The sequence below is a fragment of the Meles meles genome, chromosome 15 (assembly GCF_922984935.1).
Source record: "Meles meles chromosome 15, mMelMel3.1 paternal haplotype, whole genome shotgun sequence".
In the NCBI taxonomy this organism is placed as follows: Eukaryota; Metazoa; Chordata; class Mammalia; order Carnivora; family Mustelidae; genus Meles; species Meles meles.
Window position 1 is genome coordinate 37,191,284 of NC_060080.1, and position 142,748 is coordinate 37,334,031.

At 44.8% G+C, this 142,748-nt stretch overlaps 3 protein-coding genes and 2 pseudogenes across 5 annotated transcripts; 4 read left to right on the forward strand and 1 right to left on the reverse strand.

The window, feature by feature from the left end:
• The first annotated feature begins 11,826 nt into the window (after window positions 1–11,826).
• Window positions 11,827–47,887, forward strand: TTL (tubulin tyrosine ligase). Its single transcript, XM_045979609.1, has 7 exons — window positions 11,827–12,183; window positions 14,776–14,854; window positions 23,153–23,385; window positions 32,579–32,714; window positions 33,661–33,930; window positions 41,535–41,678; window positions 44,348–47,887. The coding sequence occupies exons 1-7, from the start codon at window positions 12,027–12,029 to the stop codon at window positions 44,460–44,462; spliced, it is 1,134 nt and encodes a 377-aa protein (XP_045835565.1). The 5' UTR covers window positions 11,827–12,026; the 3' UTR covers window positions 44,463–47,887.
• LOC123926300 lies at window positions 39,813–39,968 on the reverse strand (annotated as a pseudogene).
• A 4,920-nt stretch (window positions 47,888–52,807) lies between the features above and the next one.
• POLR1B (RNA polymerase I subunit B) lies at window positions 52,808–81,983 on the forward strand. Its single transcript, XM_045979837.1, has 15 exons — window positions 52,808–53,024; window positions 57,500–57,667; window positions 57,914–58,060; window positions 59,403–59,535; window positions 60,834–60,970; window positions 61,890–62,113; window positions 63,087–63,258; window positions 66,096–66,267; window positions 67,459–67,740; window positions 68,631–68,764; window positions 73,402–73,572; window positions 74,889–75,045; window positions 78,547–78,743; window positions 79,555–79,808; window positions 80,680–81,983. Exons 1-15 carry the CDS (start codon window positions 52,830–52,832, stop codon window positions 81,560–81,562), a joined length of 3,426 nt encoding a protein of 1,141 aa, XP_045835793.1. The 5' UTR covers window positions 52,808–52,829; the 3' UTR covers window positions 81,563–81,983.
• Window positions 54,615–55,201, forward strand: LOC123926133 (annotated as a pseudogene).
• Window positions 81,984–89,895: 7,912 nt separating the features above from the next.
• CHCHD5 (coiled-coil-helix-coiled-coil-helix domain containing 5) lies at window positions 89,896–94,517 on the forward strand. 3 transcript variants are annotated; one of them, XM_045979869.1, is made up of 4 exons: window positions 89,896–90,048; window positions 91,104–91,244; window positions 91,327–91,459; window positions 91,540–92,092. In XM_045979869.1, coding segments are annotated over exons 1-4 (324 nt in total). In that variant the 5' UTR covers window positions 89,896–90,046; the 3' UTR covers window positions 91,588–92,092. The 3 variants fall into 3 exon arrangements, with proteins under 3 accessions (XP_045835825.1, XP_045835826.1, XP_045835824.1); XM_045979870.1 differs by lacking the exon at window positions 91,540–92,092 and adding an exon at window positions 94,341–94,517 and having other exon boundaries at window positions 89,898–90,048; XM_045979868.1 differs by lacking the exon at window positions 91,540–92,092 and adding an exon at window positions 94,341–94,517 and having other exon boundaries at window positions 89,901–90,048; window positions 91,327–91,492.
• Window positions 94,518–142,748: the final 48,231 nt, after the last annotated feature.

Here is a 142,748-nt window from a genome sequence, read left to right on the forward strand (position 1 = left end):
GGCAGGATTGCTAACAAGCAAACATCATAATTTATGCATGCAGCTATAGAGGGTTTGCTGTTTCCGCAGTATTAAAAGTCCTGCTTATCCACAAGAATAAGAACGAGGTTCAAGTATGAGAAAAAAGCTAACTTGTTTTAGTCAATCCAGTCATAAAAATAAAACTCAACTATGAGTCTTTGGACAGTTTTGTCGTGGGCAACAAAAAGGAAATTTGCCACTAGCGCTAATAAAAGGCAGATGATGAATCACTGAGCAGTTGAATTAACTTGGCTTCTTTCTAGTTCCTTCGTGTGGATTTTCACAAGAATTCGCTGAGGGAATATTCTGGCTATTTCTTGGACCAAAAAAAGGAATTGGGGCTTAAACTAGAGGAAAAATAGACTTTAATTTATATTAATTTGTATTGTGTCCCAGGTGTTTTCCACATATCAGTTCACTTATTCCATAGAACAATTTAATTAGGTAAGTGTTATTAAGTTCACTTTATGAGTGAAGAAACTGAGGACTGGGGCGTATGAATAGTACCAAGTTTCTGAGAATGATTTCCTATTCAAATTACTGGACTTTTAGTAAGTTCCTAGAAATTACTATGTTTGAGTTGTGTCTGGTCAGGAAAACAGACACCACTTTAAGTATTTAAAATAGAGGGAATTATGGGGCGCCTGGGTGGCTCAGTGGTTTAAAGCCTCTGCCTTCGGCTTGGGACATGGTCCCGGGGTCCTGGGATGGAGCCCCACATCGGGCTCTCTGCTCTGCGGGGAGCCTGCTTCCCCCCCACCCACCCCATGCCTGCCTCTCTGCCTACTTGTGATCTCTATCTGTCAAATAAATAAATAAAATCTTTAGAAAAAAAATAAATAACATAGAGGGAATTTGGTTCAAGGAATTAATGACAACAGTGCTGGGAAGGATGGTGGCTGAGGCATGACTTCTGGTAATGGCCGAGTGAGGAGACTGTCAAATCCTCTTCCCCAGAAGCAACTCCAAAGATGGACGAAATGGCCCTAAAACAATCATTTCAGCACTCTGGAAATTGACCAAAGGCACACAACAGTCGGAGGAGTGGTTATGCATGAGCACTTGCTGGACATTGTGGAGCTCTATGGCATTCTAGTCTGGGGCTGATTCCATCTAAGCCATCAACATGGGGTTCAGCCAGAAAGGGAGGTCCAGAAGAACCAGTAGCTTCTCTCTTGCCATTGAAAGGGGCTCACTCAGGTTGGAGCAGTGGATGATGACACCCAGGATCACTGTCATTGAAAGTGATTTCCCCGAGGCAGGAGAGTCTATGTTTACCACAAGTCAAACTTTCCTGCAATCTGTAGGGCAATGGCACTGGGTGGTAATTCAAACCAACGGAAAGCAATGAAGAATTCCTATAAAGTTAGTTACATAAGTTATTATCAAAACCATATACACATTTTTCTCTTTTCTCTTAACAGATTTAAAAATATAAGATTATGTAAAATAACAATTATAACACTGTATTGTTGGATTTACAAGAATAAGATCATGAAGGAGGGGAGAGAGAGAATAGAACTACATTAAAGCAAATTTTCATTATTTTACTAGAATTAAAATAGTATTAAGTTGCAGCAAATTTTTTTTCTAAGTTAAGGTGCACATTATAATCCCAATTGCAAACACCAATAAAATAACTGAAAAAATAATAAAAGGGGCACCTGGCTGGCTCAGGTGGTGAAGCATGTAATTCTTGATCTTGGGGTTATAGATTCAAGCCCCACCTTGAGTGTAGAGATTAAGAGCCTGACATGGGCTTGATCTCACAACCCTGAGATCATGACCTGAGCCAGAACCAAAAGTTGGACACTTAACTGGCCCCCCCCAATAAAATATTTTTCAAAACACTAAAGTTAACCAAAAATTAATTAAAATTGCACACTAGGGGCACCTGAGTAGCTCAGGCAGAGGAGCATGTCTACTCAGTGTCATGAGTTCAAGCCCCATGTTGTGTGGAGAGCTTAATTTAAAAAGTAAAATAAAATAGCATACTAAAAACATTTATTTTACATAAAAGAAGGCAATCAAGAAGGAGAAGATAGAAAACAAATAGAAAAATGACAAATGTATAGCTAATATCAATAATTATATTAAATCTGAATTCTCTACACACCCTAATCTAAACATAGAGATTGACAGCATAAAAAAGCAACATCCAGGGGCACCTGGGTGGCTCCGTCAATTAAGCAACTGACTCTTGATTTCAGCTCAGGTCATGATCTCAGGGTTGTGAGATCCAGCCCCCCCTTGGACTCCACACTCAGCAGGGAATCAGATTGAGATTCTCTCTCCCTCTCTCTCTGCTACTCACATTTGTGCTCGCTCTCTCTCTGAAATAAATAAATAAATCTTAATAAAAAAAAAAAGCAAGACCCAATTCTATCTACAAGAGACATAGACTTGATTCAAAAACACCAATGGGTGGGAAGTAAAGTGATGGATGTAAGCTATCCCTTGCAGACAGGACCCAAAAGAGAGTGAGTGCTCTACTGGTTTGAACAGTGTCCTTCCAAATTTCATCTCTACCCAGAACCTACAAAAGCAACTTTATTTAAAAACAAGGTCTTTGAAAAATGTAATCAAGTTAAGATAAGGTCATCCTAGATTAGAGTAGGCCCTAATTCAATGACTGATGTCCTTAGAAGAGGAGAGAAATTAGGACAGAGAGGCAGACAGAATGCCATGGGATGGTGGAGGCAGAAATCGGAGAGATATAAACTAAGAGCAAGCTAACGATTCCCAGATACTGGGATGAGACAGGGAAGGATTCCTTCCTAGAGCCTTGAGAGAAACCATGGCCTGATGATGCCTTAATTTCATACTTCTAGCTTCAGAACTGTGAGAGAATCAGTTTCTGTTGTTTTAAGCCACCCATTTTGTTAGCAGTCCTAAAAAAAATTGAATATATACACCTCTGTTACTGTCTTAAAGTAGTCTTTAAGACAAAAATATTGCTAGACAAAAGAGACATTTCAAATGATAAAAAGGGTCTCTATGTCATAAAATATAACAACTGTAAGTGTAAGTGGACCTTATAATAGAGCTCCAAAATACATTAAACTAAAACCAAAAGAATTAGAAGGAGAAATATACATGTATAGTTGTAGATTTCAAACCCGTTTTAGGGGTGCCTGGATGGCTCAGTCAGTAGAGCATGCAACTCTTAAACTTGGGGTATGAGTTCAAGCCTCACCTTAGGGGTAGAGTTTACTTAAAAAAATACAAAATCCAATTTTATTTTTTATTTTTTTTTAAATCCAATTTTAAATAATTAATAGAACAACTAGTTAAAATTGGCAAAACTTTAACAGTACTCCCAACCAAGACACCCTAATTAGCATATACAGAACACTCCATGCAATGACTGGAGAAGACACATTCTTTTCAAGCACTATGGAATATTTCCAAGATAGAACACATTCTATGCCATAAAAGTCTCAATGAATAAAAAGGATTCGAATTATGTAAAGTATATTCTCTGACCACTGTAGACTTAAATTAGAAATCAGCAAAAGAGGGGCACCTGGGTGGCTCAGTTGGTTAAGCATATGCCTTCATCTTGGGTCATGATCCCAGGGTCCTGGGATGAAGCCCCACACTTGGCTCCCTGCTGGGCAGGAAGACTGTTTCTCTCTCCCTGCTTGTGATCTCTCTCTCTCTCTCTCTGTCAAATAAATAAATAAAGTCTTTAAAAAAAATCAACAACAGAAAGAAATTTGGGAAATCCTTGAATACTTAAAAATTGAACAACACGAAACTAGGAGCTGGTTCTTTGAAAGAATCAATAAGATTGATAAACCCCTGGCCAGACTCATCAAAAAGAAAAGAGAAAGGACCCAAATCAATAAAATCATGAATGAAAGAGGAGAGATCACAACTAACACCAAAGAAATACAGACAATTATAAGAACATACTATGAGCAACTCTACGCCAACAAATTGGACAATCTGGAAGAAATGGATGCATTCCTAGAGACATATAAACTACCACAACTGAACCAGGAAGAAATAGAAAACCTGAACAGGCCCATAACCAGTAAGGAGATTGAAACAGTCATCAAAAATCTCCAAACAAACAAAAGCCCAGGGCCAGACGGCTTCCCAGGGGAATTCTACCAAACATTTAAAGAAGAACTCATTCCTATTCTCCTGAAACTGTTCCAAAAAATAGAAATGGAAGGAAAACTTCCAAACTCATTTTATGAGGCCAGCATCACCTTGATCCCAAAACCAGACAAGGATCCCACCAAAAAAGAGAACTACAGACCAATATCCTTGATGAACACAGACGCAAAAATTCTCGCCAAAATACTAGCCAATAGGATTCAACAGTACATTAAAAGGATTATTCACCACGATCAAGTGGGATTTATTCCAGGGCTGCAGGGTTGGTTCAACATCCGCAAATCAATCAATGTGATAGAACACATTAATAAAAGAAAGAACAAGAACCATATGATACTCTCAATAGATGCTGAAAAAGCATTTGACAAAGTACAGCATCCCTTCCTGATCAAAACTCTTCAAAGTGTAGGGATAGAGGCCACATACCTCAATATTATCAAAGCCATCTATGAAAAACCCACCGCAAATATCATTCTCAATGGAGAAAAACTGAAAGCTTTTCCGTTAAGGTCAGGAACACGGCAGGGATGTCCATTATCACCACTGCTATTCAACATAGTACTAGAAGTCCTAGCCTCAGCAATCAGACAACAAAAAGAAATTAAAGGCATCCAAATTGGTAAAGAAGAAGTCAAACTATCACTCTTCGCAGATGATATGATACTATATGTGGAAAACCCAAAAGACTCCACTCCAAAACTGCTAGAACTTGTTCAGGAATTCAGTAAAGTGTCAGGATATAAAATCAATGCACAGAAATCAGTTGCATTTCTGTACACCAACAACAAGACTGAAGAAAGAGAAATTAAGGAGTCAATCCCATTTACAATTGTACCCAAAACTATAAGATACCTAGGAATAAACCTAACCAAAGAGACTAAGAATCTATACACAGAAAATTATAAAGTACTCATGAAAGAAATTGAGGAAGACACCAAAAAATGGAAAAATGTTCCATGCTCCTGGATTGGAAGAATAAATATTGTGAAAATGTCTATGCTACCTAAAGCAATCTACACATTTAATGCAATCCCTATCAAAATACCATCCATTTTTTTCAAAGAAATGGAACAAATAATCCTAAAATTTATATGGAACCAGAAAAGACCTCGAATAGCCAAAGGAATATTGAAGAACAAAGCCAAAGTTGGTGGCATTACAATTCCGGACTTTAAGCTCTATTACAAAGCTGTCATCATCAAGACAGCATGGTACTGGCACAAAAACAGACACATAGATCAGTGGAACAGAATAGAGAGCCCAGAAATCGACCCTCAACTCTATGGTCAACTAATCTTCGACAAAGCAGGAAAGAATGTCCAATGGAAAAAAGACAGCCTCTTCAATAAATGGTGCTGGGAAAATTGGACAGCCACATGCAGAAAAATGAAATTGGACCACTTCCTTACACCACACACAAAAATAGACTCCAAATGGATGAAGGACCTCAATGTGAGAAAGGAATCCATCAAAATCCTTGAGGAGAATGCAGGCAGCAACCTCTTCGACCTCAGCCGTAGCAACATCTTCCTAGGAACAACAGCAAAGGCAAGGGAAGCAAGGGCAAAAATGAACTGTTGGGATTTCATCAAGATCAAAAGCTTTTGCACAGCAAAGGAAACAGTTAACAAAACCAAAAGACAACTGACAGAATGGGAGAAGATATTTGCAAACGACATATCAGATAAAGGGCTAGTATCCAAAATCTATAAGGAACTTAGCAAACTCAACACCCAAAGAACAAACAATCCAATCAAGAAATGGGCAGAGGACATGAACAGACATTTCTGCAAAGAAGACATCCAGATGGCCAACAGACACATGAAAAAGTGCTCCACGTCACTCGGCATCAGGGAAATACAAATCAAAACCACAATGAGATATCACCTCACACCAGTCAGAATGGCTAAAATGAACAAGTCAGGAAATGACAGATGCTGGCGAGGATGTGGAGAAAGGGGAACCCTCCTCCACTGTTGGTGGGAATGCAAGCTGGTGCAACCACTCTGGAAAACAGCATGGAGGTTCCTCAAAATGTTGAAAATAGAACTACCCTATGACCCAGCAATTGCACTACTGGGTATTTACCCTAAAGATACAAACATAGTGATCCGAAGGGGCACGTGTACCCGAATGTTTATAGCAGCAATGTCTACAATAGCCAGACTATGGAAAGAACCTAGATGTCCATCAACAGATGAATGGATAAAGAAGATGTGGTATATATACACAATGGAATACTATGCAGCCATCAAAAGAAATGAAATCTTGCCATTTGCGACAACGTGGATGGAACTAGAGCGTATCATGCTTAGTGAAATAAGTCAATCGGAGAAAGACAACTATCATATGATCTCCCTGATATGAGGACATGGAGAAGCAACATGGGGGGGTAGGAGATAGGAGAAGAATAAATGAAACAAGATGGGATTGGGAGGGAGACAAACCATAAATGACTCTTAATCTCACAAAACAAACTGGGGGTTGCTGCGAGGAGGTGGGATTGGGGGAGGGGGAGCGGGCTATGGACATTGGGGAGGGGAGGCGAACCATAAGAGACTATGGACTCTGAAAAACAACCTGAGGGTTTTGAAGGGTCAGGGGTGGGAGGTTGGGGCAACCTGAGGGTTTTGAAGGGTCAGGGGTGGGAGGTTGGGGGAACAGGTGGTGGGTAATGGAGAAGGCACGTTTTGCATGGAGCACTGGGTGTTGTGCAAAAAGAATGAATACTGTTATGCTGAAAAAATAATAAAATGAGAAAAAAAAAAATTGAACAACACATTAATAGCCTATAGATCAAAGAAGAAATCACAAGGGAACTTAGAAAATTTTTTGAATCGAATGAACATGAAAGCACAACAGATCAAAATATATCGGGTATAGCTAAGGCTATAGTGGGAAATTTATAACTTTATATCCATAAAAGGAAAAAAAATCAGCAAATTAGAATTCATTGAAATTTTAAAATTTGCACTACAAAAGACATTAAAAATGAAAAGATAAACCACAAACTGGGAAAAATATGTACCAATCATATATATTATAAGAGGCTTGTATCCAAAGTATATAAAGAATTCTTGGGGCACCTGGGTGGCTCAGTCAATTCAGTGACCCACTCATGGTTTCAACTCAGGTCATGACCTCAGGATCATGTCATTGAGCCTGGAGCCAGGCTTCCTGCTCAGCAGGGAGTCTGCTTGAGATTCTCTCCCTCCTTCTCTGCCCCTCCCCCTGCTCATGTGCTCTCTAGGTAAGTAAGTAACTAAATAAATAAAATATTTTTCACAATAAATAAAAATTTAAAAGACAATACCAAGTATTATCCAGGATGCAGATAAATTAAGACCCTTGTGCATTGCTAGTGGGAATGTAAAATGCTAGACCCACTTTGGCCAAAGGTTTGGTAGCATCTTAAAAAATTAGACACAAATATATCATAGGACGCAGCAATTCACTTCTTAGGAATCCACCCAAGATGGAGCAGGCTAGGCTGCAACCAGTATTCCAGACAGGCTGAGAGGCGATCTGCCTCGAGGAGCAGGGGGCTGATTTTTGGAGTGGAGGCTTGGAGCTGAAATGAAAATTTCAGTAGGATCACTGAGAAGACAGTAGAAGAGTCACTCTTTCGCTCTACTCTAGGATTGGGAGCTCTATGAAGAGGCAGTCTTTCCCTTTCAGTAGAGACATCGGGGACACCCATACAGCCCTTCCAGTTTTGGGAGAACACCAGGCAGCATGGCGCATAGAAGGGTAGAATTCACCCTGAGGAGCCCTGCAGGCTGGTGAGCCCCAGGCTTGCTGAGGCGTGGCCCGAGAAGCAGCCTCCCAGAAATATCTGAGGGGAAGAGACACTCTTGAGTTATGTAAAACCTTGATGTTAAATTGTTAATGTATCCTTAGGGATACCCAAAGTCGGACGAGCCTTAGGGATAAAGGGGGTAGGGGAAGATGTGGCCTTCAGCCTTTCCTTTGGCCAATACAGATGGGACTCAGTTTCCTTCCATTCTAGACTGGCTTCAAACCTGGTTTCTTCTAAGAAAATTTCTGTGATGATTCTCCCCTCTCAAATGCCTCTTCTACTCCTGTCTCCTTAGCACCCTAGTTATTTATGGGATAGGGAAAATTACCTTATATTTTTTAATAATTTTATTCACTTGAAAAGATGTCACCCGGGCACCCAGGTGGCTCGGTCAGTTACGCATCTGCCTTCAGGTCATGTCCTGATCTCAGCGCTCCCTGCTCAGGGGGAGTCTACTTCCCCCTTCTCCCTCTGTCCCTCCCCCGCCAACCCATGTGCCCACCCATGTTCTCTCTCTCTCAAGTAATTAACATCTTAAAAAAAAAAAAAAAGATGCCACCAATATCTCATTAAGTTGGTCATTCCCAGGCCTGGTATCCTGTGTGCAAACTCTCAGCATGCACCACGCTGTAGCAACATGGCCCAGGGAGAAAGAATATGGGCTCCATTGCTGGTCTCTGGATAGGAGGCGTGGGCATCACCTCACAGTCACTGACACCTTGTAACTCTAGGTTTCACAATGTCCTTTGAGTGCCACTCACTGAGTTATTTTTCTATTTTTTCTACTTTCCTTCATCTCTGTGTGGGAGTTTTTGCATCTTGGAAGAACAGGAAACAGGGGAGAAAATGACTCAGGGGCCATATGGACTTAAGCAGCTTCATCCTACGTGTTCAGATGTGAGTGTCTCGGGAAGGTATTCCTGTCCTCACAACTGTCACTCCACCCCAGAATTCCAGCAGCAGAAACTTAGGGATATTTTTTCCTCCCATTAAATTCCTCTGGGTAGCATCCAGAAAAATGTAAGCTTCCTCAGGAACAGAGCTCTGGGAGGACCGGGACCTTGTCTTGTGTCCTCTATGCCTTGAACATGGTCTGCAACGAGGACTTGTTAAATGCTGGTTTTCTGGGGATAGAAGCGTGTGAGTGGCATCTTCTTCAGAGAGGGGTGTCAAAAGACTCTGTGGAAGGGGAACGCAGTCCTACCGCCCAAGTGTTATGAGCAACCAAGACCTTGGTCCAAAGAAATGGTCAGTCTTATTTTATTCAGCACAATTGTGAGACAGAAAATGCTAGCTTATTGAAGGTTTTGATTAATAGGGACTTTATGATCCATCTGGTACATGGTTCGTCGGTTTTGGAAGGGTTAATACACACTCAACATTAAAACTCCATCTAACACACTTTCATTTGACCTTGATGATAATCAGGGCACTTCAAAGACTCTGGCTGAAGTAGTGTGGTAAATGCGGCAAGAAAGTTACAATGGAAAGACTTAATAAAAGGCTATGACTTTGAAACTGAGGATGCTGGCTTCAATGAGCCATTGCAATCTTTGATACATGGGTAGATGTGAGGACTGCTGTGTTTTAGGAAGATTAATTTGGTAATGATGTTCAGGGAAGACCGGAGAGGTAAAGGGACTAAAGCAAGAAGAGCAGCTAGAAGACAGGTGCAAAACCCAAAGCATGAAATGCTTGTGGTAACATTAGAGATGATGGGAGAAAAAGAATTTTGAGTTGTTTTCGTGTCCAAGTATAGGACACAAAGAGCAGAGAGGGGGGGAAAGGGTAGTGGAGGGTTCTGAAGCTTGTTTCTGAGGAGTATGACCCTTAGCCCCATGAAAGAAAGATTCTGGCTTTAGAGGCTCCCAGTCTGACCCACTCTAGCCATGTCCTTCCCTATGGATAAGACGTTAGGGAGGGCAAAGGATATACCCCCCCCCCTTCCTAGACTATGCTAGGTACCTGAGAACCAGAATTCACCATCCAAATAGCCCAGGTCTTTTTCCTGAGCCTGCTCTAGCTTCTTCCCAGTGTCTATTCTCTCAACAATGACATTGCTGGTGTGCACACCCCTAGGTCTGGGCAGTGACCCAACTGCAGCTGTTTGTGGGAAGTGCCGGGTGAGCAGATGGAGCTTGAATTTCCTGGCTGTAGTGTCCCCATGCATATATGCATGGCCCCTCATGGTGCAGGATGGAGTCAAGGAAGGGAAGAAACAGGGGCCAGCCATGGGTAGAGGCCAGGGCCGTCTCCTCCAGTTTCTGGCATTGAACATCTTTGAATATGAGAATTCTAAAAATTCTGGCCTTTGAGGTCATCCTTATCATTATATATTTGCAAGGCGGGAGATAGACATTTTATCTAGCAGCTTATGGGCATGGTTTATAACTTTAAAATATTTAGGCATATGGTAGACATTTAGACATATGGTTTCCGTTTGTACTCCTATCCTGCAACTATTAGATGTGGCCTTGCTTTTTGGCTCAACATATTCCTTATTTAGTGTCTTCCTATGACTCTTCTCCCAATCTTCTCTTGTGCTGAGAGTTTACCTATTGGATTGTCCCTTAAAATATCCAGCTCACTTCTTTTGTTAATTGGCTTGTCAATTTTTTGAATTATTAATTTATAATTCTTCATGTGTCCTAAATATGGGTTCTCTGTCAGATATGTATGTACACACACACACACACACACACACACACACACACACACCAGACATCATATCCCATTCTGTGGCTTTCCTTTTCCTTCTCTGGATGGTGTCTTTTGATAAATATGAGTTCTTTTTTTTTTTTTTTAATAAGTTATCCCTTAACTCTTTTTATTTATTTATTTGACAGAGAGCGAGATCACAAGTAGGCAGAAAGGCAGGCAGAGAGAGAGGGGGAGCAGACTCCCCACCAAGCAGAGAGCCCGATGCGGGGCCTGATCCCAGGACCCTGAGATCATGACCTGAGCCGAATGCAGAGGCTTAACCCACTGAGCCACCCAGGTGCCCCATGAGTTCTTATTTTTAAGGTTACTAATTCACCAGTTTTTTTCCTTTATTCCTGAAGACTTTTGTGTCCTCTTTAAGATCGTCACCTAGTGTAAGATCATAAAGATTTTCTGTTTTCTGTTAAAAGCCTTATTGCTTTACTTTCGTATTTGGATGCATCAGCTCACAATGAATCTGCAACTGATTTTATGTGTGATAGAGGTCAGAATAACTTTTGTTTTCCAAATGTACATCCACTGAGCCAACTTCATTTACTGAAAAGTCTGTCCTTTTCCCCACTGATCTGCAATGTCACCTTTATTATGAACCAAGTCACCATATCAATCGATTGATAGATATCTTTCCTTTGGTCTACTTGTCTCTCCTGTGCCCAAACCATACTTTCTTAATTACTGTAGCTTTGTATTTGAATACTACAAATTTTATAGGTCTCCCAACTTTCTTCTTCAAGATTGCTTTTGTTATTCTTCGACCTTCGCATTTCTGCATAAATTTTAGAATTGCCTTGTCCATTTCCATCCTGCAGACGTGGGACTGTGCGTTGGAACGTTTCATTTTTATCCACAAATCGTCCCTTTGGAACAGTGGGGGTGGAAGAGCCGCAGCGCGCCGCGCAGAAGCGGGGGGTGGGGGATCCTCCGCTGGCACCGCCCCGTGACCGGGACCCGGGACTCAGGGGGACGCGCCCAGTCTCCCTCGGTCGCACATTGCCAACGGTGCGCCAAGGCCGCGCTCGCCCCGGCCGTCCTCCAGCCTCCGGGGAACCCCCGCCAGGGCCCAGGACGCGCTGCGGAGCCACAGCGAGGAGTCCCTCCACCCCAGCCGGGCCGGGCGGAGGCGGCCGCGCAGCATCACGGGGCGGAGGCGGGGCGGCGCCGGGAGTTGAAGGAGGGGGAGGGGGCGCGGCCTCCGGGCTGACGCGCGGGCGCCGGGGCGCGGCGCCACCGGGACCCTAGTGGCTCGGGGAGCCGGCGCGGCGACGGGCGCCCGGGCGGGTTCCGCGCTGAGCCGCCACCTCGGCCGGCTGGTCCTTGCGGCGGCGGCCCGGGCGGCCCGGGGGCACGGCCCTTCGCCATGTACACCTTCGTGGTGCGCGACGAGAACAGCAGCGTCTACGCCGAGGTCTCGCGGCTGCTGCTCGCCACCGGCCACTGGAAGAGGCTGAGGCGCGACAACCCCAGGTTCAACCTGATGCTGGGCGAGAGGAACCGGCTGCCCTTCGGGAGACTGGGTGAGCCCTTCCCCGTCCCCGCCCTCCCGCTCCTCCCACGACCCGTTAGCACCCGCGCTTTTGTCTTAAGGTCATCAATCTTCCTCTCCGTCGTTCCTCGGGCGGAGAGAAAATGGATCCGTAAAGGTCTAAACCCACCGCTTTGCATGCCTTCTCGTCCCGTAAAGCGGATTCGGGGTCGCCGCCGCCGCCGGACAATGGCAGGTCCCCGCAACCCGGCGGGCGTCGTCCGCGCGCTCCGCACTGCCCGGGCTGGACGCCTCCAAATTGCACGGGGCTGAGCTGGGGCGGGGGCGGGGCCGGGCCCCGCCGCGCCGCCGCACGACCTCCGGCTCAAGTCCTCTTGCGAATTTTCTGCACTAGGATTCCACCCTGCCTGATGCTGGCGCGGGAGGGATCCTTGTGTGTGTTGGAAACCCTGAGGACTCAGCTCCCCGAAGGCTCAGGTGAACCGGGGTTTTGGGAAAGACCTCTGGATTCCAAAAGCAAGAGCTGCAGAAGTGAGCCAAGCCAGGGAAGGGCCGGAGAGTGTCTGACTTCGGCCTTTCCTGAGTGTTTCCACAGCTGTGTGTTGAATGCAGATTTTACAGGACACGGGCTTCCCCCTGCGTCCTACTTCTCTAACCTGCTCATCCCGAGGGAGTAACCTTCACTCACATGGTTGATGCTGGCTTGGCATCATATCTACATCCATATCCGCATCCTCGCGTGTAGGGAGGGGCCGGGGAAAGGAGAGGAGGAGAGGACCAACAGCTCCTTTCTAGATGACGTAATCCAGAAGTTGTGCAGATCACTTCAACTTACATCCCATTGACCTGAACGGTCTCGTGGCTTCTCCTCACTGCGCAGTCTATCCCGGAGATGCAGCCTCTCTCACAGTAGCCATCCATGTTCCTTGCCAAAATTCTCCTGGGGTGGGGACCGATCAGTAATGAGGAAAAGTCATCTCTGCCTTGGAGGGCAGCCCAGAGAGAGCCGTGTTCAATGTCCAGCAGAGGACACAGTTTTTAGAAGTAGGTGTGGTCAGAGGGTGGAGAGGTTGAATGGGCAGATTGAAAACTGGCCACTGGTGAGCTTTCATAGAGCCTTGGGGGGGGGGGGGGGCTTGTACAGTTGTAGTGATTTCAGGAATGAAGGGTGTTTAGCATAGCCTTATGGACATTTTTTCTTTGGAATGGTACCACGGACAACTTTTTATTGTTCTAGAAATGTAAGATGTATGTATGATGGGGACTCCATGGAGGGGCTAATTCCAACCCCCAGAAATTTGGGACCACAGGGAATGTGCCTGCAGATTCCCTTTGGTTAACCTGTCTCTCCAGGAAGCCCTTAACAACGAGAATACCTTCCCTGAAAGAAGAACTACTTACACTTGAGAACATGTATTTCCTTCTTGCTCTTGCATTTCCCTGCCTGACTGACTGACTTTCCTCTGTGGAAAGTCTCTGCCAGGGCCGAAGCAGGGGCATGGTTGGCATTGCTATGGTGCTCAGGACTGGGGAGGAAGGAGCAGAAACTCACAGGGCCCAAATCCTAAACAAGTACCACAGAGTCGACAGATGATAAATATTTGTTTTTTATGGAAAAGAAAACAGCATCCCTCAGCCGTATGGTTATATGTCTTCATTGTTAGGGATATTTAGTTTTTGCGTAAAGTGTGAAACCCAAGGATATGGCTTATAGAGCCAAGTAAAGTCTCAGGAAGGTTGGTAACATGGAGATGAGAAGGTAGACAGTTGAGGTATAAGCCAGGTTCATCTGCCCCAGGGAGACAGTGAGAGCTAGTTAGTGCCTAAATCTTTTAATTTAAATTGTATGCTGTTCTCAGATATATTCTTCTTACCTCTGGCCTCTTCTATTCTCCCTTCGTTTGGTTTTACTTTTATTTTTGTTGCTGGAAATTCAATGCATTTTGTTAGAATTTTAAACAAAAATGGAGGCCTTTGTGTTTGTTTGTATCCTTTCTGCTCTATTTTCTAGAGGAGGGGACAATCCAATAAGATTTACTAAAGATGAGTTTCTCTGTGGTAGAAGAAGGTCCTCAGGGCTTCTGATTTTATAGATATGGCTTCTCCACTACCTTCGTTCGCCTCTTGTGGCTCTCCTAGAAGCTCGCAGAGGTAGACGTGCTTGAGAAAAGCAACAGCATAGTTCTACTGCCCGCCCTGATGGCTGTAGAAAAGCAAGGTTGGAGTGTCAGAGCATGACTGTTACAGTTGTATTGTACAAAAATTATTAAATCCTTCTGTGTTAAGCCAAGAGTGGGGTGTGGTGGAGATCAAAGAGAGGTGAAATAGAAAATGCCCTTTTGCCCTAAGGAGAGAAAACAAAAGCAGCAGCTGTCTTTGGCAGAGCTAGGATGTTGTTACCGTAATGCCCACTGTGGGGCCGGGGAGGGTTTCCAGGGCCATGCTATGGAAGGGGAGTACAGGCGCAGGGCAATGGAACAGTTCCATTTCCACCAACCAGACCTGAAATGGAAGAAAGAAAAGCTGGGCATGACACAGCTGTTCTCTCTCCTACATGCTGGTGCTGACATGGTCATTTCCCACCTGTCCTCTTTCCCTTCTGAACCTCCTCTTTCCTTTATAGGTCACGAGCCTGGGCTGATGCAGTTGGTGAATTACTACAGAGGGGCTGACAAACTGTGTCGCAAAGCTTCTTTAGTGAAGTAAGTGTTTAAGATCCTTTCGATGTATTACATAAATGTTTTTCATTTTCATCCTGAAGCACTTAAACAAAAATGTGAGGGGTTTTTTTTTTTTTTAAGGATAAAAATAACTTTAATCTAAAAAGCTAGCAATATTAGTTCTGGAGCATCCTCTGTGCTACTTTGATTGCAGTTTTAAACTTTGCTCTTTGTGCTTGATAAAGCCTGTCTATCTCCTAGGAGGCTCCCTAGAAGCAGAGGGGAAACCAGGTTTCTTGTGTGGGTGATTGATGGGGCGGAGGAAGAGGTGGAGGCTCCTGGGAGAAACTCACTTGGAAGCAAGCGGGGGCCAGACAGCAGGAGGAGAAGCCAAGCTAAGATGTGCTTTAAACAGAAGTCTCTTCTCAGCCTGACACCATGACGCGTCAGGAGTTAATGGTACCTCAGCATTGAGACAAGAGGACCTGGCTTCTTTGCTCCAGTATCAGGCAGCAACTGGCTGTGGGGGAAGTGGAGAATGTAGCTCTTCTCACATTTCTGAGCAGCGCCTAGACCCTGGAGAAGAGGCTTGCATGAGCTCTTGGGAGCCACCTCCCAGCAACCAGGGGTCCCCTCAGAAAGGACAGTGGGGCAGGATATAACACTATCTGCTACACTGCCCATCTCTGAGCAGTGCGGTTATGGCAAGGTGTCACAAGAATGGTACGGTAAGGTGGAGGGGAGTAGTATTATACAGCAATTAAGATCTAGAATCAGAAGCTTGGGTTTATTTATTTATTTATTTTTATCTCAGAGTTCCAGAGAAGCTTGGGTTCTAATCCCAGCTCTTCCTCTTCTTCGCTGGGGCAAATTTCCTCATCCCTCCGAGCCTCAGAATCTACCTCATAAGGTGGTTGCAAGGATTAAATAGGGTGACGATGTAAAGTATATAGCACAATGGTAAATAGTAGGTATTTGACTCTGTGCCTTAGTTTCCTTTTATGTAAATAAAATGAGGATAGTAGTAGCAACTGCCTTAGGGTTGTTGTAAGAATTAATTGATTTGTGTACTGGCTTTGAGTCATGTCTGTCTCATAGTTCACTCTACATAAGTATAGGCTCTCTTATTCCTCTTATTATGGCTGTCACTGCTATGACTGTTTTCATTTGAGTAGGGAAAAACTGGGTAGTGCCCTTAAAATTGCTGCTGTAACAGGTTTCCAGTGTTCTTTCCATGATGACCAGTGAACATGTGTGTGTAGCCAAACAAATCACTTAGGGAAGAAGACACTGGAAGGTATGACTCCATGTACATGCTCTTTTCCCCACTTGCATTTCTCTCTGGGCTCCATCTAGGTTGGGTGTTCATGGCATTATTTTCCCCTTTTTGTTTACACTCACTGGCCCTGATAATGTATGTATCCACTTCTCTCTGTGATGGATTTTCATGATTCACTATCTACCCCTAAAGGTGAGCAAAGCTTTGTGAAGTCTTGTTATTACATTATTTTAAAAGATTTTGTTTATTGGTCAGGGAGAGAGGGAGAGTGCATGTGCAAGCAGGGGAGGGGCAGAGGGGGAGGGAGAAGCAGACTCCCCACGGAGCAGAGAGCCCAGTTCAGGGCTCAATCCCAGGACCCTGAGATCATGACCTGAGCTGAAGGCAGATGCTTAACTGACTGAGCCACCCAGGTACCCCTTATTAGTACATATTCACATGTTTAGAATGCGAAAGATGTGAAAGATTGTTCAGAACTAAGAGTAAAAGTGGGACATGATTGTTTATCCAGATTATTCGTTTAGAAAATTTTTAAAAAGGTGTATTGAATCTTTTTTCTACTATGATTTTTTAATCTGAAGATAAAGGTAGAATTTAGCTCTTATAAGTATAAGCTTTTATGAGTATAAGTACAGAGGAAGCTGTAAAAAATACATATCTATAACATTCTACATAGTTGCATAGTTAGCAGCTATAATGAAGTGGAGTCAGTACATGGCTGGAGTCTTGATTGGGTCTGAGTAGGTCTGCATCTTGGACGCTCAGTTGGTTAAGCGTCTGCCTTCAGCTCAGGTCATGATCTTAGGGTACTAGGATCAGGTCCCACATGGGGCTCCCTGCTCCATGGGGAGTCTGCTTCTCACTCTGCCTGCTGCTTCTCCTGCTTGTATTCTCTCTCTGTGTCAAAAAAATAAATAAAATCTTAAAAAAAAATAATGATTCACATTTCCCTAATGATGAGTGATGTTGAGCATTTAAAAACAAAAAAGTGACCCATCTGTAAATGTGGATGGTGGTGATCATACCTGGCTCTGTGTCCTTCTGTGGTATGTGACATGGTCTGTGATGGCACCTTGTAAATGGTGGCTGGGGGTTGTCATCATCTGTGTCAGCTTTCTTCATTGGCTCAGGTGTCCCGCAAGAGATTGTAGTAGTTCCAGAAATTGATGGTCCCTTTGTTGTTTTGTCTCTCTCTCATAATTTTATATGGTGTGAAAGGGCTCCAGAGAGTTAAAAACATAATATTCTCATTTTAACGTGGGACAAAATGGCAGCTCCGGGAGGACAACTCGGTTGCCCATGGCCATGGCAGTTAGTGTTGAGCTAAGACAGTTCTAATCTGTACAAATGGGACCCATGGGCTGTAGGACTGGGCATCCCTCACAGGGCTTCCCAGAACTGCAATAGGGTTTTCCACTGGACCCTTTACAGCAAGTCCCTTCCTCCTGTTACTTCAGGGCATTTCAGAAATTCATCGAGGCCCTGAGGCTATACTCTCAGAGCCCCAAATGGCTTTTCTTTTGACCCAAGGTAGAAGCTTTCTTTTCCTATGGTGAATTTTCCCCCCTTGTGTATGTAAGTAAGTCTTCTATTGTGATTTCTTCCCAAATGACCTTATGAGGAAATGCAGCAATTGCAAAGGTTGCTGTCTAGCAGAAATAGAATGCTAGCCACGTGTGTAATTTTAAATTTCCTAATAACCGCGTTAAACTAAGTGCCAAGGAAAAAGTGCAATTTACTTTAATAATATATTTTATTTGACCAGAGAAACTAAAATAATCAGTTTGATGTATTATTAATAGAAAAAACAATTCATGAGATATTTTATGTATTTTATTTTCATTCTGAGTCTTCAAAATCTGGTGTGCATTTTACATTTTTGGAACATCTTAATTCAGACACTAAATTTTCACCTGAAATCCTTTCCCTCTATTTAAATTTCATAAAAATTTATGGTTGGAAAAGTAGATTTACATACTTAGATTATTCCCACATAAACTTTTTCAGTAACTGAATGAAAAATCATTTTCCTGTAATAGTCATATGCACATTGACAAAACTGGTTCATATTTTTAGAAGAATTGACTTGAATTTTCAAAACCATGCCCAAGTTGTGCTCGCTTCGGCAGCACATATACAAAACCATGCCCAAGTTAAGTAAATTTGCTAACTCTTGTGTCAAAACCACATTATTAACATTAAATTCAAAAGAAGTATTGAATAAATTGAAAAGAAAATTTAAATGAAACAATATCAACAGTATTCTTCAAACTTTTTAACTTTTGCAGTCAATTTACATAATGCTATTTCAACTTAAATCTACATGTTGAGTCATGTTCTAAAAATATGTAAAATTCATTATTATTGACTTGTATTATGAAGTTGAAACAAAAATTTTCACACTTGTCTGGCTAGGTCATAAATATGATCTTTTTCCCTTCCTTGGAGCTTTAAATTTAGCTTGATCATACGTGGTGTGGGTATTGATGAGAAAATGTCAATCCCACTGCCATTTTTTATGTTTGATTATTGAGTGAAATAATTATTTCTTGACTTGGGGAGCATTTTCTTTTATTGCAAGGAAATCTGATTTCAAGTTGACAATACAGTGAATTGTAGGACTCCTTTATCTCTCAATCAGTGAACACTGGCAGAAAACACAGAATCATTAAATCCATTGTCTTCTGTTTCTTTCAACAGTTCCATACTGGGGAATCATTGTAGCATTTACAAGTATATACTAAAGCATTTCAACAACTGTATCCATGATAGTTTTTACAGAGCCGGCTTCAGAAAATTGAGTGCAAGTGTTTCTGATATGTAACATATGGTACAATGAAGCAATAAAAGAAGCATCAGTCTTAAAATCCCAGTAAGTCAGATGTCAACCCAACCTAGCTGAAGTACTGTCACCATAGAAATGTTCACATATAGGTGAAATTCTTCTTTGACAGATGTAAAAGATTAAAAAAATACCTACATCACAAGGTTCATAGTTTTGGGTTTTTTTTTTTTGTTTTTTATTTTTAAGATTTTAGGGGCACCTGGGTGGCTCAGTGGGTTAAGCCTCTGCCTTCGGCTCAGGTCATGATCCCAGGGTCCTGGGATTGAGCCCCACATCGGGCTCTCTGCTCGGCGGGGAGCCTGTTTCTCCCTCTCTCTCTGCCTGCTGCTCTGCCTACTTGTGATCTCTGTCTGCCAAATAAATGAATAAAATCTTTGAAAAAAAAAAAAAGATTTTATTTATTTGACAGAGAGGGAGAGAGATCACAAGTAGGCAGAGAGGCAGGCAGAGAGAGAGAGGGGGAAGCAGGCTCCCTGCTGATCAGAGAGCCCGATTTGGGGCTCGATCCCAAGACCCCAAGATCATGACCTGAGCCGAAGGCAGAGGCTTAACCCACGGAGCCACCCAGGCACCCCAAGGTTCATAGTTTTAAGGCTACAAATACTTTTTCATGTATTTGAAAATTCTTTGAGACAGAACATACCCAAAGTATTAAATTGGGCAATATCTCGTATCACAGAACTCAACTAAAACTAAAGAAAAATATTTAAGATTTTTTTACTTTTGAATCAGATTTTGATATTATTAGAAAGATTTAGTGCTCTTTGGGCAATGTTCATGATTTAGCTAAAGATTGTTCACTTTTGTAAAATACCTTTTTTGCTCTTTTCCTCAGAATATTTCCTTTAACTGTATTTCTATCTAAAATGGTTTCCTTTTTTTTTTTTTTTTTTTTAAGATTTTACTTACTTATTTGAGAGAGAGAGAGAGCATGAGCAGGGGTGGGGGGCAGAGGGAGAGGGAGAAGCAGACTCCCCACTGAGCAGGAAGCCTTATGCAGGGCTCAACCCCAGGATCCCGAGATCAGAAGGCAGACCTTTAACCAACTGAGCCACCCAGGAGCCACTAAAGTGGTTTTCTTTTGGAGCACCTGAGTGGCTCAGGCAGTTGAGCGTCTGAACCTTGGTTTCAGCTCAGGTTAATTCTGGTTTCAGCCACAAATTTCACTGATTGTTTTTTTAAGTTTTTATTTAAATTCCAGTTGATTAACATAGGATGTAATATTAGTTTCAAGGTGTAAAGTTAGTGATTCAGCACTTACATCCAACCCATGGTGCTTATCACAGCAGTGCACTCCTTCGTTCCCATCACCTTTGTCATCTGTTCCCGCCACCCTGCTCCCCTCTGGTAACCATCAGTTTGTTGTCTTTAGTTAAGAGTCTGTTTCTTGGTTTGCCTCTCTCATTTTTTTGTTTTTTGTTTTTGTTTGGCTTAGTTTGGTTTGGTTTGGTGGTTGAGAGGAAACAGCTTATGAAATTCACTGTGTATTTGTTGAAAATGCCTCCTTTGTACAGCAGACAAAGTTTTTTCATTTTACTCTGCTATAGCAAGTTGCAGTTGCTATTCATTATGAAGTTTCTGACATACCTTCCACCAGTTCTTTTTTGTTGTTGTTGTTTTTTCTCCTTTACTGTTCTGGTCATAGCTCTACCTTTGGCATCTTCACTCAATTCTGGATCAGTCTTTGATTTCAAAAATAAGAAGGGGCGCCTGGGTGGCTCAGTCGTTAAGTGTCTCCCTTCAGCTCAGGTCATGATCCCAGGGTCCTGAGATCAAGCCCCGTTTTGGGCTCCCTGCTTGGCGGGCATCCTACTTCTCCCTCTCCCACTCCTCCTGCTTGTGATCCCTCTCTCACTATCTCTCTCTGTCAAATAAATAAATAAAATCTTTAAAAAAAAAAAAGAAGAAGAAGAGGTGGCTCCGTTAAGCGACTGCCTTCAGCTCAGGTCATGATCCTGGAATCCCAAGATCCAGTCCTGAATCAGGCTCCCTGCCCAGGGCGGGAGTCTGCTGTTCCCTCTGACTCTCTCCCCTTTCATGCTCTCTTTCTTTCTCATTGTCTCTGTCAAATAAATAAAATCGTAAAAAAAAAAAAAAAAAAAAAGAAGAATCAAAAACAGAGAGAAGAAGGAATATCCGACACTAATAAAGCCATGCTAAATGCATGTCTGCTCTATACTAGAAATGTGTTCATGAACTTTTTGTTAGCTTCAGAGCTGGTAAGGGAATTCTAGCAATGAAGATGAGGATAATATACAAACTCAAAGGGAATAAAGCTATCACATTAACTTGACCAAAAAAAATCTGGCAACAATAGTATTCCATTGCTTTAAATTTAAAAATTTGTCCATGCTTATTTTTTAACTAGATATGTAGTGACATTTCACGTTGGTGACCAGTTATGATATGCATAGCTATCATTGTAACTCCTGCTGTCTGCATAATAAACATGATACAGTGTTTCATCAGCAGTGCATGGAAGATAAAGTCACTTGAACTGAATGAACCTATTGTCCCTGAGTAGAAAAGTGATGTGTTTATGCATGCTACTAGAAACACATGCGCCTGACGTGCTCGCTGCAGTACCACAAAAATATCTTAGGTCATGCAGTGATTAATGTCATCCTACCAAAAGAGTACAACTGTGACTAATGGAAAGATGTTTTACAATACTTCAGTTTTTACATTAAAACTAAACAAAGTTTAAAATTCAGTTTCTGTTTCACATTGGCCATATTTGAAATACTCAGAAGCCATGTGTGGCTAGTGTGTGTACCTAGTGGCCACCTTATTGGCCAATGTAGATAGAGTTGAATATTTGGTGAGTTAGAAATTTATTGGTTTTGTTCCTGTGAATTCAAGTAATTGTCGCATTCTATTGCCTTTGGCTTAAAAATAACTTTATTTTAAATCTTAGTTAAAAATTTCTTTTCGGGACCCCTGGTGGCTTAGTCGGTTAAGCATCTGCCTTTGGCTCAGGTCCATCTGTGTTCATCTCGGGGTCCTGGGATTGAGTTCTGCTTCAGGCTCCTTGCTCAGAGGGGAGCCTGCTTCTCCCTCTGCCTGCCAGTCCCCCTGCTTGTGCTCTTTCTCTCCTTTCTCTCTGTCAAATAAATAAAATCTTTAAACCATTTTCTTTTTATTATTTCTGCCATTTGCTCATAGAGTGGTTTTTGCAAGTAGATCTTAACACAGGCTTAACATTAATAGTTCTGTTCTAGATAGAGGAGGGAGCACAGCTTAGGGAAGGCCTGCAGATGTCTTTGGGTGAGTTCCCTCCTGCCTCCAATTCCTGGGGAGTAAGAGTAAGTTTCGAGTGAGGACCAGGAGTTTGGGGCTTGTGTAATGACTGTTTCTTACTACCTTTATGATCTTGGGAAATTTACTTCTCTGTGACCCAGTGGCTAATCTGTGAGATGGGATGCTAGTGTGCCCCTACTGGGGGTCTGATTTGAGAATAAATGCACTGGGAAGCCCTTCATAAGCCCTTATGTTTATTAAGTTCCTTGCCCATGGCCTGACTTTATCTTCTGTTGCGTTATGTTATTTTGGGGGCCGGAGTTATGTTTAGTTATGACCACTATAGTCGTGTGCCCTATTAGAAACATTCCTCCTTTATGTGTCATTGAAGCTAGGCTGAGCTAAAAGCAAGAAATAAAGAAACGAAGAACTAAAACAAGTCTTCAGATAATTCTTCAAAGACCATCAAGCAGTGGTCTCTGCTTTGCTCTCCAGAGAGTTGGGCCAAGATAGTATTTTTTCTAGTAAGCCAAATAGTTTCCTAAGTTCGCTACTTTGTTTTTTTAGCATGGGTCTAGCTCAACCACAACATGTATGTTGGAAAAGTATTCTCTCAGAATTACTTGAAGTTAATTTTCCTTAGACGTGCATTTTAGAAGGAGCTAAAGCCCTGGATATTAAGCTCCTTCTTAACTACTTGGAGCATGCCTTTAGGGTTGTCTGTCATAGCTGGGTGCTGCCCAGTAGTGTGTTATAGGTCAGCTCAAGGAGGCCAAGACTGGAGAGTGAGATAAAAAACACCAGCTCCTAAATAAATAAAATCTTTAAAACAAAGCAAAACAAAACAAAACAAAGGCAGCTCCCAGCCCTGGTATTGCCTCACCTCCTTGACAAGCTCTGGGGGAAAGCACTGGCTTTTCCGAATGGAATGGCAGGGTGTACTAAGAAGGGAAACTGACCTTCTGTTGTCTGTCAGGCTAATCAAGACAAGCCCAGACCTGGCTGAATCCTGCACATGGTTTCCAGAGTCCTATGTGATTTATCCAACTAATCTCAAGACCCCAGTTGCTCCAGCACAGAATGGAATTCACCCACCGATCCATAACTCAAGGACTGATGAAAGGGAATTCTTCCTGGCTTCTTATAACAGAAAGAAAGAAGATGGAGAGGGCAATGTTTGGATTGCAAAGTCATCAGCTGGTGCCAAAGGTGAGTTGGCATTGCTGTCCCCTTCTGCCTCTGCTGTAGGTTCTCATATGTTTTGTTCAATTGTGTGTTAGATTCAGTGATGTCTTTAGATGAGTGACTATTATAATCTGAATCCTCAGGGATAGAGACTATGTCTAGTTACATAGTTTTAAGTATTTATCTAGGTACTGAAGACTTCTAAATATACATCTCCAGCCAGAGTATTTCCCTTTAAGCTCCAGATTCAGTTTGGAAGGCATTTCAAACGTAACATATCTGATGTGGATCTTTCATTTCCTGCCCAGTTTAACCCACCCTAGCCTACCCCTCTTTCCGTCTCTACATAGTATGTGATCCCACTCTCCACCCAGTCTCCGAAGCCCAAAATCTAGGCTTCATCCTTGACTGCTCTTTTCTTTACGGTCCATACCTAATGCATCAGCAAGTCTTGCTAGCTCTACCTTCAAAATACATTCTGAATTATACTTTTTCTTGCCATTTCTGCTGCTATCACTTGTAGTCGAAACTACTATTCTCTCTAGTCTGCGTAATTGCTATGCCTGCTCATGGCCAGTTCTCTAAGAGCGATATCTAAAAACGTAAGCCTGATCAGGTTACTCCCTGTTCAAGACTTACCAGCTGGCTTCCCAATGCAGTCAGATAAACTCCAGATTGCTGATGGAGACTACTATTTAACATTTGCTCCTATCTCTCATAGCATCTCCTGTTCTTGACCTTGCTCACTGTTCTATAGCCATGCCTGCCTAGAGTCCTAAAAATATCCTAAATCCGTCTGTGTATCTCAGATGTCCCTATGGATTATTTTCTGTTTCTTTCAGCTCAGATGATGCCTTGCCAGAGAATCCTTTTCCTTTCCAAAAAAGCCTTTATGCCCATTACTCTGTGTCCTTTGCCCTGCTTTTGTTTTTCCTCCCTGCACTAACCTCTTCCTAGCACTTCTATTGCATATCTGTTTATCTGCCTGTCTCCGCTCTTACACCATAAGCTCCATGTAAACACAGAATTTCTGTCTTGTTCATCTTTACCCTCCCCAGAGGCACTCAGTAAATGTGCGTTGAATGAATGCATAGAAGGAATGCGGTTTATAATGTTGACTCAAGCTCAAAACATAGGCAGTCCTCAATGTAACGAACACATAAACACGGTCTATCTCTATAGCTACCATCATATGCTCCTTTTAAAACCTCTATTTTGAACTTACTTCTTCTTTTATTGCCTTGGAAGACCATCTGGCCATTGGTACTCATTTCTATCCCCGGTCCAGTGGACCTCACCTTCTTTTCCACCAACCATGAGACAGGAGGGCATCACCTGGAATCTCCTGAGAGGGGGAGAGTTGGACTCTTGCCACAAGCCAGGTACCTCACCTACTTCTCTCTACCCTCTTGGGACCTCTTCTCAAGTAATGTCCCCTAGTTTAGTTCTAATGATAAATGGGGGAATTGGAAGAGGAAATAGCCATTTACGTTATTCCATATTCCTTCTGTGGATTTGGGCTTGAGTCAGGATGGCCATTGTAAGGACATCTTGTATCATGGAGTCTTAGCCGGAGTGAGAATCAGAAGAGAGGCAAGGCCCTTGTCAAGTCATGGCAGTGATCCCACCTGGGTGGTGTCTGAACCCTCACCCAGACAAGTCATTGATTGGTGGTCAGCATCAGGGCGAGGTAAAGAGAGAATAAAATGCCAAACAAGGGGGAAATTTTGCCTTAGGGACTTGAAATAAGTGGTATGCATTTGTTTTGTTTGGGAACTACAAAATGAAACCTATAGGATGTATAATGGCTTTTATTCTTGTTATGAAGAAATATCTAGTACCTGCCACATGCTGGGAATAGTTAGCTCAACCTCCACACTATATCTGGTGTAAAGACCCCCTCTTCACCACCTCCGCCGCCAATCTTGGACCTCAGCTACCTTCACCTCTCACCTGGAGCATTGTTCCTTGTCCTCTTGCCCTTGGCCATTCTCCAGAATACACACGCAGTACAGCAGACAGAGATCATGTTAAAGCACAGTCCGACCCTGTCACATCTGTGTGCACTGCTGTCTCCCTGGTGCTGGGGCAGCACACAGAACCCAGCCAAAGTTCCATATGTATATTGAGTGATGAGTGAATGAATAGATGAAGTAATGGGTGTTTGGAGATACAGACATAAATAAAATAGAAATGATCTCTTGCCCTTATGGACACTAGGGATACATATATTTCCAGATAAATAGTTGAGATGGGCACAAATAACAAAAAAAGACTATCACCTGGAAGCTCCTTAAAGAATTCCAGAGTTTCCTCATAATTTCTCCAGGTGTAGTTAGTGAGGATATAAAGAAGTAATATTAGAAATACAGTTAACGAATCCATGGAAACATGCTACACTGGTATTCAAAATTTACAAAATATAGATTTTATGTATCATTTTATACCTACAAAATAAGAGAGACCTTCAGTGATACTGTTGCTGAAGGTTTGTAATGAACTGCTTCCTCTTAGTTGTGATGCACTGCCTTTTGAAAAATCTATAGGATAATACAAAGGAAGAGCCATAGAGAGTACATAGGCCTTAGCCCACTAATCTCATTCTTGAAAACATAACTCCAGGGAAATATTTTAAAAGAAACAAGAGTGATCTATAGCAAAGACATTTACTACCATGTGACCTGTAACAACAATATTTTATTTAGAAACAACCCCACTGTCCAGCAATCGGTAAACAAATGTGTAATTTTCTTCAGCTGCTAACATAATTGTAATGTTAATGTAGAGGGGCGCTTGGGTGGCTCAGTGGGTTAAAGCCTCTGCCTTCGGCTCAGGTCATGATCCCAGGGTCCTGGGATCGAGCCCCACATCGGGCTCTCTGCTCCGCAGGGAGCCTGCTTCCTCCCCTCTCTCTCTGCCTGCCTCTCTGCCTACTTGTGATCTCTGTCTGTAAAATAAATAAATAGAATCTTTAAAAAAAAAATGCTAATGTAGAAACAGTCAAAATACTGACAATATAAAGTGAAAGAAGTTGACGATATAAGGTGAGTTCACTATGACTGAGCCAATCTTTCCTTATGGAAAGGAAAGTGATATTAAAAGATAAAAATAACTATATTAGGAAATAAGACTGCAGGTAAATTTTCTATTTCACTTGAATACCATTTTTTTCAATAATAATAATAGTTTTTTAAAATGATCAAAATGTAACTTTCTACCTTCTTCCATTTATTTTTCCCACCTATCAGCATTAGGTTTATTTTCAATAAGAAATAGTTTATATAAAGAAATAGCATAAGGGAAACAAAGTTGGAGCAAGTAGGAGGGAAAGTGAGCAGATATGGAGAGCAAGGCATTAAAAGTGGTACAGTTCCAGAGCATTAGTAGGAAGGGATATTTTAGGATAATAATTTATTTTTTTAAAAGATTTTATTTATTCATTTGGCCAAGAGAGAGCACAATCAGGGGGAGGAGCAGGCTGAGGGAGAGGAAGAAGCAGGAAGCCTTATGTGGGGCTTCCTCCCAGAACCCTGTGATCATGATCTGAGCTGAAGGCAGACAACCAACTGAGCCACCCAGGTGCCCCTTAGGATAACTATTTTAGGAGAAGTGAAAAGGAAGAGAGACAAAGGTCTGTCGTCCCCCCCCCCACCAAAAAAAAAAAAGGAAATAAAGAGGAGCTAGGATATCTGAGTGTGGTTCCTGAGGGAGATGAAACAGAAAGAAGCCTGTTCCTACAAAATGAGAGGAAGGAGCGTCTCTGAGATGATTTGTAGTTTCTTGTTTAAGAGCTAACCGCATGGTGGAGCAAGTGAGAGAAATGAGATGGTTGAGACAACGGTTGGCTTTTAGGAAAGTTGAATTGTTAAATTAATTAATAAAATTAGATTAATTTGTTTTAAAAGCATGAGATGCAAGTAGAGATGAGCTATAAATCTAAAGCATAGGTGGGAGGTCCTAGAACTAAAAAAACTGAGTTCAGCAAGTTTGCAGGATATCAGATCACACAAAAACCAGTTGCATTTCTGTAATTAGCAATTAATATACTGAAACTAAAATTAAAAACCATATTTTTTAATAGTCACCCCAAAGAAAATGAGATACTTAGGTATTCACTTAGCAAAACATGTACGGGATCTTAATGCTGAAAATTACAAAACAACTGAAAGTCAAAAAGGATTTACGTAAATGGACAGACATACATGTTCATGGATTGCAAGACTCAACGTTGTAAAGATGTCAGTTCACCCCAAATTAATCTGTAGGCTTAATGCAGTTGCTGTCAAGACCTCAACCAGGTTTTTGTGCAGACATAAAGCTTCTTCTAAAATTCACATGGGAAGGCACAAGTCCTAGAATAGCTTAAATAGTTTTGAAAAAGAAGAATCAAGTTGGGTGTGCCTCAGTGGCTCAGTCATTAAGCCCCTGCCTTTGTCTCAGGTCATGATCCCAGGGTCCTGGGATCAAGCCCTGCATCAGGCTCCCTGCCCAGCGGGAAGCCTGCTTTGCCCTCTCCCACACCCCCTGCTTGTGTTCCCTCTCTCGCTGTGTCTCTCTCTGTCAAATGAATAATAAAATCTTAAAAAAGGGGGCACCTGGGTGGCTCCGTGGGTTAAAGCCTCTGCCTTTGGCTCAGGTCATGATCTCGGGGTCCTGGGATCGAGCCCCGCATCGGGATCTCCGCTTGGCGGAGAACCTGCTTCCCCCCACCTCTCTCTCTGCCTGCTTCTCTGCCTACTTGTGATCTCTCTCTCTCTCTCTGTCAAATAAATAAAATCTTAAAAAAAAAAAGAAAATCTTAAAAAAGAAGAAGAGGGGCACCTGGGTGGCTCAGTGGGTTAAAGCCTCTGCCTTCTGCTCAGGTCATGATCCCAGGGTCCTGGGATTGAGCCCTGCATCAGGCTCTCTGCTCAGTGGGGAGCCTGCTTCCTCCTCTCTCTCTCTCTACCTGCCTCTCTGCCTACTTGTGATCACTTTCTGTCAAATAAATAAATAAAATCTTAAAAAAAAAAAAGAATAACAACAATCAAGTAGGAGTAATCACTGTACTTGATATTAGAGCATACTACAAAGCTACAATAATCACTACACTGCAGTATTGTTAGGGGCACAGAAACATAAATCTGTGGAAGAAAGAACTCAGAAACAGACCCTACATAAATACCCACCTGATTTTTGACAAAAGTGCAAAAGCAATTCAATAGGACAGACTTTTCAGGACACCTGGGTGGCTCAGTTCAGTTAAGCATCTGCCTTCAGCTCAGGTCATGGTCCTGGGATCTTGGGATCAAGTCCTGCATGGGGCTTCTTGCTCAGTGGGTAGCCTGCTTCTCCTTTTGCCTGCCACTCCTCCTGCTTCTCTCTCTCTCTCTCTCTCTGTTACAAACAAATAAAATCTTGAAAAATAAAAAAAATAATAGGACAGATTTTTCAACAGATCATGCTGGGGCAAGTAGATACCCATAGATTAAAAACAATGAACTTCAATATTACCTCACACCTCATACAAAAACTAACTCAAAACAGTTTTGTGGACTTAAATTTAAAATATAAAACTATAAATATTATCAGAACTAAATAGGAGCTAGGGCAAGGCAAAGAATTCTTTTTTTGTTGTCTTTTTAAGATTTTATGTATTTATTTGACAGAGAGAGACACATCAAGAGAGGGGACACAAGCAGGGAAAGTGGGAGAGAGAGAGGCAGGCTTCCCGCTGAGCAGGGAGCCGGATGCAGGCCTCCATCCCAGGACCCTGAGATCATGACTTGAGCTGAAGGCAGATGCTAAACCAACTGAGCCACCCAGGTGCCCCAAGGCAAAGAATTCTTAAACTTAGTATCATGTATATGACCATAAGAGTAAATAAAAGTTCATAAGCCAAAACCTCAATAAATGAGGTGGGGTTTTTTTTTTGTTTGTTTGTTTTTTGGGGTTTTTTGCTCTGTGAAAGACTCTATTGAAGAGGTTGAATATCCAAGCTATAGACTCGGAGAAAATACCTTCAAACCACCTATCTGACAAAAGACTCTATATCTAAAATATATAAACAACTTTCAAAACTCAACAGTTAAAAAAAGAAAAGAAAAGAGAAAAAGTCCATTTAGAAAATAAGCAAAGGCATAGGAATGCATTCCATTGAAAGGCTCTACAGAGGGACGCCTGGGTGACTCAGTCAGTTTAGCATCTGCCTTTGGCTCAAGTCATGATCCCAGGGCCCTGGGATTGAGTCCCAAGTCAGTCTCCTTGCTCACTGAGGAGTCTGTTTCTCACTCTCCTTCTGCCCTTGCTTGTCTTCTCTCTCACTCACTATCTCTCTCACATAAATAAGTAAAATCTTAAAAAAAAAAAAAAAAAGGCTCTACAGATAAAAAATAAGCAAATGAGAAGATTTTCAGTATCATTAACCATTAGGGAAATGCAGATTAAAACCACAATGCTTCTATTAAAATGGCTAAAATAAGAAACGGTAATGACAGCAAGTGCCGCAAGGGTCAGAAGAAACTAGATCATTCACACAGTGTTCGTTGGGATGTAAAATGCTACAGCCACTCTGGAACAAAGTGTAGTAATTTTTTGTAACACTAAACCTGTAACTACCATATAACCTAGTAATTGCACACAGTAGGGCTTTGTCCCAGAAAAATGAAAACTTATGTCCATGCAAAAACCTGCATGTGATTGTTCATAGCAGCTTTATTTGTAACAGCTGGAAACAAACTGGAAACAACTCAAATTGCTTCAGAAGCCTAGTGATTAAGCCAACTGTGGAGAACTGATACCATGGAACACTCCTCAGCTCTTCAGCAATGAAAGGGAATGAAGTATTGATACATGGCATCAACTTGGATGCATCTCCAGAGAGTCATGCTGAGTGAAAGAACCCAGGCCCCAAAGATCACATACTATATAATTCTATCTGTATAAAATTCCTGAAAATTTGGACAAAATTATGGAAATGGAGAACAGATTAGTAGTTGTCAGGAGGGTGTTATGGAGAGGGAGGTAGTTGTGGCTTTAAAAGAGCAACACTGACGGATCTGTGGTAATGGAACTGTTCAAAACGGGAGAATATATTTGGAAGTCATATATCTTATCAGACACCTGTATCCAGAATGTGTAAAGAACTCTGATAACTCAGGGACCTGGGTGGCTCAGTTAGTTGAGCGACTGCCTTCAGCTTGGGTCATGATCCTGGAGTTCTGGGATTGAGTCCCGCATCGGGTTCCCTGCTTGGCAGGGGTCTGCTTCTCCCTCTGACTGTCCTCCTCTCATGCTCATTCTCTCTCAAATAAGTAAATAAAATCTTTTTTAAAAAGATAAAAAAAGAACTCTGATAACTCAATAATAAAAGGACAACCTAATAAGAAAAGAACAAAGAACGGAAGTAGCTATTTCTCCAAAGAAAATATACAAATAGCCAATAAGCACATGAAAACATGCTCCTCATTGTTAGTCACTAGGGAAATGCAAATCAAAACCACAATGAGATACCACTTCACACCTACTAGGATGACTATAATCAAGAAGATAGTAAGTTGGCAAGAATGTAGCAGAATTGGAACACTCAAATATTGCTGTTGAGGGTGTAAAGTGGCGTGAACATTTTGGGAATTAGTTTGGCAGTTTCTCAAAAAGTTAAACATAGAGTTACCATATGACCCAACTATTACACTCCTAGGTATATTCACAAAAGAATTGAAAATATGTCCACACAAAAACTTCTGTGCAGGTCTTCATAGCAGCATTATTCATAAGAGCCAAGCAGTAGTGGAAAAAACTCAAATGTCCATCAGTTGATAAATGAATGAATAAAAATGGTATATCCACACAATGGAATATTATCTAGTCATGGAAAGGGAGAATGATGTAGTGGTACATGCTATAACATGGATGAACCTTGAGAACATTATGCTAAATGAAGAAGCCAGACACAAAGGCCACATACTGTGTGATTTCATTTATATGAATCATCTAGACTGAGCAAATCCAGAGACAGTAGATTAGTGGTTGTCAGAATAGGGTAAGGAAGGAATGGGGAGTTTACAGCTAATGATATGGATTTTTGCAGGGAGGTGATGAAAATGTTCTAAAATTGTTAGTGGTTGTTGCAAATCTCTCGGGTTTATGAAAAACCATTGAATTGTATACTTTAAAAGGGGAAATCTTATGATATGTAACATATCTTAATAAAGCTGTTGAAAAGGACATTGTTATCATTTAAAGTTGATGGACACTTTACATGTATCAAATTTTTACTATTACAGTACTATAGAGAATTGACTTGTATGATTGTCTTTATGCCCTAACTTTCTGGATATTTCTATAAGCTATACTATGAGAACTAGGTTTATTAAGGTCTTTATCAGGGTAGCCATGTCGCCAACAGTAAAGTGACATTTATTTAGGATGTTTGGATATTTTGGATGTCTGTGAAAACGAAATTTCATGTTTGAAGCCTGTCAAGGTAGTCTTTTTTTTTTTTTCCATTTTATTTATTTTTTCAGTGTAACAGTATTCATTCTTTTTGCACAACACCCAGTGCTCCATGCAAAACGTGCCCTCCCCATTACCCACCACCTGTTCCCCCAACCTCCCACCCCTGACCCTTCAAAACCCTCAGGTTGCCCCAACCTCCCACCCCTGACCCTTCAAAACCCTCAGGTTGTTTTTCAGAGTCCATAGTCTCTTATGGTTCGCCTCGCCTCCCCAATGTCCATAGCCCGCTCCCCCTCTCCCAATCCCACCTCCCCCCAGCAACCCCCAGTTTGTTTTGTGAGATTAAGAGTCATTTATGGTTTGTCTCCCTCCCAATCCCATCTTGTTTCATTTATTCTTCTCCTATCCCCCTACCCCCCCATGTTGCTTCTCCATGTCCTCATATCAGGGAGATCATATGATAGTTGTCTTTCTCCGATTGACTTATTTCACTAAGCATGATACGCTCTAGCTCCATCCACGTCGTCGCAAATTGAAGCCTGTCAAGGTAGTCTTAAAGTCCTACATGGGAAAAGAGTTAGATGGCCTTGGTGCTCTTGTGGGCGGAGGGGAGAATGTGAGAGATTGGGGAAGTGATGGGATGGAGGAAGAAAGGTGAGCAGGCCAATAGAAGCCTCCTCTTGGTTTTCTCCTGCTATCAGTATTCCCCTTCTGGCTTTGTAGAGATCTTTTCCTCTTGGAATCAACTGGACTCATTTCTCTTACAATTTTGCCCTGTTAGGTGAAGGCATCCTCATTTCCTCAGAGGCTACAGAGCTTCTGGATTTCATTGACAACCAGGGTCAGGTGCACGTGATCCAGAAATACCTTGAGCACCCTCTGCTTCTGGAGCCAGGTCACCGCAAGTTTGACATTCGGTAAGGCATCGGTGTCCAGAGTTTTTGTTACTAATATTGAGAAAAATGCGGTGGCGGGTGATAAGGGTAACATGGAATGTGAGGAAGTATTTGACCGTGTTTAATACGTAGCCAAAATTGAGCACAGCTGAATAGAACTAAGCTTCTGTACCTAATTTTCTATTTTTCCTTCAGTATTTCTCTTTTCTTTCTAGAAAACATTACTAAAACTATGGGTTTTCTTTTTTTTTATATATATGTTCTCTTTACTCAGAATGACTTGTGTCTCCAAAGAGGAGAGTTTAAGTGTATGGGGCTTGCTTATGGAATCAACTGAGAGATAAATCTAGAACACACAATTCAGACACAACACATAATATGTCCTTGCTTTTTTATTTGTGTCCTCTATTTTTTAAGGATTTCATAAACACACCTCACATACCTTTTTGGATTCTGACTTTCTGAGCAAAGGTCTGACATAGAATAAGAGGTTGTATTGTGCCTTCTAAAGCTAAACAGCCCTCTCCCCCTCTTTCCTGTGGTCTTGCTGACATCTCCTCTATGAGAATTCTGTTTTCTTGTCTTCATAACTTGCTGCTTCTTGAACACCAGTCCTATGTCAGGTCACCTTCAGGATGAACCCTCTCCCTTTTAAGATTACTATAGAGCAAACAGGGCAAATGGAAAATTCATGGATAAACCTTAGGACCCAACCTATCCAGATCTCTTCAAAATGCTGTCTTTTGAACAGATCAAAGGCTCCTTGCCATTCATGATAAAATGTTTTATTTGCCTCATTACAGTGATAATCTACCATCTTGGTTAATTGTCATGGCTTGCCTAACAGAATTTTAGAACCTGTCTCCTTCCTCTGCTTCCCTCCAAACCTGTTAAGGTGTGCTGATGATGTATGTGCTATGGAGAAACTTTGGATGACTTGAGTGAAACTGTTTTTATTGACTTGCAGAAGCTGGGTCTTGGTGGATCATCAGTATAATATCTACCTCTATAAGGAGGGTGTGCTTCGGACTGCTTCAGAACCATATCATGTTGATAATTTCCAAGACAAAACCTGCCATTTGACCAATCACTGCATTCAAAAGGAGTACTCAAAGAATTATGGAAAGTATGAAGAAGGGAACGAAATGTTCTTTGAGGAATTCAATCAGTACCTAATAAGTGCTTTGAACATTACCCTGGAAAGTAGTATCTTACTACAAATTAAACATATAATAAGGTAACTTAATTGTATCTTTTTTAGTTATGTGTCTTGGAGAAGCTTTGGGAGTTTGTGCCTTTCAAGGAATTATTCTGTTTAAGCTAATTTAAGGACAAAAATTGTTTGTAATATTCCTTCATTATCCTTTCAATATTTATAGGATCTGTAATGATGTCACTGCTTGCATTCCATATATTGGTAACTTATTTCTTCCATTTTACCGGGACAGAATGGCTAGAGATATATCCGTATTATTAATCCTTTCAAAAGGTTACTTTTTGGTTTTATTGATTTTCTCTGTTGTTTTTATTTCTTTGACTTATGTTTCTTATTATTTTCTTCCTTTGCCTTTTTTATTAAAGATTTTGTTTATTTATTTGACACAGAGAGAGAGAGATCACAAGTAGGCAGAGAGGCAGGCAGAGAGAGAGGGGGAAGCAGGCTCCCTCCTGAGCAGAGAGCCCGATGTGGGGCTCGATCCCAGGACCCTGAGACCATGACCTGAGCCAAAGGCAGAGGCTTAACTCTCTGAGCCACCCAGGCGCCCCTTCCTTCTGCCTCTTTGAGGGATTTGTTTTGTAGTTTCCTTAAGGCAAAAATTCAGATCATTGATTTGAAAGAATTCATTTTTTAAATGCATTTAATGCTGTCAGTTTCCCTCTGAGTACTCATTAGCTGCATCCCACAGGCTTTCCTATGTTATGTTTTCATTTTCATTTTATTAAAATATTTTCTAATTTACCTTGTTACTTCATCTTTGACTTGTGTTATATAGAAATTGTTGCTTAATTTCCAAATATTTGGGAATTTTCCAGATATTTTTCTATTACTGATTTTTATTTTAATTCCACTGTGGTCAGAGAACATACTTTAAAATTTGTTAAAGATTGTGTCATGGGGGCGCCTGGGTGGCTCAGTGGGTTAAGCTTCTGCCTTCCGCTCAGGTCATGATCTCAGGGTCCTGATATCAAGCCCCATATCAGGCTCTCTGCTCTGCAGGGAGCCTGCTTCCCCCTCTTTCTCTCTCCCTGCCTCTCTGCCTACTTGTGATTTCTCTCTTTGTCAAATAAATAAATAAATTCTTAAAAAAAAAAAAAAAGAAAAGATTGTGTCATAGCCCAGAATGTGGTCCAGTTTTAGTGACTGTTCCATGTATACTAAAAATAATGTTTATTCCCTTGTAGTTGGGCTGAGTGTTCTATAAATGTGAATTAGGTGAAGGTGGTTAATAGCGTTGTTAAAGGCTTTTATATCTTTACTGCATTTCTGTTCTACTTGTTCTGTCCATGATTGAGAGGAAAAACATTGAAGTCTCCAAGTATAATTATGGATTTGTCTGTCTCTCCTTTAGATTTACCCATTTTGCTTCATATATTTGGAGATCCATTTTTAGGTGCATATGCATTTAAAATTATTACCTCTTTGTGGCAACTGACCACTTTAACCTTATGTAATGTCTTGTCTGTCTTTATCTCTGATAATGTTTCTTATTTTGAAAGTCAGTTTTGCCTGATATTAATATAGCCACTCCAGCTCTTTTTAATTAGAGATATGTCTCCATCCCTTTAATTCTATCCTACCTTATTCCATTCTATATTTAAAGTGGGCTTCTGGAGTGCCTGGGTGGCTCAGTTGGTTAAACAACTGCCTTCAACTCAGGTCATGATCCTGGAGTCCTAGGATAGAGTCCCGCATCGGGCTCCCAGCTCCACAGGGAGTCTGCTTCTCCCTCTGACCTCCTCGCTCATGCTCTCTCTCACCGTCTCTCTCTCAAATAAATAAATAAAATATTTAAATAATAAAGTGGGCTTCTGGCAGACAGTATATAGTTAGGTTTTGTTTTCATTTTGTTTAACAAAACATTCAACTCAGTAATCTCTACCTTTCTAATTGGTGTGTTTTTATCATTTAAATTTACTGTAATTATTGGTTTGGTTGGATTTACATGTGCTATTTTATTATTTGCTATCTGTCCCCTTTTGGTTTTGTTTTTCATTTTCCCATTTTCTGCTTTTTATTTTTTATTTTTGTATTTTTAAAGTTTTTTTTTTTTTTTTTTTTTTTTTTTTTATCAGAGAGAGTGAGAGATAGCATGTGCGCTCACGTACACAAGCAGGGAGCGGCAGGCAGAGGGAGAAACAGACTCGTCACTGAGCAAGGAGCCCAGTGGGAGACTTGATCCCAGGACCATAGAATCATGACCTGAGCCAAAGGCAGGCACTTAACTGAATGAGCCACCCAGACATCCCCATTACCTACCTTTTAAAAATTATTTAAATTTATTTAGAGTTTCATTTTAATTTTTCTGTTGAGTATTTGGCTCTCTCTCTCTTTTTAGTCTTTACTCTAGGAATTTTGATTAATATACCTAATTTTTATTTCACTGACTTAGAATTAATAATTTACCACTTCAAATAAAGTATAGAAAACTTATAACTTTATAGTTCCTTTAACTCTCCTCCAGTTGTGGTGTGGATTACATTTACATACACTGAAATCTCTACTGCATAATATTATAATTCTTGCTGTCAATTGTCATATATATTTTTATTTGTATGTTAGATTGACAGGTTGGATTTTTTTAAACCAAATACAAGACCAAATGGTATGCTGTGTACAAGAAAACCCACCCTAAATTAAAAAAGAAAAAAATATTATTTTTTATTTACCTAAATAATTGCCCTTTTTATTCTCTTCCTTTAGTCCTAAAGTTCCAAATTTCTCTCTGGCATTATTTCCCTTCAGACATTAGCATTTCTTTTAGAGTAGTTCTTTAGATAATCAGTCCTTTTAATTTCTGTCATCTGAGAATGTCTTTATCTCACCTTATTCCTGAAGGATATTTTCACTGGTGTTACATAAACATAATAGCAAGCAAAAATTGCAAAATATATAAGCTGTATACAAGATGTATGCAGATTGATTCTGTTCATATAAATTGAAAAACAAGCAGAAGTAAAAAAAGTTATTTAGAAGAATATTCATGTATGGTAAAAACAGAGAACTGAAGGTATGAAAAACACAACATTCAAGATAGTGATTATCTCTGAAATGGAAGCAGGAGGGACCCAAGAAAGAGGCTTAAAGGAATTGTGGTGTGGGTACATGGGTGGTCATTAATGCTACCTATATTGTAAACTCACAAGACATTATTATCATTACTATTGTATAGTTAACATTATTTATATTTCCCCATACATTTTTACCATTTATGTTGTTTCTTTTTCTTTCATGTATTTTCTTAATTTTGTCTAGGATCAGTTTCCTTTTTTTTTTTTTTTTTGAGAGAGAGAGAGAGCTTGTTTAGGGAGTAGCGAGGAGCAGGAGGAGGGAGAGAGAATCCCAAGTAGACTCCCCACTGAGTGCAGAGCCTGATGCAGGGCTCAATCTCACCCTGAGATCTGACCTGAGCTACCTGGGTGCGCCCAAAGCAAGTGTCTTTAAAAAAATAAATAAATAAGGGGGGCACCTGGGCGGCTCAGTGGGTTATGTGTCTGTATTTGGCTCAGGTCATAATCTCAGGGTTGTGAAATCAAGCCCTGTGTTGGGCTCCCTGCTCAGTGGGGAGTCTGCTCGAGATTGTCTCTCTCCCTCTCTCTTTCAAATAAATAAAATTTTAAAAATTAAAAAAAAAAAAGACATTTGCATTGGAAACAGATTTCTAGATCAGCAAAATCCCCCCACCCTTTTTTTAAAGCACTTTGAAGATGGCTTACCATTGTCTTCTGGCTTCTATTACATAGGTGTCATAGTGCTTCTCCAGTCTGTGGCTTCAGGTCTTTTATTTGTTTTGGGATATTCATGGCCACTATCTTTCCAGTTAGGGCTTTCGTCCCATTCTTCTCTCCTCTGAGATTCTAATTACATGGATGCCAGTCTTTTTCACTGTCTCCTGTTTCTCCCTTGTGTATCATTTGATCTCTCTCTTTAGCAATTAAAGCCTGCTTAAAAAGGGAAAAACTTGGGATGCCTGGGTGGCTCAGTCGTTAAGCGTCTGCCTTTGGCTCAGGTCATGATCCCAGCATCCTGGGATCGATTCCTACATCGAGCCCCACATCGGATTCCCTGCTCGGCAGGAGGCCCGCTTCTCCCTTTCCCACTCCCCTTGCTTGTATTCCCTCTCTCACTGTCTCTCTCTCTCTGTGTCAAATAAATAAATCTTAAAAAAAAAAAAAAAGGAAAAGCCATTAAAATTTGTTGTTAAACTCATCTCTTGATTTTAGGTATTGTGGTTTTCAGTTCTAGAATTTCCATTTGACTCTTTTTAGATTATAATTCTTTTGTGAAATCTCCCACTTGTTATATCTTGAACATGTTAATGGCAGTTCTTTAACATCTTTATTTGATTAGTCTGAAATCTGAAATACCTATAGTAGAGGTTAGCAAACTCTGTTCTATGAGCCAAATCCAACCGAAAGCTTGTTTTCAAATAGGCCATGAGCTAAAAATAGTTTCTACATTTTTAATAGGTTTTTTAGAAATTAAAGAATATGGTAACAGAGACCATATGTAGTCTTCAAAACCTAAAATAGTTACTGTCTGGTCCTTTATAGAAAAAGTTTGCCAAGACAATAGATCTTGTTTCTATTGTCTGTTTTTTTTTTTTTTCCCTTTTGGCCTTGTTTCTTAATATGCCTGGAAATAATTTTTTAGTGTTATTTATTTATTATAATTTACTAAATCCAATTTTTTTAAATTGAGGTGTAACATGCATATGGTAAAGTCCACAAATCGTTAAGTGTACAGTGTAGTGAACTTTTAATTATGGACACACTCAGCTAATCATCACATGAATGAGGATATAAAACATTTACAGCACCCCCAATACTCCCTTGTGCTCCCTCAAAATATATACTTCATGCTACAGATAGCCACTCTTCTGATTTTTATCATAATCCATTCCTTTTGCTTACACTACATTTTATGTAAATGGAATTATACTGTATTTCCTGTTTCATGTTTAACTTTTTTTCACAATTGTAGGTATGGGTTTTATCTATATTGTTGCATATAGCAGTGATTACCTTATATACTGCTGTGTAATATTTCATGGTGCAAGTATTACGTGGTTTATCCCTTCTATAGTTGGTGGGCATCTTGGTCTTTATCTTTTACATTGTAGACCTCTAATCTACCTGAATTCTTATATGTCAAGTTTCATGTTTTTCTACGGGGTATCCCGTTGACCCAGGACCATTTGTGCATAAGACTGGCCTTTTCCCGCTGCGTTTTGGTGAGCTTTTGTTATAAATCAGGTGGCCATTTGTGTTAGGGATCTCCATTCTCTTCTGTTGGTCTATTATCTGTCGTGTCATTATCACAACGACCGAGGCTTTTTCCTTAACGTATTCTTACATTGAGTCTGGCAGAATAACTAGAGTCCTGTTTCTTCAGGGATTGTAGGTGCTTAGAATTCTGACATCAGATAAATCAGGTATGCTGAAGAAAGATTTCCTATTTTAGGCAAAAATTTATTGGATATTTATTACCCCCCCCTTCCCCTCATTGTCCTGTACAGTTCAGAGAGGGTTGCTACTTTGATGCTATACATGTCCCTAACAACTCTCATGGTTTTTCTTCCCCCCACACCCCCAGCTAGCCTCCCACTCCCTTCCCACTCCTGCTGGAAAAGGATGTACTGTTTAAAGTCTCTGATGATGAAAAAAAAAATATTTAAAGTGAATTATTAATCTTGAGCTTCTAGCATATTAAAAAAAGTAATATTTAATTTTTATTTACTTCTGGCTCTTAGTTTTTCCTTTATGTGTTTGAGCATAGTGTTTCTTTCATTTTTTGGGGGGGTTCTTCTTTTTTTAATCATGAGCCTCTATTAAATGTAAAAGTTTTCTTAATTATAATATTGGAAAGGGTCTTTTAATTAAAAGAAAAGATAAGGGTACTCCCTTAAAGAGAACAGAAAAAGCTATAGAAAAAAAAAAAGTGATACGTGGTTTACCAGTGCAGGTTAAAGATGAATGAGAGAAGAAATTTTCAATTAGCAATAATCGCGCCTCGGATAAACCTCATTGGCTACGATACTGCCACTGCGCAAAGCTAGAGAGAAGAAATTTTCATTCCAGTTGATTCTTAAATGGCTAACTGCCCAAAATTACTTTTAAAGGTTTAAACATATGCATCGAAATACTTTCCTTTTTTTGGGGTGGGGGGGAAGTAAGCTGATGCTTGGGCTGGGGTGGGGGGGGATGTGGTGGTGGAGGGAGGTTTGGGAAGCAAAATTCCAGCTCCATGTTCAGGGAGGTCTCAGTTCTTGAAAGTCATGAATCAAAACGTACTCGTATGGATACATCTTGGACTTAGTCACATGAAAGCTAGTTCCTTCATTTTTCCTTCTAAACATACAGTTATGTAGGAGGAAAGCTATTTCTGGTAATCTTAGAGTCATCATAACGTACTTTATTACTAAAATAGATATTTTACCCCAACATTCAGTTGAGGGAAGAAGTCAGGGAAGATCTGCATAAAACAGAAATGACAAAGGTTTTCTGGATGGTTATACAAAATAGTGATTTATTAGTAGTAAGGTTTTTATTTATTTTTTTTAAGAGAGATTTTATTTATTTATTTGACAGGGAGAGAGCACAAGGGTGAGGGCAGTGAGGGGCAGAGGGAGAAGCTGACTTCCCACTGAGCAGAGAGCCTGACACGGGGCTTGATTCCAGGATCCTGGGATCACAACCTGAGTGGAAGGCAGATGCTTAACCTTCGGAGTCACCTGGGTGCCCTCATAAGTTCTTTATGTAATTATCTCATTGAACCATCCGAGTGCTAGGACTTGGTGTTATTTTTACCCCTTCCTTTATGGATAAAGAAATCAAAGCTTGGCTAAGAGAGGTTAAAAACTTGCCTAAGATTCTGGCCTTAGGCCCCTGACCTTAGATCTCATGTATTAACTCAGTATGTTTTTGAAGTTCATGTTCAACTTTTTCGTGTTTTCAGTTTGTCTGTGTTTTTTTTCCCAATTTTTTTTGAACAGTAGTTGATGTTAATAGTAATTCTATTTTGTATTTTAATATTTAAATCTTTTAATTAGTAATAATTTGGCATTAGAACTGAAGCTAATGGAAGTAATGAGTGAGGCCAACTTCACTGCCAGTTCTGCCCTTCACCAAATGGTAGTCCATTCCTTCTACATGGCAGCAATGCATGGGAGTGTTTTATTTATTACAAACAAACATGGCGGCAGTCTCCTTTTGAGGGAAGCCACCTTTGCAGGCACTGTGGTGACTTAGTGCTGTGCTGGTAAAGCAGCCCCTCCTGTAAGAACATGAGTATTTGCAGAATTTTCTAACAAATAGCTTGGTAAGCAGCTTTGTTTTGAATAATCATTGGTAATTAAAAGAGAATTGGGGCACCTGGCTGGCTCAATTGGTGGAGCGTGCAACTCTTGACATCTGGGCTGAGAGTTTGAGCCCTACATTGGGTGTAGAGATTACTTCAAAATAATATCTTTAAAAAATAAAATAAAATAAGTAAAAGAGAGAATTAAGTCCAAGTGGATCTTTTATCATCATTTTTGATACAAAATCATCCAAGCACATCTTCCATGTTCCTTCTCCCTCAACCAGCCCATTCTCAGTGAGCTCTCCCCCTTTGCCCCGCAGAAGCTGCCTCATGAGCGTGGAGCCCGCCATCAGCACCAGGCACCTCCCTTACCAGAGCTTCCAGCTCTTTGGCTTCGACTTCATGGTGGACGAGGAGCTGAAGGTGTGGCTCATTGAGGTCAACGGCGCCCCGGCTTGTGCTCAGTAAGCCTGAACACCACTGTGTTTTAACAAATGGGTAGTTGGTTCCACAGTTGGAACAGCCTGTCTTGGCAAGGTGGTGAGTCTCTTCATCTACGTGTCCAAGCGGAGGCTGTTTTAACTGCTATGAGGTAGGATGTCCTCTGGCAGGACCCTGGCCAGCAGGGGGCTCTGCTGAGTCAGTCCTTCCCAATTCTCCTGTGTGTTGAGCAGGAGTCTGTGCTTAGGTGGGTGGTAGTTGCTATGAGAGTTTCAAACAAAGCTAGTAGCTGTCAGAGGAGACCCTCTTGTGTGACCAGTTCAGGGAATGGGGTCCTGTGAGTTGGGGGGGTGCTGATAACCAAGAAATTGAGGGGGTTCTCCAGGCAGGAAGTACTCTGAGAAGGCATTGTAGCCACAGTGGAGCTAGAATGGGGATGTAAGAGAAGAGTGTCACATGTACCATGGAGCGGAGGGGAGAGCCTTCAGAAGGGGGACATAGCATCCAGTGGGACCACGCCCCATGCCAGGCTCTGTGGGGGATGCACAGATGCGCAGAACCTGTCCGCGAAAGCCTCATGGAGGCCTTAGAAGTTAGGGGCAGCTGGACATGGTCCTCGAAGGCTGCTGGTTCTTCTGAAGATTCACTTTCATCAGGTCAGGACCCTTCATGGTTCCCCATGTCCACATCTTGGAGGAATTGAGGTGATCGTCCACATGTTCAGGAGAAAGTTCTGGACCTACAAGGGGCAGCATTGACACACAAGCCGCTCTTTCATTAGGAGCCAGGCCTTCGCCACTTGCTCAGTGGCTGTGACATGGCATGTGTGATTCATCTTGTTCGGCAGTCCCTTCAGCTAACCCGTACTCGTTAGTACCCCTAACCCCCCAGGCCCCAGGATGGGGGTCCCAGTCATGAGCAGAGACACAGGCCCTGTCCTTGGAAAGACTATAGGCATGACAAAGGACCAGACAAATACAGATTACAAACTGGGACATGCTTTATCCTTGATCAAGGATGTTAAAGTAGTATCATTGAGCAGAGGGCTGCTGTTGAGAAGTGGTACTTGGAACTGAGTCGGAAGGAGGAAGGAGAGGTGAGCAGGACGGCTGGACAACAGCAGCATGCCTCTGTTCCCCGTCCTTCCAATAAAGGTTCAGTCATCCCTTGCATCCTATGCCTTCTCCACCCCACTTCCTGCCCCATGTCCCTTTGCCTTCCTCATTCAGTGTCGGCCTCTGCCCCCTCTGCCTCTTCGGGGTATGGTTCCCGTCAGCGTGTGCATATGCAGCAGATTTCCTCAGCAGTTATAAAGAGCCCTCCCTCAAGGCCATGTCCTGCTCCGGTGACTCCTCCTCCCTGCTCCTGTTGTAGCCAGTGTCTGCTCAGGCTGGCTCCTCTTTCTCTATCCTCATCCGTGCTGTGGTCCACCCTGGGCTGGATGTCATCCCCTCCACCCCACAGAAATGTTCTTTGAAGGTCCCCAGCTAAGTCCATATTGCCAGGTCCAGCGGCCCCTTTCCGTGTGGACATCCTGGACCTCCCAGCAGCATCTGAGGGAGCTGCTGACACCGTGCTGAGATGCTCTTCTGTTGTGGCTTCAGACACATTCTGTAGTGGGAAGCTTTGGCTGAGGAGATGTGGGCATGATTGGCCTCTTGCTCCTCCTTAGTGGACCCCAGTCACCGCCTCAGCCCTGGGTGTTTGTCTTCTCTCTCCACTATGCTTTCTCTGAACGTGATCTTACTCAACTTCATACTTTTAAAACCACCAGATTACATCACAGCCCAGAGTTCCAGAGCTGTGTGTGCACCTGCCTGCCCAGTCTCCTGCGGGGATGTCTGTGAATGTCTCTGAGAGGCACGCCCTGCCCCAGACTCGCGCATCTCCGTGAATGCCCACCTCCCCTCCCCACGGAGTCTAGGCTGGAATCCTGACCGAGATGCAGCCTCCTCCTTTCCATTACCTTCAGGTTCTGTGCATTGGGAGCTCGTCAGCTCAGCCTCCAGCCTTGGCAGTCCTCTGCTCTCCACCCCCACTGTCCTAGCTCTCCCACAGGTCCTCCTCCATCACTGTGGACACTTTTGCAGAGAGCCTTCTAATGGGGATCTCCTCTTCTGCTCTTGCCCCAATAAAATCCACTCTCGGTGCGCAGTGTTCCTGCCATTGTCACAGCCTGTCTTCTCCCCCTCACAAACACACTCTTTCTCTCCTCCTCCTCTCTTTTTTCTTCCCCGCTCCTTTCTGTCTCTCTGGGTCTATCTGTCCTCTCCCTCCTCTTTTCTACCCTGTCATCCTCTGTCTGACCTCTCTCATTCCCCAGATGTCACCTATTTGTCACCCCTGGGGAGTCTCTCCTAGGGTCTTCTCAGCCACACTGAGAAGGTGCTTTCCCTCCAAGTATACTCACCACAGGCAGGCAAGATGGCTCTTAGACTCTATGGAAATTGCCCATCTTCCCTGCCAGTGAGAGCAGGAGTTATTGGTCTCTTCACCCGAGACCTTCCCGAAGTATTTGTTAAGGGGCTGCTTGATGCTTGTGCAGCATGTGTATGTGCCATGGAAACCAGTTTTAGGAACTTGGTCATGAGACGGAACACCTAGGGCAGGTCCCGGTGAAAAAAAAACCTATTGACTTTCCACATGCACTTTGATGAACATCTACAATGATATTTTTTAAAACACATTTCAGGAAGCTTTATGCAGAACTGTGCCAGGGCATCGTGGACATAGCCATCTCCAGTGTCTTTCCACCCCCGGACGTGGAGCCGCAGCACGTCCAGCCGGCGGCGTTCAGCAAGCTGTGACCGAGGGAGGCGCTCAGAGCTGCCTCAGAAGAAGCACGAGCTCCTGCTCCAGGGGAAGGAGGAATGTCAGGGTGGCTCACTACCAAGCCAGGACTGGAGAAAGAGAGGCAACCGGCAAAGCCGCGACAGAAGGGAGAACACCAGAAGAAAAGACAGCTTCCCCAAAGAGCGGTGGCTCAGGGGTTCCCAGGTGGCACTCTCAGCGCTGCTGTTGAGATGTGAGAACGGAAGCCAGTTGCTCTGAAGGGGGAGCCAAATGCTATTCTAAGGGGAAAAGACAGGGATTTGATTATTTTATGTTCTCATCCTTTAAAAAAAAAATCCAGTTTTTATCCTAAGGCAGCATTGTGAGCAGCGCCTCTCCTCCCTGGGGGTTGAGACTGTTGGACCTTTCATTGGTGTCTTTCCACCTGCTGCAGCCTTAGTGCCTTAGCTCCATGCCCAGCTGCAACCCTTCTGTCTGGGACACGGATTGAACATTATAGCGTCCGGGAGGTTGCCAGTGTGTTCCCTGCCCATCCCTCTCCGCAGCACCCTGCCCGTGGAAGTCTGGACAAGCATGCACCAACAGTGCTCGGGTTCGTGCTGGGCACCACCTCACAGCGAGCGAAGGGGGCTTTCCTCGTCATGTTCCTGACGGCGTTTGGTCAGTCACCTGTCAGGGCCAGTGTGGGCTAGGCACCCAAACAGCAAGTGCTGCTCTCGATCTGCTCTGTGCATGTTTTAGAAACCAAGCAGCAAGTTTGCCACAAACCCATAAGCCTCAAATAAGCATGAGAGAGAAAACAAAACAAAACAAAACAAAACACGATGTCTTGCTTTACTTAATAGTTGGGTGTGGTAGGTTTGGAAATATGATGATCCTCACTTGTCTCGGTTTTAACCAGAATTCTACATGCACTCTTGCAAAGTTCCCTTTGGCGCGCTTTTTTTGTTGTTTTAACTTCTGTAAAAACCCCTCTAGAGGGTAGGAGAAGTAGAATTACACACACACATGCACCGCACCAGGTGATACTGCCCCAGACACAGGTAGCTCTCCCCCATTTTCTTGCCCTCAAAGCACCTTCTGCAGGAGCTAGAAGGGCACGTTTGGTTCCAGGGAAGATTCTCTGCCTGCTTGTGCCTCTGCATGCCAGGCGAGGGTCTAAATGAGTGTTTGTCTGGCCTGAATGGGGGAATCTCCTAAAATGGGAAAGATGTGGTTTCAGAGCTCTACACAGCATCTTGTAAGTCAACAAATGTGTCCTGTTAGGTGTAGTTTCCACTCACTGGATCACATATTCTGTAGATTTCTCAGGAGACTACATCCCGAGCAGTGGGAAGAACAAGACGCTACTTGCGTTCCAACGTGAGCCGAATGAGCAGGTCCTTCTTAGAATGTACTGGGAACCACAGCAGGCCTCCTGTCCAGTACGTGCTGTGTTCTTCCTTTGTGTATATGTGTGCCCCGTTATTCTTTCTGTGTGGTACCAGACAACAGTTCTGCAGTCAGGGAGACTTCCCTAAAAAGGGAAAAGAGCAATGCCTCCTGAAACACGATGAGATGTGGGAGCTCACGGTGAAGAAAGGATAAGGAGTATTTCATAGATGCAGCAGTGGGTATAGGACGTGGTGGCATAATGTTGGGGTGAAGGAGAAAGGCCCAACTGGTTTGGCTCGTCTGCAAATTTGGAATTACAAAATATTCTGGTTACCCAGAATACAGATAATAAGGTTTGCATCCAGAGTGAAATTAAACAGTCAGCAGGGAAAGTCAGTCTTGGAAGGCTAGCACTGTTCGATTAGTGTTTGGGGACTTTGAGCAGATCATGACAAGGTACACACCCTTCTAGAAAGTGTGAGCTACTCAGTCCTTGGGAAGTCTCTGTGAACTGGTGATGGGGGAAGCATGGAGGTTTTTGTTGTTACCATACGTGAATGTAGATCTGTAATGATCTTTTGGACCTAAATTAAAGGGACATTTGAGAGTTTCTTAACTCTCACAGTGACAGAGCTAAGAATTTAGATGGTGCCCATGGATCTTGACGGAATAACTAAGAAACCTCAATCACTGGCATATATGTGAGGGACGTTACGCTTTAAAAAGAAAGTTATGCTTCATTCCTCACATGGTTTCAAATAAATACCTATTTCATGCATTAGTTTTTGATCGGGTGGGATGGTTGGCTCAGCATTGTTCCATACGCTTCCATGGTACCTTTGGCACAGATGGTAATGCCTCGCCTCTCAGCCTTCCCACATGCAGAGTGCGTATGTGTCTCCAGTTGCTGGGGGAGGAGGTGTTCTTTCTTTGGAGATGTTAATTCCAATCTTTGCACTGTCATTTGACCACACAGTGCGAGATGAACCCATTAACTTCTCTGTGCCTTAGTTTCTTATCTCATGGAAGGGATTGTTGCCTGACCTGGAGACTACCTCAGGGACTTCTAGTGAGGACAGGACAGGTGAGGTTAGGAAGACTCAAGAACCTGTGGTACCAAGGTTCTCAGTGCTGACTATCTGCTGGAATCACTTGGGGAGCTTTTTTAGAATGTTGGTTTCTACACCCTCCCTTTCTCTCCCACCTCTGACCAATGAAATCAGAACCTGAGGCATCAGTACGCTTTGAGATGCCTTGAACCACCACTTAAGAAGGAAGGACAAACACACTGCTACCTTAGAATAATCAAATAAGATCTAGGACTTTTTGAAAAAGTTCCTTTAGGAAGGACAGGCATTTCTTGAGGAATGACCATGTTGCTGGTCAACGCGTTGACCTACGTACTCGTGATACAAGCAACTGCTGTCTGAGCATGTTCTCGTTTTGCTTCTTGTCCAGCATTTGTAAACTCAAACATGCTTTCATTTCCTTAAACAGTTTGTGAAGCCTTGACAACAAATGTAAACAGCCAGGAATTTATACATCTGCTAAATATGTGTTAAGGGTATTCGTTACTGAGAGAAAAGCCCCTTCCTCGTTAACTCCTGTGGTAATCATAAACTCGATTTTACCCAGAACATTGAAGTGCCTCAGTGTCTGTATGATTCAGTGGAGCAGGCGCTGGCATGCTGACCTGCACACTCGCCCCTTCACTAGCACCTCAGGATAATTATCCCAGACTCGGGATATCTGGTAGTGTCAGAAATGTATGGGATCCGCAGAATTTGCAAACAGCAGCAAAGCTACAGAGTGTGTTTTTGTTGACAGCCACGGTTGTGTCAAGCAGGTGTGGATCCAGCCCTGTTGTGGGGGTGGGGGGCTCTGCTGGGGAAGACAAGGGGCCAGAGTAAGTCCCCTGCAGCATGTGGGTGCTGTGGAGAAAATTCAGTGATACACTTGTCTCTGATCCTAGATGCAGAATCCGTACCTAAGAGGAAATGACTTCTGGAATAAGATGATTTTATGAATGTTTAAAATGCCCAGAGCATTAAAGTAATATTTCAAGCGTCTTTGTGCCCTTTGGTTCTGTCATCTCATCATGGTGGTTGACTGTCTTAGGATATCACTGATTATATGTATCCACAATTCTGTTGCTCAGGTAGGCAGGCTTTTTCCAGAAAGGGTCAGAGTCATAAATATTCTAGGCTTTGCAAACCAAACAGGTTCTTTGTTGCATATTCTTCTTTTTAACCAACACTTAAAAACAAACAAACAAACTTGGTTGACAGGCGGTACAAACACGGGCCAGATGTGGCCACTGCTTGCTGACACAGCCTGTTACCCAATACGTAAGCCAACAGACTGCCCTTTGACACTGTAATGTCCTCTTCTAAGGTGAAGCACTGAAATAATTTCTGCTGCCAAAATCCGGTCCATCTCTTCCCTGCCTGTATGTTGCCTGAATCATCATACAGATGGTCAGGTGAGACCCATGGCTATGAGAAAGCATTATGTGTGCTTCAAACACAGGAGGTAGAGGGGCTTCTGAAATGATTCTACAATCAGCGGGAAGACCACGAAGTTCTAAGAGTTCACTAAGGCCACGTATATAAATATCTGTAAGTCTCACAGCCTAAGGCATTTAGTGTCATTTATATAAATTGTAGTTAACTTGTAACTTCCCCTGTGATGAGGCTGAATGCTTTGGACTTCTTTCCCATGTTTGGCTGCTTTCACTCCATAAACATCTTCTGGCACAAAGATTTGTGGCCTTCCACAAATGGAAACCCTGGCTTAAGCACTCCAGACAGGTTTCTGATTTGATATGACACCTACACCTACCAGACTTGGTGTAGATTGTATGGGCAGGGTGCAGAACAAACAGGGAACAAAGCAGGAAACTACTTAGGATCCTGAGAGTGGACAGGTTCAAAGCCTTTGGAGGACTTCTCTTTATGGGCTGGTCCTGCTTGCTGTCAGGAGCTGCCCCTTCTCCTTAAAGAACCTGAAGTTACCCATGGTCTCAGAGGTTCAGTGATATTTTAGAGATGTCTCCCCCAAAACATCCCTAAGGGCAAACGGAAATGAGCCCCTGTCCCAGGGAATACTTCGCACAGGTTGATTGCTGGAAGCCAAGATTCCTTTTCAAAATTCACATGAGAGGACATCAGTAAGAACAGCAGGGTAAAACCTCTGAAAATCCTCTCTCCTTGGAAGGGATGGGAACACTGGCAAAAACTGTCTAGAAATTAACCAAAGGCTTGCAACAATCCAGAAACATTTATTAAAGAAAAACCATTCTACCTTGATAAGAATAGCAAGTTTTGGAATGTTTTAATTCACTCTATTTTCATTCCCCTTTTCTTAGCTCCATAGTAGCCTTGGAAATGAAAAGCCCTGCGATCATGGTAAAACCCAGGAGTCTAGCAACAATTGGAGGATATAGAGTGGGGTTGAAGCTCCTCCAAAAAGCCCCATTCCCGGTGAATTGTCATTATTTGACCTGTCTGGCTGTTCCATGTAAGTCCTCATCTCAGGGCTTGTCTTCCGCACTTCTCAAAGTGGGCCTGGTGTGAACAACCTTTTTCCGATGTGAGTTTGTTAAAAATCATCAGCAATTGTTTATCAACTTCCTGGGATGGCTGTAAAAGTTGGAAGGAACAACAAGCTAACCAAAAAACTTAGGAAAAGATGGGGAATGAGATATCCATTAGAAGTTTTAAAAAGTTTCTGAAGAACAAAGAAGACCACACACATGTATAGGGCTGTGTGCAGGCCTGGGGAGACCTGAATTCCAACAGCTTCCCCCCACCCCCCACTTTAAGTAGGAGCCCAGCACAGGGCTTGAACTCACAACCCTGAGATCAAGACCCGAACTAAGAACAAGAGTCAGATACTTAATAGACTGAGCCACCCCAGCACCCTGAATTCCCTCAGTTTTTACCTCTACATGACCAGGAGGATCTACATAAGCCTCCCTGGCACGCCCAACGCTCGCGCGAGCACACACACACACACACACACACACACACACACACACAACCCCTTGGCAAAGACGGGGAGACTTACTGGTCCAAGTGTTTAAGGAAATCTGTTCAGTCATTAGTTGACCACTAAGCTAAGAGCAGAGACTTCAGTGGCCACACACATCAAAGAATATAAGCTTTACAGAATTATTTCAGGAAACTCTAATCAATGACAATAATAAACCTTGGAGAAGATAGAGTATCTGGTTTCTAAAGTTGCCCCATCATAGTATCACATCTTTCCAGTTTTCAGCATAAATTATGGGACATGCAAAGAAAAAAGAAAGTATGGCCCATGGAGGGAAAAGGCAATCAGTAGAAACCATCCCTGAGGAAGCCCAGGCATCGGTCTTATTGCACAAAGACTTTAATTCAGCTATTTAAATGTTTAAAGAACTAAGAGAATGATGAGAGTGGTGTCACCAGAGAGAATATCATTAAAGAGATATAAATTGTTTATATAATTTATATATCTATGTCTATAAAAATAGAACCAAGTAAGAATTTTGGCTTTTAAAAGTACAGTAATACAAATGAAAAATTCAGTAGAGGGTGTGTAGGTGGCTCAGTTAGTTAAGAGTCTGCTTTTGCCTCAGGTCATGATCCCAGAGTCCTGGGATTGAGCCCTGCTTTGTTGGGCTCTGTGCTCAGCCGAGAGCCTGCTTCTCCCTCTGCCACTCCCTCTACTTGTGCCGTCTCTCTCTCTCTCTGTCAAAAAAGTAAAATATTTCGGCGGGGCGCCTGGGTGGCTCAGTGAGTTAACGCCTCTGCCTTCGGCTCAGGTCACGATCTCAGGGTTCTGGGATGGAGCCCCGCTTTGAGCTCTCTGCTCAGCAGGGAGCCTGCTTCTCCTCTCTCTCTCTGCCTGCCTCTCTGCCTACTTGTGGTCTCTGTCTGTCAAATAAATTTTTAAAATATTTAAAAAAAAGAATTATAGGGGAATCCTATGAACAATTTTATGCCAACAAATTAGATAACCTGCCCCAAAAGGGCACATTCCTAGATAGACACGAAACTGATGAACCTGACTCAAGAAGATACAGAAAATCTGAACAGATATAAAAAGTGGATTGAAGTAATGACCAAAAAATCTTTTCATAGGGCAAAGCCCAGCATCAAATAGCTTCACTGCTAAATTCTACCAAATGTTAAAAATGTAATGTAGCCAGGGGTGCCTGGGTGGCTCAGTGGGTTAAAACCTCTGCCTTCGGCTCAGGTCATGATCCCAGGGTCCTGGGATCGAGCCCCACATCGGGCTCTCTGCTTAGCAGGGAGCATGCTTCCTCCTCTCTCTCTCTCTCTGCCTGCCTCTCTGCCTAACTGTGATCTCTGTCTGTCAAATAAATAAGTAAAATCTTTTAAAAAAAATAAAAAATAGGGGCGCCTGGGTGGCTCAGTGGGTTAAGCCTCTGCCTTCGGCTCAGGTCATGATCTCAGGGTCCTGGGATCAAGCCCCGCATCGGGCTCTCTGCTCAGCAGGGAGCCTGCTTCCCTTCCTCTCTCTCTGCCTGCCTCTCTGCCTACTTGTGATCTCTGTCTGTCAAATAAATAAATAAAATCTTAAAAAAAAATAAAATAAAAAATAAATGTAATGTAGCCAGACAATGTATTTTCCTTCAGCAATGAAAGAAAAGAAGTACTGAAACTTGCTGTAACGTGGATGAACCTTGAAAGCAGTGGAGAGATAGTGAGGATGATCCATTCAGAACTTGTGCTCTGAAGAGGATTCTTGGTAGTTGAAGAGGGACAAGGAATCAGTGAGTTGTTTTGTATTGTTCTGTTTAACAGCTTTTCCAGCAAATTTGTAAGCAGATGGAAATGGTTGGTTGCTCCAGCAATAATCCCCTCATTCTCTTGACTTCAAGGAGTTCCTAACTGGGGGGGAAACGAAGGAAGAGTTCTCCTTTGAAGGAGCAGACACATGATAAAACGTGAGGAGGCAGAATTTAGGGTGCAGGTGCGCCCATCTTGTTAGGTTTAACGGTGTCAGCATTGAATAGAAACAGAAGATAACTTTTAAAAGTGATACAGGAATGAGAACTACCAGTGGACCTAGGTAAAGGTAAGACTGACAGAAGGAATGGATTCCCAAGGGGCAGGAGGACACCTTAAGGAGTGGTGGATTAATTCATTACCTTAATTATGGTGATGGCTCCACCGGTGTATACGTGGGTCAAAACCTATCAACGTGCACACTCTAAACGTGTGGTTTACTTCAAGTCAATTATGCCACAATACAGGATACAACTGTTAAATACACACCCAAAGGATGAAGTTGAAAAACATGTGCAGGCATTCCTTGATAAACCCATATCTTGGGGTCTAAGTGATTCATAGGACTCGCACAAACTCCAAGGATCTTAAGGCTGGAAGTCTCCTCGGATGTCCGGGCCTCCAGCATGCCTCAGGAATCCAGTCTAGATGTGGGGAGGGGGCTAGCGAAGACAGACCACTCCTTCACAGGGATCCTGCATCGCAGGGCAGCTTTCACGACTTAAGAGCCGGTTGGTGACAGCAGTCGGTCCGGTTCCCAACATCTGCCTTTTTCCACACGTCAGGGTCAGCATCAGGCATCAGCTTCGGAAAATGATCATGGGAAACAGGAGGGGAAGGATCTCTGAAGACCACTCTCCTCCAGACCTAATCCACTGCGCGAATAAACGCTAAACAAACAGATCACTCGACGAACAGGGCGCTGGCGTGAAGCTGATCTCTTCCGTCCTTCGGCGGAGCGGGGAATGGGTGGGACGGCCGCGCTCTGGCTCGGTATAGTTCCAGACCGGCCCATTCACTCTATGGTTTAGGTTTCAGGTCGACCCTGTAAAATCGAAGGGCCAAAGTCCGGCGGAACCGGAGGAACTACATTTCCCAGCAGGCCGTGGGCGCCGGCGTGCCTGCCCTTCTTCCCTGCGCGCCGGCGTGCCTGCCCTTCTTCCCTGCGCGTGCAGAGAGGTCTCTGGCTGTGGTTGCGCAGGCGGCCGCATGGATCCAGGCGGCCGCATGGATCCCGCTGGCCGGTGGCAGAATCTGCCCAGCGGGCCTAGCCTAAAGCACTTAACCGACCCGTCTTATGGGATCCCGCGGGAGCAGCAGAAGCCAGCGTTGCAGGAACTGACGCGGGCGCATGTGGAGTCCTTCAACTATGCTGTGCGCGAGGGGCTCAGCCACGCGGTGCAGGTGAGCCCGGCGTCCTCCCCGGCTCCTGTCCGCTCTGCGTTGCTTGGCGCCGCTTGCCCCTGTGCGCCCCGCGACGGGGCGAAGCTCGAGGCGGGCAGAGGAGAGGGGCCCCGCGGGGCTGGAGGAGGGAGGCGGGTGGCAGGGTGCGTGTGTGGCTCTGGGGGAGAGGGAGATCCAGGAGGCGGGGGGGGTGGGGGTGGAGTGGGGCACTGGCCTCGGGTAGGGGTCCTAGATAGATGGCTTGGAGGTCCCGATATAATCCCAAATAGTTGTACCCCTCGATCGCGCCAGACCCCGCGCGGGGCCTGGCATTTGTCGTCGAGTTGACTAGGGGAATACTAGATGTGTTTGTCACTGCTGGATTTCTTTGTGATTGGAACCCGTAGTGTTTTGTAGGACCGGTCCAGCGTGCGGTGACAGCCATGCACAACGCACGCGCTTTCCTATCACTGGGAGTTTCACTTCTCCGAGAAACTTCCCTGAAAAGGTTCTGAGCCCATTCGCCCAAAGTCTGTACTGTGGGAGGTCGTCCTTCCACGGTCTTCTTCGCTCAGAGCCTTAAAGGGAGAAAGTGCTGGACACCTGTTCTGAATTAGGTGGGTGTTAAGGAAGATAGAGATGAGGCATAGAAGCGAGATTCGGTAGCTGTAATACTTGTTCAGCGTTAAGTGATTGATCTAAAGGAGAAGGTAGGAGAGTTCAAGTGAAGGTGGTGGTGGAGGGTGGGAGGAGGTTGAGTCTCCTTTAGTCAGCACAGCCACTGTCTCCAGGTACTAGGCTCTGAGGGTCAGGAGGAGGCAGTCCTGTGGGAGACACAGTTCTTGCTTTTGAGGGCTTGGTATCATGTTTTGCGAGTGGAGTGGAGGAGAGGAATGCATGGAAGCAGTCAGTGCCAGTACTCTGGAGAACTGCTCTGCGGAGCAGTACAGTAGGGTATTTGGGGAGCACATAGGAGGCAAGGCTAATCCAGGCGCTTGAGACAAGGCAGGGTCAGGTGAATTGAAGGGGGGAGGAGAGTGCACTCCCTCCGGGGGAAGCGGAAGAGCACAACTCAGGGGACACCACTGTGTGGGTTTGTTGGGTAGGATTTGTGTCCTGAGAAATAGGGGTAGATTTGCCAGTTTCTGATACTTGAACTCTCCAAATAATACATGAGCCATTGAAGTTTCTTTGAAGATTAATTAATACTCCTTCACCTTTTGGCAAAAGATAAGGCTGATGGGAAATATTTGTGTCGTATCTCTTAGAAAAACCATGTCTAATTAAAGGTTAATGAGCACTGGGGTTTATTGAAACAGTGAAAAAAAGAGCCCGGGATTGAGATGATCAAGGAAGACTTGCTCTAAAATAAAAATGCACGTATACACAAGACTTTTTTAGGAGGAGTCATAGATAGACTGGCAGTTCTCAAACTTTTTCGTCCCAGTACTCCTCCCACTCAAAATTCTTGAGGGAGCATAAAGAGCTTTTGTTTATCAGTATTTACTCTATTAGAAATTGAAGTTGAGAAGTTTTTAGAACATGAATTCATTTAAAAGATAAACCAATTAGATATTAACATTTTTAATAAAAATATTTTGGGGAAGGAAGATGAAAGTGGTGGTGGCCAGGGTGTGGGTCCTGGGAGTCTGATGGCTGCAAAGGGCAGCTGGGACCATGGTGCTGTTGAGTACACAAACACCCTCCCACATTACCAAGGACGAGCTCTTGGGGCCGTATCCCAGGGGCCCTATCCCAAGACCCCAGAAGAACCAGCCACTGCTGCCAAGAAGTATATAATATGGGGGTGGAAGACTACCAGCCATACTCAGATGACAGACAACATGGGGTACAGCGACTGCCCGAAGCTCCCTGACCACTCTTGGCAGGAGAGGGATCCATGGTATGACTGGGACCGCCCAGACCTGAGGTTGAACTGGGATGAACCGATGTACTGGAACCTTGACATGTACATCGGGAGCCTTGTGGACACATCCCCTATGCCTGTTTCCTGAAATCTCATGTGTAAGCACCTCTTGGGCTTCGTGGCCTTCATGGTGTTCATGTTTCGGGGTGGGGAAACTTATGCCACCTAGCAGCCCGTGGGACCAAAGCGGTATCCTTATAATAATCTGTACCTGGAATGAGGCAGCGATCCCACTGAAGAGCCCAAGCTGGTGGTTCTTTATGAGATCTGAGGAGGCTCCATCAGCTTTGTGCCCCCTAAGGGACTCCCCTATTTCTAGAGATTTAACCTTAATGAAATCCCTGATAAAACTTAGTGCTATGGTTTAAAAAAAATTTTTTTTCTAAAGCAGAAAAAATTAAAGGTAAATGATATTTTTGCACATCTTTTAAATGTCTGGCTTATTAGAAGGCAGCTGGATTCCCATTTCTGCTTCTGTATTCGACGTCTCGCAATATGTTGTTTTAATTAAAAGTACATGTAGGAAATGTAGCTTGCCCGGATTATGATGCTGCACCGTGAGACTAGGAGAAAGTGTTGTTGCAGAAAACACACTAAAGTAAATGACTAACAGAGTCCAGGGAAGAATAGCCTTTGTCATATTTTTGTTTGCTTAGAGTTTTGCGCAATTTGGGATGTGGGGGGAATGGATTCCTTCATTCTGTGAGTCTAGATTTATATAGTCATCTTTTCAGAATACAGTCAATTCTCCTTTTTCAGGAATTCATATTTATGAATTGCCTACTCACTAAAATTTTATTTATAACCCCCAAGTCAATATTCACCATGTGCAGGGGCACCTGAGTGACTCAGTGTAGGTTAAGCCTCTGCCTTTGGCTCAGGTCATGATCTCAGGGTCCTGGGATAAAGCCCCGCTTTGAGCTCTCTGCTCAGCAGGGAGCCTGCTTCCCCCTCTCTGCTTCTCTGCCTACTTGTGATCTCTCTCTGTCAAATAAATAAATAAGCTCTTAAAATATTCACCACGTGCAGAGTGGTGAAAAATTTGTATTGCCCAACGGCGGTCATCCTGACTGAGGCCCAAGAAGGTGATGCTCCGCTTTCTTTTTATTATTATTATTATTTTTTTTATTTTTTTAAATGATTTTATTTATTTATTTGATAGAGATAGGCAGAGAGAGAGAAGGGGAAGCAGGCTTCCTGCTGAGCAGAGAGCCTGATGCGGGGCTTGATCCCAGGACCCTGAGATCATGACCCAAGCCAAAGGCAGAGGCTTAACCCACTGAGCCACCCAGGCGCCCTGATGCTCCGCTTTCTTGTTTCAAGCTCTCGTACTATAAATAAGTATCCTTTTCGAAGTCTGCCCAGTTTTTCTCATTCTGGTGCTTTTTATTGGTGATTTATTTCACTGTTTAAGATGGTCCTCAAGCACAGTGCTATCTAATGTTCCAAGTGCAGAAAGGCTGTGACGTACCCCTTAAGAGAAAATCTGTGTTAGATAACCTTTGTTCAGTCATGAATTAGTGCTGTTGACTGTGGGTTCAGTGTTAATGAATCAACATATATATTGAATAAGGTATCCTTAAAACAAGGTTATGTATTGATCAGTTGACGAAATGTGATCGGGGACGCACAGGAACCTAACTTTGTCCTTCCCCTCAGAACAGTGGTTCAGTGTTCACTAATCCAGTGTCTGTGTCAACTTTATAGACCGTAACTATCTCAAGTAATGAGGTTGCATTGAGATATAGATAGTGCAGCTATGGCTTGAAAAAGTGAATCTTCTCCCTTTTAAAAATTAATGCTTAATTTTAAAGCTTAAACAGGGCAGATTAAAATTTTGTTTGAGAATAAAATATTAAATTCTAAAGCAATGCCAGCTTTAGATAAAATCGTAAAATTTAGAAAAGGACAACTGAACTGACATGAGCAGGAGAACCTTCTTTATTTTCTTGGCTCCACTTTTGGCGCTCTTGTTCTAACACTAAGGCTCGGGGGTTGTTCATAGTCGATTGTAGGGGAGCTCAGTGATGCCCTTTCCTCAGAAGAGCAGAGCTTCCCCCAGGGAGCGGTGCAGAGAAGCAGCTGTTGCGGCAGAAGAAGAACCACGGCCCCCACCTGTGGCTCCGGCTTCAGAACGAGGCCACCGTGGAATGAAATGTACAGATATCAAAGAAGGGCATTAGAGTGTCCGGTCCTAAATCAGCAGGTGTTTCCATATCCTTGCCTGTTAGGCGCAGTCCCATTTGTGTTGGCTACATACTTAGCAGACACCAAGTATAACAGAGAAGGCAGACACTCGGTTCAGAGAACAGCTTTGTTCTGTACATAACTGTCTCTCGAGACTGCTACGAATCTGACTTATAGTAGACCGTCATGATCTGAAGTAGTACGTTATCGTTTTAGGGACTTGGGGTGTGAGTAGAATGGATGTAGCTTTAACCCTCTTCCAGATAGGTCACTGCGGCATGGTAGGCATCAGTGCTTGTAGAACGTGTGGGGTTTGGAAGAACCATAGAGAAAGAGGGTCTTGGAGAAATGCAAGCAGTTAATAGTATGGATTGTATTTCAGGCTATCCCTCCCTTTGAATTCGCTTTCAAAGATGAGCGCATCTCCCTCACTATTGTGGACGCTGTCATCAGCCCGCCCATGGTTCCGAAAGGGAACATCTGCAAAGAGTTCAACATTTATCCAGCCGAATGCCGGGGCCGGAGGAGCACCTACCGGGGCAAGCTGACGGTCAGTACAAGCGACAGCATGTGACCCTCACACAGTGCGTTTGTGAGACTACAGCTCACGCCTCATAGAGCGTATACCAGAATTCTGCTTTCTTAGCACGGTGGTCCAAGAGATTCCATCTTCTCAATCGAAAGCATACAGTCATTTACTTTCCGGCCTTCTTCCTTACTCTCTTAAAGTACTTGTTCTTGTAGATGCCCGTAATTTCTTTTTCTTAAGTATTTTTTTTCTTTCCTTTCCCTTTAGGCTGATATCAGCTGGGCAGTGAATGGAATCTCAAGAGGAATCATTAAACAGTTTCTTGGCTATGTTCCCATCATGGTGAAGTCTCAGCTTTGCAACTTACACGGCCTTCCTCCCAAAGCCCTCATTGAGCACCATGAGGAAGCAGAGGTAACTGCGGGCGCCTGGTATGCTACAGGGCTGGGCGATGCTAGAGAAGGCCCGAGGTGGGGGCGAGAAGATCCGACACTCGTCAGTGGGAGTCAGGTTTTCCTTCTCTGCTTCCGTTTCTGGATGGGAGTCAGGTTTTCCTTCTCTGCTTCCGTTTCTGGATAGGTTAAACGGGGCTGGCTCCCTTGTGTGCCTCCTGTGCTGGGCTCAGAATGAGGCTCAGAGACAGTGTCTGAAAAGTGGCCATACAGTTAGAGAACATTATTATTGTGGGGGAAGAATTGACAGGCTTTTCCCGAATTTTCTGTAGGATACACATTTTGAGATGTTCTGCTTTACCAGCAGTAAGACTGTGTGAGCATATTAAACGCTTCTCCTACCTTCCCTTCGGCGTCTCTTTCAGCCGTGTTAGTGGCTTTGCTGTATTGAGTTGGAGTGATCAGGAGCACAGACTCTGCCTGCAATGGGGAGACTGTGTAACGTGGCAGGATGAGCGTGATGGTGTCAGGTCTGGTTTGACACCCAGATACTCCACTTACCACTTATGTGGCTTTGGGCACATTCCATCTTTCTGAGCCTCTGTTCCCTCTGCTGGGCGTCACAACTGTGCCACTCGTTATTCCGAGGATTAAGTGGGATGGTAACATAGAACTCCTAGCATGCTTACACCTGCTTCAGAGTGGGGCTGCCACTGTAGTAGTTTTGTTTTTTTTTTTTTTAATTACAGAAATGAGATACCAAAACTGTGAAAAAATAGTTTCCTCTTTAGCCAATCTGAATTTCTGGTTTCCAGAGTTTTTGTACAAAGCTTTTTTTTAACTTATTTGGGAAACCTTATTTGCCTGGAAGCAAATGGCTATTGTTTTCCTCTCTTTACAGTAAGTTTTTTTGTTTGTTTTGTTTTGTTCTGTTTTTTAAATATCATATGAAGACAAATCATTTTAGGGGACAAAAGGGCAAGTTAGGTCAAGCCTGTCCAGTGGAAGAAAGTACCCTGATTTTCTTCCATACTTTTCACCCAGGTCCCCAGAACCGTTTTAATGCACGTGAGAAGACTGTTAGTTCACACGCTGACAGATTCCATACACTTTCCAAGGGATCTGTAGGCCCTTTCGCCTCCGTGTGCACCTGGCACTATATCTGGCAGGTAGTTTCATGTTTACAATTAATGTATCTTATTTTTTTAAATTAATATAAAATGTGTTATTTGCTTCAGGGGTACAGGTCTGTGAATCATCAGTTTTACACAACTCACAGCACTCACCATAGCACATACCCTTCCCGGTGTCTATTACAATTAATGTATCTTTGCTTAACAAATTATAATTCATCTCTTTGGCAGGAAATGGGAGGCTATTTTATAATAAATGGCATTGAAAAAGTCATCCGGATGTTAATTATGCCTCGGAGGAATTTCCCCATTGCAATGATAAGACCAAAATGGAAAACCAGAGGGCCTGGCTATACTCAGTATGGTAAGTTGTGGTGACTTTAGGAATGTTGTTTTAGAAAAGTTTTGTTTTTCAGGGGCGCCTGGTGACTCAGTGGGTTGAGCCTCTGCCTTCGGCTCAGGTCATGATCTCGGGGTCCTGGGATCGAGCCCCACATCAGGCTCTCTGCTTGGCAGGGAGCCTGTTTCCTCCTCTCTCTACCTGCCTCTCTGCCTACTTGTGATCTCTCTCTCTGTTAAATAAATAAAATCTTTAAAAAAAGAAAGAGAAGTTTTGTTTTTCTAGTGTGCATTTCTGTGCTAAGAATTTATAGTGAAAAACCCTACTTTCTATTATGTGTCATTTTTTTCACATTGAAAGAGCACATGTATTTATGGTATTACTTATGAAGATGGAGGTTGGCCTGACTTAACCAGAGGTTGGTACGGGCCTCAGAAGTCTCCTGGTGCCGTGGCATTCCTCTTGGGGTCCCTGGCAGACAGCCACCTGGACTCTGAGCATTCTCTGTGACCGGGCCTGGCTTCTAAGACAACATTTTACATTTTGGGGCAGCCCTGCAGTTAAATAATTTATTCTAATAATTGAGCTAAAAATCAGCCTCTAATGATAGCCCTACGTACTGGATCTAGAATAACAGCATCTCCGCAAGTCACAATGTCTAGTCATTTATCCTGCATCACTGATGCAGAATGTCTCAGTGATCTTTGTTTAACGCAAACAAACTTAAAATCTAAAATTCTGCTTTTCTCCATTTGAACTCTTCGATCAAGCCATCATTTCTTGACTGGATTCCACAGGGTATGAGGGATATAAAGTGCTGTGCGATCAGGCTCTGCAGGGTGCTAGTGATATAGCGTGTTATAAGACACGGACCCTGCTCTGGAAGGAAACTTCGGAGTTGGATTAAATTTCTGTAGCTTCAGTTACTAAGGTTTTCAACCCAGGGAGGTTTTGCACCCTAGCGGACATTCGGCAAGGTCTGGAGACGTTTTTGGTTGCCAGTCTTTGCTAACCTTGGTGATTTGGCTCTATTTTTAAGAGGGTAAATGGGCACCTGGGTGGCTCAGTGGGTTAAGCCTCTGCCTTTGGCTCAGGTCATGGTCTCAGGGTCCTGGGATGGAGCCTTGCATCAGGCTCTCTGCTCAGCAGGGAGCCTGCTTCCCCTCCTCTCTCTGCCTACTTGTGATCTCTTTCTCTCTGTCAAATAAATAGAATCTTCAAAAAAAATTTTTTAAGAGGGTAAACATTATTCAGAAGAAAAACCAACAATGGAAGCAGTTACGGTATTACTGCGTGTTTGACTTCTTGCTTTGTTTCAACAGGAGTCTCAATGCACTGTGTGAGGGAGGAACATTCCGCAGTCAATATGAACCTTCACTACTTGGAAAATGGCACGGTTATGTTGAACTTTATTTATCGGAAAGAACTATTTTTTCTTCCTTTGGGATTTGCGCTTAAGGTGTGACTTCAGGAATATATTTCTTTGGCTGCGAAGACCTTCACTGGGGGGTCACGTTCTGTGCAGAGTGGATGGATAAGGGTCTCCTCAGCGGTGTTCGTGCTGTACTAGTTGTACACCGCTCCATAACAAATTCCCCAAAACTCCGCGGCTTAAACCATCCGTAACCACTTCCTTCTTACTATTTCTGTGGCCGGGAGTTTGGAAGTGGCTGGGACTGGGGGGCACATCTGCCTTGGGATGTCAGGAGGTTGCAGTGAGATGTCAGTATGGGCTGTGGTCATTTAGAAGGCTTGACCGGGGGGCCAGAGGGTCCACGTCCAGGGTGGTCGCTCACGGCTGGCCCATCATTACGGGCTGTTGGTGGGAGGTCCCAGTTCCTCTGCAGGGGCCTTTGGACAGGCTATTTGAGTTGGCTGTCTTCCCCAAGAGGGCTAGCCAAGAGAGCAAGGCTGCACCTGCAGTCCCTTCTATGACCTGTCCTTGAGAGTCACACATCCACTTTTCCACCATATTGTCTTGGTCACTCAAGCCAAACTGACTTAGTTTGGGAGGAGGCTGCATAAGGCTGTGAATACCAGAAGGCGAGGCTCACTGGGGTCATCTTGCCGTCTTATCATACAGCCTCTAATGATAGCCCTACCTACCGCATCTAGAATAACAGCATCTCAGCAAGTTCAATGTCTAGGCATTTATTCTGTTGCGTCACTGATGCAGAATGTCTTAGCGATCTCCGTTTAAAGCCGAAACAAACTTAAAATCTTATCTCAGAGAGTTCATTTCGATTCACCAATAGTGGAGTACTAATTCTTCTTGGATGTTAGAAAAATAGAGAATTGTTACCAAATGGGTAAAATGGTTCAGTTATTATGAGTAATTCAAAAGAAAACCTTTTTTTTTTTTTTTTTTTTTGTTCTAGGCACTTGTCAGCTTCTCCGATTATCAGATTTTTCAGGAGCTCATGAAAGGCAAAGAGGAGGACTCTTTCTTTAGGAACTCCGTTTCTCAGATGTTAAGGATCGTCATGGAAGAGGGTTGTTCCACACAAAAGCAGGTTCTTAACTATCTAGGTGAACGCTTCAGAGTCAAGCTCAGTCTTCCTGACTGGTGTCCAAATGAACCAGCTGCAGAGTTTCTGTTTAAGTATGTGTGCTTTTGCTCAAACTGGTTTGTTTTTTTTTCGTGGGGCGGAAGGTGTCAGTGGTTCTTTTTATTGGTTGTGGGTAGTGCTGGTGAGTTATCTGGGACTCAGAATGGACCTGCAGGTAGGATTCTGGTCCAAGGAAGGAGGGGCGGGCCCTGTGTTTCCGTGGCCATCCTCACCTTTTCCTTTTATGGTAGTTCCATTTTATTTTATTGTACGTTTACACTTTTACTTTGAAACAACTCCGGACTTCTGGAATCTCTGCAAAATAGGACGGTGGACACTTCCATTCGCTAGTCGGTATCATTTTGACTACATTTGCTTTCGTAGTTTCTCTGCACGTGACAAACATGTTTCTTTGTGCAACATTTGAAAGTTGTAGGCAGGATGTCCCTTTCTTTCCCCAAGGCAGGGACTCTGGGTTCTGTAACCACTGTCTAGTTCTTAGCACCATCTAATATGTAGCCACAAGACCCATCAGGAGCCCTTGAATGGCCAGAGCAACTGAGAAACTGAATTCTTAAGTTTATTTAATAATTTTAATTAATTTGGGGCACCGGGGTGGCTCAGTGGGTTAAAGCCTCTGCCTTCGGCTCAGGTCATGATCTTAAGGCCCTGGGATCGAGCCCCACATTGGGCTCTCTGCTCAGCGGGGAATCTGCTTCCCCTTCTCTCTCTGCCTACTTGTGATCTCTGTCTGTCAAATAAATAAATAAAATCATTTTAAAAATAATTTTAAATTAAATGTAAATGGCCACATGGTGTTTGTCACGCCGTGTTGTCCAGCACAGCTCTGGACCTTGTGACGATGTGCTGTCCTTTTGCTTATGTTGCCAGTGAAGATGAAAAGCAATTTTTTGAAAACGAGTAAGCTCTTCTAGGTAAAGAGGAAGCAGGCCCCTTGGTCAGTAGATCATCAAGTACTAGTAGCAGCAAAAATGGTTTTTTAAGCTTTGCTTTCTCTTTTGACAGCCAGTGCGTCTGTATCCACCTGAAATCCAATACGGAAAAGTTTTATATGCTTTGTCTCATGACCCGGAAGCTCTTTGCATTAGCCAAAGGAGAGTGCATGGAGGACAATCCTGATAGTTTAGTGAATCAGGAAGTCCTGACGCCCGGTCAACTCTTCCTCATGTTTCTGAAGGTAAGCACCTGCTGCTCTCTCCCCGGCCAGCTGCCCTTCTCGTGGAATGGTGTGGCAGTTTCCGGCAGTATTGTTTCCTGCGTGGTAATGATTTGTAGTTTGGGTGTTTTTCATAGTTTGCCTTTTCTTTTTGTTTGCTTGCTGAGCAGTCGGGGACTTCATCAAAGATCTTAGTTTATACTGAATTCAGAAATGTCCTTCATGGGGTGCCTGGGTAGCTCAGTGGGTTAAAGCCTCTGCCTTCGGCTCAGGTCATGGTCTCAGGGTCCTGGGATCGAGTCTCGCATTGGGCTCTCTGCTCGGCGGGGAGCCTACTTCCCCTCTCTCTCTGCCTTTTCTGCCTGCCTCTCTGCCTGCTTGTGATCTCTCTTTCTCTGTGTCAAATAAATAAAATCTTAAAAAAAAAAATGTCCTTCATGTTTCTTAGTGGCTAAGTGAAGACAACAGCAGATCTTGGTCGTATTATTGATGACCCCGTGTGACTGGCCTAACCATGTGTCATTTCCTTTTGCACCAGTTTTGTTTTAAGCTTCTAAACCTCTGAACGTGGGACACAGTAAGAATCTTCAGGAAGGTACACGACAGTGACCTAATTTGAATCACAGCCTTGCATTGGCCATTTCACTGAGTGTTGCTGCGGAGATTGAAGTGTCTGTCATTTCTGTGCTTGTTCTGAGGGCTTCTCAACCGTGAGGGAGCGAGAGCAAGTGCCGGGCTGCCCTTGCTGAACTTGAGAACAGATCAGGTGGGCACCGCGCCTCACCTTCCGTGACGTTTCCCTTCCCTGCCCTCGGCACCGTCTGCTCAGCCTCATACGCCTCAACCTTTCAACAGAAAGGCTGGTGAACCTCCCAGGAAGGCTTCTGAGAGGCCTCTCTGGCTTCTCTTGCTTTGTCGTGTGCGGCCTTTACATATAAGTCCCCGGTCACCTGGTGACGCGCACCCAGTCCAAAAAGTGCGAGAACCTAAAAAAACACATTTGGCAGGAAAAACTGACTTGCAGTGCGGGGGGCTATTTATAATTTTTACTGATTCTACTTAGTGTGACAGTTTGTATGTTTCACTGTAGAATTCTGTTTGATTACAAGCCAGTGCCTCAGTCTTCATCAGAGCTGCTAGGTTTGTGCGCCTGCTATCTTTCTAGAGTCTGGAAAAAAAAAATTTTTTTTAAGATCTTATTTATTTATTTGACAGAGATCACAAGTAGGCAGAGAGGCAGGCACAGAGAGAAGGAAGCAGGCTCCCTGCTGAGCAGAGAGCCCAATGCGGGGCTTGATCCCAGGACCCTGAGATCATGACCTGAGCCAAAGGCAGAGGCTTAACCCACTGAGCCAGCCAGGTGCCCCTAGAGTCTGGAAAATTCTTAATACTGAAATACATTTGGCCCAAGTGGTCCTGTGACGCACTGCTTCTTAAGGAAAAGTTTGTTGTGAGGCTTAAGTAAATATGCCAAGGGCCAGCATACAGTACGTGCCCAAGAAATGCTGCTTGCTCACTTAGCAAGTTAATGACAGAGTGACAGGAGGCAGACGTGTGACTCAGGAGTGAGGTTAGCTCCTCATTCCCCTGGTCTCCTCCTATCTTGGGTTACAGAGCTGCTCCCCATGTCTCTGATCCCTACTTGCCTGACTTTATCTCCTCTTTTCTGTCTCTTCTGTCTTATTTTCCGTTGTGTTTCAGATTTCTGGAAGAAGGAACAGTCAGTCTTTCCTACTAGTTTGTCAGCCATCTTGTATTTGGGGTGTCGTTTGGAGACTTTAACCTCCTCTTAGTTGTTTTAATTGGTAGGGCAACGGGCTGCTGCTTGGTCTCAAAGCTTTGTTTTTGTTGCCTGTTTCTGCCCGTTGAAGCTGTTCTGAGTGCTTGATAAAAGCCCTTTTTTGGGGGGGTTGTTTGAATATTTTTTTTATTTATTTGACAGGGACACAGCGAGAGAGGGAACACGGGCAGCGGGAGTGGGAGAGGGAGAAGGAAGCTTCCCGCTGAGTAGCAAGCCTGATGTGGGGCTCGATCCCAGGACCCTGGTATCATGACCTGAGCTGAAGGCAGACACTTAATGACTGAGTTACCCAGGCACCTCTGATAAGAGCATCTTTTTTTCAAGTTTTTTTTTTTTTTTTTTAATTTTATTTATTTGACTGAGCCACCCAGGCGTCCCTGATAAGAGCATCTTAATGAAGACACTCTAAGGCCAGAGCAAACCACTAGTGTCGAGAGTGTTGACCGGAGCACTTTTGCCCCACTCCAGGGGACATTTTACGGTGCCCAGAGACAGTTTTGCTTGTCACGGCTTGGGGGATGCTATAGGCATCCAGTGGGTTAGGGCCAGAGATGCTGCTGGACATCCTACATGCATGCTAGACCCCTCACCATGAGGAACCATCCAGCCAAAATGTCGGTAGTGCCGAGGTGGAGAAACCCTCATCTATCTATCTTTGTAGATTCTATCTTAAGAATGCCTGACCTAGGGGCGCCTGGGTGGCTCAGCGGGTTAAGCCTCTGCCTTCAGCTCAGGTCATGGTCTCAGGGTCCTGGGATCACGTCCCGCATCGGGCTCTCTGCTCAGCAGGGAGCCTGCTTCCCCCTCTCTCTCTGCCTGCCTCTCTGCCTACTTGTGATTTCTCTCTCTCTGTCAAATAAATACATAAAATCTTAAAAAAAAAAAAAAAAAAAAGAATGCCTGACCTATAATAGTGCATGGTTTTCAGGTTTATAGGCCAGACATTTTCCATGTCAAATGTATAAATTAGTGGGCATTTGTTGCAAACGTACAGATTACATGGGAGTAGATACAAAACGTGAATAATTTGAATGTAATGGCTTAAATTTTATTTCAGGAAAAAATGGAATCTTGGTTAGTATCTATTAAAATAGCTCTAGACAAGAGGGCTCAGAAGACGAATGTGTCCATAAACACTGAAAATTTGATGAAGATTTTTAATCTGGGAACAGACCTTACAAAACCGTTTGAATATCTTCTTGCTACTGGAAATCTGCGTTCTAAAACAGGTAAAACTAAACGGATTGGCTTTGTTTTAGTTACACTGCGTTTGCTCAGTGTAGATTTATATATTGCTAAGAGAGGTTCTCTTTGAAAGTGAACTTGTCCCTTTCAGTAATGACCGATTTGATGTTGTAAATTTGACAAGTATGTTTTGGTCTGAAGGACTTGAGACAAAGCATCCGTGGAGCTTAAATCTACTTCTCGTTGTCATGTGCATCTCTGTGGCTCTTTCCAGAATACTAAAGACAGTGTAGGTCTCTGAGGAGCAGTCACCGGGACAGATAGTCTGGGAGGGTTGTAGATGTGTGCCTGTCCCTAAACCAGGTGCTTTAGAAAGGCCTGGAAGACTTATGTGGTCATTGAGAGCCCAGAAATCTGCTGGTTTTGTTTTTTTTTTGTGTTTTTTTTTTTTCCAAAGAGATGGTACTAATGCAGATTCTTTTTTTTTTTTAAGATTTTATTTATTTATTTGACAGACAGAGATCACAAGTAGGCAGAGAGGCAGGCAGAGAGAGAGAGGGAAGCAGGGTCCCCACTGAGCAGAGAGCCCGATGTGGGGCTCGACCCCAGGACCCCGAGATCATGACCTGAGCCGAAGGCAGAGGCTTAACCCACTGAGTCACCCAGGCGCCCCCAGTGCAGATTGTTCTTAAGGATAACAACTTCTTACACATTCTCCTGGCCTCGCTGATAAGTACCGTTTAGTTACTTGCTGTTTCATATTCCTTTAACATTTCCCCCTAAGGTACTAGTAGAGGAGAGAGAGAACCGGGAGACTGATATAATTTGGAAGTCTGGGGGGTTTTACTGCCTTTTTACTACTAGTTTTATAAACTCTTCCCACTCAGGAGAGCTAATAAATTTTATAATAACTCACTCTGTAATTTATAGCATGCCCTGAGGTGCTTGTCCTCAGAGCCTCAAATCAAAAGAGACTTGTGTTTTTGTTTTTTTGTTTTTAAAGATTTTTTTTGTTTATTTGACAGACAGAGATCACAAGTAGGCAGAGAGGCAGGAAGGGAAGCAGGAAGCAGGCTCCCCACTGAGCAGAGAGCCTGATACGGAGCTCGATCCCAGGACCCTGGGATCATGACCTGAGCCGAAGGCAGAGGCTTTAACTCCCTGAGCCACCCAGGTGCCCCGAGACTTGTGTTTTTAAGTTGAGCCTGTTTCTGACCGATTTTTGTTTTATGAAGGTCTTGGCTTCCTGCAAGATTCTGGCCTTTGTGTTGTGGCTGATAAGCTGAACTTCGTACGCTATCTCTCCCATTTCCGCTGTGTGCACAGAGGGGCGGATTTTGCCAAGATGAGGACCACCACGGTACGCAGGCTGCTGCCGGAGTCCTGGGGCTTCTTGTGTCCCGTGCACACCCCAGACGGGGAGCCCTGCGGCCTCATGAACCACTTGACTGCTGTGTGCGAGGTGGTCACACAGTTTGTGTACACGGCATCCGTTCCCGCTCTGCTGTGCAGTTTGGGTATGTGGGGTGCGGCCAGAAGCCATCTCGTTTGGGTGTGTGGGTTTTAACAAGTGCAAACTATTAAGGTTTGCTTCTTTGGAGGCTGAACAGAGAATTCCTGCAAGAATTGTTTCCTCTTCTATGCTGGTGTTGGTCTGGTCTCTTGGCTCTTGTATAGGTCAGATACATGAGCAAAGGAGGAATTAAATGCGGTTTTGTTCTTATACACGTGCACGCGCGTGCGTGCGCGCACACACACACACCTCCCCAACCCCCAACCAAAAAAAGATGTCAAAGCATTTGAAATAAAGCAGCATTCAGCATTGAATATCAGAAATAACGTTTTGGGTCACTCTCTGTGCATCTGGTGGCTTGACCACTGCATCTCTAAGTAGGGAACCGTGTCATTTTGCAGGAAGACAGTTGAAAAGGAGTAATCTAGTCTGTACCCCCAGTGTCATCAGAGACATAGTCTTTGTTCCCAGGGATCTTCTAGCTGCTCTCTCTGCTTTGGCTGAATGTCCTAGAATGATCACAAAGCAAATACATTTTAACAAGTAGGCAAATTCACAAGTGTGGAATCCACAAATAATGAGGGTCACATGTGGTTAGGTTTTGGGGGAAAAGTTCATCTATTTACATGGTTCAGATCAAAATATAGAAGGTATACAGTGGAAAACCTCTCTTACGCCCTTGTCCCCCAACTGCACTCCCCCCAGAGTCGCCAGTTGCTCATGTGTCCTTGCTGCAATAACTTAGAAACACTAAAGCAATAAAAAAATGTGGTTTAGAGACAAGATAACTAGCTGTCTAAAATGACGAAGCGGCTGCTGAGCCCATCTGGAGGGAATTCTGGCTGTAGGAGAAAAGCATTCCGACGTGAGCGTTCTGTGTGTTTGTTTCACCAGGGGTCACTCCAGTTGATGGAGCGCCACACCGACCGTACAGCGAGTGCTACCCTGTCCTGCTGGATGGCGTCATGCTTGGCTGGGTGGATAAGGAACTTGCTCCTAGCATTGCAGATTCGCTCCGACATTTTAAGGTGATCTTGCCTCTTGGTGAATTAGTCTGTGCTTTGATCTTGATTGTCAGTCTTTTTCTCGTTGTTGAGGTAGCCACAGGACTGTCCAGAGTATTCAGGGGGTCTGGAGGTCAGAAGCTAATTCCTAAAATGCCTGGGTGGCTCAGTGGATTAATCGTCTGCCTTTGGCCCAGATCCTGATTCTAGGGGCCTGGGATCAAGCCCCACGTTGGGCTTCCTGCTCAGCAGGAGCCTGCTTCTCCCTCTGCCTAGCGCTCCCTCTCCTTGTTCTCTCTTTCAAGTAAATAAATAAAATATTAAAAAAAAAAAAAAAGATACAAAGATGCCTGTACATCCCCCTCTGCTGGCCTCGTAGGTTGGGGTCAGTGATGATACTTTGACCTGAACGCATTTTTTTTGTAGTTTTCTTGAGGCCGTACTCTAACAAATTTTAACTTTTTTTGTTTTGTAAATACCAGTGGCCTACAGGGGGCCTCAAAATAGCTTCTTTGTATTTCAAGTAATATTAAAGATCGGCAAGATACAAGTCATGTCCTGTTGGCTTCTGGATCTTGAAAGTATATTTTTTAAAAATCAAATAGAATGACATCTTTTAACTAACTTACTTGGAATGTTCCTAACGAGAGCCTTATTACAAGATGACGAGCATTGAAGAATTGTTCTTTGGCAACAGGATGAATTGTAGTTCGTGCTCTGGTCTATTTGGTTTAGTTTTGGTTTTTTAGTTTTTAAAATCGTTTTACTTTGGTGTAATTGTAAACGTAAAGATGTTTAACAGCACGAAGAGCTCCCATGTACCCATTCCCCGGATCCACCAATTGTTATGTTTTGTTCCACGGGTTTATCATTTGTATGCTCTATAAACAGGTACCTGGTTTTTTTCTTCTGAACCATTTGAGGGTGGTAGACAGATAAGACACCTTTCCACAAAGATTGCAGAGCATTCTTCCAGAGAACAAGGAGTTTTTCTCCTCAATAACCACAGCACGCTTTTTTTTTTTTAAGATTTTATTTATTTATTTGACAGAGATCACAAGGAGGCAGAGCAGCAGGCAGAGAGAGAGGAGGAAGCAGGCTCCCCGCTGAGTAGAGAGCCCGATGCGGGGCTCAATCCCAGGACCCCGAGATCATGACCAGAGCCGAAGGCAGAGGCTTTAACCCACTGAGCCACCCAGGCACCCCACAGTATGCTTTTTAACTTCAGGGAAGGTCAGCGTGGTGGAATACGCCACTGAAACTCAGGTGATGCCTTTATGGCGTTGTTTTCACCATCCTGGGCTGGGCCCCGGCCGCATCGTGTATTACGTGTAGTTATCATGTTGCTTTCATCTTCTTTACTCTGCAACAGTCCCTTAGCCTTTCAGGTCTTGACTTTAAAAAACAAAAAACAAGGGGCACCTGGGTGGCTCAGCGGGTTAGGCCTCTGCCTTCGGCTCAGGTCATGATCTCAGGGTCCTGGGATCGAGCCCCATATCAGGCTCTCTGCTCCACGGGGAGCCTGCTTCTCCCTCTCTCTCTGCCTGCCTCTCTGCCTACTTGTGATCTCTGTCTGTCAAATAAATAAATAAAATCTTAAAAAACAAAAAACTACAGGCCAGTTATTCGATATTCTTTAATTTATGTGGGCATGGAGCTTTCTGATGATGTGATTCAGGATATCCTTTCAAGAGGCACAGGAGGCTGGCCTGTCCCGCAGCTGGCTGTGTTAATTATGATCACTCTGAGGTTGTAGTCTCTAGGTTGACCCGCTGCGCCGTTACCAGTTTCTGTGTAATTAGTAACTTGTGGAGAGAGATTTGGAAGCTACATGAAAGCCCTTGCCCTCATCAGATTTTCCCCCACGAGCTGTGACTTCTTTGCAGAATTACTACTATTCTGGGGGCACCTGGGTGGCTCAGTCAATTAAGTGTCTGCCTTCGGCTTGGGTTATGATCCCTGGGTCCTGGGATCGAGCCCCAAATCGGGCTCCCTGCTCCGCGGGGGGCCTGCTTCTTCCTCCCTCTCCCCCTTCTTGTGTTCCCTCTTTCGCTGTCTCTCTGTCAAGTGAGTGAATAAAATCTTTAAAAAAAAAATTACTCTTCCATTGAGGATTCTTTGCTGAGTTTGTTATTACTGTGATGGCTTCCAGATGGTTTCCTAACTCCATTGTTCCTTCGGCGTTTCTGAGTTGCTGTTCGGTAAGGTAGAGTTTTCCCTTCTCCATTTGTTTATTTATTCACATCAGCATTGATTTATAAGATGCTTATTTCATTTCATGAGTATTCCATTGCTGCTGCTCATTTTGATGCTCAAATTGGATCCGTTTCCGCCCTCTCCAGAAGTCCCTATCCTTTGGTTTTGATTATAAATTCACATAACAAAATTTACCATTATAACCATTTTAAGTTCAGTGCCGTTAAGCACATTCATAGGGTTGTGCAACCATCACCCTGTCCATCTCCGGAAGGTTTTCGACATCCCAGACTGAAACTCTGCCCATTCCGCAGGAGCTCTCTGTTTCCCCCTTCCCTGATTCCTGGTGAGCACTCTTCTGCTTTCTTCAGGAACTTTGGCTTTGCTAGGTACCTCATGTCAGTGGAATCATACAATATTTGTCCCTTTGTGTCTGGCTTCTTTCACTTGGCATAATGTTTTCCAAGTTCATCCAGGTCGTAGCATGGGTCAGAATCGCATTCCTTTTTTATTTTATTTTATTTTATTTTTTAAAGTAGAAGCTTCTCTAAGCCCTTTTTTTCTTTTCTTTTTTTTTTTTTTAAATTTTATTTATTTATTTGATAGAGACACAATGAGAGAGGGAGCACAAGCAAGGGGAGTGGGAGAGGGAGAAGCAGGCTCCCCGATGAGCAGAAAGCCCAATGTGGCGCTCGATCCCAGCATCCTGGTATCATGACCTGAGCCGAAGGGATGCTTAACAACTGAGCCACCCAGACACCCCCACATTCCTTTTCTAGACGGAAGAGTATCCCATTGTATATACCACATTTTGTTGAGCCATTCATTCATTGGTGGACACTTGGGTTGCTTCCACCGTTTGGCTGTGGTGAATACTGCTGCTATGAACCCGATATCCAAGTACTTTTCGATTCCTTGGTTTTAGTACTTTTGGGTGTCTGCCTCCCATTGGAACCACTGAATCATATGGTAATTCCGTGCTTCATACTTGGGTATGTTTGGGGACGAATCTAATATTTTCCCTTAGATGTGTACTGAGTGTATTATATTAATTTATTCCCTAATAATCATCATTCTCTAGTCATAGTGATGAATAATGAATCCTAAATTCCTGGAATAAATCTCGCTGGGTCTTGGTGGATTTTTTTCTTCATTGACATGAGTATCTGCTTTATAAAAAGAATGAGAAAGTTTTCCTTTGTTTTCAGTGCCCTGGAACAGTTTGTGGAGCATTAGGTTATCTGGGTCTAAGTCTGCTAGAATTCCCCTCTGAAACCATCTGGCTAGTGCTTTCTTTGGGGGTAGTTTCTGGATACCTTTATTTCTAATACGGAAATGAATCATCTTTTAAAAGGTTTTCTACCTCTCTTGAGGTCTGTTTTGGTAAACTGCATTTTATCCATTTCATCTTGATTTCTTATAGGTATGCAGAGTATACCCATGATTTTAAAGTTTAGTTTTAATGGTTTTTTCCTGTTGTTATTTCCTACTCAGCACATTTGTGTGTTTGTGTCCCCTTTTTTTCTTGTTTAGGTTAAGTGAGGGGTATTTGTTTTTTTTTTCTTTTTAAGAACCAAGAATTTTGATTTGTTGTTTTGAACCTTTTTCAGTACTATACCTCATTAATTTCAGGTTCTATCTTTGTTAACTTGTAGTTGTGTGTTTTTGTGTCTCTGTTGGCTTTTTTTTTTTAGCTTTTGCATTAAGATTTTAACCCATCTATTTTTTTGATGACTTGATTAGCTGTGACTGCCCTTAAGTTCGGATATATAGGTTTCATTATTTTTTCACATTTCTGTAATGTGAATTTACCCAGGAGCTGATTAATAAAAGTTTCGTTGTTTTTTAAATTCCAGGTGAAGGGCCTTTTCATTGAGTACAGTTTATAGGTTTTTGTTTTGTTTTAAAGATTTTATGTATTTGACAGAAAGAGACACAGCTAGAGAGTGAACACAAGCAAGGGGAGTGGGAGAGGGAGAAGTAGGCTTCCCGCTGAGTAGGCAGCGTGATGCAGGGCTTGATCCCAGGACTCTGGGATCGTGACCTGAGCTGAAGGCAGAGGCTTAACGACTGAGCCACCCAGGCACCCCCATTGAATAACGGGTTTAAAATAAAACCAGTAACGTACTACATTCTAGACGTCAGAGGACAAACTTTTACTTAGTGTGTTTGTTCACACACACCTTCTTGGTTTACCTTTCCCTGAGTCTTCCCTATTACCAGTTTGTCGCATAGTAGGGCTGTGCCCCCCAGAAGGTAGGGCTTTTGCCAGCTCTGGATACTGGGTGAGTAGCATTCTGTGCGGTGATGAGACTGGCAGGGCACTAGGTTGTTACTGGCATAACTAATTTCCTCATACTGCTTTTTATATTTGACCTCCTTTCCCATTCTGCCCACTTCCTGGGTGGCAGGAGATAGATATAAAACACATCGCTCCTTAATTGAATTCTTTTTGTTGAAAACAGGTGTTGAGAGAAAAAAGAATTCCTCCCTGGATGGAAGTGGCCCTTATCCCCATGACAGGAAAACCAAGTCTGTACCCAGGATTGTTCCTGTTTACCACTCCTTGTAGACTGGTGCGTCCCGTGCAGAACTTGGAATTAGGCAAAGAAGAACTAATTGGAACTATGGAGCAGGTACGTAGAGCATTGTGATGAGTGCCTGTGTGTGCTCGTGTAGTGTACAACTTCAGGAAACTTAATAACCGCTCTGGTGGTTTTTTTTTCTTTTTATTTTTTTTTTTTCCCTTTTTATTTATTTTTTCAGCGTAACAGTATTCATTCTTTTTGCACAACACCCAGTGCTCCATGCAAAACGTGCCCTCCCCATCACCCACCACCTGTTCCCCCAACCTCCTACCCCTGACCCTTCAAAACCCTCAGGTTGTTTTTCAGAGTCCATAGTCTCTTATGGTTCGCCTCCCCTCCCCAATGTCCGTAGCCCGCTCCCCCTCTCCCAATCCCACCTCCCCCCAGCAACCCCCAGTTTGTTTTGTGAGATTAAGAGTCATTTATGGTTTGTCTCCCTCCCAATCCCATCTTGTTTCATTTATTCTTCTCCTATCCCCCTACCCCCCCATGTTCTTTTTATTTTTTTTATGAAGATTTTATTTATTTGAGAGACAGAACACAAGCATGGGGAGCAGCAGAGGGATAGGGAGAAGCAGGCTCTCCACTGAGCAGGGAGCCCGACGTGGGGCTCAATCTCAGGACCATGAGATCATGACCTGAGCTGAAGGCAGAGGCTTAACCCACTGAGCCACCCAGGTGCCCCTAACCGCTATTTTTTAAAAGTGTTATCAGGGTGCTTGGGTGGCTCAGTCCCACTCTTGATTTTTGTTCAGGTCATGGGATTGACCCCTGTTCAATGGACGTCAGCTTCAGATTCTCTCTCCCTCTCTCTCTACCCCTCCCCCTGCTTGTGTGCTCTCCCTCTCTCTCAAAAACCAACTTTTTATAAAGTGTTGTCATTGTTTAGTAATGATTGGGCATTTGAAAGAAAATCAGAACTTACCTTCTGCCTCCTTTGTGACCTCTCACACACCGAGAGAGAGGATTAGTGGTCACATCACCTGCCTGCCCATCCCGCCCCGCTCCTTTGCACCTGGCTCTGCCTCAGGTGCTGAGGTGGGAACATTCCATCAGACTTAGAGTATTTGCCTATATCTTTGCAGTTGCAAAACTGTGAGCTTTGTGCTGCTTCAAAATATCTTTCTTCCCATCCTTTACAGGTGGACCAAGGTGCATTTAGAATGAAAAGTGTCAGGCAAACAGTATTTCTGACCCAAAGCTTCCCTGTGCTTCCCAGTGGATCCCATCAGTGTTCGTGATGCTGAGTGGGGAAGGTTTTCATTCCAGTCTTTGAGTCCCAAACTCTGAGAGAGAGGGAGAGCTAATATGTTAGCCGTCAGTTACTCCGTGCCTTGAACTTCCTTGTCCTTCCTCTTTTCCAGATCTTCATGAACATTGCCATCTTTGAGGATGAGGTTTTGGCTGGAGTTACCACTCACCAGGAGCTCTTCCCTCACAGCCTGCTGAGTGTGATCGCCAACTTCATCCCTTTCTCCGATCACAACCAGAGTCCCCGGAACATGTACCAGTGCCAGATGGGTAAGGTGGAGGGGAGAGTGGTGGTATTCACAAAGAAAGGTGCTTGTAACTTTTTCATTGTGAAACAATTTCAAACTCAGAGAAATGTTGCGAGCACGGCACACAGAACTCCCATAGGCCCTTTATGTAGATTCTGTTAACGTGTTGTCCCACGTGTACCGTTTCCCATTTGGAGGTAAGCTGCAGACCCGATGCCCCTTCACCCCGAAGCATTTCGTTGTGTATTTCCTACCCCTTGCATATTACGGGGCAAGGATTAACATCAGGAAGTTTACCATTGATGTCATTATACTGCTTTATAGTCCTTACTCAGATTTTGACGGATCGTCCCCAAAACACGGTTTATGGCAGATTTTTTTCTGTGTAGCACCTAGTCCGCGATCACACGCCGCATTTAGTTGTCGAGTCTCTTCATTTGTTTAAATTAGATCCTTAGCCTTTGTCATCTCTGACACTGATGTTTTTGAACAGAAAGGTCATTTTGTGGAATGTTTGTCGATTTGGATTTGTCTGAGATCTTGTGATTGGATTTTTGAAGAACATAAGACGTCGTTTTTCCCCATATCTCACCACGGCCGATGCCCTGCCTGCCCACCCAGTGATTCCGATTTCCACTGAGTAGTTGTATCCCTTGAGCCAGGAAACCTTCCTTTAGTGCTTTTTTTAATAGTTTAGGTTGCTGGCTACAAATCCTCTTCGTTTTTATTCCTCTGAAAATGTCTCTATTTGATCTTCACCTGGAACTGGATGTACAATTCTGATTGGACAGTTACAGTTTTTCAGCACTTAAGAGATATTACTGGGTCTCTTCTTGGTCTTTGTCATTTGTGTTAGAAGTCAGTGGTTGGGGACGCCTGGGTGGCTCAGTGGGTTAAGCCGCTGCCTTCAGCTCGGGTCATGATCCCAGGGTCCTGGGATCGAGTCCCGCATGACCTCCTTGCTCGGCAGGGAGCCTGCTTCTCTCTCCACCTCTGCCTGCGTCTCTGCCTGCCTGTGCGCGCGCTCTCTCTCTCTCCCCTTCTCTCTGACAAATAAATAAAATATTAAAAAAAAAAAAAAGAAGTCAGTGGTTGTACGTGTCATCATTTGCTTGTATGTGATGTGTTATTTTCTCCTGTCTGTAAGATTTTCTCTTCATATCTCTTTGGTAGCTGATTGTAGTATGCCCACATATGATGGTCTTTGTGTTTGGGGTTTACTGGTCTTCTAAAATCTGTTTTAAAAGATGTCGTCAAATTTGTACTTTTCTGCCATTATTTCTAGAAACCCTGCTTCTGCCCTATTCTCTCATACCTCCTCTGAGATTTCAGTATGTGTCATCTATGTTAAACCTTTTGATATTACCCTATAAGCCATGGGGTCTCTGTTTTGTTTTGTTTTGTTTTGTTTTGTTTTGTTTTCCCTGTCTTTTTTTCTTTCTCTTCAGACTGGATCTTTTTTTTTTAAGATTTTATTTATTTATTTGACAGAGAGAGAGAGAGAGTACAAGCAGGGGGAACAGCAAAGGGAGAGGGAGAAGCAGGCTCCCTGTTGAGCAAGAAGCCTGATGTGGGGCTCGATCCCAGGACCCTGGGATCATGACCTGAGCCAAAGGCAAACACTTAACCAACTAAGCCACCCAGGTGCCCCCAGATTGGATCATTATCCTCATTATCCTTATGAGGATAATTATCCTTTCATTATCCTCACTGGCTTTTTATTCTGTTTTGGATATTTAATGTTTCAGCCCTTTGTTTCCTTTTATTTTTTATAGTTTCTGTTTTCTCAGAGATTGTCGTCTTCTTTGTGAATTTTTTTCCTTTGTTTTTGAGCATAGTTGTAACAAGTCTTTAAAAACTGTTGTCTGCTAATTACAACATCTTTTTTTTTAAAAGATTTATTTATGTATTTTTTAGGAAGAGGGAGAAGCAGACTCCCCACTGCAGGGAGCCTGACTTGAGGCTCGATCCCAGGACCTCGGGATCATGACCAGAGCCACCCAGGCGCCCCGCTAATTCCAACATTGGGTCACCTCGGGATCAGTCTCCATTGATTACATTTTTTTTCTTCAGCATGGGTTCTGTTTTCCTGTTTCTTTATATTTCTAGAACTATCGGATCATATCGGGAACATCGTAAATGATAGGTTTTAAGACTCCGGGTTCTATTACGTTCCTTTGAAGAGGATTGGTTTTTAGATTTAACTGATAGATAGCTGAACACAGCAGTTGAAGCATGTTCTTCTAGCCTTAGGTGGGCTGCTTGGGTCTGTCCCATGCATGCACAGCTCAGCCCACTGAGATCTGGACTCAGTTTATACATAGAACTTACGGCCCTCCCTTTATGTTTCTTTCCTTTCTAAAATTTTCCCCCTGACTTTCCAGTTGCCATTGTATTCTGAACTCTATTCCTTGGCTGTTTAAGCCAGTAAAACTATAGGTTTCTATTTGGGTTATAGCCGCTTTGGGTGACTGGACAGCTGGGCCAAAACAAACAAAAACATTAAGACCTGCAAAACGTAGTATTTTACTCAGTCCCATTTCTTTTGTCCAAGTGTAAATTCTTCTCCAGTTCCTCACGGCTTCTGGTTACTCTCCAGTGCTTTCAGATTGTGTGTGTGTGTTTGTGTGCCCATATGGTGTTTGTGTTTTGTATTGTTCTGGATCTTATGTGTAGAGGGTGGTCTTGTAGGAGTACCCTTCTATTACTGGAAGCCAGAAGTCTCCTTTTCTGTATTCTTAAATTATATATATATATGCCCTCTCTTAAAAATCTTTTTGTTTCAAATTGATTCTCTATAGTATAAAGTAGAAAGAAGTCTTACTTTCCTACCCTGGGAATTAACAAGTATTGACTTACAATGTAATTATAAGTAATTATAATTAAAAATATACTTATAAAATAATTAACAAATATTGACATTTTGCTCTGTGTAAGAAAGTCATCAGATAATAGTTACTATCCCGTTTTTACCCCTTCTCTTCTCCCACTAGTAATACCTTATATTTGTATATATCCTTTATTATCCCTTGTTATGCTTTTCGTACATTATACATGTGTCCGTAAACTCGGTATGGAAATCATCTAATATTAAATGTCGTTCTGTGCTTTTCCCCACTCAGCGTTGTCTTCAGGGCCTGGTTCCACAGCTACATGTGGTTCTGCTTCATTTTGATGCTGTGTATTAGTCTGTGGTGAGCAGACCCACCGTGATTAACTTATTCGTTCCCCTATGATGAATGTTCTGTTGTTTCCTATTTTATTTATTTTTTTTAATATTTTATTTGAGCCAGAGAGTGAGGCAGAGCACAAGAGTGGAGGGAGAGGCAGAGAGCGAAGCAGACTCCCCACTGAGCAGAGTCTGAGGCAGGGCTCGATCCCAGGACTCCGAGATCATGACCTACCTGAGCTGAAGGCAGATGCTTAACTGACTGAGCCAGCCAGGCACCCCTCCAATTTTATATATGACCTTTATAATCAGGGGGAAAAAAAGATGCTAAAGTTTTTTTTCCCCCCTTTGTAGGGAAGCAAACCATGGGCTTTCCACTTCTCACTTACCAAGCTCGATCAGATAATAAACTGTATCGTCTTCAGACTCCACAAAGCCCTTTAGTGAGACCATACATGTATGATTATTATGACATGGATAACTATCCAATTGGGACAAATGCCATCGTTGCTGTTATTTCTTACACTGGCTACGATATGGAAGATGCCATGGTAAGTTCTCCCAGGAGATGTCGTTTCATTCCTTTTACTTTTTAACTTTTTTGTTTACTGTGTTTCTACATCCTGGTGCGTGAGTGTTCTGTTAAATGATGAATTGCTAGTCTCCATGAAAGTGGCAAGCCCTAAGGGATATTCACTAAATATTCAGATACGCATGTATGGTGCATGTTTGAGTGCATAGTATAAGGTGTTGAATGAGTATAGTCTTGGGTATATCTACCTTTTATATTTATGCATGATTAGGTTTTAAGCCATAGTGTAGGTGGCTTGGAAAATGTGTTTTGTTTTGTTTAAGATTTTATTTATTTGAGAGAAAAGGCACAAGCGGGGGGAGGGGCAAAGGGAGAGGGAGAAGCAGATTCCCTGCTGAGCAGGGAGCCTGATGTGGGGCTCCATCCCAGGACCCTGGGATCACGACCTGAGCCTAAGGCAGATGCTTAACTGACTGAGCCACATAGGTGCTCCAGAAAATCTGGAGTTTTTATTTTATTTTTTAAATATTTATTTATTTGTCAGAGAGAAAGAGAGAGCACACAAGCAGGCAGAGTAGCAGGCAGAGGCAGAGAGAGAAGCAGGCTCCCCACTGAGTAAGGAGCCTGATGCAGGACTTGATCCCAGGACCCTGGGATCATGACCTGAGCCAAAGGCAGATGCTTAACTGACTGAGCCACCCAGGCATCCCTGGAGTTTTTTAAATAGAATGCCAGTTATCCTAAACCATGTATTTTAATTTTAACCATTTTTATTGTAAAAATCCCCATTTGGCCTCGTCTCTTAAATTAACGATTCTTTGATCTCATAGATCGTGAATAAGGCCTCCTGGGAACGAGGCTTTGCCCATGGAAGTGTCTACAAGTCTGAGTTCATAGATCTATCTGAGAAAATTAAACAAGGAGATGATAGTCTGGTGTTTGGAGTCAAACCTGGTGACCCGCGGATTCTGCAAAAGTTAGACGACGATGGCTTGCCATTCATCGGAGCCCAGCTACAGTATGGAGACCCGTATTATGGCTACCTGAACCTCAACACCGGGGAAAGCTTTGTGATGTACTATAAGTAAGTTTGGGTACCCAGTGCTATTTTTTAAAGGCTGTTTCTCAGTGAAGTTGCTGAGGTCAGTGAAATCTACCTTGTAAGAGGCAAATTTCGGAGAAGATAAAAGCGGTAGCTCCCTGACTGACTTAGTCATAACTGAATTGGCATTTCTTTTCTTTCTTTCTTTCTTTTTTTTTTTTTTTTTTAAGATTTATTTATTTATTTATTTGACACAGAGAGAGGGAGAGATCACAAGTAGGCAGAGAGGCAGGCAGAGGGGGAGGCAGACTCCCCGCTGAGCAGACAGCCTGATGCGGGGCTCAATCCCAGGACCCTGAGATCATGACCTGAGCTGAAGGCAGAGGCTTAACCCACTGAGCCACCCAGGCGCCCCTGAATTGGCATTTCTTAAATGAAACAAAATTTGGTATCTGCTGGTCGGCCTTTGTTTTTCTGCTTCTCTTGCCAGTCTGTTATGATTTGACAAGCTGCCTGTGACTTCTTTTAAAACTAGGCTATTCAAACTTAATCATCTCTCTCAGGATGTAGTTAGGGATTTTCCTAGCTAAAAATGTCAAGTTCATGATGCCTTTTGCTGAAATTAAAAATACTTAGCTTATTTTATGTCTCTGAAATGGTTTTAGCTGTAGGTCTTTGTAGGTGGTCTCTGTCGCTGTTCTTTTGGGTGAGCAGAGTTTCATAGTGAACGGAATCGGTAGCCCTGTTCACAGGTGTTTTTAGGGATACCAGCTCTCTTTGTGCTGGAGAAGAGATGTGAGAATAAGTTGTGCAGATATCCTTTATGAAGCATTAATTATGTCAGTTAAAACTTAGAGGTGTCTTTGTCAGCGTGAAGAGAATAGTTGGACCTTCCTTCTGCTTTTCTTCCTAGGAGTAAAGAAAATTGCATCGTGGATAACATCAAAGTGTGTAGTAATGACACCGGCAGTGGGAAGTTCAAGTGTATCTGCATCACGATGAGAGTCCCTCGGAACCCGACCATCGGAGACAAATTCGCCAGTCGCCACGGGCAGAAGGGCATCCTGAGCAGGCTGTGGCCAGTAGAGGACATGCCGTTCACTGAGAGCGGGATGGTCCCAGACATTCTGTTCAATCCTCACGGTTTTCCCTCCCGCATGACCATTGGGATGTTAATTGAAAGTATGGCAGGGAAGTCCGCTGCCCTGCACGGCCTCTGCCACGATGCGACACCCTTCACCTTTTCAGAGGAGAACTCGGCCTTGGAGTACTTCGGGGAGCTGTTAAAAGCCGGTGGCTACAACTTCTATGGCACCGAGAGGTTGTACAGTGGCATCAGTGGGCTAGAACTGGAAGCAGACATTTTCATAGGTGTGGTTTATTACCAGCGTTTGCGCCACATGGTCTCAGACAAGTTCCAGGTTAGAACCACGGGAGCCAGAGACAAAGTCACCAACCAGCCTATTGGGGGAAGGAATGTCCAGGGCGGAATCCGTTTTGGGGAAATGGAGCGGGATGCTCTTTTAGCTCATGGTACATCTTTTCTCCTGCATGACCGCCTCTTCAACTGTTCGGATCGCTCGGTAGCGCACGTGTGCATTAAGTGTGGTAGTTTACTGTCTCCGCTGCTGGAGAAGCCACCCCCTTCCTGGTCCGCCACGCGCAACAGAAAGTACAACTGTACATTGTGTGATCGAAGTGACACCATTGACACTGTTTCCGTGCCTTACGTTTTCCGGTATTTCGTAGCTGAACTGGCAGCCATGAACATTAAGGTGAAACTGGATGTCGTTTAACTTGATGGCACCTTTCCGGTTAGGAGAACGATTGGATTAAAACAAACTCTAACTTGGGCTCAGTGAAGAGATGACTCGGTTCCTCTGGAGTTTTTCTCAAGGGCGTTCGGGTTTTCCACCAAGACCCGCAACTAAGAATTCAGGATTTCTGAGTCTCATCAGAATAATAACTACTGAAGCTGATTTTCAGTGTATTTGTTCAAAAGTTCCATAAGCATCTTCTTTAAAAATGATACACGGATAAGTAGAAGGATATACAGGGAAGTCTTTACAACCCCGGGGTCCCCGTACTCTACTTTCTCTGGGCAGTGACTGTCGAACATTTTTCTGTCTAGAACAAAGCAACCCAATACAAATACTATGCAAGCCATATATTTCACTTTGTATTTGCTTATATCTACATTAAAGTAAAAACCAAAGGTACCTCTATTGAAGTGTAATTGTTAAACAAAACGGTGCATGTTTAACGTGTACAATTGGACGGGTTTGAGCATATGCATACACCTGTGAAATGATCACTGCAATCAAGGTAAGAAACACCACCTCCAAAAGATTCCTTGTGCCCTTTGGGGTTTTATGTGTGTGTGTGTGTGTGTGTGTTTGGTAAAAACGCTGAATTTGACACCTACCCTCTTAACAAATGTTTAGATATACAATAAAGTATTGTTAACTACAGGCAGAACTCACTCATCTTGTATCAGTGGAGCTTTACACCCGCTCGACAGCAACTCCGTTTCCCTCCCACCAACTCCTGGTAGCCATCATTCTAGTCTGACTCTTTCAGATCCCTCATAGAAGTGAGATCATGCAGTATTTGTGGTTCTGTGACAGGCTTATTTTACTTAGTGTAATGGCCTTGAGGTTTATCCATGTTGCACATGGCAGGATTTCCTTTTTTAGGGCTGAACAATATTCCATTGTATGTATAGCATGTTTTCTTTATTCATTTTTTTTTTTTTTTAAGATTTTATTTATTCGAGAGAGTGAGAGAAAGCACCGGCAATGGGGGTGTTGAGGGGGAGAAGCAGGCTCTCTGCCAAACAGGGAGCCCAATGTGGGACTTGATTCTGGACCCTGGAATCATGACCTGACCTGAAGGCAGACACTCAACTGACTGAGCCACCCAGGCGCCCCTCTTTGTTCCTCTCTTGATGGAGATTTAGGTTGCTTCCATATCTTAGAAATAATGTTCATATGCTATATTTTATTTAATGTAATACAGCCAAAATGCCATTTCCACGTGTAACAAATACAATTTATGGAGATAGTTTACATTGTTTTTCCATACTAATCTCTCAAATCCAGTGGCTGTTTTTCTGTGTACAATATTTCATTGTTTGGACGTATTGTTCCCTGCTGGGGCGTATTTGGGCAGTTTCATTCTTTGGGCACTATAAATGGTGCTGGCAGTAGATGATCTTGTATTCACTTGTGAATACATGCTCTTTGATGTTAAACTTCACTAAGATAATTCTTGAGTCTGGCTTTAGGTGTCTCTTACTAATAATAAGGCAGATAGAGCTAGACTGAGAAAACTAGTATATCCTGGCTTTGCTTCATTAAACTGTTGGGGAAAAGAAATAAGGAAAAATGCCTCAAATCTATTGGCTGATACTTGCACTACTGTTAGTAGACTCCCAGATGAACTTGACCACCCCATTCCAGTCTCTGTCTATCCCACAAGCCCATAGCTGAGGTATATGGTTCCAAGTCTCCCAATTTTTTTAGGAGCACTAAAAATGGTAACAAAGTTTGTTTTAACTTTTGTTTTTTATTTAAATTCCAGTTAATATATAGTGAAATATTAGTTTTAGGACTAGAATTTAGCGATTCATCACTTCCATATACCATGCAGTGCTCATCATAAGTGCCCTCCTCAACCCCCTTCATCCACTTCCCCCTTCCCCCTGGCCGCCTCCTTTCCAGCAACCCTGTTTGTTCTCTAGAGTTAAGAGTCTTTTGTGGTTTGCCTCTCTTCCTCCCGCCCCTCGCTGTGCTGATCTGTTTTATTTCTTAAATTCCATACCAGAGTGAAATCATGTCTTATCTCTTATTTGCTTAGCTTTTTTAAATTTATAGACTCACAGAATTGACACTGGGTCAATTCCCAGAGTTGAGTCCTGTCTCACCAGTTTTACATGCACTCCTTTGTGTATGTGTGTATAGTTCGGATCAGTCATGCCGCGTGTAGATTAATGTAGCAAACATAATCAAGACACAGGACTACAAACCATAAGTGATGTTAATCCTAGGAAACAAACATGAGATTGCTGGAGGGGAATGGGGTGGAGGGGTGGGGTAAGTGGGTGATAGACATTAAGGAGGAAAAGTGATATAATGAACACTGGGTATTATATAAGACTGATGAATCACTGATCCCTGCCTCTGAAAGTAATAATATACCATATGTTAATTGAATTTAAATGGGAAAAAAAAAAACCCAAACACACAACTATTCCACACCTCAAGGCTCAGCCATGTGTTTTTCCCTTTATAGCTGTCCCCAACCCTATCCCCCATCTTTAACCCCTGGTAACCACTAATCTATTCTCCATCTTTATAATTGTGCTATTTCAAGAATATTATATAAATGGAATCATATAGTGACCTTTTGAAATTGGCCGTTTCCACTCTGCAGTTCCCCTGAGATCCACTCAGGTTCTTGCATGTTTCAGTAACTTATTCCTTCTTACTGCCATTCAGCACTCCATGAGAGGCGCGCAGTTTTTACTTTATCATTTGCGTTTCATTTTTGGTAGATCATGCTTTTGGTGTCATGTCTTAAGAACTCTTCAAGCCCAGGGGCGCCTGTGTGGCTCAGTGGGTTAAAGCCTCTGCCTTCAGCTCAGGTCATGATCTCAGGGTCCTGGAATTGAGCCCCACATTGGGCTCTCTGCTCAGCAGGGACCCTGCTTCCCCATCTCTCTCTCTCTGCCTGCCTCTCTGCCCACTTGGGATCTCTATCAAATAAATAAATCTTTAAAAAAAAAAACTCTTCAAGCCCAAAGATTTTATATATTCTAAGTGTTTATAATTTTATGCTGTACATTTAAATCTATGATCCATGTATCCCTTTTGAGGTTCTTTTTTTTTTAAGATTGGTCCATTTATTAGAGTGTGTGAGTGGAGGGGGTGGGGACAGGTAGAGAGAATCTCGAGCAGACCCTGCCAAGCGGGGAGTCTGACAACACAGGAATCAATTGCAGAACCCTGAGATCACAACCTGAGCCGAAATCGAGAGTTGGACGCCCAACTAAGTTAACCACCCAGGTGCCCCTTGAGTAATTTTTCTATAAGGTGTGAGGTTCAGCTCAAGATTCCTCTTGGTTGTTTGTTTGTTTGTTTTGCCAGAGTACTGGTTATATTATGTATCTCTTTGAATGCTGTATTGGTATAACAAATCAGTGTATGCTGTGAACGGATACAGATGTAGACAAGATACATATTTATACAAATAGAATTGTTGTTGTGAAACAAATGTCTTCAAGGAAGGGATGGAGCTTTATGTAAAACTGAATGTTACTTATGTCTATGAATGGAATATTGGATAACATTAATATTTTAAGGAAATAATACAAAATTGAATGATGGGTTAATTATCCGAATAGTATATGGGCAGATTAAAAACTGTAGTAAAATAGGTCTGTCAGTTTCTGTATTGTTTATAAAAGTGAGTTTCCTAATGAAAGAACAGAACTATACACAAGATGGAATAAATAAGTTGTCTCTGTTAAGAATGCTGATACAACGAAAATGAATTGCCCCACTGTGGTCCTTGAAATGAACCAGTTTTTTTTAATGGACACTCCATACACCCAAGTGGTTGTAACAGGTACTGCAAGATGTATTACAAGAACAGATGTTTCAAGTATGCGTGGTACTTCTTTTGATGGGAAGAAGTGTACCTGTTGGGCAGATCCACAGTGAGGATGGTGCCAACAGGTTGAGTACCTCTTGGGGACCCAGCAGGCGCCCCAGCCCCGCACTGCCATGTAGGGGAGACAGCACAGGCTGTGGGAAAGAGCCTACCGCACTGATGGAAGAGCTGGTCCGGGCAGGCTCCCCGCAGGCTGTCCACACTGCCCTCCCCCTCTGACCCGCTAGTCCCGGTCAGCCTTTTCAACTGCAGGCGTTACGATGGTATAGGGTGCAGCCTGGGGCAAAGGGACGTAGGCAGAAGCGTCCCCCAGAGTTTTGGCGTTGGTGTCCTTGTAAGAGGAGAGCACACAGAGAAGGTGATATGAGTGGAGGCAGAGGTGGGAGTAATGTGTCTACCAGCCAAGGAATGCCAAGGACTGCCTATAACCACCGGAAGCTGGGGAACAGGCATGGAATGGATTCTCTTTCAGAGCCTCCAGCAGGAATCTGCTGCCAGCACCCTGATTTTGGACTTCTAGTTTCCTGAACGGTGAAAATGCATGTCTGTTCTTTTAAGCTACCCAGCCTGTGGCAGTTTGTTACAGCAACCTCAGGAAGCCAATCCCACTGAGGCTCAGCTCCCTATGGAGCACATACTTGTGTGGGTTCTAAATGTGCGATGCCTCCGTGTGGACAGAAGGTAATACTGAAACTGGTGAGGAGGCCCAGGCTGGCTGTAAGGGAAACAAACCACTTAACCTTTCCCACACTTCCTTTTCCTTCTCAAGTGGTGCTGTGTTCTACCTGAAACATCAAATACTACTTGGAGGCAAAGCCAAGAAGTGAGAGCATTGTCCTCTATCTGGGACCAGTTTCTGCACACCTCTCTTTCAGCCTGTGGCCCCCAGCTTCCAAGGACCTGGAAGAGATCAGCACTGGGACCCACTCGTCAGCAGCAGCTTCTGAATCTGCATCTCTTACACCTCAAACCCCATGAACCGACAGTGGATGAGGAAGGTACATGCAGTGCTGAGGGGGTGGCCAGGCCCACTGGAACCCTAGCCCTAGGCAGCCACCCAGTGCAGGAGAAAAGGAATTGCCCTGGGTGAGCAGTCAAGGTCTTGCCTAAGGTCAGTTCCCAGGGGGCAGAACAGAGCCAAGCAGACCGCACCATGAGGGCACCACACACTCTGTTCTGCTGCCTCACACCCATCATCAGGTAGGAAGATTGTGAAGCTGGTATTTGTCAGTTTCTCTAGGACAGAGCCATGGCCTTGACCTCCCAAGCCCTCCCTCACCCAGCACCAGACGGAAAACAGCACACTTAATCCAGGCCTGTGTGGATAGCATGGCAGGGACCAACACGTGGATCCTTTGCCAAACCTCACCGGCCCCTGCCTAGACTAACAAATGGCTGGAATCCAAAAGCAGGAGGCAGGGACGGGATGCACTGCAGTTCTCAGGAATCCTAAAGCTTTGAGCTTTTGGGAACAGATCTGGGAGGCAAAGGATCCAGGAGACACTAGTGAGAAAATGGAAGTTAAGCTTCGAGCAAAGTGTTCATTTTACTCGGTCTTTTTTTTTTTTAAACTAAGGAGCTTAATAAGGAGAAAAAAAATAAATCAAGAACTGGGAGACCCCCTCCAAGTCACAGTATATGGTTTCCTCTTAACAATTTTCTGTGCCACTGTTTCCAGAGGAGGGGTGTTTCCTGAAGCTCCAGGGGCTTCAGGACTAGCCAGGGGCTTCAGGACTAGCCAGGGGCTAGTGACAAGAGATGTAATGTGACTGGAAAAGCATGTTCACTGCTGTCCTCAGCTTGGAGATTTTACATGTATTGGGCTCGTCAGGATTTGCCTCCCACCCATCATATCCTATAAACTTAAGACCAAGAGGGGGCACTTCTAGGAAAGAAAAACCCAGGAGATGAAGGTGGCAGAGAAGCCACCTGAGGGGAGAGGAGCCCTCAGGACTCCAGGAGACCCTGTCCTCATCAACAGTGCTCTTCTCATAACACCATTAGGAAATCACCGACACACCCGGGCACCATCCCTTCCTGCCACATGGCCCCTTCAGGGGATCAAGGGTCAGGACTCATGCTGTTGTACCTCACAAATCATCCGGTCAAAGTTGTGTCTGTGTTGCCATTTGTGGCAGCTCTCAGTCTGGCCAGGGATCGAAGCACCGGACAACTCCCTCCGGATGCCATTCTACAAGTGCACCCTCCCATCCAACCCCCCGTCACACTCCCTGCCCTTCATCAGATCTGACATGCCCCACCTGGAGGACTATATGCTGCGTGAAGCACACGGACAAATGTCACATGACCTCACATATGTGGAATCTAAGTTGAACTCGTGGAAACAGAATGGTGGTTGGCAGGCCTGGGGTGTCTGGGAAGTGGGGAGATGTTGGTCAAAGAGTATAAACTCTATTAAGTAAGTTCTGGACATCTAATGTATAGCATCAGTTAATACTAACATATTGTATTCTTGACATTTGCTAAGAGATAGGATCTCAAATGTCCTCATCACACATTAAAAATGTTAACTATGTGAACTGATGGATATTACTGTGGTAATCATTTCACAATACCTATGTATACCAAAACTTCACACTGTATACCCCTTTTTAACAGTATGAATTTTGGTCTTTTACTCCCTGCTGGGGAAACAGTTCCTGGCACACAGACAGCACGTAATAAGTATCATACAAGTCAATGAGTGGCTCTCATTTTATCCTCACGCAATCCTGCAAGCAGATGGTTTCATTCATTCCATTATTACTCTGCCAGACCCCATGCTATGGAGGGGATCCAGCAGTGACATGAGACAGATACAAGGCCCCTTCCCTTGTGGGTCTTGAAGTAGGCAGAATATACGCAAACAAATACAGTAACAAATTCTGATAAGGCTAGAAAGGGAAAGTACACAGTGCTCAACAGCATGTGCTCAGCAGGTATCATTTCAGTCTCTACTCACAAGGGCATCCTTAAGCAGCTGTTATGGAGGAAACTGAAACCCAGAGAGCAGATTCTGTCCAAGATCTTGGATTCAAACCCAGGTCTGCTTCACTCCATAAGCCTACCTTGCATTTGATCCCTAAGAGGAAGTTAGTCAGACTCTTGAGCTACAGGCCAAAAACAACCTAGAAGCTTGGAAGCACAAGTGTCACACTTCCCGGGGGGGCGGGGTGCTGTATCCTCTTGGGGTCTTCATCACACCTACTAATGAACTCACATGTTTGAACCCCTTCCCTTGAGGGAGCACGTTACAGGGAATTTGAGGTAAGACTCATGAAGTGGCAAGGGACAGGTTAAGATTTCACTTTCCCAGGAGAGAAAAATATGAGGATTCAGTCTACATTTGAAGCCAAAGCGTTCTCTGTCACTGAGGGTGTTCCCTTCCCCTCTTCTCCCATCAAAAATACACTTGGAAGTTTTTGCAAGAATAGGAGGCCTTGGGCAAAAAGCTTTCCTTCGGTGCCCACGGCTCCAAACCTACTCCTACCAAGGCAGGTTCGGGTGGTCAGTGGGACAATCATGTGTCCAGGGCCAACCAGAGCAGCTCATGGTAACAGTCTCCCGTAACAGCACTCATTTCTCCAGAAATGCTGAGGGTCAAGCCTCTGCTCCAACTGTTCACATGCACTATGCCCTATGTAAAGGACCTCACCATCATCCTCCCCATTTACAGATGAGCACACCCATACTCCAAGTAGCTGTCACTTGCTCACAAATAGCTCTTGTTCCTCGACACTATGATGAAGAGCATTTTATGTTCATTTTGGCTGCAGTCTGGTAAGACATGCACATAGTTGGTGGCTGGGCTGATGCTTAGTCTCCCTCTGATCTTGGGATACTCTCACCCACCCTCACAGGTGGGAAAACGTACTCCCGGGTCTCACAATGGAGGACAGACCAATAGGTGGAAATGATACCCCTCCAGGAAGAATTAGAATTACACATGCCCATAATCGCATGGAGCCAATATTAATACTCAAGTCCAGCCTGGCCCAGGACTTATGCCAAGAAGAAGGGGGCCTGGTCTGAGTCCCCCAGGCTGAGCTGATGGCAGGTCCACGCCGGATGGTCCCCCTTCCCGCGGCTCCGTGCGCGCGCGCACGCATCAGCATCCGGAGAGGACCGGGAGCGCCCGCGCAAGACGGAAGGTGGCACTGCGTCGGTAGGCGTCAGGCTCCCAGTCCCCGCGCCCAGGAGTCCGCAGCCACGGCACCCAACCTGGCCACCAACGGCCCACGTTGAGTGGCCAGAGTAGCCGCTCGCCCCAGCTCCCGGCAGGTGGCTAGGAGAGAAGAGCGCAGGCGGCCTCTCTCCCGTATTTCCGGCGCGGCCACGGCAAGCCGGATGTAGAAAGCGCAGAGCCACCGAGCCGCAGAGCGGCCCGCGACGGCTGCGCAGGCGCCGCCAATACAGGCGGGGCCGGAAGGAGCGACAGAGCGCCGCCATGACAGGTTGGGCCTAAAGGGAACAGATGGGTCTCTTGCCGGCTCTGCGACCGGAAAAAACGAGACAAGGACAGCCGAGTGAGGCGCCGCCATGACAACCTGACCGGAAAAGGCGGAGCTCTCCTCCCGGACTGATTTCCTACCCGCGCTGGCCTGGAGATGTGAGTAGCGGGAGCACCTACCCTGGATCTGCTGCCGCATCCCCCCTCTTCCCGTGATCTGGACCTGGGCCAGCACTCCCGGAGGAAGGGTTGGCGTCTTTGTTCCTCGAAGATCCGACCCTTAGGATTCAGCGCAGTCCATTACCAGTCTCGTCCCTCCGCGTGTCTAGGCCCCGCCCCCTGAGCGTTTAGACTCCGCCCCTCTTCTTCGGGTAACTGGGATCTTGTCAGGTCCACCCTTAACACCCACCCAATCGCTGTCCCTAGGACCCCAGGCACGGTCCACCACCTTGTAAGCCTATGACTGCATAATTGTCACGGCACCTCTGCGATTCTTAGACCCGTTCTTAGAGCTCCAGGTTCATCCCCTTAGATCACCAAACTATACCTTTTGAACCTTCGGATCTGCGCATCCTCTCAGACCTCGCCTGTAGTGCCCACAGACTTGTTCCCAGACCACCGGTCCCGCTCTAGATTTCCAGATCTTGTTCTCAAGAGCTTACTTGTAGGACCATCCAGGTCTATCCCAGAGCTCCAGCCTCACCCAGTGCTTCCACATCATGCCCCTAGAACTCTGAGGCCCACCTCACGGCTTCAAGTCTCACCTCCAGTACCTCTGCCCTCAGACTTAATCGTTAAGACTCTGGTCAATGGATCCTTCCCCAGGACCCAAGACCTTACCACTTGGACTTCTGAACCTCTTTTTAGGACTTCCGAACCCCTTTATGGCTCCCAGGTTTTCTAGAACTCAAGATCTTACTTCTAAGGCCCTATCGAGGGATGCCTGAAGACCCCAAGGCTTGCCTTTGAATGATTAGACTCTTTTTGGAAAAGATCTCCAACATCTTCCCAGAAGCCCTCACCCTATTCCACAATCCCCAGGGCTCATGCTTTCCTTCGCGGTCCATCTCCCTGTCTCTATCCCAGGATACCTTCAGACTCCCATATCTGCCCAAGATACCTACTATTGTTCCCTGCTCCATCCCCTTACTGAGATAAGAACTCCCTTTCTGGTCTGTTGCCTGAAATTACCCTCAGCCCACCATGTCCCACAGGCAGGCGGCCCTGGAGGTCACTGCTCGCTACTGTGGCCGGGAGCTGGAGCAATATGGCCAGTGTGTGGCGGCCAAGCCTGAGTCATGGCAGCGGGACTGTCACCACCTTAAGATGAGTATTGCTCAATGCACATCCTCCCAGTGAGTGTGGGCAAGAATGGGACAGGGTGGGGGCGGGCAGTGGAGTGGAAGTGTGAATGCTTGAAATGCCCTTCCTCCACAGCCCAATCATCCGTCAGATCCGCCAGGCCTGTGCTGAACCTTTTGAGGCCTTTGAGGAGTGCCTTCGGCAGAATGAGGCAGCTGTGGGCAACTGTGCAGAGCACGTGCGCCGCTTCCTGCAGTGTGCTGAGCAGGTACAGCCGCCGCGCTCACCCTCAACTGTGGAGGTGAGGCTGGAGCAGGGACTCGTCACTACTCACCTTTGTCCTTGTAGTTGCTCAAAATAAAGACCTGGGAGTTATCCTCAGCCGCCCTGCCGTAGACCTGTGCGAGCATCTGGGATCCAGAACATGTTCACCTCTTGCCCCTTCCCATAGCCCCTGCTTCAGTCCAGACCCCTCTCTGACCTCTCCACCTCCAGAATCCCTGCCGAGCCTTTTCCCTGACTCTCTGAATCCCCTCTCACTTGCCCTCTACACAGTGGCCAGAGAGAGCATTTAGGAACTGAAAACTCATCCCGGTACATATTTGCTTAGATCTCTCCAATAGCTTCCCATTCGCTCTGAGAACAAAATCCAGGTCCTTGCTGGTTCTCTGTGTTCTTCCCCGGGCTGACCTCATCCACCTCCTTCCTTACCTGCTCTCTTGTTCCCTTTCTCACTACCCCTCTGCTGTACTTGGTGAGGGGATGAGGAGCGAGCAAATGAGTCTTACTTTCTTTAATGATGTGTACAGTACATAAACAGATGTGCAGTATAATGATGGTATTAAGATTTCATGGATGGCTGCAATTTTTAAAAGCTCTCTTAAAAGACCGCTTGGGGAGGCTCCCTGGGTGATGGCTCAGATGTTTGGGCATCTGCCTTCAGCTCAGGTCATAATCCCTGGGTCCTGGGATGAGTCCCACATTGGGTTCCCTGCTCGGTGGGGAGCCTGCTTCCCCCTTTGCCTCTGTGTGTGTGTGTCTGTCTCATGAATGAATAAATAAGATCTTAAAAAAAAAAAAAAGATGTCATTAAAGACCTTTTGGGGAGCAGTAATAAAAACAAAATTGAGAAATGCTCCTTTAGAAGTTAACCATCTCCCCTCACTGAACTGTGCCCTCCTAAGGCAAAAATCACATCTTGAACCACCTCCCTCTTAACATTCTCTCATTTGAGCCTCTGTGTTCTGTATTACCGCTTTCAGTCCATTCTCTGTGGTGGTCCCAGAGCAGTCCCAGAGGAAATCTGACCATATTCTGCTTCACTTACTTATTTTATTTTATTTTTTTTGAGAGAGAGAAAGAGAGTGCGAGTTGGGAGAGGGGTAGAGAGAGCAAAAGAGAGGGAATCTTAAGCAAGCTCCACACTGACTCAGGGCTCGTTCTCAAAACCCTGAGATCATGACCTGAGCTCAAATCAAGAGTTGGCTCACGCTTAATCAACTGAGCCACCCAGACACCCCATGTCCTGTTTCACTTGAAAACCTTTCGGTTAAGTGTCTGCCTTCAGCTCAGGTCATCATCCCAGGACCCTGGCATTGAGCCCCAGGTCAGGGTCCCTGCTGGGTGAGGAGCCTGCCTCTCCCTCTGCCTGTTGCTCCCCCTGCTTGTGTGCTCTTTCTCTGTCAAATAAATAAGTAAGATCTTTTAAAAAAAAAAAGCAAAGCTTTCCATGGCTTCTCACTTCCATCCACCAAATCTAAATTCCAGCACAGCCTATAGGGCCCCCCGCCTACCCTGCTCCCTACTTTCTACATCATACTCTGTTCCAGTCCTAGTGCATGTCTCTCCTGCTGGCAGGCTTTTATCCAGCTATTTCCTTCTGCCTGGACTGCCCTTCCCGGGCCACCTGGCTACTTGCTATTCTGGCTTATATATCGCTGCCTCTGAAAACATCCCCAGCTGGCGCATCCCCATCTCCAGGCTCCCAGGGTGTCTGAGATCCCTCCATCATGGCTTGTATCTCACTGCCTTGTAACTGCTTCATTCCCATTGGCTGTCTCAGAGGGATTCTTGGCTAAATATGGGGGAGATGCCCTTCTACCAGGCCTTGTAGTCCTTGGTTGTTTTTTTTTTTTTAAAGATTTTATTCATTTGACAGAGATCACAAGTAGGCAGAGAGGCAGGCAGAGAGAGAGAGGAAGGGAAGCGGGCTCCCCGCTGAGTGGAGAGCCCGATGTGGGACTCGATCCCAGGACCCTGAGATCATGACCCGAGCCGAAGACAGAGGCCGTAACCCACTGAGCCGCCCCGGCGCCCCCCCTTGTTTTGTTTTAATAAGGGAGTAATAAGTGAAAGATTCAGGCCCTCCGAGTGGACACCAGCAGGAAGGACTTTTATTTATCTATTTTTTAACATTTTATTTATTGGGATGCCTGGGTAGCTCAGTGGGTTAAGCTTCTGCCTTAAGCTCAGGTCATGATCTCAGGGTCCTGAGATCAAGCCCCGAATTGGGCTCTCTGCTCACCAGGGAGTCTGCTTTCCCCTCTCTCTCTGCCTGCCTCTCTGCCTACTTGTGATCTCTCTCTACCTCTCTGTCAAATCAATAAATAAATAAAATCCTAAAAAAAAAAAAAAAGATTTTATTTATTTATTTGACACAGAGAGAGGGAGAGATCACAAGTAGGCAGAGTAGGCATGGCTCGTCATTCCTGCCCTGGTTAAGCAGTCAGCCTCTCCCTGGTCTTCCTGTGGCCATCCTGCCCCTTAATCAGCTCTCCTCTGGCAGCCAGAGGACCTTGTAAAAATGGAAATGAGATCATATCTCTTCCTTTACAGCCTTGTTGTGGTTCCTGAGTGCACTCAGATTGATTACCACCACACCTGCTTCCTCTATTGCCCTGTAACAATGCCAGGACACAGCCGATGCTCAGTAAATACAGCAAATGGTGACTTCTCTGCTCCCAGTGACAGTTCACTGTGTCAGATGTTCACATGACAGATGGCCAAGGTCATCACCTGATAACCCTCTCCCTCCAGACTCTGGACTTGGCAAAGGCAGCCTCTGCTGTGTCTACATAATTTCCCCAGTGGTGGCCCCAGGACCAGGCACAAAAGAGGTGCTAGTAGATGGTCATGTGTTTTTTCCACAGGCAAAGCCACTTCCTGCCTCCTGAGGACTCTGAACCATGGAAAAACGACATGAGTGACTAGCTCCTTGATGTTCCCAGCCCTGAAGAGTGGCCAGGTGGAGTCCTGAGGGGCCTGGACTTGAGTCTGGCTTCTCTGGACAGCAGGACTCACAATAAATAAAGACTCTGTATACCAGGCTTTGCCTTCTGCCTTCAGCAGCTGAGGGGGCCCTGGAGAGCTGGCTGGGCAGAAACCCTGCTCCTCTGTTCCCCAGCTTCGCACAGTGTGCCAAGGAAGGGTTAAGATGACCCCTCTTCCCTTGTTAACTCTGCCAACAGCCGCTTCCAGTCTTCTGTTGCACAGATGCGGGAAAGGCTCTTTCTCCCATCCACTCCAGCATTTACCCAGTCTTTACGGAGCATTTCCTTGAAGTTTAGGGGGCAATAATAACACACTTCTTTTACTCCTGAGTTTTGAAGCAGTCGTGTGATAGACACGGGCACTAGACAGTGGGAATGAAAATACTGGCTTTATTATCGAGAACAGTGAAACCAAGGGGTATGGTTTAGCGTGTGCTGTCCTGGACTTCTGTTCTGTCTTGGTCTGTGTCCTTCCAGAATTCAACCCTGAGAATTAGAGTGCAGATAGTATATTTGGAATGTGATTCCAGAAACATTTGGAGGTGAGTGGAGAGGTGAGACAGAGAGGAAGGCAGCCAACAAAAAGTGCCATTTACCACAGTGAACAATGGACTCAATCTAAGGGGCAAGAGGGTTGGGGTATAGATCACCAACTGCCCGTCTGTCATCGGGGCCAGTTGTCATGGGCACTGATGGTCTTGCACTCCTTCCTGCCCTGTGTGTGGTCCTGTGCCCTGCCATCAAGCAGGCCCTGAGAGGAGAGTAGCCAGGAATCAAGTGAGCAGCATTCAGCGCCCAGAAGAGGACTGAGTGGATCTGGGCAGGGACCAACAGGGGCTGCTGCAGCTTCTCAGTTTCCCCTCAGAAATATGTGTTCTGTGAGCTCAGCTGGTTGAGCACAAGCTCCCCAGCGGGGACAGGTCCTAAAGGGCAGAGGGCAGACAGGACTGTTGTGGGGGAGAGAGCCCGGCGTGCCCCGCTGAGTGTGCCCAGTGCCTACACGCAGATTCACCACTCAGACAAGCCACTTCCCCCTGGAGGTGACTCCAAACTTCCAGAAATTAGAAGTGACTGGCCAGTGCTGATAGATTGGCCACGGGAAGCCCAAGGCTTGTGCCCTGGCTTGGAAAAATGAGCCAGGGTGTCTTCTGGGGATTTGATCTTTAAGACGAAGTTGTCAGTTTGCTTGGGAGCCGTCAGGGTTGCCAGAGCTGCCAAAAGCCATGTGGTGCAAACCAGAGAAAACCCAGGTAGAGAACAGAATGTGATGATCGTTCTTGTGGTTCCTGAACGGACTGCTTGGGTCCTGATGGCTTTCTGTCCCCAGCTTTAGTTTCCTTGGGCTGTGGATTGAGTCCTCAACTTTTTGTATGTTTTCAGCCAAACCCACTTTGCTTGAGTGGGGTTCTGTGCCATGTAATTATAAGGAGAATAACAAGGGGGCGCCTGGGTGGCTCGGTTGGTTAAGCGCCAGACCCTTGATTTTGGCTTAGGTCATCATCATCTGGGTCATGGGATCAAGCCCCATGCCAGGCTCCATGGTCAGTGGGGAGTCTGCTTGAAATTCTCCCTCTCCCTCTGCCCTTCCCTCTTCTCTCTCTCAATTAAATAAAAAATAAAAGAAGGTGATAAGAACAAACAAAACAGGTTGATTAATCTTCACAGAATTTTTGGGGGAAGATTTTATTTATTTGAGAGAGCATGAGAGGGGAGAAGATCAGAGGAAGAAGCAGACTCGATGGAGCTGGGAGCCCGATGCGGGACTCGATCCCAGGACTCCATGACCTGAGCCGAAGGCAAGTTGCCCAACCAGCTGAGCACCCAGGTGCCCCTCTTTTCACAGAATTTACTTTTGACTTTACTGGTGTTCTTTGCATATTTGTTTTTAATTTATCTTCTTTATAATTACCTTTTTTGGATTTAATTTTTTTTCTTTTTGAAATGAATGTTTAGCTCAATGATTCTTAGCCTTTTTTCTTTTCTAATGTACACGCTTAAATTTCCCACAAAGCAAGCCGTTCTATTTTGCCTTTTTCATTGACCCCAGATCATTTAGAAGTTTAAGACTGTATTTTTAAATTTCTGAACATATGGGGATTTTTCTCACTATCTTGCCTAATTGCAATTGGACTAGGGACACATTTTCTATAGTTTCAGTCTTTAGAAATATGTTGCGACTTTCATGGCTTGGCATAGGGTTGGCTTTTGTTAATGTGCCATCTGTGTTTGAATCCTAATCCTTGGTTCATGATGCACTATCTTAGGTCGGGTTCCCCCAGAAACAGATTTTGAGGCAGCACTTTGGAAGATGGCCCCAGAAAGCACTGGTAGGGCAGAGGGAAGCGAGACAGGAAGGGAAAGTAGCACATCAAGGCTGCATTATCAAGCAAGTTACCACTGGCCAACAGCTTAACTCTTTGGGGAACTCTGGGAAACGGAGAACATATACTTCCCACTCAAGGGGGATCTAACTAACCCCCACCAGTCATTTTCCCTGCTCCTTCCTGTGTGCCAGACACACAGGCAAAGTGGGCTCCGGGGGAGAGAAAACTCCAGCAAAGAGCAGCAGCTTCAGGGCGGTTCACTCAGTGGTAGCCACCCTGTGGCCATTCATTGCAACGTGACCCATGGCCACCACCACCATTGTCGCAGCCTGTCATGGTGGCCTCACAGCAGCCCCCATCATCTCAACTCCTTTTGGTGCCTGTCACTGCTGCCTCCCATGCCTGCATCACACCGCAACTACCATTGGTGGAGGTTTTGCAATAACACAAATGCTTTCAAAATGCTTGACTCTGTTCACAAAGGATGGCTGCCTTCAACCAAGGAGGTCGACTGGAAGTGGTGGGCATGAAGGCTGAGGGAGTATTGAGAACAGTGTGGGGAGGGGACAAGGGTCAGTGTAGGGGGACGTGTGCAGATGTTGAAGTGATCAAGTGAGCCGATGACCCTCAGCATTCTGAGGAGGCAGAATATGCCTGTCAAGGGAGTGCAGAGGTGAGGAAATAGGGTATGTTGGCCCGAAAGCAGAGTATGTCATCGAGAGTCTCCATTTCACCTGTGGTGGTTGAACTGAGGATTTGTGCTTGCCATTGAATATACTGATTTTGTTGATAAAGATAATCAGAATAAGGATGCTAAATATTTCAGTCAGTACTCCCTTGAGTAGGTAAGCACCTGGTTTATGCTGTGAAAATCTTTTGGACAGAATCTGTACAAACAGAAGGCAGATTCTCTAAGGAAATTCATTATCCTGAAATAAGCTGGCAGGGCACATGGCTGGCTCAGTGAGTAGAGCATGTGACTCTTGATCTCATGGCTGTGAGTTCGAGCCCTATGTTGGGTACAGAGCTTACTTTAAAATCTAAAATCTAAAAAACTATATATATATATATATGTGTGTGTGTGTGTGTATACATATCTCATTTTTTAAATCTATTTCAGTATGCAGACAAGGCAGAGAACCACTGTCCTAGTGGAATTTCTCAATTTTGATTGTCTCCTATAATATTAACATGCTTGGAATTAAGGTTTGAAAGTCTTGGAAACTACTTTGAAGCTCGTGATGTTAACAGAGGTTTCAGAGTCCAGGGAGTCAGTGGGTGTCACAATAGTATTCCTTTTTTTTTTTTTTTTTTGGAATAGTATTTCTTTTTTAAATCAATAATATTTACCCTTGAGGTGGTGACATGTGAGACAAGGTCAGACCCAAATAATTCGAATCCTTTCCTTCTCTGATGGTCCAGAAATTGTGGGATGCATGGAGTGTTGGGTCAGCTGGACAGAGGAAAGAATGTCTCTCTGAAAAGTATTAAGAAGCAGCAAAAATGCCAAGGACACAGACAAGTGTGTGTAACAAAGGGACCTGCACTCCCGAGGTTCTCAAGGGCAGATGCCTGGACACTGTCCCTGGAGCTGCCTCTGCTGCAGAGCGTGGGCAGATAGGCAGATCTCATGCTTCCCAGGATAAGTCAATGGGGATAACACCATGACTGTGGTGCAGCAGTACAAGGGACTGGTGAAGAAAAGCAAGAAATGCAGATCGGAAAAATGAAGAAGCAGAATGACCCCAAGGCATCTAGCCCCAGCAGGGCACACCGGCCCTAGGGAACTGGGTCCAGACAAGCATGTATGTTCTTAAGCTATGGAAGTGTAAGACTTTTTTTTTTTTTCATTTTATTTATTTTTTCAGTGTAACAGTATTCATTCTTTTTGCACAACAGTGTAAGACTTTTTAAAGCAGAATGTAAACCGAGTAGTACTAATTAAAAAGCAAATTACCTCTATTGAATTAAAAACAATTACTTATTTTTTTCTAACACAGTTTTTCTTTTTCTTTCTTTGTTTTTTGTTTGTTTTAAGGATTTTATTTATTTATTGGTCAGAGAGAGAGAGAGAGAGAGCACAAGCAGGGGAAGCAGCAGACAGAGGGAGAAGCAGGTTCCCTGGTGAGCAAGGAACCTGACATGGGACTTGATCCTAGGGCCCTGGGATCATGACCTGAACTGAAGGCAGATGCTTAACCAACTGAGCCACCCAGGCATCCTGAGTTTTGCTTTTTCTATTTCCTTTTCCAGTAATAATTCTCTAAACTGCCCGCATTCTCGAGGATGTCGTTCTCTTCTCTTATGCAGTGGTAAAACTGAAAATCCTTATTCTTCCATTGTCCATGATTTTATCAAGAGGGTAGTGAGCTCGATGGCATCACATCAGACTGACACCAGGAATCAGATGTTGGCTTGCTGAGCTGAAAGTCAAAGCAAATTTTATGTAATGAGGGACACCTGGGTGGCTCAGTTGGTTAAGCAGCTGCCTTCCGCTCAGGTCATGATCCCACCGTCTTGGGATCGAGTCCCACCTCGGGCTCCTTGCTCCGGGGGGAGCCTGCTTCTCCCTCTGCCTCTGCCTGCCACTCTGTCTGCTTGTGCTCACTCTCGCTCCTCTCTCTCTCTGACAAATAAATAAAATCTTAAAAAAAAAATTTATGTAATGAAGTAAAAGAGAGCAAGTAAAAAAATCTCACTAAATGCTCCTGTACATTTTGAGGAAAGGGAAACATGACGAAAATGTACATTATGAATGCCTCAGTATCATAGGTAAGTAAATCACAACTATGTATTAGCAAGCCTGTACATTAGATGTCCAGGACACCTAACAAGTAACATCTTTTCCTTTTTCTTGGTAAGAAACAGACTGAACGGGATGGGCCAAAATTTACATTTGCACTGCCTGCCAAATATGCAAATAAATAAGAAAAGCCTAGTTTGCCTTTGGATAAAAGATCAGCAATCTTTTATGTTTTCTGTGATTTCATTACAGTCGTTACAGAAATTAAGGAGATGATTGAAACTCCATTTTTCAAACCAAAGTACCTAAGAGCTAGGGGACACATTTCTCCTTGCAGCCTTGCTGCAGTTGACTACAGGATGAAGAACACTGGCATGAATAACTATGAGAAGATCTGATAGAATAGGTTTTGTGCCCTAAGGGGCCAACCCTTCTGTTATCAGGATTTCCCCTTTGGTTAGCCCGCGGGACATTTGAGTTGCTGTAGCTCAACTGGGAAATGGAAGCGTGCTCGGTTTCACAGAGCAGTTAAAGGAACAATACAAAAGGATGAGGTCTGCGTGTTGAAGTGGTGCGCCCAAGCCAATTCAGTGGCTGCTAGTTTCTACTGAGCATTGGTGTCTTTCAGGGAGACAAAAACCCCTGCACTATTGATAGATTTAGAAGTACTGAAGTACTCCCCTGTCTCATCTTGAATTTGTGAGCTTCCGTCTCGCTGTGTGCTTGCCTGTCCCTCTCTGCACATGTGCAATCAGACATTCCTTTCTGCACAATGTGCGGTGTGATCTCTTCCAGTTACTTCCCCAGTCCAGTTAAACGCGTCCTCCCATTTGTGATGAAACTACGTTAATCATTTAGTCTGGTTCCAGGGAAGTCTGGGTCATGCCGGTATTGTAACCATTCTCATTGGAGCTATCCAGACGCCTAGAAAATGTAGTCATGATACTCACAATGTTAAAAATTAGAGGGGCATCTGGGTGACGCAGTTGGTTAAGCCTCCGACTCTTAATTTCTGCTCAGGTAATGATCTCAGGGTGGTGGGATCAAGCCCTTCCATGGGCTCCATGCTCAGCTCGGAGTCTGCTTCAGATTCTGTCTCCCTCTCCTGCCCCTTCCCAACCCCCAAAATAAATAAATAAATCTTTTTTTAAAATTAGACTACGATTGTCTCCCTGCAGAGCACAACAGTTAATCCACGTTCAAAGACAGATTGTTAACACACTACAATGTTCTTAAGCGGCACACATAAGTCACATCATTCAGGGTAACGTGGCCAGGCATGTCTCATTATTTTGAATCACACAGTGTAGACCGGGGTGGTGGAGGGGTGGGGAAGGGGGACAGCAAAATCAACTACAGAAGATAGTCAACTTCCGAAGGTTTTTGTTTTTTTTTTTAAAGATTCTATTTATTTCAGAGAGAGAGCTCCCGACCAAGCATGGGGGGAAGGGGCAGAGGGAGAAGCAGACTCCCCGCTGAGCAGAGAGTCCATTGCAGGGCTCAATGCCAGGACCCTGGGATCATGACCTGAGCAGAAGGCGGACGCTTAACCAACTGAGCTACCCAGGTGCCCCAACTTCAGGAAGTTTAATCTCCACTCAGACTTCTCTCCCAAACTCCAGACTTGCAATCAGTTGCCTACCCAACATCTCCATTTTTTTTTTTTTTAGATTTTATTTGTTTATTTCACAGACAGATCACAAGTAGGCGGAGAGGCAGGCAGAGAGAGGAGGAAACAGGCTCCCTGCTGAGCAGAGAGCCCGACGCAGGGCTCGATCCCAGGACCCTGGGATCATGACCTGAGCCGAAGGCAGAGGCTTAACCCACTGAGCCACCCAGGCACCCCCCAACATCTCCATTTTAATGTCTTGAAACATCTCAGTCTTCCCAGGCTCAGACCTGAGCCCCTGATCCTGCTCCCAGAACTGCCCCCTCCACCCTCAGTCTTCCCTAACTCAGATGGTTCATTCTTCCAGCTGTTCTACCCAAAGACCTCGGAGCCTCCTAGATCCCTGTTTCCTCAGGAGCTGGTGCACTGGGAGATCCTTTTGGCTCCATCTTCAAAATAGATCCATACCTCCTATTACCAAATCCAGCACAAGCCACCGTCACTACCCCCATCTCCTGGTTTCCACTTCCCTCCTACCCCTGGGTGGGTTCTCAGTACGACAGCCAAAGGGATTCCTTGTAATACATAAGTCAGAACACATGTCACTTCTCTGTCTAAAACTGTGCACGGGCACATCATCTCACTCAGAGCAAAAGTCAAAGTCCTTACCGTCACCTCCGAAGCCCTGTGTGATCTGGACACCCTCCTCATCACTACTTCTCTGACCTCATTTGCTTCCACATTCCCAGCCACACGGCCTTCTTCCTGCCCTTTGAATGCCCCAGGCTTGGCCCCGCCTCAGGGCCTTTGCCTAATTGTTTTGCTCGAAAACTTCTCCTCCCAGATAAACAGGCGACTGTCCCCTCCAGGTCTTTTCTCAAAGGCCGCCTTCTTTCCACCCGTTCTCGCACAGCCACCTACTCCTTACCTTCACTTCTGGTGACGGTTCCCCACCCTATCCCTTCTTTTCATGTAAGGTACTTATTTCTCAGGTCTATTGTTTATTGTCTGTCTCACCCACCAGAATGGGGCAAGGATTTTTGTTTCATTTGTTCCCTAATATATTCAATGCATTGAGAATAGTGTCTAGTACATAGTAGGTGCTCAGTAAATAGTTCAGAAGGAGTGAAGGAGGTGGTCGCATGCCGCGTTCAGGTTATGGCCTGGGAAGTGTGACTGTAGATGTCTTGAGGTACGGGGTCCCCAGAATGGTGGTGAGTGGTGGGCTGAGGTCAGAGGCCCAGAGGTCGGCTGCTGCTTCCTCTCACCTCCCCGGCTAAGAGGCGCTAGCCAGGCTGATGAAGGTGGCAGCATTGTCTGGGGAGGAAGGATCCTGGGGAATACAAGTATCCGCCAACTGCGGAAGACAGCCAGATCCCTCAAACGTATTTGGTACTACTGCCAACAACCAGAACTCAGCCCTACCTCAGCTCAAAGGGTGCCGGGAAACGTAGGCCTACCCGTGGTGCTCCGGAGGAAAAGTGAGTGAGCAGAGCATCGTCTTTGACACGCTAGAGACCTTGCAGAATTTGGGGTGAAGACCCAATGTAAAATGCACAGAGCAACAGGCAAACACTGCTGTGGGTGGAGATGCGTGGCCTAGCGCAGCCTTTCCGGAAGGCAGTGTGGAACTATCTCGTTCCCTCTGTTGGCTTCTATGCTACGGAAACGTGTGTACGGACAGGAATGGACAGGATACACCCTGCCGTAGAGTTTAGAATAATGAATAGTTGGAAGTAATGGCTTGTCTATAAAACAGCATGCATATAATGATCTGAAAATGAAGCTCTTTCTCCTTATATTGTCATATGTGCCTAACAAAATGCAAATTATAATATTATCTCAGAAAGAATATTCATATACTAATTTCTTTTAAAAAAGTCAAACTGACAAGATGCTAAATTATTCAGTATCCTATCTTCCTCCCATGATAAATATATATTTACATTAACAAAACAAGAAAACATGTATAAAGCTATGGCTAGAGATAATAAAAGTTGACAACATTTTGGGTTAAAACCTCTGCCTTTGGCTCAGGTCATGATCCCAGAGTCCTGGGATCGAGCCCCGCATCAGGCTCTCTGCCCAGCAAGGAGCCTGCTTCCCTTCCTCTCTCTGCCTGCCTCTCTGTCTACTTGTGATCTCTGTCAAATAAATAAATAAAATCTTTAAAAAAACAGAAAACAAAAAACCCCCCACATTTTATTTGTTTATTTGAGAGAGAGAGAGTGTGCACAAGCAGCGGGGAGGGGTAGAGGCAGAGAGAGAAGCAGGCTCCCTGCTCAGCAGGGAGCTCAATGCAGGACTCCATCCCAGGACCTTGGGATCATTAACCAACTAAACCACCCAGGCACCTGAAGGCTGAAAACATTTTGAAGGTGACTACATTTAATATTTATTGCTCATGTCTGGGTAATTGATGCTGGTTGGGTGAGTAATAAAATAAAGACAAGCAGAATTCAGAATTACAAAATATTTATTACATTGAATTATTTTTTTGCCTTATTTCAGCAAAATCACTTGTTAAAAATCAAGATTTTTATTTAATTTGAGAAGAAGCAAGAAAGTGGGTGCTCAGTGAGTGCTTTTCACTACTGTGAAATATAAAATTTGTCATTATGCAAGAACCCATGGTATTCATGATGTCATACATTTCTGGTGGGAACGTAAAATGGTGCCAGTTAAACATGGAGTTACCATATGACCCAGTAATTCCCCTCCTAGGTGTGTTCCAACCAAGAGAGTTGAAACACATATTCACACAAAAATTTTTGCGATAATGCTCACAGCAACATTATTCAGAATAGTCCAACATCAGAAAACATATTTATCAGCTGAGGAATGAACAGGATGTGCTAACTCCATACAATGGGATATTATTCAGCCATAAGAAGGGGTGACGTACTGTATATGCTACAGCATGTATGAACCTTGAAAACATTATGTTGAGTAAAAAGAGACAGTCACAAAGGACTATATGCTCTATGATTCCCTTTACATAAAATGGCCAGGACTGACAAATCCAGAGACAAGAAAGTGGATTCATGGGTTGTCAGGGACTAGGGAGAGGGAGGAACAGGGAGTCAGTGCTCATGAGCACAGGGTTTCTTCCTTTGTTTCTGCTTTTTCTTTTTCTAAAATTAATTAATTAATTTGTTTTTTGTTATTTACGTTCTAGTTAGTCAAAGGGCACCTGGGTGGCTCAATCGGTTAAGCGGTCTGACTCTTGGTTTCAGCTTAGGTTGTGATCTCAGAGTGGTGAGATTGAGCCCTGTGTCAGGCAGGCTCTGTGCTTGGCATGGATTCTTTCTCCCTCTCCCTCTGCACTTCACGCCCCATGCACACAAACACACTCTCAAAAAAAAAAAACAAAAAAACAAAAAAACTAGGCTGACAGCCTCTCCTCTGCTGTCCTGCCCACTGTTCCCTTGTGGTGTATTTAATAAACTTCTAACTCCTTTTTAAAAAGGGGGGGTGGGGAACCTGGGTGGCTCAGAGGGTTAAGCCTCTGCCTTCAGCTCAGGTCATGATCCCACGGTCCTGGGATGGAGCCCCACATTGGGCTCTCTGCTCGGTGGGGAGCCTGCTTCCTCCTCTCTCTCTGCCTGCCTCTCTGCCTACTTGTGATCTCTGTCTGCCAAATAAATAAACAAAATCTTTTTTAAAAGGTGGGGGCACAGTTGATTAAGCATTGGAACCTTTTTTAAAAAATATTTTATTTATTTATTTGACAGAGAGAGACACAGAGAGAGAGAGAGAGATCACAAGCAGGGCAAGTGAGAGAGGGAGAAGCAGGCTCCCCACTGAGCAGGGAGCCCAATATGGGGCTCTATCCCAGGACCCTGAGATCATGACCTGAATCAAAGGCAGGCGCTTAACGACTAAGCCACCCAGGTAGCCCAGAATTTTGTTCTTTGGCTCAGATCCTGATCTCACCATTGTGAGATCAAGCCCTGCTTGTCTGGCTCTGTGCTGGGTGTGGAGCCTGGTTAAGATGATCTCTTACCCTTCTCTTCCTTTGCCCCTCCCCTCTTTCAAAAAAAAGAAAAAGAAAAAGAAAGATTACCCAGAATTCTGATTCCTTAGATCTCTTCATTTAATTACATTTTTTATTACAGATAATTTATTTTACTTTTTTAGACAGGGGAGGGGGAGAGGGAGAGGGAGAGAGAGAATCTTAAGCTCTGTCCAAGCCCAGTGTGGAGCCTGATGTGGGACTTGATCTCACAACCTGGAGATCACGACCTGAGCTAAAATCAAGAGTTGGATGCTTAACCTACTGAGCCACCCAGGCACCCCCTCATTACACAGAATTTAAAATAATACCAAAATAGGCTAGAATGGTGAATGCCTGTGCAGCCCAAGGACAACTCTAGAAGATCAACTACAATAAGGACCGGTCAGCACAGTGGGCTGAACCGCCCTACACCGGAGTTTCTCAACCTCATCACTACTGACATTTTAATTAATTAATTAATTAATTAGTTTGTATTATTATTTTATTGGTCCCAGTGAGGGACTCAAACTCATGATCCCGATACCAAGAATCACAATACTCTACCAACTGAGCCAGCCAGGCGCCCCTTTATTGACATTTTAGTCTTGGTAATTCCTTGTGGGAGTGGGGGGAGGTCCTGGGCATTGTAATATGCTTAGCAGCACCCTGACATCTACCCCCCAGATACCAGTGGCATCCCAAACCATTAAAAATGTCTCTAGACATTGTTCTATGTCCTCTGGACAAAAATAAGCCTTGGTTCAGAACCATTGCTTCATTTTTTAATTAATTCATTATTTTTTAAAAAGATTTTATTTTTATTTATTTGACAGACAGAGATCACAAGTAAGCAGAGAGGCAGGCAGAGAGAGAGGGGGAAGCAGGCTCCCCACTGAGCAGAGAGCCTGACAGGGGTCTGGATCCCAGGACCCTGGGATCCTGAGCCGAAGGCAGAGGCTTTAACCCACAGCCACCCAGGCGCCCCAATTCATTATTTTTTTAATTGAAGTGTAGTTGACATACAATGTTACATTAGTTTCAGGTGTATGACATAGTGAGTCAATACTTTTATACATTGTGCTCTGTTCAGCACGAGTGTAGCTCCCATCTGTCACCCTGCAATGCTATTACAATACCATTGACTGTGTGTCCTGCACCGTACCTTCTATCCCACTGACTTATTCCATAACTGCAATACCCCCCACTCCTCTTTCTCCATTTTGCCCCTCCGCTCTGGTAACCACCCGTTTGTTCTCTGTATTTATGAGTTTGTTTCTGCTTTGTTTGTTTTGTTTTTTAGACATATAAGGGAAATCATATGGTATTTGTCTTTCTCTGTTTGACTTATTTCACTTAACATAATACCCCCTACCTCCATCCATGTTGTCACAAATAGTAAGATCATGTTATTTTTTATGGCTGAGTAAAATTCCATTGTGTATATATACCACATCTTCTTTATTCATGTTCCATCCATATCTTTGCTGTTGTAAATAATGCTGCAATAAACAGAGGGTGCATATATCTCCTCTAATTAGTGTTTTCGCTTTCTTTGGGTAAATACCCAGTAGTGGAATTACTGAATCATATAGTATTTCTAACTATTTGATGAGGCTCCACACTGTTTTCCACAGTGGCAACACCAATTTAGACTCCCACCCACAGCGCGAAAGGGAAGTTCCATTGCTTTAGATGATACTCTACAGAACCAGTCATAATTTTTTTTAGGATTTTATTTATTTATTTGACAGAGAGAGCTCACAAGTAGGCAGAGAGGCAGGCAGAGAGAGAGAGGGGAAGCAGGGTCCTGCTGAGCAGAAATCCCGATGTGGGGCTCACTCCCAGGACCCTGAGATCATGACCTGAGCCAAAGGCAGAGGCTTAACCCACTGAGCCACCCAGAAGCCCCAGAACCAGTCATATTTTTACTGACTCTTGGATCTTCCCCAATGGACTAGCTTTCTGCTCTGTTACTCAAAACTGATGACTGATAAAGACACCCCTCTTTGGACTGCAAACTGGAAAAAAGTTGTGGTTGGTGATTCAGCACACTGGGTCCATGGTAAGGGCCCTTTCTCTGAGGAGGTTGACTGGAGTCAAGGTGTTGGTCAAGCCTATGTGGTCCAGATTGCCTCCTGGACCCACCGTCATCCTGAACATGGCACTCCATCCACCATCATACACTGGACACAAAGTCGAGGACCCTGTTTCTGATGCAGAAGCCTCACTGCATCCAGACTTGTGACTTCTGCCAAGAGTTGGCCCCCTTATCTCACCACAAAGGAAGCCACAGGACAGAGGGCATTAGCCCTCCCCACTCTTGATGGATTGACCACATTGGACCTTTGACTCTCCTTTTTTGGCTTCCAACAGTGCTTCACCATTGTTGGCGCTTTTTAAGGTTATGATGTTTCTGTTCCAGTCTGATTAGCTGACTCTGGGCCTACTGTTGTGGCCTTTGGAACCAAACTCTCATGTATTTGGCTTTCTGGATCCTTTACAGTTTGACAGTGGTGCACCTTTTGAGGCAAGGCCTGCAAAGCCACCCAACAATGGACTGAGAGTCCAAGTAGTCAATGAATCTATATGCTCTCTGTCATCCACAGGCTTCTGATATTGTTGAGCTTTGAAACAGCCTCCTCAAAAATCAACTCTCTCATCTCCTCCTTGTCCTCAAATGCCTGGCAGTTTGGTCACTGTGATGTCTTTGTAGTGTGCCAACTTGGCTAGAGTGAACCATATTTCCAAATTCCCATAGCTCGGTGTTGGCTGCCCCCAAAGGCAGATTGGACACTCATCAATGTCATAGCCATAGCAACCTTCTTCAGAAAAAACCCGTTCTGTTGAACCCATGCCTAGACTCCATTACTCACTATGGCCAAACCATGTCATACAGGAACTCTTCCATGTATCCTGTTCCCACTTGTACATGGACCTAGTGAGCACTGGCAACATCACCTGATTAAATTTGTGAAAACCTATCATCTGGATTTCGTACAGTCCAAACATGTGAGTTAAATGAAGATATGTTAGGGATCACCACCTTTGCATCTTTTGAGTTCTGGATGGTGGTAATTCTGGATGGTGCTAGCAAGAGCTAGGGATCCCCCCAGGGATAGGGCATTGATTTTTGGTTGAGTATCTAAGGTGGGGGTGGGAAGGGAGCAGTTCTAGAAGCTTTCGCTTGACCTGTCCCATCATAATATTATTCTTCGGTCAGGAAAGAAATGTGGGGATTTTTCCAGTTGAGAAGTGTAACCTGATGTGATCGGGGAAATAACCATAAGGTCAGTTCAGGGTCTCACCTGACCCACTGTGAGATGGGCTACTGCCAAACCTCTATATCTATTCACCTCCATAAGCTCTTCTCTCTCCAACAGATGATGGGGCACTTTGGCTTTCCAGAGATTAGGTTCAGATATGAGCTAATATCCACAATATGGCGTCTAGTGGAATGAGCACAGGCTTTAAAAATGACCAGAATCTGATTCTTGTTCTCACTTTATTCCAGTTTTTATTTCCCCCGCAAGGGAAGGAAGAGGAAAGACAAGGGTTCTAAGCTCTCTGAGCCTGTTTGCTTATCAGTGAGATGGAGCTAAATACACTTATCTGATTGTTGTGAGGATATGGGAAGACTATTGAAGTCAGATGTTTCAAATGTTGCCTAGAATACAGTCTAATGACCACAAATACCATTTACTTCTGTAGAGAGTACAAACCTGACTCACTATCATTCCTTCATCAATATTTTGATAACTTACATTCCATAGCATTTTGATTTTTAAAATTCCAAATGTTTTACATCATTTAAACGTTCATAATATTTCTTGAAAATAGCTTGAGCTGATAGAAATTCCCTCTATCGATTCCCTCGGTATCGATTTTAGATACCGAGACCTAGAGAATACAGATGATTTGTCCCTTATTTTGAAATAATGAGCTATCCAATTTAACTTACATTAAAAGAATACATTTGGGGCACCTAGGTGACTCAGTCGGTTGATTATCTGCCTTTGGCTCAGATCATGATTTCAGGGTCCTGAGATCGAGTCCCATGTCAGGCTCCTTGCTCAGCAGGAAGTCTGCTTTTCCCTCCCCTACCTCCTCTGCTTGCGTTCTCTCTGTCTGTGTCAAAGAAATAAATAAAACCTTTTAAAAAATTAAATAAAAGGGGCACCTGGGTGGCTCAATGGGTTAGGCCTCTGCCTTCGGCTCAGGTCATGATCCCAGGGTCCTGGGATCGAGCCCCGCATCCCTCTCTCTGCTCAATAGGGAGCCTGCTTCCTCCTCTCTCTCTGCCTGCTTTCTCTGCCTATTTGTGATCTCTGTCAAATAAATAAATAAAATCTTTTTAAAAAATTAAATAAAAAACACATCTGGGGGTGCCTCAGTGGCTCAGTGGGTTAAAAACACATCTGTACTCCCTATCTTAGAGAACTTAATTTAGCATTTATTTAAAAATGTTGGTGAGAGTGTAAGAAATTGTGTTCCAACCATAGCTAATAGGAGTATAAATTGGAGAAGTATGTCTGAGAGATTTAATAAGACCAAAAGAAATATCCATAATTTTAAGGCAGCAATTCACTGCCTAGAAATTCATTTATTTTGTCTTTTTGCAACTTCTTAAGTTTAATTATGTAGATCTTTAGTTTTCTCTAACATTAGAGCATTTAAGGCTATAATCTTGAGACAATATTTGTGGTATGGTAGTATTGTCACTGTTTTTAATTTCTACATCCTAAGTGATTTCCACTATGGTTTCTTCTTTGACACATGAATTATTTAGAAGTTATTTCATGAGGGAGCGCCTGGCTGGCTCATTAAGTAGAATGTGTGACTCTTGATCTCGGCTTGTGAGTTAAAACCCCGCATTGGGTGTAGAGCCTACTTAAAAATAATCAATAAAAAAAGAATAGAAGTTGGGGCACCTGGGTGGCTCAGTGGATTAAGCCTCTTCCTTCGGCTCAGGTCATGATCCCAGGGTCCTGGGTGCTCTCTGCTCAGCGAGGAGCCTGCTTCCTCCCTTCTCTCTCTCTGCCTGCCTCTCTGCCTACTTGTGATCTGTCAAATAAAGAAATAAAATTAAAAAAAAAAAGAATAGAAGTTATTTCATGAATTTCCAAATGTGATGTTTTTCTAATTTTTTTTTTTTTTTTGGTTAATACTTTCTAATATAATTGAATTGTGGTCAGGGAATAACATCAATCCTTTGAGATTTGGTGAAAAATGGGATGTGGGGTCCTTTTTCATAAATATTCAAAATGAGACTCAAAACAACATGTGGTCCACAGCTGTTGTTCCATTTCTGCCCAAAAGATGCGCCTTTGGCTGCGAAGTGTAGTCAATATAGTAACATCTTGGTCAAAGTATTAGAGGAAACACTGTGTAAAACATCCCATGGATAGTAGCATTGTGAATTTCTCCTTATAGTTCCACCCACTTTTATTGATATACAGTATTTTATGCTATTTAGGTTTACACAAGTTTGTATTTATTTCATGCTCCGGTGAATTAAGCCTTTTATCATAATGGAGTGATCCTCTTTATCTCTAGTAATGCTTTTTGCCTTAAATTCTATTTGGTCTGATAATAACATAGCCACATCTGCTTTCTATTCCTTAGTTTGTCTAAATATATCCTTCTGCATTCCTTTACTGTAAATCTTTTAAGTGAAAATTTTCAGTTATTTGTGTGATACACATTCTATTACATTTACATGATAATCAGCAACCTGTTTGGGATATTTTGGCCATCTTATTTTGTGCTTCATATTTGCCTTCCTTTTGACTTCTCTTTGTCTCTGGCTTCTTTTGTACTGATTAAGTATTTTTCTATAAGTCCTTTTTTTTTCTTTGAACAAGTGTGGAATTTCTATCTCTAGCCTAATAATTTTTACCGTAGATATTTTGACATTTGCAATTAACTTATTAAAATCTAAAATTAATGAATGGCTTTACTATCCTTCACATCATACAAGGATATTTGAATACATTAACCTCCCATCCTCTGTCCCTTATTTTGTTTCTCATCTTGTTATTTTACGCCTGGCAGGCATTTTTATCATGTTTTGCACCATCAATGTTCCTCTTTCTTTCCTTCAGTCTTTTTTCTGGCTTGCCCTCTTTCTGACTAAAGTATGTCCTTTAGGGGCACCTGGGTGGCTCAGTCGGTTGGGTGACTGCCTTTGGCTCAGATCATGATCGTGGAGTCCCTGGATCAAATCCCATATCAGGCACCCTGCTTGGTGGGGAATCTGCTTCTCCCTCTGACCCTATCCCCTCCAATGCTTGCTCTCTCTCTCTCTTTCAAATAAATAAAGAAATAAATAAAACCTTGGAAAAAAAATAAAGTACATCCTTTAGAATTCCCTGCTGCTCTGTTGGCTCTACTTTGTTAGCTAGAAAATGTCTTCCCTTTGCTTTCATGCTTCAAGAGTATTTTTACTGATAGCAAAATTCCAAGTCGACCATTGGTGGTTAAAAAAAAGGGGGGGGTAACATAGCAGGCCCAATACTGATATCTTTAGAAAGGACTGCTTACAAGGATGGCCCTTGGCTGGCATCTGGGCCCTTGGCTTTCAGCAGGGCTCCCATCATTCCTTAACTGACAGGAATGGCTTCCTGTGTTGAAACTGTAGCATATGGTCTATGCTGAACATCTGCTCTCCAACTGGGAGTCTGGAATTTTGATATGTGCTAGACAGAGGTGCCTATGTTACCAGTTCCCAATACAAATCTTACATGCTGAGCCTCTAATGAGCTTCCCTGGTGGACAACATTTCACACGTGTTGTCATAACTCTGCTAGAAGAATTAAGCATGTCCTGTGTGACTTCAACCGGGGGAGAGGACTCTTGGAAGCTTACAGCTTGTTTCCTTTGGACTGTGCCCCATGCACCATTTCCTTTTTTCCCCTTGTATCTGTTTACTGTACTAAATCATAGCAAGAGTCTGACGATATGCCGAGTCCTGTGAGCCCTCCTGATGACTTGTTGATCTTGAACCTGAAAGAGTCTGGACACACAGTCATCTCATCTCAGAACACTGGAGAGAGTTCCATCATTTTCTGGCTTCCAAGCTTGCTGGCGAGAAGTGAGATGCAAGTCTAGATGTTATCCTTATGTTCTCAGCTCAAGCACAGTGATTGTCACATGGTAGGACTCAAATACTTGCCCAAAAATGGTGGAGAAAGGGATTCTGTAGGAAGAAGAGGCCTTCGGTTGTTAAGTGCCCAGAGGTTCTCCTGCTCATCCTACGTTGTAACCCTGTCTGCCTGAAGAATGGCTCGGGCATGGAAATGAACAAGAAGTTGTCTCCAGGATGAAAGATTAAAATATTCTTTTAGAGGAACCCAGGCAGCTCTGAGGCACCTGCCTGTGTCTGCTGGACTCATGGGTCAGATGCAGGAGGCACAGACTGAGAGCCGTAGAAGCTGAGGGTCAAGGATTCTTGATATTGGCGATACAGAGAGGGAAATTTAAGGGCCAACAGGTGGGAAGACAAGAAGAAGCAGGAGGTTCCTGCTTCGTTTTAGGTGAGAAGGAGCAGGTCGCCTGTTTGGAATGGGTTTGGGGGATGGTATGGTAAATGCAGAATTTGCGAGATGAGGTCAAGCTCCAGGGCAGGGGAGACAGTAAGGAAAGCTGGTCTTGGGAGAGAGGCTGAAGGGCTTGTAGAAGTAACTCACTTCCTTGCTTCCAATGTCTCTTTCTCCAGTCCATCTTGGGGGAGGAGAGCAGGTGAACACACATCCCCAGAGCTTGTGTTCCAAAAGGGAGTTCTGTGCTCATTATGTTCCCTATGACTGCAGTTATCTGGTAACACTTTTAGTTGGTTGACTCCTGCTTGTAACCTAACCCAGACTTGTTCTCAGGGGGATCCCAATTCCACCCCAAATCATCTTTGATCATAACCAGAGGGTGAGAGAGTTATACCCTGGGGCAAGAATGTTGGTGGTCGCTGACAGGGCTACGAAGAGCCATTAGCCAGATCACCCGACTGCCCTACTACTGCCCTGAGAGCCTGTTTACCTCCCCTGAGAAGACATCTGGTACCCTCTCAGGTGAGGCAGTGATGACCCCTGGGGCCACCCTTTGGTTGTGTGCACAGCTTATCCACTGGCCTTCTGCCAGGATGCATCCGGTTAGGGTACCAACCGTTGTGATGTAAAGGGACAGTCACCCTTTGACAGGCACCCTCACCTGCTCGTTCTTTCGTCTTTATGGGTGGTGCTACTCTGAGCCTATCCCTCTGGGATGAGTGTTGTTTTGGATAGATTATTTTAGTCAGGGGAAGCAGATACAGAGGCTTCCCCACTACAGGGCTTCTTCCCCACAGGCTAAGGACCACATGGGGTTCTTCGGATGGGCAAGCATGTCCATTCCAATGATCTACGTGTGGATCAGGGGAATGAGCCTCAGGTGGCTCTATGGACACGGCGGATCCACTAGGACTTGGCCTGGCCTAGGACTCTATGTATGACCTTCCTTCTGTAAAGATAATACTTCATCTCTACTTTTCAGTGTTAACTCAGGTCCTGTGTGCATCAGTCCTTGAAATATCTGTTTACTCCCCTTTCTTCTGAGGTCCTTTTAGAGGTCCATTTGAAGAAGGACTGGAGGCATCATTACCATATACATTTTCCATGACATTGGGGGATCCTTCTTTATGCAGCTTGGCCTCCCTTTTAATCAGAAGTCTGATGGGCCAGGGATCATAATTTAAAAAAAAAAAAAGATTTTATTTACTTTTTTGAGAAAGAGAGAGACAAAGAACATGAGAGAGAGGAGAGGAGAGGGAGGGAGAGGGAGAAGCAGACTCCCTGCTGATCAGGGACCCCCGCCCCCTGACTCAGGGCTCAGTCTCAGCACCCTGGGATCATGACCTGAGCTGAAGGCAGACACTTAATGGACTGAGCCACCCAGGCGCCTCAGGATCATAATTTTTTTATTGAGATGGCTGCCTCGAGCCTTTGTCATCCACCCTGATTCCCTTTTGTTGTATAAATTAAGCTCTATCTTGCCCCCTAGGAATACTATGGTATAATACCACCTCTGTAGCTCTGTGAGAACAGACTCCTCTGGCTGCCATGAATTAACACCATACTTGTCACGTACTACAGTAATCTCACTGACCTTCCTGCAGGCAGTGGCATGCTGTCACCTTGCCTCTGTTATTCTGACATTCTGTCATCCTCATTAGAATTAGAAGCTGGGGCACGAGGGTGGCTCAGTGGGTTAAGCCTCTGCCTTTGGCTCAGGTCATGATCTCAGGGTCCTGGGATCGAGCCCCACATCGGGCTCTCTGCTCAGCAGGGAGCTTGCTTCTCCGTCTCTCTGCCTGCTTCTCTGCCTACTTGTGATCTCCGTCTGTCAAACAAATAAATAAAATCTTAAAAAAAAAAAAAGAATTGGAAGCATACTTTTTTCTGTAACAACATCTCCCATCAGTCCTGGCCTACAAAGGAGCCATCAATGAACTTCTCACAATGCTGTGGGCTGCCTTCACTGGCACATTCCTTACCACTCGGGAAAATAGAATGTTCTTCAGGTCCTCCTGTGGACCACAGCCACCTGGTGGGTTTCTGTCCTCAGCAGCCTCTCTCTACCAGCAGGCCCACTTCTTTGAGTCTTCTGATCTCTTTGTCCACTATTTGCCATGGCCGTTCTGGCAGTTCTGTCTCACTTAGTGCAGGCCAGAAGAGGTGTTGGTTATTACACATCCCCTCCCTTGACTGGTCAGCAGAAAATTCAGGCAATGTGATTATCCATCACACTATATAGTTCAGCCCATTTATGCCTGGCAGGCAGTATATACCTGATACTCACTGTGGGCAGTAGGGTTCATCTGGGGCAAAGGTGTGTTCAGAGTGTAATACCCAGCTATCATAGCCCAGCCCAACCTCAACACCGTGTCCTGCCTGAGACAACGTACAGCCTGCTAATAGTAGGTTTGAGTCACCTCAGCAACAACATTTTGTTGATGTAAAGTCAAGGTCCAGTGCTGGCAAGACTGGGGAGTTGGGATTAACCATGTAAAGGAACTCTTAGTACCAGAAAGAACCTATAAGGGAGAATACCTTCTAGAAGAATTCTTTCAAAGTATTCAAAGGAGGAACTCTCAAGGGTTTGTCAGCAGGGTCAAGAGCTTAAGACAGATTCAGCAATCCAAGGGAATTTTGTGTGGGGAAAGGGGGAGATCAGCAATAATAAGATAAGGCCGAGTCCAATCTAAGTGTCCTAAAAATTAATTTTTTTGATATGTTGGATCAAGATTCTCTACTCTTACAGTCCTTAATTTAAGCTCGCCACTAAAATGGTTGTCCTGTAGTTAGTTGAGGGCAGCGGTGACAGCGCGGAAGCAGGTTACCAAAGTATTCCAAGATGGCAGGCCCAGCCAGGTGCTGTGTGGGCCAGAAATAGAGAGGTCTAGGGTATTCCTTCACCATGAGCCTACGAGGTTGCGCTCCTTTCATGGTCACGTGATGGGTATATGTAGTCTCTGCCATCCATTGGCTACTGCCCATGGATCATTGAAAGTACAGCAAGGTCCATTTTGGAGGGCTTGTTGAGGAGAAGTGTAACTAAGTCCCACTCTGTCCACTGGGCAGAGTTTTCCTCTTCGTGCAAAGTTTTGGACACTTGTTTTCCGTGGTTGCACAGTAGCACGGCCCAAGCGCATTCCACTGGCCTTTCCCGTGGCTGGTCTGCCTATGAACCAGGCCCAGGCATCCTCAGAGACCTTGGGGCACTAATGCCCACCAGAAGCCGGAGGCGCTGGCACAAACTTTTCCTCTGGGATTGCTGCCTCCGGGGATGTCTGGTCACGTTTTTGAATGCCTGGAGGCTCCTGCCAGTCACTGGCTTTTGTAGCTGAAAAGGCTGACTGGGACTAGCGGGTCAGAGGGGGAGGGCAGTGTGGACAGCCTGTGGGGAGCCTGCCCGGACCAGCTCTTCCGTCAGTGCGGTAGACTCTTCCCTACAGCCTGTGCTGTCTTGCGGTCTCCCCCACACTGCCGGGTTGGGCTGGGGTGCCCGCTGGGTCCCGCATGGATACTCAGCCCACCGGCACTGTCCCTGTTGTAGCATCTGCCCAACGGGGTCTCTTAACCATCAAGAGAAGTTCAACACATACTTGAAACTGCTGTGTGTCCCCACATCGCGGAGGGTGCGTGACCTTGGGTGCAATTGTTCCTGTGAGCCAAGGTCATTCTTGGAAGGGGACTCAGCAGAGCCACCAGCAGCTGGAGGAATGAGTCCTGATGAGGATTCAGGGCAATGCCCTCAGGTCAACTACAGACCCCAAAGTCATTGTCTTCACACCGCCCCCACAACCTAGATTCCAGCGGGCAGTCACAGCATTCTGGGAGGCTATCGGCTTCTAAGAGATACGACACGTGGTAATGTCAGGGAATTCCGTGATTTGGGCACACTGCCACATTTTTTGTCATAAAATAGTGTCTCATGGCCAAATAATTTGTGGGACACCCTTGTAACTGAATAAGCACCTGTCAATCTACGGACAGCGATGTTGGCGGAAGTGCCGTGGAGAGCTAAGCAAATCCATCCCCAGAAGATGTTTGCATTCGCTTGCCTTCATTCCCCTCCACTGGTAGCCTTTCACACCCACCACACAGGGGAGCTAAGTGCAGATGTGGTAAAAATCATTAGCCCTTTCAAATCTTTATGGAACTAATTTCTGCAATGTCCCGGAAGCACAGAATTTTGGGGTATTATCTTATCTGTCAGAGGCCCATTTAAGGACTTCATTGGGCCATTCTTATCATAATAGACCTATCCTCTGGTAAGGGAAGCAAGGCTGGTGAAATAGCCCTGTGGTGTGTCTGGGATCCCACTTGACCTTCTGTGAGATGGACTCTGGCCAACACTTATCCTGCTCCTGACCTCCCTAATCCTCTCTCCAATGAATCACAGCACCCCAGGGATTAGGCTCAGATAAGCACGAGTATCTACAAATGTGGCTTTCAGGAAAATGAGCACAGACTGAGATTAAGGCACCTGATTCCCGATCCTCTCTTTTGCTAGGCGTGTTATCGGGCCAAATCCTTAAACTCTCTAAGCCTGTTTGCTCATTCGTAAATTAAAGCCAAAAATATTCTTCTGATTGTTTCTCGTTTGTGCTGATGTGATAAGATGACACGCAGAGTGCTTTACACACTGCCTAGGATACAGCCTAATACCCATTGATACCACCGGCTGTTTCTTCTGGACATTGTTTTTTGTTTTTAAAGATTTTATTTATCTACCTGACAGAGAGAGACACAGCGAGAGAGGGAACACAAGCAGGGGGAGTTGGAGAGGAAGAAGCAGGCTCCCGCCAAGCACGGAGCCCAATGCAGGACACATTCCCAGGACCCTGGGACCGTGACCTGAACCGAAGGCAGATGCCCAACGACTGAGCCCCCAGGCACCCCTCTTCTGGACACTGTAAAGAAGACTAGAAATACATATATTTATTATCTATCAGTGTTTTAATAGCTCACTTTACGCATTTTTAATTATTTCACATTTATTTCCGATTTTTGTTGCTTCTTAACATAGAAATAAGGAGTAAGAACTTAAGTCAAGGTCAGCCATCAACTGAATGAATATTCTTACATGACAGATCAGATAGTAAGGCCCAGAGAATCAAATGACTTGATCCTTATTTGTAAAGAATGCAGCTCTAAGATTTATCTTTTACTTCTTAACATCTCATCTGCACCCCCAGTCTAGATTTAATTTGGGAAAGATTTTTTTTAAAAATTCACAAGACTGTAGAAAACGTGTGCTCTAACCGTAGCTTGTAGCAACGTGAACTGGTAAAGCATTTCTGTAGAGCGGATATCTAGATGAGTTGAAATACCGACTTCTGGACTCAAGCCAAAGAATTTGCATTTCTGACAAGTTCCCAGATGATGCTGATCCTGATGCTGCTGGCCCACAGACCACATTTTGAGAACTACTGATGTACAGAGTTTAAAGTATTCTGGTAAAAAAAATTTTTTTTGAAGAGGGAGTTGGGGAGGAGCGAGGGTAAAGGAGAGAGCGAATCTTAAGCAGACTCTACCCCCAGAAGAGGGCCCAACTTGGGGGGTCGAGCTCACAAATGTGGGGCTTAAGATCATGACCCTTCGATCATGATCTGAGCTGAAATCAAGAGTCAGACACGTAACTGACTGAGCCACCCAGGTGCCCTGTATTGTGGTAACTTTAAAAACCAGCTGTGCCTGGGTGGCTCAGTCGGTTACGTGTCTGCCTTCGGCTCAGGTCATGATTCCAGGGTCCTGGGATCGAGTCCCACATCCGGCTCCCTGCTCCGTGGGCAGCCGTCTTCTCCCTCTCTACCACTTGTGCTCTCCAGCATGCTGTCTCTCTCAAATAAATAAAATCTTAAAAAAAAAAAAGAATTAAAGGGGTGCCTGGGTGGCTCAGTGGGTTAAGGCCTCTACCTTCGGCTCAGGTCATGGTCTCAGGGTTCTGAGATCAAGCCCCTAGTTGGGCTCTCTGCTCAGCGGGGAGCCTGCTTCCTCCTCTCTCTCTCTGCCTGCCTCTCTGACTACTTTTGATCTCTGTCTGTCAAATAAATAAATAAAAATATTGGGGCACCTGGGTGGCTCAGTGGGTTAAAGCCTCTACCTTCGGCTCAGGTCATGGTCTCAGGGTTCTGGGATCGAGCCCCGAGTCGGGCTCTCTGCTCAGCAGAGAGCTTTCTCTCTGCCTGCCTCTCTGCCTACTTGAGGTCTCTATCTGTTAAATAAATAAGTAAAATCTTTTAAAAAATTAAAAAATAAAAATAAATAATAATAAAAATCTTTAATAAAATAAAAAAAGAATTAAACCAGAAAAATATTAATAAACTTTGACCCAGGATAAAAGAAGATGAGCAGCCCCCACAACACCTACTTTGGATGCTCCCCAACTGAACCCCCAGGACCTGCCCCCCTCCTTGTCTCATGAGGCAAGCCCCTCTTGCAATAGGAAGCACAGAAGAGGCATGACTCATGGGGGTGGGGGACAGCCCCCCAGGTTCTCTAGGTGTGGCTGAGTCAGCAGAAAGAAGGGCGTTCAGGACCCCGCCCTAGCCCCTCACCCTACTTAAGTGTTTCCCATTGTCAGTATCAGCATCTAGCAATCACAGATGTGACTGATTTATCTCATTTTTACTACCCGACTCCCTCGCCCCTCTACCGAGTTTAAGTTCTCCGGAGCCAGAATTTTTGTGTTTGGGGCAAGAACAGTGTATGGATCATAGCAGGTGTTCATACGTACAGATTGAATGAGCGACTATCCACATGTGTCTGTATGTTCATGATACTATTTCTATAAGGTTCCACAAGGAAATAACAGCAGACCTCCTGTGGGTCGGGGGAAGAGGAGAAAGAATGGGAGTGAGCATAATTTGCACCGACTCTGTTCAGCCTTTGAAGGTTCCTACTAACTGTTAAAAATAAGACAACAGGGGTGCCTGGGTGGCTCAGTGGGTTAAAGCCTCTGCCTTCAGCTCGGGTCATGATCCCAGGGTCCTGGGATCGAGCCCTGCATCGGGCTCACTGCTCCGAAGGGAGTCTGCTTCCCTCTCTCTGCCTACTTGTGATCTCTCTGTAAAATAAATAAATAAAATCTTAAAAACAAACAAACAAACAAACAAACAAACAAACAAGACAACAGGCTCCAAATAAAGTCCTTGATGCTGAGCTCCATGTTACCAAACCAAGACTTACTTAACTGTCAGGTCTCCCAGAAAGGGAGTACTAAACCAGTCCAATCAGGAGACACCTGATCAGCAGGAGTTAGGTGACCTGCCAGAGAGACGCCTGCCAGACCCTAAAGGAAAGTAACTTTGCAATATCCTACCCACTTTTTTTTTTTGCCTGGCTTGACTTTCTTCCTTGTTCCTGCTCCCCTCTAGCTATAAAAGTCTTTCATTTGGTAGAGCTCCTCTGAGTGCCTTCTTATGTGCTAGACCGAATGCTGCCAGACTCAAATAGATTTTTGCTCAAATAAACACTTAATTTTTCATGTGCTTTAGTTTATCTTATTTATTTATTCATTTATTTTATTTTTTAATATTCTGTTTATTTATTTGACAGAGAGAGACACAGAGAGAGAGGGAACACAAGCAGGGGGAGTGGGAGAGGGAGAAGCCAGCCCCGCACTGAGCAGGGAGCCTGATGTGGGGCTCTGTCCCAGGACCCTGGGATCATGACCTGAGCCGAAGGCAGACGCTCAGTGACTGAGCCACCCAGGTGCTCCAAGTTTATCTTTTTTAAAGATTTATTTTATTTATTTGAGAGAGAGAGCGAGCGCACGCGTGCATGGGCAGGGGGAGGAGCATTCCTCCCCCTCAAGCAGACTCCCTGCCCTGCTGAGTACGGAGCCCCACACGGGACTCAATCCCAGGAAGCTGAGACCACGACCTGAGCTGAAATCAAGAGTTGGATGCTCAACCAGTCTCCACCCAGTTGCCCCTATCTTTTAACACAATATACCTAGCTAATCAAAACTAAGTTATATCCCTAGTCTTATTATTACTATTTTAAGTAAGCTCTACATCTAGTGTAGGGCTAGAACTCATGACTCCGAGGTCAAGAGTCCCATGCTCTACCAACTGAGCCAGCCAGGTGCCCCTAGATGCCTATTATCGATGAGGGGAAAACAAGTTGTAAGAGAAAAAAGCCTAATGGGAAAAACACAAGGACCACACACACAGTATGGTGAGACTGTTGCATGGGGCGGTGTGAGAACATCCTAGACAGGCTTGAGGGAATGCTCAGTGCTTGCAGAGTATCCTGGCATGTGGCCTGGACCTGACACCTTACCTCAACCCCTCCCTAAGCCTTGCCTTGCCCCAGAATAACCTGGGGCGGTTCCCAGAGGTCCCTCCTGGAAACCAGAAGTTTCCAGCCCTTCCCACCCAGTCATCTTAGTTACAAGCGTCAAGTAACAACAGTAGTTAATGGAGGAAAGAGAGACTTGCCTGTAGCTGCTTCAGGAAGGAGAGAATATCTCTAAGTCCCACAAAATAGAAGGCCAAACGAGAATCCAGGGGTCCAGAAGGGAGACAGAAGAACATACGAAGAGAGAAAGGGGAGAAGGAATGTATTAGATCTCATGTGATTAGTGAGCATCTCAGAGTTCTGGTGTGGGGCATTGCTGGGAGTGGGTTAAGGAGTTAGAGGTCCCTGAGACCAGAGGAAGAAGCCCCGGTAGGATCACCAAGATTAGCAGCTTGGAACTGGGAGAGCCAGACAAGAGGTCTGTTAGAGGGATTTCAGAAAGAGAGACCATAGACTGTAAATGCTCCGGGGACCTGGGTGGCACAGTCGGTTAAACATCTTGGTCTTGGGATCGAGCCCCTCATTGGGCTCCCTGCTCAGCGAGAAGCCTGCTTCTCCCTCTCCCACTCCCCTTGCTTGTGCTCCCCTCCCCCACCCACTGTCTCTCTCTGTCAAAGAAAAAAGTTAAAAAAAAATTTTTTTAAGATTTTATTTATTTATTTGACAGAGAGAGATCACAAGTAGGCAGAGAAGCAGGCCCGGAGAGAGGAGGAAGCAGGCTCCCTGCTGAGCAGAGAACCTGATGCTGGGCTTGATCCCAGGACCCTGAGACCCTGACCTGAGCCAAAGGCAGAGGCTTTAAGCCACTGAGCCACCCAGGCGCCCCCCAAAATAAAACCTTTAAAAAACATACATTTATCATTGTGCCAGACCCTGTGTCAGAAATACCATTTTGATGAACTACCAAAGACTTCTGTGAGTTGAGACTGTCTTACCAGAGGCCTTTTAAGAGGCGCTGATACCCCAGCAGACCAAGGCTTCCCGGGAAGGCGGCAGAGTGGCGGAAGACCTTCTCCGTGCTTATCGCCCTTCTCTCCCTTCACGGATGCAGACACTCTAGGAGGGGGTACCCCTTTCCCCTCTGGATCTTTCCATTGCCTCTGACCCCACAGCAGCATCTGTGCTTGCCCAGCAGAGGGCAGTCAGAGCCTGGGTACCACCTTCCTAGCCACCTGCTTAGGAACCAGGACAGATGGGTACCTAGCCCCCTCGCTGCCCACTGAAGCTTGGGCAGGGTGCCCACTTGCTGGCGGCAGCAGCCTGAGAGAAACAGGATGCGCCAGGAGGCTGTTTTAAAAAAAAAGGCTGTTTTGAATTCTGTCTAAGCTGTGGCAGTTCTGCCTGGCAGATGCTCAGCGCTGGCCCTCTGCTACATTTACCCTCGAGGGTCCCAGAACGAGGGATCAATTCCTTCTCATCCCAGCGCAGGCTGCTTGCCCTGTTTCTACTCCCTGTTCAGAATCTGTTTTTTCCGAGGCCTGGAATCCTGGAGTCCCAGAACAGGAAGGGACTTGGAGCTGCTAGTCTAGCTGTTGCCATTTCAAATAACTTCAAAGGCAGGCAGGGAGCCCTAAATTTGTCTCACTGACTCAGGGTGAGATGGTGGGGAGTGACAGTGGCTGTGGGAGCTGAGCCTGCGCCAACGCACCTACGTTCCCCAGCTTCTCACTGAGTGGAAAAGAAAACAAGGCCATGGGCTGAGCCGGGAGGCCAGCTGCCAGGTCTCCCTTTCATCCTACGGTGAGAAGCTGAGGTCCAGGGAAGTGAAAACTACTTGCCCGAGATCAGACCCGATTCCCTTTCTCACCAGGCAGGTCCTTTTCAGTGCGGGCTGCATATTAAACTCCGTAGCAGGGGTGATTAGGACGTCCGGCTCTGCCCGCCCGGCGGGCTGCCTCGTCTTGGATTACTTCATTTCCTTCCTTGGCCACCGATCCCCTGTTTGGAGAAAGGAGCCTCCCCCAGGATACAGGCCTCTGCTTTTCCTCGCAGTGAGTCACAGCCTCTGGGCTGACTTGCGGACAGCTTGACTCCCAACACAGCATCCTTCCCTCCCACTGCTTTTTCCAGTGACTACCTCCAGCTATGGGGCTTCACTTCCTCTGGCCAACTCCCTAGGGATAGAAACTTCTATTTACTCAGGTCTTTTCCTCCTTGAAATGAGGTCCTGTGGAGAAGGACCCAGGCGTCCTTTCAACCTTGATTCCCCAGATGTAATGACCATGAGGCATGGAAGAGCTGTTTCCCCGTATTGTGGGAAAGTCATAGGGAGGCAGCTTGTGTTTGTGATGGCTTTGCAAGGACTGAGTGTGGTTTTTTAAAAGTCCAGTGTTATATAATCGTTTACTCCACTCGGACAAGCTGGCGTGCTCACCCTGTCCAGGACAATCATCAGGCTTGGCGGGAATGCTTCGTTAGGGCTCAGCCTCCTAAGTGGCAGGAAGAGGGCTCTGGTGGTCATCGGGACACCTTTGGGACTTGGGACAATATTTGATAGAGCCAGTCCTGTGAGGAGCGTCAGTTGTTCTCATCTTGAGGAATCTGGGTGAGAATTAACAACAATCATCTCCTCAGTCAGGGGGATCCTGCTCCCAGCATCTCCCACTCAGCAGTGCAAGAGATGACTGGGGTTCCGAAAATCCCATCTCCGAGGAACGTCATTTGGGGGCAGGAAATAAGGACACTTACCTACTTTTCAAGTGAAAAGTGAAAAAGTGGAAAACAGACTAATGAGATTAGTTAGCTGCAGGGCACTATGAGAACAGGATGGAAAGGCCAAGAGGGACCAAGGCGGGGTGACACTTCTCTGAGATACCTTCTTGTTCTGACTTGGCTTTTGGAACCATTTTAATGTTTCTTGTTTCAAAATTAAATTAAAATAAAATAAAAGTCACAAGGATGAGGGAAAACCCTACAATGGCATATACTTAGAAATAAGCAAGTAAGAAAGAATGCCCTTTGACTTCTATCTTACGTTGTAGTAAAAATAATTGATCCCTTACTATGTGTTAAACATTACCTTGTAGTTTACTTAATCTATGTAACATTTCTAAATGCTAGGTACTATCCCTATCCTAGTTTTACAAGAGAGGAAGTCATGCCTCAATGGGATTCAGGAAGCTGCCAAGGTCCCAGGACTTGAACTCAGATTTTGTATCAGATTTGTATGAGGTCTCAGTTCTGAGATCCTGTGACAGACTCAGCTCTGTGCCAGGCACAGAGGTATGAGTTAGTTTCCCCTGGGTTCCAAGAATCTATAACCTTAGGGATTAACATTTAACACCAGAGGCTATAAAAATAGGGAAACGAGTGAGTCCCTTATCATTCATAAAGATTTAAAGGCCATAACAATTTCAGGAATTCTGAGCATTTCTTGAGGGCTTACTTCCTGGAGGATATGCTCAAGACTGAAACCTAGGTAGGATTCAGGTAGGTGTGGGGAGGGAGGAAGAAATTCCAGGCAGCAGAACCCACTACGGAGCAGAGGTGCCGAAAGGGGCTTGGTACATGGGGAGCCAAGGAGAAGATCAGCATTTGCAGAAGGATGTCCATAGATGGACACTTACATAACCTTCTTGGAGATCCTTTGGAGTTCAAGGTCAAGGTGAATATCATGGAAGGAAGGTGTCCACAATGAGGCTGGGCTGAGGTTAGTGAATTCCCAGGCCCTGAACATTAGCCCTTTCATAGCTGCATATTGTTATTTGATATCTGTCTAGTCCCTTTCCAGTTACTGGGCTCAACGAGCTTGCTAGGAAAAGGTAGGCCATGAAGATCCATATTCTGAATTCACAGGTTAAAAACTCTTTTTGCATAAAGGGGAAGTAAAATGTGAGCTCCTATGGTGGCTTTTGCTCTTCTCTTCCAGTTCTACTTTCTCCGCGGAGATTCACAAGCAGAAAAGAGAAGCCGGTCCCAGTTTGTTTGCCGAGCTGAAAGGCAGACTCGTTAGCCTTGCACCTGTCTAAAGCCAGCCTGCGGGCAGCCCCCAGGCTATGCAACGAGAGGTGTTAGGGGAAAGCACTTTCCCTTCTCATCTCCTCCCACAGCTGTAAGTTTGGTGCTCAGCAGGGATAATGAGAGGAAATGAGAAGAGAAAGTCAGGAGGCACGCTGACTGGAGGGTAGGGAAGTGGGCAGAGCCTGGTGGGCAGACACCAGTGCTGGTCCTAGCTAAGCAGCAAAGGGGAAACACGAAGAAAATCAAAATACGGACATCTTTATCAGACTCACGGTTAGCAGTATCCTAGGTTTTTATCAGCACCCACATTCAGATAAACCTGAAAAGTTTATCTTGAACCGGGACCGTCACAACAATGGCTTTCAAATTGCTGCCCTCGGTGTGTGGTGTGATGTCATCCTCTTTGAAACAGTAGAGCTAATCTCACATGGCTCAGAGGATAAAGTCAGCATCTGGCCGCTCCTGATCTTTCCATTGCTGTCTGACACCACACTGCCACTGTTCGCTTCCACAGCACCCACCCCAAGCCTTGCCTTGGGCCAGCCACACCGCTCTCCTACAGCTCCGCGATCTCCTCCCACCCACACCCCCCATTGGGAACACCACTTCCCTTCGTCTCCCCTGGCAGCCACTCTTCTGGACCAGCCACACACCACCTCCTAGAAGGGCAGTGGGACTCAAGGACAAGGCGGTGGCTCCCTCCTCCTCTGAACTGGGGGGGGGGGGGGGGCGGTGCACGCCCCTCTGTCACTGTGGTTTTCACATCCTGTCCTGGTGACATGTTTATCTTCCCACCCCCAGGCTCGGAGCCTCTTAAGGAGCCAAATCTTGCTTTTTCCTGTACTAGAACAAGATACAGTTTTTGATGGTATTTGTTTAATATTTGAGGAATGGATATTTCCCCTAAAAACAATGTTTCCTAAACTTTTAAAACCACAGTAAGAAATACTTTTTACACCACGACCCAGTTCACGCAGACTCCTCCACACACACCTAACGGAAACAAACTCTCAAGAAATAATACTTACTACGTGGCGTGCACTTTGAGATTTCTCTTTTATTTCTCTCTCTCTCTCTCTTTAAGTCCTTATTGGGACTTGCAGGTGGAGAGCCACAATTCTAACGTATAAAGAAAAGCTGTCATAGCTAAAATGAGGAGAGCTTCCCTTCCCAGCCAGGATCAGATTAGGATTAAGCTGTAAACAAATGAGGGCCTCTGCCAGCTCAGATGTGCAGACCGTAAGGGTCTTGGCCTTATTATGAAGCTGAGTGCTGGGTGGGCTTTATCTACCACGTGATGGACCTTAGCCTGGGGCACAATGACCGTTGGCTGCTTTCCTGTTCAGTCCCCCCTAGCTTTCCTTCATTCCTTAATACACACACACACACACACACACACACACACACACATCCCCAAAGGGTTCTTCCCATTGCACTTGCTACCCCTGCTATATTTTGTGCAACCTTCCATGATTGCTCTTATCATGCCAGACTGTAATGCAAGTCTTTTTCATGGGGCTGGGTGCTCCGCCAAACTCCTGGAGGGAGCCTGGCAAGGGAAAGGCTGTCAAGAAGGATTTGGTGTGTGGCTGAGAAGAGATGAATGGCTACATACTTGGGGTCTGCAGGTGCCCATCTCTTCCTGAATGTGGCCTGGGTGGGGGATTGCCAGGGGCACTGTAGGGTGAGAGCAGGGAGAAGCAGGCCAGGTCCAGCTGCTTTGGAGTTGGATGGGCAGGTGCTGCCTGGAGGCAGGAAGCAGTGACTGGAATTCAACAGGGAATTTACAAAACCCACTTATCTCTTCCCTTTGTGTAGAAATCTCACAATTTAAGAAAGGAAGATGATAAACCTGAGCTTTAGGGTAAACTTTGACACTCAAAAGCGTGCCCTTGGGACTGGAGTTGCTGAAGAACTAATTAGAATGGCAGGTGGCAGCCACCTCAGGGCCCCCCTCCCCCCCCCCCCAGCATGCAGAGCACAAAGGTGACCCACCAGAGTCCCTTCCCGGCTGGTTAACCCAACCCCAGAGCCTTCCGAGCTCCCGCCTCTTCTCTTCTTCACCATTTCTCTAATCTGTTGCCTCACCCTTAGCAGGTAAGTGGAATACAGGGAGGGAGGGCAGTGAAGGCAGCAACAACCCCCACAACCCAACTTGCTAATGGTCCTGGTAGAAGATTTCCTTGTAGCTATCGGAAATGACACAGATCACAAAACGTCAGTAGCACATAAATCGCATTACATTGGGAAACATAAGTTATGCTCCTGCTTGTCCTGCGACAGCAGTAACCAAACTTTGAAAAAGCAAGAATCAGGGCACCTGGGTGGCTCAGTCGGTTAACCATCTGCTTTCAGCTCAGGTCATGATCTCAGGGTCCTGGAATCAAGCCCTGGGGCAGGCTCCCTGCTCAGTGGGGAGTCTGCTTGTGCTCACTCTTGTGCGTTCTCTCTTTCTCTCAAAAATAAATAAATAATTAAAAAAAAAAAAAAGGCAAGAAACAACAAACATCACCAGCTCCATTCTGTACAGGGCCCAAAATTCCAGAACATTCCAGCTGGTTTCTGCCTGCTTCTGGGCCCTGCTCCCTTTGTGTCTTTGTTCTTTCAGCCTTACTGAATGCCTTCTAGCAGGATAGTATTGTGGTGTCTCCCACAGGGGAGGAGGAAATTTAACTTGGGGAAGGATTTGAGCAAGCCACTCTAGGTTAAAAATAAACAAAACCGAATTCCTCTTAGCAGTTTGCCTAGTTCTGCTTTCTGTTACACACCCAAGTTATAACCCACTGTAAGCATTGTTTGTCACACGGGAACGAAAACCTGGCCCTTGTTCCCCTGAGCTCACCTCTCCCACGTAACTAAGGTAAAGTGAACAGGTCGTGGCCTGCAGAGGACAAAGGTCTGAGCTGAGACCTTGATTCTGCCACTCATAAGCCCTGTGATCTTGGGAAGGGACTGACTCCTGCCCCCAGTTTCCTTTTTTTTTTTTTTTTTAAAGATTTTATTTATTTATTTGACAGACAGAGATCACAACTAGGCAGAGAGGCAGGCAGAGAGAGAGGAGGAAGCAGGCTCCCTGCTGAGCAGAGAGCCTGATGCGGGGCTGGATCCCAGGACCCTGGGGTCATGACCTGAACCAAAGGCAGAGGCTTTAACCCACTGAGCCACCCAGGCGCCCCTGCCCCCAGTTTCTTATCTGTAGAATGAGGACAATGACACTGTTCCCCAGTCCCCTGAAAGGAGGGGCATGAGGGGAAATAACACGGGAACAGCTAACATTCATGAAGCTGCTAACTTTCTGCGGTGACCATGCAAGTCCACTGGCTTCAGTGCCCAGAAGGGAGATGGAGGTGACCAGCCAGACTAGGCAGAGTAGGTTTTTCCTGTTGTGAATCAGTGGAAAGTAAAGCTGGATGGTCAGAGGGCCCCATCACGGAAAACCTCTGTCAGATGGACCCGGCTGCGTTTGGTCCTGTAGACAAGGGCAGCCTGTGGGAGACTTCAGGAAAGTAGTGGTTTGGCAGATTAGTCTGGTCTAAAGTCTGCTTGGAAGTGGAATGAGGCTCGAGGCTGGAAATAGGGATGAAGCACTGGACTTACGAGGCTGAAGGAGGAGGGTGGGCTGGTGTGAGGGGCAGACCCCAGGAAGAGTCCAATTTGGGTGTCCAATTGCTCTGTAAGTTTCCCCCACTGCTTCCTCCCCCTCCTCCACCCCGTCTTTGCTTTTTCAGCTCCTTGCCTTTCCTTCTGTCTCCACCCCTACCCCCACCTCTATTATCAGCCGTGTGTCCTTCTACCAGCTAAGGAGGCACAAAAACGCAGCTCGGCAAATGCTTCAGATGATAAAGATGCTGCCCAGTGGGCCTCCCTGGGTAAAGCTGGTCTGGCTGGCATTGATTGGGTCACTGAGCGGGGAGGGCAGGCCCCTATTTTCTTTAATACCAGAGTGAGAAAAGCTACTGCAGGTTAGACCTCACAGGAAGCTAGAGCCAAGCGACAGCGCCTGACATGGAGTGCAAAGCAGCGGGCGGGTGAGAAGAGAGGTGACGGCTCTGGGCTGCTGAGGCCCGTTGCTCCTTCTAGTGCAGGCCGAGGAAATCAGGTCACCTGATTTCACTGGCCAGACACAGAGGGACTGACTGTTGCCTCGGGAAAATCAACCATAAAGAAATGTTCAGGGAAGAGTGGCCAGGACATGGCACCTGCGTGAGCATTTCAGACTGGTGGCCACAGGTCCGCTCACCCCGCAGATGGATTTTGTTTGGCCGGCTCAGGCCCTCACACCCTCTATTATGTTACACACCACCCTTGCTCCCTCTGAATTTGCCAGTCCCATCCTAGAAGGCACAGAGGAATACAAAGGTGTTCCAGGAACTTCCAGCATTGCTGGGAAAACAAAACAAATACACAGGCCAGGCCAGACCCAGTGTGTGGGGCAGACACTTGTATTTTGAGTTGAGTTTACATAGGCGATCTTCCCCCACTGGAAGAGACAGGTCTCAATGGAGATGAGGTAGGGATGCTGCTGGATGGGAACAGGCAGGGGGAGTCAGTCTGGAGAAGGTGCACACACAGCATGGGACCTCTGGGGTATTTGCACAGGACAGTGATGATAAAGGCACAAAACAATCCAGGGAAAATAGCGGGTGGGTGGGAGCTGAATTAGGGAGAAAAATTTTTTAAAGATTGTATTTTTATTTTTAAAAAAGTTTAAAAAATATTTTACTCGGGGGCACCTGGGTGGCTCAGCTGGTTAAGGGTCTGCCTTCAGCTTAGGTACTGATGGCAGGGTCCTGGGGTGGAGCCCTGCATCAGTCTCCCTGCTCAGCGAGGAGACTGCTTCTTTCTCCCTCTCCCACTCCCCCTGCTAATGCTCTGTTGCTCTCTCTCTGTCAAATAAATAAAACCTTTAAAAAATTTTTATCCATTTATTTGAAAGAGAGTGCACACAAGAGAACACAAGTAGGCAGGGGAGGCAGAGGCAGAGGGACAAGCCGACTCCCCACTGAGCAGGGAACCTATGCAGGGCTCTATTCCAGGACCTCGAGATTGCAACCTGAGCCAAAGGCAGACGCTTAACTGACCAAGCCACCCAAGTGCCCCAAGATTTAATTTTTTTAAAGCAATCTCTATGCCCAACATGGGGCTTGAACCTGCAACCCCTGAGATCAAGAGTCACATGCTCTACTCACTGAGTCAGTCAGCTGCCCCAGAAATTTTGAAGATGTAAAAAGTGGTGCAGAGTGGGAGTCAAAGGATCTAAAGGGTACCAAGGAAGCGTCAGAGCATCTTAGAGATGCCGCTCTAGTCACCACGAAAGGGAAGTCATAAGAAGGCAGCTGCTTGGGGCGGGGTGTGAGAAGTTGAGAGAAAGTTTGATTTACATGTGTTACATTTGATGGAAGAAATATGCAGTTGGCATTTAGGACGGAGACGGAGGTGGGGATGGAGGACTGCAGGGGATTAAATGGGGCTTCCAAGGGAGATGAGGTAGGACAAGGTGGGGAGAGAGAGATTCGGGAAGGAAAAGGTGGAAGAGAAGCCAGGGAAGGAGACTAATATGGAACTGGAGAGGTGGAGAATAAACATATGTCAGCAGAGGAGAAAGAGGTCTGTCAGCATTATTTACTATAGGAGCTTCCAGAACAGAGCAGAGAAAAGCCCAGGGTTTGAAGCTTGGAGGTGACAGGGATTTCTGCTGGTGTGGAGAAGGGGACAACATATTTCAGAGTCAAGGAGAGCTGGTGGAGGGGAAGGTAACAGAAGACATTATGTCAAGAAGCACGTAGCAGGTAGAAGCCACAGTAGGAGCAAGGGGAAACCCATGCAAGTTTGAAGGGAGAAGGAGGATTACGGAGAAGAGAGAACTGAATCTGCTCAGGAGAAAGGATAAAATGAAGAAGACAGGACCCAGAGGAGGTAGATGGAGATGCTCGTCTTGGATTTCACAACTTTGCATCTCCTTGTCCCTCAGTGTTGGGTCAGGTCCTGGGTCCCCCGCTGTCTGTGGTCCTTATTCTTGTGGTTAGGCAGCAGAAGGAAGTCGGTGGGGCCAGACTGGGCACTGTCTGCGAATGGTGAGGGGGTCCTTCCCTGGGGACTGGGACCCAGAGCACCAGCAATTATCCCTTTTCCCCTTTGCCACAGATTCCCTCTCTTTCCTCCATCAGCCCTGGTCAGTCCTGGTGGGTTGACACGGTCCAGGGGGCTGTACACAGGACTGAAGCCTCTGGCCCCTGTTTTAGGTATGTAGGCACAAGCAGGCAGAGAGGAAGTGAAAGTGGGGTAACCACAAGGAAGAGGAGGCGAGGACTGAGTTAATCATCTGAATTCACAGCCACAAGCTCCCAGCCAGCCTTTGCAGAGACGGTGAGTAACTACAGATGTAGAACTCTTGGCGGCAGAGTCTGTGTCCCTTCAGGGTCCGGTTACCGTCGCTGAGCACAGAACCACCACCACCCCAGCTGGCCAGGGCGGAGGTAGGAGCATCAACAAGCAAGGAGGTGGCGGTGAGGGCGACCTCTGCAGAAAAGCAAATGCACCCCCGGAAGGGAAGGAGGAGCTTGCTCCCTGCTGGGCTGGGGGAGCCTGCTCTGGAGAGAAGCGGGTGGGAAGACAGATCTAAGCTGGGACGGACAGTATGAAAGGAAAAAGGCTGGGGCAGGGGTGATGAGGGCCTAAGGGGAAGGGGGGGAAGCCCAATGCTCGGGCTGAGTCAGAAGGTTTCATTCTGACTGAGCGTGAAGACGCCCTGAAGAGGTAGCTTCTGTGGATGGAGGTCTGGGTGGGCCATCATCGGAAGGAGATCTAAAACATCCTGAGCCTCGAAACTGGAATTTCCCCCTTATCTGCTGGGTGGGTGTTGTTCTCATAGAAGACGAAAACATTCACATGCGCACGCGCACGCGCACACACACACAGACACACACACTTTATAATGGACTATTATGCAGATATTAAAAGGAAAGAAAGAGCTCTGTCTGCAATGACAGGCAAAGTTATCTAAGACAATGTTAAGTGAAAAGAACAAGTTGTGTAATTGTGCATGGTGGTATTTTGTTGGGTTAAAAAAAGAAAAATGTATATTATAGATTATAGAAAAATATGAATATTTTATATGTTTTTGTGTATCACAAGGAATTTTTATTTTTTCTATTTTTTTAGTTTTTAAAGATTTTACTTATTTATTTGACAGACAGAGACCACAAGTAGGCAGAGAGGCAGGCAGAGAGAGGGAGGAAGCAGGCTCCCTGCTGAGCAGAGAGCCCAATGCGGGGCTCAATCCCAGGACCCTGAGATCTGACCTGAGCCGAAGGCAGAGACTTAACCCACTGAGCCACCCAGGTGTCACTCACAAAGAATTTTTAACAACCACTTTATTAAAATATGACTGATATGTATTTGTGTATACAACTTGAACTGTTAATAGTTATTTTGGGGGTTAGATTAGAAAATTAAGGTTCTATGGAGGGGTATTTTTAACTATATGGTCTTCTGTGTTAAAAAACAAAATTCAGGGGCGCCTGGGTGGTTCAGTTGGTTAAGTGTCTGATATCTGCTCAGGGTCCTGGGATGGAGCCCCCTCCCAATCAGGCTCCCTGCTCAGTAGGGAGCCCGCTTCTCTCTCTCCCTCTGCCTGTCGCTCTGCCGACTTGTGCTCTCTCTCTGTCCAATAAATAAATAAAATCTTAAAAAAAATTCATACAACCTCCCGCCAAATCTGGGGTGCCTGGCTGGCTCAGTCAGAAGAAGGTGAGACTCTTGATCTGGGGGTTCAAACCCCATGCTGGGTGTAGAGATTACTAAAGAAAAATAAATCAACTTAAATTCAAGATCAAATGGGCTTTGTTCAACAATTCATGAATCAGGCAGAATCCCATCTAGTAAATAGAAAGGAGCTCCAAGTAGCTGCACAAAATAGGATTTTATAGGCAGAAATAGAGGCTGATGGGGGTGGTGGGAGGGTAGAACAATTAGCAAAAGAAAAGAAATGATATTTTCCAGGCAAGGTCTTCTTCCCTTAAGAGGAAGAACAAAGGTCTTATTGGATAGATGACCTCATCTTCCTTTGGGGGGAATGGAGAGGGCCTCTGTGACAGATGACCTCACTGTTGTTTACCAGAAAACTCCTGGCTAACTGGTTAAGACCACATTTCTGGGGAAAGCTGGAACTGCCATTAGATTAAGGACTAAGCCCCAGTTTGGTGACTTGGCCTAGCATAAGTGACTCCATTTGGAGTCTGGATTTTCTTTTTAATATCTGCACGGTGTGGTTTTTAATACATTATTTAGTGTGATATTTCCAATGACCACATTTTGTGAATGAGATAAAACAAAGGGCTGATAAATATGAATTTTTATGGGGAAATGGAACAGAATATTTGCAATTGAGGTCATTCTAGAAAATGAAGTACATTCTCCTTTCCTTCTTTCTGCTTTATCTGGCCTGAAGCCTCACTCCGGTAAGCAGCTTCTCTGGTTTAACTCTGGAGGGAAGAACATTGACCTTTGAGTTATTCAGTCACTGACTCCCTGCCAGGGCCCACTGTGCCAGTGTTCCAGACCCTAGTCCCCTACTTACTGTCTGACTGTGGGCTCTTGGACTTTCATATCCCTGTAAGACAGGGTAATAGTACTCGCTCTGCTTATGAAACCTCTTAAAAGCATAAAGTTGAACAAAAGTCAAAATGGCTGCCCTAATGCTTCAGTGAAACTTGATTTTAAAGTAACCTTTTCCCTCTCTTCTGCAATCTCCCCTCTTCCCTTCTTAGTCTTTCATTTCAGGTACCTGGTAGCATCCTGGAAATGACTAATGACTAAGGAGGCTGGCAGCATAAACAAAAATTTTCCCTATAACCTCCCTCGCCCCCTAGTCCCTTCCCCCGGGCAGGGTTGCAGGCTTTGAAGGCCGTAGCTTGCTGCCAGGCAAAGCAATGAGGCTATTATTCCTCTCTATCCCGACCTCTATCTTTGGATTATATTTTGGCTTCAAAGCATGAAGCTGGTTTTCAACAACATCTATATCACACAGATGTGAAGATGAAATGAAAATGCTTTTGGAGCTATCTAGAACCAGGGGGATAAGAGCCCTATCTACAGATTTGAGGTTTTTATGAATCATCCTCAGAGGCATTATCCAAGGTCACAGTTAAAAAAGTTAATTCCTGGGGTGTCTAACTGGCCCAGTTGGGGGAGTGTGCAACTCTTCATTTCAGGATTGTGAGTATGAGCCCCACATTGCAGGTAGTGAATACTTAAAAACAAAATCTTTTTTTTTTTAAAGCGTTTAATTATTTATTTGACAGAGAGAGATCACAAGTAGGCAGAGAGGCAGGCAGAGATGGTGGGGGAAGCAGGTTCCCTGCTAAGCAGAGAGCCCAATGCAGAACTCAATCCTAGGACCCTGCGACCATGACCTGCACCGAAGGCAGAGGCTTAACCCACCTCTTTACCTTTAGCCACCCAGCTGCCCTAAAAACAAATTCTTTAAAAAAACCCCAGAAAATTTCAATTCCCTGCAGCAGCTTTAATATCCAAAATCTATTCTTATACAACTCAACACACAAAAACCAGATAATCCATTCAAAATGGCCAGAAGACATGAACAGACATAGTGATGGCCAACAGACATATGAAGATGAAAAATATGAAGAAGATGGTCAACATCACTAATGATCAGGGGAATGCAAATCCAAAGTACAATGAGGGACCCCTGGGTGGCTCAGTGGGTTAAACCTCTGCCTTTAGCTCAGGTCATGATCCCAGGTTCCCAGGATCAAGTCCCACATCAGGCGCCTCGCTTGGTGGGGTACCTGGTGCTCCCTCTGCCTGCTGCTACCCCTGCTTGTGTTCTCTCTTTGTCAAATAAATAAATAAAATTAAAAAAAAAAAACTATGATGAGCTATCACATCATACCTGTCAGAATGGCTAAAACTACCAACAAAAAACAAGTGTCAGTGAAGATGCAGAGAAAAACAGAGGATGCCCTATTGGGGAGAACGCAAACTGGTGCAGCCACTCTGGAAAACAGTATGAAAGTTCCTCAAAAAATTAAAAATAGAATTATGGAGGTGGGTGGGGCGATGGGTGAAATAGGAGAAAGGGATTAAGAGTACACTTATCTTGACACTGAGTGATATATGGAACTGTTGAATCACTGTATTTTATATCAGAAACATCACATTGTTAACTATATTGGAATTAAAATATAAGTAAATAAATAAAAATAGAATCACTTTCTGATCCAGTAATTCTACCAGTGGGTATTTATACAAAGAATATAAAAGCACTAATTTGGAAAGATACACGCACCCCTATGTTTATTGCAGCATTATTTACAATAGACAAGATATGTGAACAACCCAAGTGTTCCTCCATAGTTGAATGGATAAAGATGTGGTACACACACACACACACACACACACACGTATGATGGAATATTACTCAGCCATAAAAGACTAAAATCTTGCCATTTGCAATAACATGGATGGATCTAGATTGTATAATGCTGAGTGAAATCAAATCGGAGTAAGACAAATAGCACATGATTTCATGCATATGAAGAATTTAAGAAACAAAACAAATGAATGAAGAAAAAAACCTAGATAAAAATAACAACAACAACAAAAAAAACCCAGACTCGGGGTACCTGGGTGGCTCAGTGGATTAAAGTCTCTGCCTTCGGCTCAGGTCATGATCTCAGGGTCTTGGGATCAGGTCCGAATTGGGCTCTCTGCTCAGTGGGGAGCCTGCTTCCCTCCCCCCACCCCACCTGTTGCTCTGCCTACTTGTGATCTCTGTCAAATAAATAAATAAAATCTTAAAAACAAAAACAAAAAAACCCAGACTATTTTTTAAAAAAAATTTTGTTTATTTGAGAGCAACAGAGAGAGAGAGAGAGAGAGAGAGAGAGATAGTGAGAGAGAGCACAAGTGGGGAGGAGAGAGAGAAGCGGGCTCCCCATGGAGCAGGAAGCCGAACTCACCAGCTCGATCCCAGGACCCTGAGATCACTATGTGAGCTGAAGGCAGACACTTAACTGATTGAGCTACCCAGATTCCCCAAAAAACCAGACTCTTGACTAAGTGACAGTAAGTCGTCCCTAGGAAATAAAGTAACGTTTGGAAAATAAAGCTAAGAAGAATCTGGGCCTAATAGATGAGACCATCAACCACAGAAGCATTCAGCCTAAAAGATGCAAATGTAGTGCGTAGGAAGTTTGGGGACATCCAAATCCAATTAGTGTCCAAATGTATTGTGTACTTGCTAAATGCCAGGTACAGCGCAAGGCCTTTAGTTATCCCAGCCTCCTAACAACCCTATTATCTCCACTTTATAGAGGAGGAGTGTGAGGCACGGAGATTTGCTCCCGGTCCTGGTAGGGAAATGGGAGAGCCAGGATTCTGATTTCAGATCGGCTGACCCCTGTGTGCTGAAACGACTCCTCAGCCAAAAAAAAAAAAAAAAAAAAAAAGGCGGGGGGGGGTGGTAGGAGCACTTGCTCAGGAAACTGGGACTTAATATAGAAAAACAAGGGATGGCTTTTCAACATCCAGCTGAAAAAGAATGTGTTAACATGATGTTTCTAAACTTACCAGGTAACAAGAATCATTATTCTTCCCCTAATTGCTTCTCAAGCTGTAATGTACATATGAATCACATGGTGACCTTGTTAAAAATGCAGATTCTGATTCAGTAGGGCTGGGTGAGGCCTGAGACTCTGCCAGCTGCCTTCCTGAGGGTCTGCAGACACCCCCATTAAGGAACAAGGCTCTGGGCAGTGGGGAAGAAGTTTCCCGTCATCGGAAATAGATTTGCCCGATGACAATGAGGAAACTGGGTTCTGCTCAGATTCTTTCTCCCACAAGAAGAAGCCCCTCTTTGAGTCCCCAGACACCTGAATTTCGGGACCTGCCTAGGCTCTGTTCTTTCCCCAAAGACAGCTTTTTCTTCAGCTTTACCCACGGGGCCCTGTGGGGTTCTTCTTGGCCAGCTTTCTCTTGCTGAGGCGAAGGGAAAACTGAGGGGCTCTGAGTCAGCCAAGGGGGGAGCCTGTGGAGAGAAGGAGGTGGGGCAGTGTGGGGGTAGACTCTGAGATGAGTGGCCTGGCACTCTCTTGTGCCCTGGAAATGTTCGCTGAGGGAACGATAATAAGGGTGTACTGGGAAGGGAGCCGTGTGAGCTGGGTACAGGAGTGGGAGGTCTGGCGGGGTGGGGTAGAAGGTTCACTCTTTGGCTGTTGCCTCTGTGGCCGGTCCTCAGCGTGAAGCTCTAGAGGAAGAAGGAGTTTGTGTTTTGTGAGGGCATGGGCTGGTCAAGCTTGCTTTTTCTGCCAGATCCATCGTAGACTATTTGTTGAGTGAATGAACAAATGAAGAGCTAGGGGAAGCGAGGGAGTGCCTGGAGCCCTTCCCCTCTACCTCGTCCTTGGAATGGCTATGGGGATGACTCATGTCCTGCAGCCCACTCACTTTCTCAGCCTAAAACCACATGTCCTGGGGTGTGGTGGCAGCGAGCTGACCCCTTCCCCGCTTCCGCTGCAGGATCTTCATGACACACAGTTCCTGAGTTTCCTGCAAGTTGCCTTTCCTCCCTGCTTTCCCAGTAAGAGCTGAGAAATGTGGGCCTTGGAGAAAATGGAGTCCCAGTTTAGGTCTTCAGAGAGAGGTGTTTCTGAAGAATTGTTCAAAAACACTGGGCTGTCCTGCAAGCTGGCTCAAAGGAGAACCAGAGACTTCAGAGCTGTTTCAAGCTCCAAGAAATGTCCTTCTGGGGGCGCCTGGGTGGCTCGGTGGGTTAAACCTCTGCCTTGGGCTCAGGTCATGGTCTCAGGGTCCCGGGATCGAACCCTGCGTTGGACTCTCTGCTTGGCAGGGAGCCTGCTTCCCCGCCACCTCCCCCACCCCCCCAAGCCTGCCTCTCTGACTGCTTGTGATCTCTGTCAAATAAATAAAATCTTAAAAAAAAAAAAAAAAAAGAGCTGTCCTTCTGTCCCCTCTGTCTGGGTCCTAGGCCACATCACACACAGATGTATGAACTCAAAACCAAAGGAAAGAGACCAGGCAGTGAGCATTCAGGAGGAGGCACATAAAGTCTGGAGTGGGTGCCCCCCCCCCCCCCCGACTCCTTATGTGGGCAGAGGAGTGGACTGACTCATTTGCCTGAGGCAACCAAATCTGGCTCCTTGTTGCTGTGGGACACTGGCCTGAGACCAGCCTCAACCAGTGTCTCCACATCAGAGCTCGGCTGTCCTTGTGCTTAAAAGCAACCTTCCCCTACCCTCCATCTCTGTCTGGAACTTTCCCTGGATCTGGTGAGGGCTGAGCCATGGATACTGGGCTCCCAATCCTGTTTGATGGGGAATGAGGAAGTGTTTGAAGGCAGAGGCCAGCCATGTCCACAGCAGGTGGGAAAGTGCTGGTGGTGATGGTGATGCATGGTTCTTACTTTATTATTATTATTCATTCATTCTTTTTTTTTAAGATTTTATTTATTTATTTGACAGACAAGATCACAAGTAGGCAGAGAGGCAGGCAGAGAGAGAGGAGGATGCATGTTCCCCGCTGAGCAGAGAGCCCGATGCGGGGTTCGATCCCAGGACCCTGGGATCATGACTTGAGCCGAAGGCAGAGGCTTAACCCACTGAGCCACCCAGGCTCCCCTGTTATTCATTTATTCTTATTAATTTCTTTATTCTGAACCTATTGCCTGTAAGCATTGACTACGGGTGGGTGCAAGACAGATTTCCTTTCTTGAGAAGTCTCAAGAGAATGGAGTTCTCAGTAACTCTGGAACATGGTCAGGCTACTGCATCGACTTTATTTCTGGAGACAACCTGTGCCCTTGGCTTCCTGCCTCTTCTTATTATGGGGAAACTGGGGACAGTCTTGGAGTCAGGTCGCCTAGAAATGCCCTTTCTATTCCAACAGGACTCAAAGAGGCTTAAAATGCAGGCATTAAAGAAACAGAATTAATAAAAATAAGGCGGAAAGGAGATGGAAGTAAAAGTGTTAATTGAAGTGCAAATACAAGTTAACTCCTAAAAGCATCATGTGCCTGTGTACTTACTGACAGCCGGGGACCGAGCACCTACAAACTTGCAGTTTGTTACATTCTTCACTGGTTTACTTGTTGCTTCATTCTCTGTGCTTCAGTTTGTCTGTAAAATAAGGTACATCAGCTAGAGCTTTATGGTCCCATGAGATGATGATACACACAGACCACCTGAAGCAAAGCTTGGCACACTGTAAACTTTTAATCGCAATATTACTACCTCATTCATTTGCGACTGTAACCAAGTGGAAGGGAGTGGTGGGTAGAAGGGAGGTGGTTTTCTTTTATTCAAAGTTTCCTACCTTCTCTTCCTTGCTCCATCCAAGTCCTAATGGACAGCCTCTGAAGTCTTTGATTGTAGTCTGGCTCCACAATGTTCCCACTCCCACTGTAGTCTCTGCCCCTCCAAGTAGATTATTGCCAGGATGCTTACTTCCTGCTCATTGAACAGTGACCTCAGATGCATTTCCTTGACTGTAAGCCTCTCGGGCTCAGGAAGTGCAGAAGTGGTGTTGCCTCCTCCTTTTGTCCCACTTTGGCAGGTCTGGAGGGGCTGGTGGGTCTGCCTTCCCAGCCCTCAGAAGCTTAACTCCATCAAGTTAGTGAGAGATGAACCATCTCCAAGAAAACTCCAAACCCATAGTGCCCGGGTTGGTGTTTAGCAGTATGTAGTAGGTTGTTTTTCTCTCTCCACTTTGAGGATGTGGATAGGTGAGGGACCCTTGGACTTGTGAGCTCAGGGCCAGTGACTCTGATCTACCAAAGATCCTGGGGGCAGTCAGGGCCTGGGCCAGGCCCAGGCCTCCCATTCCCAGGGCAGCGAGCCCACCTGTGTCCTCCGCCACACACTGCAGCCTCCCCTTCTGGCAGCAGGTCCCAGTGACCCCTCATTTTCTATGAACAGTGGGAGAAGTCTGAAAGAGCTTGGCCCAGATGGCAGCTCTGACACATAGTAGGCCTTCTGCAGTTGAATAAGGAGAATATGAATGCTGAAGTAGTGCCAGCCACGGGTGAGAACTTTAGAAGAATTTTATATACTTTGTCCTCATGATGGCCCTATAGTGTAGGGACTCCCCCAAATCTCCCCTTTACAGATAAGGCAAATAAGGCAAGAATTTATCTGCCCTTGGTCACATGACTAGCGAATAGCAGAATAGGTAGTTTGGCTTTACAGTCCGTGTTTTCATTTTATTTTTAATTTTTTAAAAGATTTTATTTATTTGAGAGACAGAGGTCACAGGTACGCAGGCAGGCAGAGAGAAAGAGAGAGAGAGAGAGAGAGGAGGAAGCAGGCCCCCTGCTGAGCAGAGAGCCCGATGCGGGGCTCGATCCCAGGACCCTGAGATCATGACCCAAGCCGAAGGCAGAGGCTTTAACCCACTGAGCCACCCAGGCGCCCCCAGTCCGTGTTTTACCATTAGACCAAATGGCCTCACTCAGATCCTAGAGAGTGTGCACCAATACCTTGACCCTAACAGAGAAACGTTATCCTTAGGGTCTTTGCCCTCTTTCCCAAGTTCAGCGATGAGGTCAGAACCAGTATGATTTGTGTATGACTTGGAGGTCTGTCTATCTGCTCTTCCCATTTTCAGAGCACTGTAACTTCTCTTATAGGCAGAGACCTACCTCTCCTCCCCTATGGGAGGATGAAGGTGTCAGGTGTCAAGGTGTCAAGGCAACTTCAGGTGTCTAAGGGCACTCTGTACCGTACCGATGTTCTTACCCCTGGTGAGGTCGTTAGGACCCACCCCAATCCCAACTGCTCCCTCCTCTGTAGCCTGGTTGGTCGAGGCACTCTGTTGTCCTAAGGAGGAAGGATAGGACCAACCTAAAGATGTTGACAGAATTCACCTGTAAAGCAAGGGGAAGTCTGTTTGATTCTCTGCCCCAGGGCTCCCGACTCCCTGCAAACCCATCTCAAGAAGCCTGGACTGTGCTCTCTCATCCTGATTGTTACTCACTGTGGCTGCCTGACCTCCTCACTCAGAGGTTGTCCTGCAAACATCTGCAAACTTAAAGGGCTAATACTGCAGACCAGAAAAAATACGCCCATGGACAAAATGAAAAAAGCACAGGCTGTGAAACGTTCTAAGCAATTCCCTTACAAACAACTGCTTTGAAAATTATTTTTTTTAATTTTATTATTTTAAAAATTCAAGTATAATTGACATACAGTGTTCTATTAGTTTTAGGTATATAATAACTCAAGTTTGTTACTCAGTGCTTATCACGGTAAGTGTATTCTTTATTATTTTTTTTAAAGATTTTATTCATTTATTTGACAGAGACCACAAGTAGTCAGAGAGGCAGGCAGAGGGGGTGGGGGAGGCAGGCTCCCTGCCAAGCAGAGAGCCGGATGTGGGGCTTGATCCCAGGACCCTGAGATCATAACCTGAGCCAAAAGCAGAGGCTTTAACCCACTGAGCCACCCAGGCACCCCCGGTGAGTGTATTCTTAATCCCCTTCACCTATTTCACACACTTCCAAGCCAAAATCATTTTTTTTTTTTTAAGATTTTATTTATTTGAGAGGGACAGAGAATACGAGCAGGGGGAGGGCAAGAGGGAGAGGGAGAAGCAGACTCCCCACTGAGCAGGGAACCCAACACCAGGCTTGATCCCAGGACCCTGGGATCATGACCTAAGCCTAAGGCAGACAGTTAACCAACTGAGCCACCCAGGCACCCCAAAATCATCGTTTTAAATGGCCGAACACTAAGGACCTTGAACAGATCAGTCATTTCATTTAATTTTTTCATAACCTTGGAATGAATTGAAGGTGGAAGGAGGAGTACATTTTAAGGTGTGAGAATTACATCAGAATCGCATTCTAGGGTCACTGTTCCTAGACACGCACTTTCTGTTTCAGACATCGTCTTGCGACCTAGAGCTTTGTGAGTTACTCACAGAACTCCACCAGCTGTTCTAGATAGGTCAGAGAATACTCATGTGCGGTTTAAGCCTCCACAGATGTCCCAGACAAAGATTTACAGCATCTTTGCGTCTGCTATTCAGTGCCCTGCTGCTAGAGATGACAAAAAGATGGGGAGGGCTCCAGAACATTCTAAGCCAGATAAGTATTTCTGGTTGAAATCCTTCAGTCTCACTACGACCCTGAAAAGAAAGCACAACTTTAATCTCCTGGCATGATTAGTTTTGATCCTAAGCTGCATAATAGAATAAATGCCCCCAAACGTGCAGAGTAAATCTTATTAACGTCAAAACTACATTATATGCCCTGTAGGAGACCAGAAATCAATTTTTACATCAAGAGAATAGGAAAGCTTCTGGGATGCACAGAGAACGTCCCCTTACACCCTTTCCTACATCCCCAAACAGGCGTTTTTACATTAAGAGCAAACCGGAAATTAGCATTCTGTGCCTACTGAGCGCTGGTCGCATTCGCGCTCGTTAACTCATTTGAGTCCTGCCACAAAGTACTGAATGCTAACATCTGATTACACTCGTGACAGTGCAGTCTGAGAGATCTGGAATTTGCTCAAGGTGACACACTGCAGCAAGTAGGAGTCAGGATTTGAATCACAAGCAGTGTCCTTCTTCCCCCCGACGCCCCCCCTCCCCCGCCACCGCCACGATGCAGAAAACACAGGTCTGCAGGAAATTAATGACCCACAGCCTTCCCGAGGCTCTGCGCCATAACGGGGAGACAACCTGGTTCTCGTGACTCTTCAGTCGTTGTTTTCACCGAAGTGCATGACTGCGGGAGCAAAGCGACCACGTGAGCCTTCTCCCTCCCCCGACGAGGGCCA

Excerpts from the sequence above, each read along its gene's own strand:
- POLR1B (XM_045979837.1), top strand. The coding sequence starts at position 52,830 with ATGGATCCAGGCGGCCGCATGGATCCCGCTGGCCGGTGGCAGAATCTG. Across the intron at positions 62,114-63,086 it reads GCTGCAGAGTTTCTGTTTAA|CCAGTGCGTCTGTATCCACC; the intron begins GTATGTGTGCTT and ends CTCTTTTGACAG. Across the intron at positions 66,268-67,458 it reads AAATCTGCGTTCTAAAACAG|GTCTTGGCTTCCTGCAAGAT; the intron begins GTAAAACTAAAC and ends TGTTTTATGAAG.
- CHCHD5 (XM_045979868.1), top strand. Across the intron at positions 91,245-91,326 it reads GCTCAATGCACATCCTCCCA|CCCAATCATCCGTCAGATCC; the intron begins GTGAGTGTGGGC and ends CTTCCTCCACAG. Across the intron at positions 91,493-94,340 it reads GCTCACCCTCAACTGTGGAG|GCAAAGCCACTTCCTGCCTC; the intron begins GTGAGGCTGGAG and ends TTTTTTCCACAG.
- TTL (XM_045979609.1), top strand. The coding sequence starts at position 12,027 with ATGTACACCTTCGTGGTGCGCGACGAGAACAGCAGCGTCTACGCCGAG. Across the intron at positions 12,184-14,775 it reads GCTGCCCTTCGGGAGACTGG|GTCACGAGCCTGGGCTGATG; the intron begins GTGAGCCCTTCC and ends TTTCCTTTATAG. Across the intron at positions 32,715-33,660 it reads CACCGCAAGTTTGACATTCG|AAGCTGGGTCTTGGTGGATC; the intron begins GTAAGGCATCGG and ends ATTGACTTGCAG.